General features: G+C 43.9%; 1 protein-coding gene across 1 annotated transcript; it reads right to left on the minus strand.

Moving 5' to 3' along the window:
- Nucleotides 1-26,075: 26,075 nt before the first annotated feature.
- Nucleotides 26,076-95,308, minus strand: TMC1 (transmembrane channel like 1). Its single transcript, XM_074994768.1, has 20 exons — nucleotides 95,230-95,308; nucleotides 92,893-93,259; nucleotides 90,909-90,914; nucleotides 88,561-88,704; nucleotides 79,120-79,210; nucleotides 78,549-78,630; nucleotides 66,589-66,695; nucleotides 64,157-64,255; nucleotides 54,704-54,846; nucleotides 50,731-50,875; nucleotides 47,946-48,140; nucleotides 40,344-40,523; nucleotides 39,521-39,673; nucleotides 37,937-38,065; nucleotides 35,237-35,304; nucleotides 33,497-33,736; nucleotides 30,498-30,623; nucleotides 27,711-27,789; nucleotides 27,480-27,603; nucleotides 26,076-26,390 (listed from the first exon to the last, which is right to left on the minus strand). Exons 1-20 carry the CDS (start codon nucleotides 95,306-95,308, stop codon nucleotides 26,107-26,109), a joined length of 2,841 nt encoding a protein of 946 aa, XP_074850869.1. The 3' UTR covers nucleotides 26,076-26,106.
- Between the last annotated feature and the right edge of the window lie 48,871 nt (nucleotides 95,309-144,179).

Here is a 144,179-nt window from a genome sequence, read left to right on the forward strand (position 1 = left end):
GAAGTAGGATTTATGGAGAGATTTGAAAGACAGAATCTTGGCAGATGAAAAAAGAGAATGGGAGGGAACAAGACTCATCTAGGTGCAAGGGGCTGCACAAAAGCCACATGGGAGAGAAAGAGGGGAGAGATATTCCAGGAATGTGAGAAGCAAGATCAGGAAATGGGAATAGAGCTAAGACTCAGGGTGAGAGAATTGAGCGTTTTCAAGGGGAGGATGAGAAGCTTAATTTTAATGCTGTAAAAGATGAAGTACCCTGAATTTGTTTCTCCCCAGACTCCAGGGGCTATTCCAAAATCAGTTCCTCCTGAAAATGCTACCTGTAAGACTTGCACGACTGTGCAGTGTCTCTTCTTTTCATTCAAGGCATGTTCCAGTCCCATTGGCTTGAAGGCAGCCTAATACCCATTTACTAAAATCCTGGTATTTAAATAATTCCTTTTAAGGACAAGCCCACTTTAGAATCACTGTCAGAGTGAAAGCAGGTGCTCTGAAAATTAGGGATGATAGTTTTGTGCGAATTTAGTGGGAGGCCCTAAAGAAAGTTCTCAGAGACTAAATTATAGCCTTTGCCAGGCAGAGAAAGAAACAGTGGTTTGACAAATCAACTGCTCTGCAAACAAAAAGTTAAAGAGCTGGAAGCCCAGTGTAAACTGATTCACTCAAAGTGTTACACTGTCTTGTAGGAAAGATATTAATCACTTGGTGGATGAAATACTGAGCAGGCATACAGGTCCAATAAACAGACCTGGGAATACAATGAATTGAATGTTGATATTCCAGCTAATGAAACAGTCGACAAAGGGCACTGAAAAGATGATTCACCCACAGTGTAACAAACTGACCTAGAAAGCAGAAGAGACCACAGCTGGTTTTGCACGTTACTACCAGTCACCTTCCAGTACACAGAGAGATTTAAGGGATATGTTAATCAAAATACAACAGAAGGTTTGGGGTAAAGGGTGAAATGCAGGTAAAGTAATAAAACTTGCAAAAGAAAAAGCTTTAGAAACAGGCAAGTTTGGGGAGGCAAACCCTTTGGACATAACTGTTATGAAGGTGAATTCAATGAGACTTACCTACCAGAAAGGAGTTTGAATATGTTGAGGGCACTTTTCCATGTTTCAACAGAAACAAACATTACTGTTAGATAGGCCAGGCAAACTGTCACCACCGAGATATTACTCAAGAAGAGTAAGTATTTGAATGTATGGGCCTCACACTGCTCCAGCCTTTGCTAATATAAACTATTGTTATTATAACCAAATAATAGCAAACTACTTGACTGTTATGACTGAATGCTTGAATGATGCACTTGGATCAAAGGAGGAGTCCAGCCACACAAAATGAGCTAGTGATTTTACATGTTTTTGAAACAAATCACTGAAAAAGGGCACCATCTCTTTTTCCTAGATGCAGAAAAAGCATTCAGCAGAACTATGGAAAGTGAAGGGGGCTCATACACACCACATAGTAAGGGCGTATCTACACAGGCACAAATCTTCAAAATAGCCATGCTAATGGCCATTTTGAAGATTACTAATGAGGCGCTGAATTGAATATTCAGCACCTCATTAGCATTAGGACACTTCCAGCCGTGGCGCTTCAAAAGCGCACAGGAGTCCTTTTTGAAAGAACCCTGAACCTTTTGAAATCCCCTTATCCCAATCAGTGATCAGAATGAGGGGATTTCGAAAGGTGTGGGTCCTTTCGAAAAGGACCCCTGTGTAGATGCGCTGAGCCGCACACTTTTGAAAGTGGTGCTTTCAAAGCGCCACGGCCGGAAGCGTCCTTATGTTAATGAGGTGCTGAATATTCAGTTCAGCACCTCATTAGTATGTACCCATGTAGACACAGCCTAACTGTTTTTTCCTCACTGACAGTCTAATTCATAAGAATTCACTTCAGCATGGCAGTGTCTTCTTATAGGATGTTGTTGGCCCCTGCCAAATGATGACAGGGCCTTGCAAGCTGGCTTCCCACAAGACAATATCAGGGCTATGGAGCCTTGGTGTTTTCTCAACTCAGGTGTCACTAATAGCATCCGGGCAGTCCTCTCTTTCACTAACCCTAACCCTAACCCTCTCTTTCACTGGCTTCAGCCCATATGCCAATTTCCTGTTACAAGAGACCAATTCAGACCCCAAAATTAGCTGAGAGAAAGGCAGGGAATCAGTTCCCTTGCTGCCTGCTACAGCTCCCATTAAAGAGTCCAACATTACAGCATGTTTTCAAAGATTGAAGAGTGCTCATGCATTAACCAAAAGAACTTGTAAGGCAAGGGGTAGTTCTCCCAGCAGTGCTTGCTTTAAACTAGCAGAGAGAGACAACTGCAGTTTAACTGGCTGCTCTTTGCAGTATCACTGCCTCTCCCAGCTTGCCACAGGGTGTGCTCCATTGGAGAGAGAGAAAGGTCACTGCTCAAGTGACTCATTAGCTGTCCGCTCAGCTGGCTTTATGCAAAGGAAGCAGGGTATCTGCAGGGCATTTGGACCCAGCTGAATGGAGGTCAGGCCATTGAATTTGTTAACATGCAGGTCTCTTTCAGAATCTGTGAGAGTGCATAACCAGTAATATCCCTTGCTCCAATAATTCTTCAATGTGGTCATGAAAGATTACATGAAATACAACAAAGGACCAAACGAGAGAATGAAGTTGCTAGAAAAGTGGAGGCAGAAAGGATCATGCTGCATCACTTCCTGCTTCTTTTTCTTTCTTTTTTCTCCATTTTTGCCCAGCCCTGAAAAAATATCTGCACCTTCAGACCCAGTTCCCATTCACAGTTTTATTGGTTTCTATTGTGTGGGAAGTAGGGGTCCACTCATGTGGATCTTCTTGGAGAATTAAACCCATAGAAGGGCTTGAAGGGAATATAGTATGCTGGTTAGGTTCAACAGGGATCAGTTTTGGGATGATTTCTGTCCAATATCTCCATTAATTATTTATATAATGGAAAACAGAGTGTGCTTATAAAGTTTGTGGATGATGCAAAGCTGGACAGAGTTGCAATTGCTTGGCAGATAGGATTATAATTCAAAATAATGTAGACAAACTGGAGAAATGGTCTGAGGTGAATCTGATAAAATTCAGTAAGGACAAATGCATAATACTCTGCTTGGATGGAAGCATCATCTGAACTAAAACATTTTGTTCTAGCTTGCTTCTCGTTTGGGGGTTTCCTGACTAGATTACATCTCCCATGATGTACAGTGGCCCAGTGACTTCAATTAACCACCATGGAATTTCTGAAGTGACTGGAGTGCATCATGGAAGACATAGTCCAGAAAAGGTTACTGCCCACAGAAGTGAATGGGCCCATGTATCCCTCAGACTACGACTCCCATGAGGGATTACAGAAGATCAAACAGACACATTTTTCCTGAAAAATATTTGGCTTTGCAGAAACTGCATTTTCAACTGAAAAAACTTTAAAAATTCCTAATCTGCTCTCACCTAAATCTTCTAGGAACAATTGAATGTGAGAAATAATTCAATTATTCCTTTATTTTGTAAAGTGGAGAGGTGAAAGCAAGTCTTTTTGACAGGGATTTTATTTGTTTTTCAAAATCTGTCTTTTGATCCACCAAGAAATCTTACCAACTGATAAACACATCTACAGATTCCTTTAGGTCACCTGAGGAAAAGGAGCATTAAATAAAGACTGTTTCTGAAGGAAAATGGGCTTGAGAGAGAATGTCTCTTAACTCTCTTGAGTACCACTAGACAACATAGCTTAAATACCTGTTTGACTGGATTTCTAGTTTAGATGAATGGGCATGAAAATTAATTGAGCTTGTGACCTTGCCTCACTTGTACTTAGACTCAAGTCTATTTATTGATTTTTTTTTCAAAGATACATGGTGAAGTTCAATTTAATATCTGAGTTAATAACACTACAGTCATTTGGCATCGAGGGAAAATTATTAATAACCCTCCATTATATAGCATAGTCATGATTTTTGGCATTCTTAGCATTGCTCTAGGGTTCTCATATGACCTCAGAGTCAGAATGGAAAGAAAATACGTAATTTTTCAAGATGCATATGTAAAATCTCACCAAGTAATTTAACAGTCTAATATAGAGTGCAGAGACTTTAATGAAAGCTTTCATCTACAATATTGTTTGTTCACATCAGACATGTTGAGAAAAGAAATGAACAAATCCTTGGAATCCACACAGGGAAATCAGAAATGAGTTGGCCCAATGGACAAGTTGCATAGATGGATGGAACTGATGGAACACTGATGGATGGAACTAAGTAAACAAAGCTTTGAACCAAATTCTTCTGGAGTATCTCCATTACGCATAGGAGATAAGAACAAATTAATATAAACAGGCCGTCAACTGGTTTAGGTCGAAATTAGACAGAGATTTTTAACCATCAGAGGAATGCACGTCTGGAATCACCTTCCAAGGGGAGTAGTGGAGGCAAAAAAAAGCAGACAGGCTTCAAGACTTTATCGATGGGTTAGCAGGAAAAAACTGTCTGCAATGGCCTGGAATTGGTCTGTGATGGCTAGCAGCCAATATCTCCAATAGCCAGTGATGGGACAGTAGATGGGGGGAAGACTCTGAGTTAGTGCAGAGAATTCTTCCCCAGGTGTCTGGCTGGTGGGTCTTGCCCACATGGCCAGGGTCTATTAGTTGCCATAGATAGGATTGGGAGGGAATTTTTCACTGGTAAGAATGGCAGAGATCAGGGGACTTTTGACATTCCTCTGCAGCATAAGGCATGGTTCACTGCTGGTTAAAATTCTTGTAACCGGCAGGTTCTCTATAACTTCTTCTGTAGCATGGGGCATGGTGTCCTTGTAGGTTTGTGCTAATGTAAATGGTGAATTCTCTGTAACTTAAAGTCTTATTATCGTGATTTGAGGGACTTCAGTTGCTCAGCCAGAAGTAAGGAAGGTTCTGTGGCCTGCAACGTGCAAGAGGTCAGATGACATGATCACAGCTGTAATTTCTGACCTTAAAGTCTACGAATTAACAGATTGGATGAGATCCATGGGTCCTTGTAGTTCAGTATTCTGTCTCTGAGTGGCAGGTACAGATGCTTCAGAGGAAGGTTTAAGAACTCCACAGAAGGGAGATGAGGGATAGCCTGCCATGAAAAGTATGCCTAACAGTGAGAGACTGCCTTAAATCCTTAAGTAGGAGATTTATTTTGTCCACATTAACACCAGAATTTGAGCTATTGTGTATGTGATACTTTACCCCATAGGGATGTTGTAGAACCTCCATCACTGGAGATTTTTTAAGAGCAAATTAGACAAACATCTGCCAGGAATGATCTAGATAATACTCAGTCCTACTGGACTGAGGGCTGGACCAGATGACTTCCAGAGGTCCCTTCCAGTCCCTTCATAGAAATATTGTTAAAATATGATTGCAGCATAACTGATATAGTTTGTACTAAATAAGGTATGTGGAATATAGTTGGAAAGGTTATGATTTACTGAATGTGTTTATCCTATTTCTATGCTTGGATCTTTTTTATCTGAAGTTAGAAATATGGACTATGTATCTATACCACACATGAGTGTACCTGGGAAATGTTCAGCAAACAAAATGCAGTTGTTCTGTCTGGCTAAATGGGGACAAATCAATGGACCATTGGGGGAACAACAGGTCTTTGAAGATGCTAATCTCCTACCATCTTATAGGTTTCCTGGGATGCTTTAAACCACCTTTTATTCCTTGCTGCTTTGACACTGTAGGGCCACATGATTGAATCACCTAGTACTGGACTCCCTGATGGAATACCAGGACTTTTCCACTGATGTGGCAGGAAAGTGAAATAATCACGTGGCATTCTTCATTGAATCCCCATTCACGATGACTGCTGAGAATATAAGAAACAAAGTGGGAACAGGTCTAAAGCTGGAAAAGGGGTCTGACCTGTGAAAGGAATATCTGGAGTTTTAAGCTGCAAGCAGGAGCAGTTTGTTTTCAATAAACTCTGCTATCTGCTTAAAGCAATGTTTAGGGTGAAAAATTACTGCTTGTAATCAGAGTTCCCTCTATTTTTTACATCCATGTGCGGAATAAATTTTGTGATGTGCACCAAGGCCTCTATGGATGTGCAGCACCAAAAGAAACACGTGCTGCCCGCTGTGGGTGGCTGTGGGCACTCAGCTAATCAACTGGGCGGCACTCGAATCTCTCCTGGGTGGCTGCCCAGGAGCTCATCTTACAGGGGACACTGCTTTTAACTAGTTTCTTTAGTATCTAATGCTGCTGCTACACTACCACTCTTCTGTTGGAGGAGCTATGGTAATGAGGCAATTCGAAACAGGCTAATGAGGTGCTAACATGCATATTCAAAACCTCATTAGCATAATAGCAGTCATGCGAACAGACTTCGAATTGCAGATTAACAGTGAAGATGGGGGCAGCTTTGAAATAAGTGCCCCACTTCAACATTCCCTTACTCCCACAGAATTCGATCAGAGTGAGAGAATATCAAAGTGGGACGCTTATTTCGAAGCTGCCCCTATCTACACTGTCAATCTGCAATTCGAAGTCCACACTTTGAAATTCACATGGCCACTACAGTGCTAATGAGGTGCTGAATATTCATGTTAGCACTTAATTAGCCTGCTTCTAATTGCTTCATTACCATGGCACCTCCGACAAGAGACTGGTAGTGTAGCAGCTGCCTAAGTTTATACTGCATTTTGATTTTATTTTCTGGGCAATCTGCTTTGGTCTGTTTACTATTCCTTATAATCACTTAAACTCAATCTTTTGTAGTTAATAAACTTGGTTTTGTTTCCTCTAAAACCAGTTTGTAGAATTCATAAAAGGGACAAAAAGCTGTGTGTATATTTCTCAACACTGAGGGAGGAGGAAAATTTCATGATCTTATGCTGTATGGTTTTCTGTAGAGCACAAGACAGTAGGACCGTTTTTACACATGCCACTTTTTCTGAAAGAGGCATGCTAATAAATGGCCTGAAAAATGCTAATGAGGCATGGATGTAAATTCCCAACACCTCATTAGCATACGGTCACATGATTCGGAGTCTGGAAGAAGCTCTTCTGGACTCCTAAACAGCATGTAAGGGTGTGGCCCCTGAGGGCTCTCCCAGAAGGAAATCCTCCTTCCAGAATCCCCTTCTTCCTTCTTTCCACTTTCAGAAATAGTGGCATGTGTAGAAATGGCCTATGATTTTGGCTTGACCCTCCACTGGAGTGTGTATTTAAGTGCTGAGCAATTCCTTAGCTGAAGCCTTCCCATGCACAGCTGATTGCAGTCTCTTTGTCTTTCTGCAGGTGGGTGTGTCCCTGTGTGTGTGCTGGAGTAGGTTAGAGAGGGCCTGGCTCAGCAGCACAGTGTAAGAGAGCCGAGGCTGGTGGAACAGGTGGCGCCACTGAAAAGGGAGACAACCCATTGCAGTATACTTAAAAACAAAATAACAAAAGGATTTCTGAGACACAACGAGAAGGAGGGACTGGATATATTGCAGAGTTTAGAGAATACTACAGGTTCAACCTCTCTAATCCAGAACTCTCTTGTCCAGCAACATCTGTAATCTGGCATGATTTTAGTTACCCAGACAACCACTTATTATGGCTGCAGCAAAGTTTCCCTTGGTCCCATAAAAGTGTGTTTACAGCCACCAGTCCTGGCTCAGTGTTCTATGCCATTATTTAGCTATAATTTACCCCTAAATGTCTTCTAAGAGCCCAGTAAACAGTGCAAGTGCTGTTAATGCTACTAGACAATATTGACCTGCCATGGTCCTGCAAGTTCTCTCATTTCAATTGGTCAGGTCCCAAAGGTGCCAGACAAGAGAAACTTAACCTGTCTAATAATTGCCAGTAAATAGTTCAGACTAATGAATATTATTGAGACATAGTCACGTTGCCTTTTTTGTTTTTCTGTGAATAATCAATTTTACTCACAGGGTCATGGAAGTGACTTTTAAGATCATGTACTTGATTACTTGAAGACAGGCAAGTTAAACCCAAGCATAAGAGTAGTCATACTTGGTATGGCCTAATTTATGGGATTGGTTGCAGCAAGAGAGAATTGGACAGGATACCCTGAAGAAGGCAGGCCAGGACCTGACTGTGTAGACGCATAGTATTACTTTGTGTGATTATGACTATAAAAACAAAACTAAATTTAAACATTGCACCCAGATGATAAACCTTATGCTGGTCTAATATTTTCTAAGAATGCTGCCTCAGGGAAGGCCTGGAAGGCACAGGAAAGAATGCTTGATCTTGTTTATATGCTACCTTTCCCTGGATTTCTGCCTCCCGTTGAAGGCCCCACTACCTTCTTCAAAACCCCTGGTCATCAAATCAAGCAACAGAAACCAAGAAACAGAAACAATGCTAGATGGCTTACAATCAGTCATTACTAACCAAGAGAGGCCAGTTTTACAACATTGGTTACCACACATGTAGAGCATGGTTAATCCACAGAATAAAAGTAATTTAAGGAATAAATTTGAATAATAAATATATTAAAGGAAATCATGGAATATATTAAAGGAAATCATGGTCTGTTTGCAGATATTCCTCACAGAGATAGAGGTTCTAAATTCATATAGCAAATTAACCACTGAAAATTACTTGTTCAGTTTTAATAGGCTAATTACTATATATTTTCTCCATTCTATCATTTCCCTGTTGGCGGTGTTTTAGTGAGAAACGGATGCACTACAGATTACCACAGTATCCATGATTTTAATAAAGGAGACTCCTAAAGTTAACATCCTAAAGCTATATTCTAAGATTTCAATAAAAGAGCTGATATTCAAAATTACTGACCACCCAACAGCACTTGCAAACTTCACCCTAGTCATACATTGGTTTAGACTAGTTTGTTCTGATCCCACATACAGGAGTGTTTGGGTAACAGCTTTGGTAACATTGGTGGAAGTAAGTATAAGCTGTGTCTGCCGGCCCCATGGGTCCCACGGGAGATATGCCCTGAAAGAGAGTAAGTGCAACCAGCTGCCTCCAGAGTTCTTACTGGTGAAGGGAAATTGGAGCAATGCTTAAGCTAGCCAGAGCTCCAAAGCTCTGTGATTGGTGGAAGTTACTGGGGTTGATGTTGAACAAGAGCACTCCCTGGCCACACTGGCTAAACAGTTCGTAGATAACACGGCCTACTTTTTAAACTGTGCTATCACCCTTCTGGTCCCCACTGCAGAGAGTTAAAATCAACTCACTTTCTGCCATCTCAGGCCCCCTCCTGATCAGCTTGATTCCCTATCACCCATGGGCTGTCCCAAGTAGTATGTATGCTGTAATATTCCATTTTAATGTGATTGAGAGAACTGCATTATTGGCATGGTTAAAAAGAAGCAACCAAGAGATGTTCAGAATGTTAAATAGAACTGCATAAAAATGCATCAGAATCCTCTGAACTAATTATGCCTGGGCAACTCTATGGCTGCTTCTGGTTAGAGAATCTGCACAATACCTAAGCACCACAATGTATCAACCTGAATAGTAGGATTTGTTTACTGAAAGACTGATCTCTCTTGGCAGTCACTCAATAACAAGTAGGATGTCTTCATGTCACCCTTCTACTTCTGAGTCTGAGGGTGGCTGATCAGCCCAAATTCTAGAGCTGCAGTTCTTATCACAGAAGTGGGAGGTGTTGGTAGCTGTTGGAAGGGCACCAGGTAGTTTTTGCCACTCTTTTCTTCTTCTCCGCCTCTCCTCATCTGTACTGTGTTAGGACCTCTCAAATTGCACCCTCCCTCCCACCATGGATTGTCATTCTCCACTAGGGACACTCCTGGGCTTGGTTTTCCCAAGTGTCAACACCAATGCTGCACTTTTCATGTGTGCCTTCAGCACATCCTTATATTGTTTCCTCTAGCCCCCAGTGCTCCTCCATCTTGCCTTCAAGTTCTTTATTTACACCTTATAGATACACGAAAACAATGGACTGAAATTATTTGGAACGATTAATGTTAGGCATTACTATTATTAAGCAGAGCCTAATGAACCTACCCTATCCGATCAATAAAATATTAAGTGTCTCTTGAGTTATGTGTTTCAGCAACAATGGGTGCTCTTTTTGCATTGCAACACTTAAACTATTACCAATGATTTAGAATGTTCTTAGGCAATATACTGTGTTGAATACTAGATGTTCCCATATTTGTTTAAAGCACCTCTTTTATCAAAAGCCACTTTCTGAACCCAGAGAAGTCCGTGGAGATACAGCCAGTGACATCAGTGAATACTGAATGGGCGTCATCCATTGAGTTAGGCTAAACACATGACTTGGGCTGATATAGGAACATGGGAATTGCCGTAGAGAACCAACTCACAGTCCATCTGTCTCCAAAAGCTTCCAGATCAAGATTCTCCAGAGAAAGCTGAAAGTAAGAAGGTGTGTGATAAGATCTTGTCTTAATCTTCAATAATAGATTTAAACCCTGACACATGCTGTTTTTTTCCCTTCCCAAAATTATATTAGAATTAAACTGAAATTATTCTGGATATCCCTATTGTTCATATAAATATCCAATCCCCTTTGAATCTTGCTCTGTTCTAGGCAGAAGAATGAATTGTTCACCAAGTTCTGTTACTTCACAGGGTTTGGAATGCTGCTGTTTTACATTAAGAAATCTATTTCATATGGAAGGCTTTGAAATAAGTTGAAATGTGAAACAATATGATTCAGATTAGTCAGGGGGTAGTTTGTTTTATGTTAAACCAAGTGGTCATCTTTAAAGCAACCCTTTCTTTTTGACTGTTGTACAGAATAAAATGTGTTGAGGGTGAGACTTTTAATAATGATATCCAACTATGGCAATGTGTAACAAATGTGTGGGCTGAAGAAAGAGCACAAGACTTGAGAGAATCCAGAAACAAGTTAAATATTTAAACCTAAAATTCTCATTGTATAAATAAGCCATTACATGATTAAACAGAAAATATCTGTTTACAATTGCCGTTGTGAAATCATTTGCTGCACTGAAATACCACTGCAAAAAGGTCATGAGAGAGAGAGAGTGCACAACATGCACATAATAAAATGCCAAGACCTAGGGCCAAATTCTGCACACAAGTAACTGGCTGAAGTCAATGGAATGATCACATGGGTAAGTGTTAACCATTTTAATGGCTTAAAAGACTTCACATTTATCAACCACCTTCATCCAAAAGTTCAAAACCTCAGAAGTTATAGATTCTCTCTCTATAACCCCCGAGAAAACCTACATTAAATGAAAGTTAAAGTTGTGCATACAGATGAGTAAACAGGGGGACAGGAGAGAGAATTAGAGGGATGTTGTAATAATTCCCAAAACACATGTTATAAACTTGGGAAATTCGAAATGAAGGTTAAATTTAGAAATCCAGACATGGATTTCTAGCTGTGGAAATGCACCCCAAGAAGACATCTAAACACTCTTAACTGCTTTGAAGTACTATCCGGAAATAGCTACACAGTTATGACGATGTAATGGGTGGTGCCAGATAAGACTAAACTGATTTTAAAAGCCAGATTTACATTTTGCCCACATCTTTCTCCCGGTGTCAGTACAGGAGAATGAACCTTCATTAACTGGAGATCAATTTTCCCCAGTTAAAATGAAGCTAAACTGAATGAACCTATGTTGCAAAAGACAAAATATTCACAGCACACAAAGTCATGTAAAGAAGGGACAGGAGGTCTCAGGCAGAAGGAGTGGGGCTAGGGGGCTAGTCTCCCCGCGCCAACCCTTCAGTGCTGCCCAGCCCATGCCACCTTTGGCTCTGACAACAATTTAAAGGGTCCGGGACACTAGTTGCTACTACTCCCATGGTACCAGAGACAGGAGCCACAGGGGGTGAGCAGGGAATTGATAACCCCAAGGCAGCTGGGGGCTCATGCAACAAGGCTGCCTGATTTTCAGCAGGACCAGGGTTGGTCAATTTCCCTTCACAAAGCCATTGCAAAGTGGCTGTGAGAGAGAAATTGATGACCCCGCACCACTGGGACTCAGGCAACCTTCCTGCTTGAGCCCCCAGGTTGCGTAGGGTCCTCTAAACGTGCTGTGAAATTTCATCGATCCCCACCACCACCCTTGGCTCTGCAAAGAGCTGTGAGGGGGGAAGGAAACTGATGGCATTTCCACCGCACACTTAGTTCTTGCAGCACCACTGCTTTAATTCCTTTGGTTGTCAGCACAGGTGGGAAATGCCATGCATTGGAAATGGAGATACACTTTTGGAGGCGGGGAAGAAAGTCCTTCCCTTTCTAAAATATAAATGTATTTAATTCAGTTACCTATTTGGAGCAAGATTTTGATGTTTTAGGTCACAGTGCAGATCATAGTGCACAGTGCAGGTCATAGTGCACTAGTTCACAGGAAATCTTCATATGCTGTTCTGTTCCCTACCACCACCACCACCACACACACACACAGAGTCATGTACAGTTCTGGATATGTCACCCATTCGCTTACACTCTCCTTACAACCCTCAATGAGTTGTAGCTGTGGAGTGGTACAGTTACTTGGGGCAGATGTAGGAAAGGAAGAAGGGTATGCACTGAATTTTGGGCCATGCAGCAGAGGATACCAATAGGATGGCTTTGCAGGGGCCTTGGAGTGAGGAATAAAAATACAAATGTAAAGTTGATGGATCCAGGGCATCAGCAGGTGGGATTGAACCTGAGGCTTTAAACCATGTGCCTCTTCCAAATGACCTAAAGGCCACCTGGCTCTTAGCTAAGGCTACAAAGCAGACTTCACTCTCCTTTCTCAGTGGTCTCAGATACCTTCAGTAACAATAACAGTAGAGTTCAGGTAGAAATGCTCACTGCTTGCACAGAGATATCAAAAACCAGGGTGAGGGGATTTTGCTACAGCTCTCTGGCACATCACACAATACTAAAATTACAGGCCCTTGTAAAGACTAAAATGGAGAGAATAACAATATAACAGTTCTCTTAATATCTTAGAGGTCACCACTGCATCTGTTAACAATCAAGCAACTTGTATTGCTCCAGCTGGGTGCGAGCTGCTACTTGTTCCTGCTTTCTTTGTCCCATCCACCTGACTCTGAGATTTGTTCTTGTGTTTTTCCTGTTTCTTACCACTAGCCTTCACACTATGCTCTGGATTTTAGCCAATGCCCTTTTAAGGGGCTAGGAAGGATCTTCTCCATATTGCAGAATAAGGAGTGGGAGGTATTAGTTTCCTTAGAGCACACAGGCAGTTTGGGTGAGGAGGTGTGCTGGGAGTTATGTTATATTTTGCAACTGTTAGGTAAGTGTCCAGTACAAGTTTCCTTAGATAGCAGGGAGTCAGAGTTGCCTTGGCAGTCCCTGTTTGGGTGGCATATGGATGGCTCCTTGCCATGTATTGCTTGACAAGGCAAGGGCTTCAATGTTCAGTGCAGAAAGAGGCACCTCACATTTCAGTACTTATCTGTTGCATGAGGGAAGGGTGAGATGGAATCTAGCAGGGAGTGGGGAGGTTGGTCCTGATCCCTAGGGATATTTCATAGGAAAGGGCTGTCACCAGCCTGCTCCTCAGGATTTCTCTGCCTTAATGTTAGGAACCACCTGGCTGTTCATCTCCTAGCTTTGTTACTTCATACTTAATAGAAGTTTCAGTCAATCTCTTTGGCTCGTGTCTTGCTCATTGGTGTTTGGATCACTGGGAACAGTTAACTGGAACTAGAACACGTCTCTGTTCCTTGTAGAATTTGGTGCATAAGTCGTAAGGATGAGCCTAGTCAATGGATTTCATCTTTTTCTGGTTATGAATTTTCTGAGAACAGCTTAGTTTATTTATTTGTTACTTGAAACTATTTCCGATTAGTTTCCGGGAATGTCTGTGGCTTGTTGGAGAGGAGTATTGATCAGGCAAAATGTACCAGGCTGAAATGACTGGTTAGTTTGTGTGTTGATCAAGTGGCATATTTTTTGTTCCTCTTTTCTGACTGCATGAGTGTAACTCTCAAAATTGAGTTTTGAGTGCAAAAATTCATGTTTGAGTTTGAAAGTTTGCTTACTGTGATTATTTGCTAAGATTTGCTTAAGGTATCTAGAAACATTACGCATTACTGGGCTCAATAAAGTAGTAACTAGATAAAAGTATATGGTCATTGTTATACAGGTCAGACTGAATTACCTAATTAATGGGCTTGCTTTACTCCTATGCATTTATAAAATTATTCCCCGATGAACGCATTTGAAATTATTCCATTCAAAATTTCAACAAATGTTAGAGGGAAATCTCTGCAGAATGCGTAATGTATTGATGTAGCAATCACACTTGTCACATGACCACTTTGGTTGCACGGATCTCTGGTGTTAGGTTGTTAGTATAATATTGAACACTATCAACAAAACCGCGATGTTTCTATCAATTACCTTTCTGTACTAGTTAATAAAAACATTAAAAACAAGGTATCGCAGAAAACAAATACCAGGCATTGAACATAAATTATTTTTAAATGATCAGGTAGGTTTCAAATAAACAAATCATACTAGTTTTACCTTTAATATTGTAGCCTCTGTGTTGTGATTGCTGTAATGTGCAGTGTTGCTGTGACCTCTGCTGGCAAAAACACCAATGCACATGTATTTTCATGCTGAGCCTGACTGGTTTTTAATCAGCAAATAAAAAGGGGGAAAAAAAGGCATTTTTTTTTCCTGTTCTGCTTCACAACGTGATTTTTTTCAAGTGTTTTCTCCTGTGGATTTAATTGTCAGATTGATGTATCATACCCATACTTGATAACATGCTATCGGAATACAGATGATTGTTTAGTATTCATTCACTAGTGTTAATTTTAAAATACCTTTTGTATTTATTATTTTATTCATTGCAGTAGCACTCAAAGGCCTTAACCAGAATTGGACTCCCATTGTACCTGGGGCTGTACAAACACAAAGAAAACAAAGTATTTGTGTTACAGATCCAGCTGGGTAACGTCTCTTGGCCATTCACCAAGCTTCTGGGAGAAGATCCAGTTGCTGGATCCATGTATTTTAAGTCTTCAGGGTCTAAATGGTCTCTGTCTTGTGGTCACTAGACACATTCTTAGGGTGAAGATCCTGCATCTAGTATTCCTTTCTCAGAATAGACCATGCAGCCTACTGCCCAGTACCCTGGAACCAGTGTTTACCCTTTAGGTACGCATCTCCCTGAATCCTACAGAAGATGTAAACCTCATGCATCTGATGAAGTGGGTCTTTGTCCATGAAAACTTATGCTCCAAAATATCTGTTAGTCTATAAGGTGCTACAGGACTTCTTGTTGTTCTCGAAGATACAGACTAACACGGCTACCTCTCTGATATTTCTGGGATAGTTTAGCATGCATGTTATAAGATGTGCCGCAGAACACAGACAGACAGACTTTATACAGGATTCTAAACCACCATTACTCTATAGTAAATACCAAGAAAATATACAGACCTATACAAAAATAATAAACCCAACCTCTATGCATTTTCCTTTCTCAGTTTTCTCAAGATTTCAGAGACTTTTCTGGTTTGGATTCAGGGTTGTCTGAGGCCATGCAGGGTCCTTCTGTTCACGGTACATGGCTCTGGTTTTGAAATGTGGAGCTTTCCTCCCTCCAGCTCACTTCCTGTACTTTGCCAATGCATATGGCTCAGTTTACAAAACCACAGATTCATCTAAATCCCCCACTGTGATCCACCAAACCATGAAAAATGTAAAGAGGAGAGACTGGACTTCAATCATCTCATTAGCCCAGAGGCCTCATCTAAAAGTTATGCAGAGAGCATCACCTCATCCTCCTTCTCCAGTCATTTTATGTGGAGCAAGGCGGGAGCCTAAATCATTCTTCAGAGAAACTATGTAGGCACCCAGCCAGAAGAGGAGTTCCTGTTCCTGGATTTCTAGCAGAGCTTGGTGCCTCCCTGCTGTCTGGACTTGGGTGCTTATCTTTGAGAAATGGGGATGGGACTTAGCATATGGACATCTCCCATTGATTAGCTTAGGTGGCTCCCCATCTAGCATGCGCTGGATTTTGTGACTCAGATTCTTATGTACCCATCTCTCCCAAGTGTTGCAGAGCCTAAGTCCCTTTGCAGAATCAACCCCATGTGTTTGACTTGAAGTGGAAGAGGTGGAATCCAGATGGTACCACTTTTATCCTGAACAAATCAGCACATTCTTAGTACAAGGAGAAGAGAGGAGAGGATACAAGAAGAAAGTTAAAGGTGGAGAAAGAAGTGAAAAGGGGAAGTCGGGACAAAATGTGAGGAGGAAAAGTAAGTGTAGCTAAAGGGCAATAAAAATGCAGTATATATTTATACTTCTTGAGTTTAAAATACATGAATTCCTGAAGAGAACTACAGACAACATATGAAAATGTGGGCTTTGGCAGGCTGTTTATAAGGAATGAGAGGATTAGGTCTAGGACAGGACGTTCCTTCCCAACTGTTTCTGTTTACTAGATGCCTTGGCTCAATTGTGAGATGTTAATAAAAACTATAACAGCATTCAAAAAGAGAACCAGATAAGTTCCTGGAAGGAAGGCCCATCGATGGCTACTAGCCAGAATGAACAGTGTTGGTGTCCCTGGCCTGTCTGCCAGGAGCTGGAAGTGGAAGACATGGGATGGAGCACTTGATTACCCATTCTGTTCATTCTTTCAGAAGCATCTAGCCACTGTTGAAAGTGAGCATCCTGAGCTAGATGGACCATTGTTCTGACCCATTCTTCCATTCTAAAGTTTCTTGGTTTGGTATTTCAGTTTGATCATCACAGCAAATTTGACTGATTGTAGACAGAACTGTTTGTCTCTTTCTGTACACTGGCTGCAACTAAAGCTGATTTCAAGGCATAAAATCAGGCTACTTAATAAAAATATATTTCAAAACTACTTGCACCCGAACTAGAAAAAGTAAAAGTATAAAAAGACTGAAAGATAATTCTTAAATACCACCAGTTTCTTTTTAGAGTGGTCACCAAAGATACTTCAAGGGGTTGTAGCTATTGTTGCTCTAGGCTGATAGAAGGGTATTGTTTCCTTGAGTCTATGAGAGACGACTACCTCAATTTTATAGTGCAATAGGAAAATTTGCAATTAGTTACATTAGTCTATCTTTTAAATATGACACTCTTATATCAAGGGCCTTCCGCACTCTAATCACACAACCAACTCTTTAGGGCTTTGTCTGACAGTTTATTTAAAAAAACAGAATGTTTCTACTTTTCTGAAAAAAGACCGATATTCCCTTCTTTGCATGGACCATTTAGAATATGTATGCTAAATCTTGCCTGAAAAAAAACAGAGGAGCAAATGAGAAAGTTTGTGTGAATGTTTGTAAGAAGGATTCAAATTAATCAAGCTCATGCAACCAAATCCTCAAATGGCAGATTCAAATTCATATTCACTATGTCTATCCAAAAATTGTATTTCATGCATAGAATACCACAGTGATTGATGCTTTATCTTATACAAGGTAGCAGTTAGTAGTAGTGGGCATCCTTCAGTCTACGTAGACTATGGATTGCGCCCTTTGTAGTTCCATCTGGGATCATCATTTGCAGCGTTGACTGTGACTGTGAAGGCCCACACGAGAGTGACAGTCCTTGCTGTATCTGTTGCATGTGTAATGGGTGTCTGGCAGGTCCTTACTGTGCTTTCTGTGGGCTCGCTTCTCCACTGCTAGCTGTCTGATCCTCCTCTCACCCTTCTGAAGGCCCTTGTGTAGTTCCTGCCTCCATCTGCTGTGATCATCTGCCAGCTCCTCCCAGCTGTCCGGCTCGATGTCTACCTCCCTGAGGTCCCTCTTGCAAACACCTTTGTAGCGCAGTTGGGGGCATCCGGGAGGTCTTTTGCCAGAGGCTAGCTCGCCATACAGGATGTCTTTTTTGGGATCCTTCCATCATTCATCCTGTGGATGTGGCCAAGACAGTGGAGCCGCTGCTGCCTGAGAAGGGTGTGCATGGTTCGAATTCCAGCTTGCTCAAGGACGGCAGTGTTGGACACTCTGTCCTTCCATGATATTCCAAGGATGCACCTGAGGCAGCGCAAGTGGAAGACGTTCAGCCTCTTTTCCTGGCGGGTGTACAGGGTCCAAGACTCGCTGCCGTAAAGGAGGGTGCTGAGGATGCAGGCTCTGTAGACTTGCATTTTGGTGTGGGTGTACAACTTGATGTTATTCCACACTCTCTTGCTGAGTCTGGACAGAGTTGTGGCTGCTTTTCTGATCCTCCTCTTTAGCTCAGTCTCCAATGACAGGGTGTCAGTCATGGTGGACCCGAGGTAAACGAACTCGTGGACGACCTCTAACGTATAGTTGGCAGTGCTGATTGTTGGAGGTTCAGCAACATTCTGACCAAGTCCCTTTGTCTTCTTTAAGCTGATGGAAAGCCCAAAGTCCTTGCATGCTTTGGAGAACTGATCCAGCAGTTTCTGAAGCTGGTCTTCTGTGTGTGACACTACAGCAGCGTCATCTGCGAACAGCATATCTCTAATGAGGACTTCCCGCACCTTAGATTTAGCTTTCAGCCTTGCAAGATTAAACAGTTTCCCATCAGATCTTGTGTGCGAAAAGATGCCCTCTGTTGAAGATCCAAAGGCGTGCTTCAGGAGGAGTGAGAAGAAGATCCCAAACAACGTCGGAGCAAGGATGCATCCTTGTTTGATGCCACTCCTGATGCTGAAAACATCCGATAATGTGCCGTCATATTGGATGGTTCCTCTCATGTCTTCGTGGAAAGACTGGATCATCTTGAGGAACCGTGGTGGACAGCCTATCTTGTGGAGCAGTTTGAACAGTCCATCCCTGCTGACCAAGTCGAAGGCCTTGGTCAGGTCAATGAAGGCAATCTTCCTCTGCATTTCTCCTGCAGCTGCCTCAGAGAGAAGACCACATCAATGGTAGATCTTTCTGCACAGAATCCGCACTGTGATTCGGGATATACCCTCTCAGCAATCTTCTGGAGTCTGCCGAGGATGACGCGAGCGAACAGTTTACCAGTGATGCTTAGGAGGGAGATTCCACAGTAATTGTTGCTGTCATTTCTGTCTCCTTCGTTCTTAGACAAGGTTACAATGTTAGCGTCATGCATATCCTGTGGAACCTCTCCCTGTTTCCAGCACAGGCACAGTAGCTCATGTAGGGGTTCCAGGAGGGTGTCCATGGCACACTTGATTACCTCTGGTGGTATACCATCCTGGCCTGGGGCCTTTCGTACTGCAATGCTGTCGATGGCTTTCTTCAGTTCGTTCACATTTGGTTCCTGATCCAGTTCATCCATTACTGGTAGGAGCTCGACGGCATTGAGAACTGTATCAACCACAATGTTCTCGCGCGAGTACAGCTCGGAGTAGTGCTTGACCCAGCACTCCATCTGTTTGGCTTTGTCAGTGATGACTTCACCAGATGTGGATTTCAGAGGTGCCATCTTGTTCTGGGTGGGTTCTAATGCCTTCTTGATGCCCTCCGACATTCCCCTGAGATTACCAGAGTCAGCACTGGTCTGGATGCTGCTGCATAGCTCAAGCCAGTAGTTGTTGGCACTGTGCCTGGCTGTCTGCTGTACTGTTTTTCTGGCTACTCTGAGTGCTTGCAGGATGCTCTGGCTCAGCGAGCGTTTGTACTCCAGGAGTGCAGCACACTTCTTTTTGATGGCTGGAATCATCTCATTGGAGTTAGTTTTGAACCAGTCATTTGTGTTTCTAGCTCTTCTTCCAAACACCAAAAAAGCCGTGTTGTAAATTGTATCCCTCAGATGCTGCCATCTGGATGTCACATCGGCACCCCCAGGGCTGCTGCGCAGATTCTCCTCGAGGGTCTCTCTGAACTTTTCAGCTCCCTCTGAGTTTGCTGTCTTTCTGGCATCAATGCAGGGCCTTCCAGTTGGTTTAGAGTGGTACAGCTTCTTGGGTCTAACCTTGAGTTTGGAGCAAACTAGCGAGCGATCTGTATCGCAGTCGGCACTATGATAACTGCGTGTCAGAAGGACGTTTTTGAGGTTATCACGTCTAGTGATGACCACGTCTAGTTGATGCCAGCGTTTTGAGCATGGGTGTCTCCATGACACTCTGTGCTGTGATGTGGCTTGGTTTGGAAAAATGTGTTTGTGATGCACAAATTGTGGTACGTGCAAAGTTTGAGAAGACACTGTCCGTTTTCATTCATTTTTCCCGCACCGAAGTGGCCTAAGCAAGGCGGCCGTGAGTCACGGTCAGCTCCAACTCTTGCATTGAAGTCACCCAAAATGTACAGTTGTTCACGAGCAGGTATTTGCGCTATGGCAGCACTAAGCATGTCATAGAACTTGTCTTTTACTTCTGGTGTGGTGTACAGGGTTGGAGCGTAAGCGCTGATCAGGTGGACAGGACCGGCGCAAGTTTGAAGTATGACCTGAAGGAGTCTTTCTGATCTGCCCATGACTAACTCCACCATTTGTAGAAGGGTGTTTCTGATGTCAAAGCCAACACCATGCTCCCTGGGTTCTTCTTGGGCTTTACCCTGCCAGAAAAAGGTGTAGTCCTTTTCCTTTAGAGATCCCAAATCTGCGAGTTGCATCTCTTGCAGAGCAGCAATGTCAACTTGGAGCCTCTTCAGTTCCTCATTGATGATAGCGGTCTTTCAGATGTCGCTGATGTCCTGTAGATCTTCAGTCAAAAAGGTCAGCATGGTCCGCACATTCCAGCAAGCAAGCTTAAAACTTTGATGGTTTCCTTTTCTTGTTGATTTCCTTATTGGTTTGCCTGGTGCTGAAATTTCAGTCACTTGTCAGGTTTGGGAACCTTAAGCCTCACGCACCCAGTGAGGCAGGTGAACTGTAGCAGGACAGTACCCTACTGGCTGGGGGCTGCCCAGCTTGAGGCGGGCGGTGACTGTCCAATGAGATGCGATCATCTCTCCCACCGTCGAAGGCAACCCCTGGCGCTCGTTCTCTACGCCAATCGAGCAAGAGCTTATAACCAGTATCTGTTACCTCCCGTGTTGGTTCAACACTGTTAAGCGGTGCTGGAGTACCTCTCCAGGCATGAGCCTGGGCAATTTTTTTGGGACCCTGGGCTGCCCAGATGCTAGTGTCCCCCTCTTGGCTTTACTGATAAAGTCCAAAGGAGAGGATAACCTCTATGTCTGGTACCAGCTCAGCTGCAGGAGTTGCCGGGTCAATGCCAGAAGTTGGCACAGAACTGCCTTAGGACTCCCCTCCAGATTTTCTGTCAGGGTTTACTCTCTTAGCCTTGTCCTTCCCAGGATAACCCACAAGGCAGTGGGGCAATTAAACAGACAGCAATTAAACAGACAATAACTATCAGATGAATGCTGAGCTGTGATTTAAACCTGCTGAGGATGTGGCTCTAGTATTTTTGACATCTCTATAAGACTGTGTCTACACTAGCATCCACACATAAAATGCACTGATCTGAAATCAAAAGAACGCAGCTTTTCTTTTGAAAGCACTCTTCCGCTCCCAGATCAGGAAGAGGGCCTTCTTTTGATAACTTACTTAAAAAAAAAAAAGGATGCAGGCCCTTTTTTCTAAAGAACAGTCCTCATGACACCACATTTTTCAATCCTTGCCTTATTCAATCCTCTTTCAAAAGAGCAGGGGCTGTGTGGACACACTCTTTCAAAGAAGGGGTTTTTTTTAAAGAGATCTTCTGGAACAATTTCTTTTGAAAGATCACTGTAGTGTAGATATACCCTAAGTGATTTAAAAGACAGATCATTATGTTTTAATATACAGCTTTACTATTCCAGAACCTTCCTGGGCTAGGAGAATTGTTGTATAAAAGACCTGGTTGAAACTCTTCCCTGTTTCAGCCAAAGAATAAATATACTGGTTTGAGTTCTGCTGGCTTTTGATATATTGTTGTTGTAAACCATTACTGAATATTGTGTTTCCTGCATTTCTCACTAGTATAATTGTGGGAAGAAATTCCATACATTGGAGACAGGAAGAAAGAAAGAAAGAAAGAAAGAAAGAAATGTTTTCTGGCTTTTTAAAAATAGTTTGTTTGAACCTGTTCAGACTTGTGAAATAGTATAAGTAATCCATGCAGAAATGAATTAATGGGCAGACCATAGATGAGCCAGTCAAAGGTGAAAAATAAATGTAATTTATCACAAGGCTCTGTAACTTAGTAAAATAAATATCACCCTCTGGGAGATACAAATTGATTTTTAGGCTAAAAATCAATCACTGAATCCTACATGAGCATTTAGGCCAATACTGATCACCTTTTTAAAATCCACCTGAAATATTAAAATAACAGAACTTCTTAAATCAGAAATGCTTATGATGTTAACTAACTTAGCTGCTCCCAGTGATGAATAAATTTAAAAAAAAAATCCCTAAAGCCCAGGGCAAAAGAGAACCTCTAATATGGGATATTTGTGTGTGCAACACTGAAAGCAGATATTAATCTTATGACTTTCTATCACTGTCCTGTTCTGAGATGCTGCAAATCTCTATTGACTTCCATTTTAACTGCACAGAAGGAAATTCTCCTGCCATACATGAGCTTTGTTTTTAAGAATTTAGGGGAAGATGGGTACAGACTGTCTCTGAATCATGGGTCACTGTATTCAGTTATTCTCCAGATTAATGGCTGCCTGACCTTTGTTACAACACTGCACTCTTGTGGTTAGATGCCAAATATTTCTCTCTTGTTGACATTCACCTAAATACTCTCTCCCATAATGTAAGTGCAAGCAAACACTTCTCCATAAAATATCATTCTGCTGGGATGATGAAGTCACAGCTCTAAGAAGAGCTTTCCACTCACCCTCTTCCAACAGGATTTGCAATTTATGCCCTCTTCTATTTACGCATTAAGGAAAATAACAGAGCTGTCCCTGGACATTGCCATCTATGAGTTTTTCACATGCACCTGTTAGTTATTTCAACCATTCTACCCCTAATTAGCTACCCCCAACTCCTTTGAAATAATTAGCAATTTATTTAAACTGGATCAAGTCTTCTCTCTGGCACAAAGCCCATGTAAACAAACTTGGCACAGGACAACAGAGTCCAGTAGCAACCCTTGAGCACAAAGTCCTTCTCCAGGGGCTGTGGAATGTGAGCAGAGCAGTTCTGCAACTTCTCCTGCAGCCTGGTTTGTAATCATTCCACTAGCCACAACAAGCTTCCCTCTCCTAGCCCTGCTCATGCTGAGTCATACCTATGGTCTTACAGTAGAGGATGACCTGCCAGCAACAGGGCATATAACAGCCCTTCATTTAAACTCGCTGGATAAGAACGGCCTTGGTTCTGCAAGCTGTGGTTAACATCGCAGTTAGATGGGTTCTTGGGACAACCTTTGCCTTTTAAGCAGAAACCTATAGAGGCCAGATATTTTTAAGGTCTCTTGCAAGCCTCAACCTTCTGCATCCAGAGTGTCAGAGTGGGGATCGATCAGCTTTGACAGATGCATTTGTATTTTAGATGAGGACTTAATGACTAGCCTTGTCTATATTTTTATAGCTATTACGAGTCAAATTCTGATTAGTGCAGAGAAGCTGCATGGCTACTCTCAAACGGAGAGTAAATACTGTGGCTGTAAATACTTGGGCAGAGAGCCCCTTTTTGTTCTCTTTGGATAGTGTGGGAGCACGAGCACCTGGTGGCCGGGCCTCACTCGCAAGGCAGAATGACCATACACTCCATCTTGGAATGCTATCATACAGCGGCGGGAAGGTCTGAAGTCAGGCCAGGAGAAAGAAATCAGAAAGTTGACAAGTAGTTGGAGAGTCCCCAAAGAGAACATCCTGACAAGCAGATAGTAAGCCCCCAAAGAGAACAGCTGGGGCTAGTAGCTGGAAGCCCCCCAAAGAGAACATCTTGGTTGTACAACATCAGAGGGTCTCAGGGGAGGTTCAGAAAAAGACCAAGGACAGAGGAAATCTTGTAACATGTTCTAACAGGCCGGGAGGATAGAAAGCCCAAATTAGGTAACAAACGCTTTAATTGGCCAGGTATCGAACCCCCAAGTAAGAAACAGTATAAAAGGTGATTTAGCAGGAATAAGGGGGTGGGCTCCTGGACACAAGGCGGAGGCTAGCAACTTCCAGTCCAGACAGCAGACCCCGGCCTGATCACCCGGACGTCACCACCACGAAAGGTCCCAACCAAGCCGTATCTCTGACTTGAAGGGCCGCTGTAACGTAGTTATTGGTGAGATGTGGGAGCATTGGATGTTATTGGTAAGTCACATGTAATTATATATAGTTATATATAACCTAGTATTTAGCTTATGCCAAATAAATAACTATCTATATATATAACAAGTGTTAAGTAATTGTAGTTACAAATAAATGAATAAATCACTATTGGTAAATACCACTAGCTGGTCTAGCTGGGTCTGTATAGAGAATTATTGGGACTTAGAACAGCCACAGGGCATTGTGGTGTTCACAATCGGAGTGTTATTGTTTCTGGTACTCATAATACTGTGGAAACCTAGGTTTTAAAGTGAATACACTGAATCACATATTGCTGCTACACTATATCAGGCTGCTGTAAAGGTGGGGTGGTTGGTCCTGGGCCACCCGACTCCCCCCGCTGTATCACACCCCACGCGCACCCACGGGACCCGGAGTAGGTCGGCACATCGTCAGATAGCAGTTGTCACAGTGGGGTCTTGATGTATGTCTCACAGATGCTCCCACAATACAAATAAATGATAATAAGCAAGCAGTAATAAGAAGTGTCCGGTATCTGTCCAGAACAGCCCCAGGCAGAACAGCACAGGCCTGGAAATCATTCTTGAGATGGATATGAAAACAGAGGGCCGAGTTGTTTTCTTCAAACGTGATTTCTCTTTGCATATGCAATACACTAAAACCCCCAAGTGTCCCTAATCCAGGAACACCCCCGGTATAGAGGAAGAAGCAGCTCTCTGCTCTGCCACTCCATTCCTGTCCCAGCTGGGGAAATGACAGTGCAGCGATGTGCTTTGCCTGAGGTCTTCTCCTGCCACTCTCATAGCAACAGGAGGAGGTTCCTAGGTGCAGTGACAGGCACAAAGCCACGTATGCCCCATGGAGCAAGGTGCCAAGCTGGCACCCTCCTCTCTTCCCCCTTATGCCCAAACTCCACTGCACCCTTCCTGGTCCAGCAAATCTTTAATCCAGCATTGCCAGGATAAAAAAAAAAAGAGCAAGCGTTTGCTCTGAGGGTTGGAGCTAGCACACGCCTGTAGGGCCCTGATTTAGCAGGGGCTGGGGGCAGGAAAGCCACACAAGCAGGAGTGAGAGAGAGGTCATCAGGGTAGAAGGCCTATTGGAACCCTGTGCAAGCAAAAAAGATACTGTGAAGGCCGGCTGGGATGCAGAGTCTGTGAGTTTGTGTTTTGTGTCCTTTTGGGTTAATCGGATGGAAGAGACTGAATTGCTTGGAGCCTAAAGGGCCAGGATATATCAAAGAGCTAAATAATTGGGACTCCCCCTCATTTGAACTGTGAATTTTTAAGGGGCCTTGAAGAGATGAAAACAGAGGCAGGGTGCTGCAGGTGCTTGGAGGGAAGCTGTATGGTATTACATGTGGGCAGAATAACTTGTAGACTGACAGGGATTTTAATCAAAGTAAAAGCTCAGCTGCACAACACCCCTGCACTAGGAAGCATGTGCTTCAACCACTAGACTGCTCAACATTTCTGGGCATTTAAAGGTAATGTTTTGGCTATTGAAAGACAGAGATATATTTCCAGTCTAAATTAATCAGGTGAGTCTCATTCCTCTGTGGACAGCTAGCACAAGCTCCGTGCTGCTCGAGTAAAACAGACTCAGCGATAATTTCCAAGCTATTCTGTTGACAATTAACTGTGGCTTTAAAAATAAATGCAGTAACAATGTGATGCTACAGCAACACACTGAGAAACTTAAGCAAACATAAACTGACATTTTCATTCTTATAGTAAGTATTTACATGCTTTGAAACACTTTTGACATGGATGACAACATGTGTCTTTACAAGACATTCATATTAACAAACAGACTAATGGAGTGATTTCTGTTCAACAGTGGTACTGAAGCCCCCGACCCTGAAAATACTTGGGCTTTCTCAGCAACTTCGTGAATAGGACAAGTTGCATTGAAATCAATGGGACACCACCGCAGGGCAGTATCATATAACCCTGTAGCTTACTTTAACTAGAGGCAAATGTAGAACAGTCTGCTTATCTATAGTTAGGAATGCCCCTTGGCATTCTTGGGTGTCCTCCAGGAATACTTTCCAAGCGTGGGTTTCTCGGGGGGTAGCCTGACATGCCATATCCTCTTGGCACAGGAGGTCGAGTCACAGCTATGTGTGGGGGCGGAACAAGGCTTCCTCCTCGGCCATGCAAGGAATACTGAGCACTGGTACCAGGGCCGTGCTGCTGGGACTGCAGAGAGGGGCTTGCGTCCTGTGAGTGGCTTGTAGCTTTCTTTGACTCTTTGTCACCGCGTCCTTTCTGGGTACCTAAAAGTTTTTTAGAAAACCAAACTGAGCCATAGAGCAAAAACTGCCTGTTAGAACACTGATAGGGCTGGGCCTTGTCTGCCACAGACTGGAAGAGAACAGCAGGACCAGTGCTCACCCTGCTAAGCCTATTTCTCAAACTGAGGTTATGGGAATGGGCCAGGAGCTCCCCCAGCAACCTTCCCCCCCTTCCCAAAGATATCAAGTAGAAAAGTAGAAACCTCCCAGTCCCCTTTTGGAAGGCAGCACCAAGTAAGTAGAGGCAGATTCTAGGGCTACTGGAGGAGTGAGGGTAGGGGAAAAAGAGATAGCAAAACTCAGCAATTTCTTTATAAAACTGGCCAGTTGCAGTAGAATACACTTGGAATTCCCACGTAACTCTGCTAATGCATCTGATCCCTGACCTACAGCCTCCCTGCTGTTCCAGCCCTGTCTTCTCCTGGTGTCAGGTATGCCAAACCACAGACCTGTTTTGTGCCCTGGACAATGAGAACAGTAGCCCCTGAGTGCAGAGGGGAGAGCACATCACACCCTCTAAAGCAGAAAGAGCTTCCTGTTTCATATGTAGCCCAGGACCACACAGGAGGGAAAGTTTGGCTGACTAAGCCAGAATTCTTACTGAGGATTTCTGTGATAACCAGGCCCCACTGTACCTCTTCCAGCAAAAACCTGGGCTGAAAATCTACAATGTGGCCCTTATATTCCAGTATAAAAATAACTGTAGCATTCTGCAGTTCAGTCTAGCAACACACTTCCTGCACATGCTTAGGTTTTAAGCATGTAAATAGTTCCACTAACATTAAGAACCTGCTTATAAGCTTTGCTGGGCTTGGGGCCTAACAGTTTATTATTACCGTAGGGTTCTGGATTGTTACTGAAGGAGGTAGTAACAGTTCTTAGAAGGAGAAGGAATAAGACCAGCACCATTAAGAGTAAGCTGGTAGCCACATGCTTCTGTATTGTGAGTAATTTAGTTAGTTTAGTTTTCATGACTTTCCCTCTCCATGTAGCACTGTACTGTAAGTACAAAAGTTAAGACAGTGTAGCAGGGGGGAAGCAAATATACACATATCTTCAGAGCAGTCAAACCTTGTTCTGATGTGGAGTCCTGTTTGCTTCCTCGCTGCTTGGGTTTAGTCTCAAGGGAGTTTTCTTCTATCTCTCGTGATGATTGTGCTTTTTGTTTGTTTCTCTTTTTGTTTTCTTCAGCTTGCTAGTTAAAGGAGAGAGAGGGAGAAATAACTTATTTACACAAAACATTTCTCTACTGTTTCACAACAACAAAAAATAATATTTCTACACTCTTTATGGCATCCTTACATTTTGCAGCTTCCTTTTGAGATCCAAGTTAGCTTCCTTATAGGATTTGGATGTTGCATTGAGATAATAGATACTCAATCTAAATTTTAAAGTAAAAAGAATATATTTTGTTAGGTAACAGTTATAAAATCTAACACACTTCTTAATAAATCCACGTGACATTAAATGGTGTTCCCCTATCCTCTGTAATGTATTAATATGAAAAGTGGCTTTTACTCTACAACCCTGTCTTATTAACACTGACATTTTGACAGTTTGGTTACTTGCTTTCTCACAGGAAAAAGAAAAAAAATCTGTACTTGAGATCTGAGAACACCACAACTGAAAAATTCACTTTCCCTATTTAAGAACCTTCCTTTTGGTGATGCTAGTTAACGAGGCAGTCCCATACAGGTATTCTTTCATTACATGGGTGTTCTCCAAAATTGACTTGTAAAAGGCATAGAATTTGTTTATAAAATCCTTTAAACTAAGACGGGAAAAAGGCATCCACAAGAGCCATTCTAATGGCAGGACCAGGATTTTATTTAATATTGTGCCTCTGGCAGAGGCCCGTTTCAGACACAGAAAAGTGAACCAGCCAGCATGAATCTGGCCCATGTGTGGGACAGGAGTAAGGGGAATTCCTACCTGGGAGCTATCAGTCTATGACCTGAAGCATAATATTCTATTAATCCTCATTACAAAGGAAATTGATATGATCCAGGCCTTTTGAAAAATGTAATCACAACCTTTAAGTTTTACTGAGAGCTCTCTCTAGGTCCCTAAACAATATATTGCTCCTTCACCGAAGTATTCACATGGCTACCATTCTGAAAGCCAGCCAGTTTTCCAAGAGTTAATTCCAGCACCTCCAGCTTTTCCCCCTCTGCCGCTCCCCCAGCACCTAGTAACTTACTTTCCAATCAACACACAACATTTTGAATAGTAACAGAGAGTAAGCCGTGCTAGTCTATACACTATCAAACAAAAAGCAGTCAAGTAGCACTTTAAAGGCTAGCAAAATTGTTTATTAGGTGAGCTTTCGTGGCACAGACCCACTTCTTCAGACCATATCCAGACCAGAACAGACTCAATATTTAAGACACAGAGAACCAAAAACAGTAAGCAAGGAGGACAAATCAGAAAAAGATAATCAAGGTGAGCAAATCAGTGAGTGGAGGGGTCGGGGGGAAGATCAAGAATTAGATTGAGTTAGGTATGCAGACGAGCCTCTATAGTGACTCAGAAAGTTCACATCATGATTTAAACCATGTGTTAATGTTCCGAATTTGAATATAAATGTCAGTTCGTCCACTTCCCTTTCTACAAAGGAGCGATAATTTCTTTTCAGTAACACACATACCTTGAGGTCATTGACAGAATGCCCCATTCCATTAAAATGTTGACTAACTGGTTTGTGGATCTGGAGTGTTTTGATGTCTGTTTTGTGCCCGTTGACCCTTTGTCTAAGGGAGTTAGGAGTCTGTCCAATATACAACGTATCTGGGCATTGTTGGCACATGATGGCATATATGATGTTAGTAGAGGAGCATGAGAAAGTGCCCGTGATTCTGTGAGTAACCTGGTTAGGTCCAGTGATGGTATCTCCAGAGAAGATATGTGGACAAAGCTAATAAAATTCTAACTGGAGATCCAGCTATGCTTTATCATATGCTGATATTATCAGTATGTCATGCTCCCGGTTGAAATAAGTGATTCATCTTCTCCCTATTTTATTGTCTCCCTATTTTATTGTCTCTGGTTTGCTTGGATCATCTTTATTTTGGGCCACAGTCCCATAATGCTCCGTGTGAGTAGCTATGCTTAAAGTCAATGGGAGCAACCATTCTTCATTGCAGTACAATTGTCAGCAAGTCTTTGCCAAATTTCATCTCAAAATTGCATTCTAGCTGTGTAAGTTCCTTCTGCAGTTTCTATTACACTTGCTGTTTTTCACTTCCTGTTCTAAAATATGTGGTGGTGTAACTGTAGGATGTTGAATCATGACAGAGTTTCACCCAAGAAGGGACTGTGCTTCTGTGTGTGCTAAGTGATCTTATATGTTTGTGTGTCAGTTTGAGAAGAAAAGTTCCATGGTTATTCTTATTCTGGACTAATTTTTGGACAAATGTCCATTCCTAGTCCAAAGCCTCAGAAACTTGACTTTGGACAGGAAACTTAAAAAGGTGGGTAGTAGTCCTGGCTTACAGCACATCTCTTACAATAGTGTTTTAGCCAAAGAATATAAACTGGAAGCCTTCTATGTGGCTTCTCTGCTATGTGCCCCCATCTCTGACCTCACACCTAGTTTAGCGCAATGATGGTAGTTCTCCTGCTTTTGAGGCCTCTTTATTATTATGGAAAATCCAAGATGCCCAGGAACAGGCTTAAAGAAAGCTCTGTATCAGGGAAGAGCGCTTTGGATAGTTCACTGCTAAACGTGCTAGGTTTTATGATGTGGGTTTCTGCTCAATAGACTGATTAAAGTCCCCACAATTTGGATCCCATATAGTGTGTGTGTGTTTGCTTCTTAATGATTTTGTCACTATGATAAGAAAACAACAAAACAATTTAGCCATTGAACACAAAAGAGAGATTGGGAAGCCTGCCTTTGTGCAAGCAGCTACATATAAATTATAATCAAGGAAAATTTGTGAATTCTTCAGGTCCCTCAGTACAAGGCAATCAGTGTTGTACTCAATTATCTTCCCAGTGGAAGATAGGATTAGAGAGGCTTGAAATGAAAAGAACTGAGCAGAGAGTCACATAGGAAAGCTTTGAGCTGCAGTAAAATATTGTACATACACCATAAGCAATATGAAGGGCAGGATCAGTCCAGGGTTAGAAGCATAACTAAATACTTTCCCAAACCAGGCAGGGAAGTCATTCTCCAAGGTTTCTGAAATGACCTCAAACATTCTGGTTTTCCCACTGTAAACACAAATTAACAATCTATTACATACCCTATCAATGTCAGTTGTATTACATCAGAGCAGGGCTGGACCCAACAATAAATTATTGTTGTTCACATTATTTAAATGCTCTTTTCTGGGTCAATTTTAAGAAACCCATAACTTTTTATGCATCTTAAAAGATTAAAGCAGCACAGAAAAAGCTAAAATGGTCACTTGTTCACTCAACTTTATCCCTGGGGAAGGTGGAGGGTAGGGAGGAAACTTTATGGAAGCTGTGCTAGTTTATCTAATCCTAAATTACACATGGTCCAGGATGTCAATTACACTAACTTGTCCCCAGATAACAGCAACAAAGGGTCCTGTGGCACCTTATAGACTAACAGAAAAGTTTTGAGCATGAGCTTTCGTGAGCACAGACTCACTTCATCAGATGCTGCATAAGTCTATAAGGTGCCACAGGAACCTTCGTTGCTGTTACAGATCCAGACTAACATGGCTACCCCTCCGATACTTGTCCCCAGATAGCACCCTCTGTGTCTTCTATGATATGCCTTACTAAATTAAAATTGGTAATCAGTATCACCTGCTTTGTATCAGTTCTGTGAAATCCAACCTGTTCCGTAGCTCAGCCGATTTGCTGGCAGTTTATGCATTTCTCCCACATAATGATGTTGAGTGTGATACTCTACTGGAAAACACCTTGTGAATGATTGCCAACACACAAAGGGACTTCTAAAGGTAAGACATCAAAACTTCCATGCCTTTAAAAGATGTACTGGAATCACTTGACTCATTGCATTGATGTATGTTTCCGGCCCTTCACTGGAGACCCGATATCCATTTTACTGCTCTTCTCCTTTTACTCCATTAACACATTTTTGCAAATAGATATCAAAAACGTTTAAAATCTAAATGGCACGTGTCCAATGCTTGTTTGCTAGTGTCATATGTCACCCTAAATGGCAAACAGAGATGCTGGCAATTTGTCCCCAGATATTTCACTTCTGCAATGCACAGGGTGAAGGCTAGCGTGTAGGATCAGCTGGTTCTTAGATGTCTTCATAGTAGGAATGTAACATCCCTTTCAATTGGTTAACCGGTTGGTGGTAAGTTTAACCAATTAACTTATTTAATTGAGGGTGTGGCCATTGGCCACTCCAGACCAGCTGGGCTGGCTCAGCCCCCTTGCTGTGGACAGGGTCTGTTCCAATTGGGCTGGAGTGCCCCCTGGCTATTGTGGGTCACACAGGACTGGAGCAATCTCTCCTGCCTGCGGTGGGCACAGGGCTGTTCCAGCCCCCAGCAATTAATTGTACCCAGGCTAATTGATTAAGTAGTTAAATGTTATCTTCCCTACCTCATAGCTATATTCCCCCTGTGCTGTTACCTATTTGCAAGGGAATGCATGCCCACATTTTTCAGAAGCAACTAGTAGTTCAGGATGCCTCACTTGAGACACCAGATTGTCAAAGGGTTGGTGTCCAGCACATTTCCTATGTTTCAAGCTGTGTACCCAAAACCTGAAGTGTTCACAATCACTACTCCTTTTTGAAACCAGGGGACATTATCTGGGATATTGGTTATTCTTATCCCAAAATGCACGGATTTACACACATAACTGCTGTCAACACACATGCCCTGTCTGTCCAGCATTCCTGAGAACTTCAGGGGTGACTCGCAGCACCAGGAATACTAATGCTACTGAATATAACCCCTGAAGAACTGCAGAAAATCTCAGAAATTTGAGATGGAGGAGCCCTATTAGGTTATCAGGCCTCTCCTTCCACTACTGCTAGATCCCTTTCCACAGTATGTTTTCTGATGCTTGCTGCATCCTACTTCTAGATATTCCATCTTCCAAACAATGAGTCTGCTCTACACATGAACAGGTCATCTCAAGCAGGTAGAGCATGTATGTCTCACAGAGTGGTTCTCTACTCCTGACATATAGGCTACGTCTACACGTGCACCCAACTTCGAAATAGCTTATTTCGATGAATAACGTCTACACGTCCTCCAGGGCTGGCAACGTCGATGTTCAACTTCGACGTTGCTCAGCCCAACATCGAAATAGGCACAGCGAGGGAACGTCTACACGCCAAAGTAGCACACATCGAAATAAGGGAGCCAGGCACAGCTGCAGACAGGGTCACGGGGCAGACTCAACAGCAAGTCGCTCCCTTAAAGGGCCCCTCCCAGACACACTTGCATTAAACAGTGCAAGATACACAGAGCCAACAACTAGTTGCAGACCCTGTATATGCAGCACGGACCCCCAGCTGCAGCAGCAGCAGCCAGAAGCCCTGGGCTAAGGGCTGCTGCCCACGGTGACCACAGAGCCCCGCAAGGGCTGGAGAGAGAGTATCTCTCAACCCCCCAGCTGATGGCCGCCATGGAGGACCCCGCTATTTCGATGTTGCGGGACGCGGATCGTCTACACGTCCCTACTTCGATGTTGAACGTCGAAGTAGGGCGCTATTCCCATCCCCTCATGGGGTTAGCGACTTCGACGTCTCGCCGCCTAACGTCGATTTCAACTTCGAAATAGCGCCCGACGCGTGTAGACGTGACGGGCGCTATTTCGAAGTTAGTGCCGCTACTTCGAAGTAGCGTGCATGTGTAGACGCAGCTATAATAACAGACTTGATCTCACTAGTGAGAAACTTCATTTTAAAAAGATTTTGTTTTACCAGTTAGTGAATACTTTTAAAATAGTTGATCATTTCTCTTGCATTTAATTCATATTCAGAGATTATGGTCCTATGCATGGGTAAACTTAGCATTGATTATACGTGGCAAGACTTAGTAAGGAAGATGGTTTTAGTTATGTCATTTAGTTATGAGATAACCTATTTGTCAAGGTAGCGATGTATATAAAATGCAAAAGACCTGAATGGGCCGCAGTCAAAAGACGGTGGGATAGAGACAATAGTGTACACAGCAGGCAGGGTGGAAAGGAAGAGAATAAAAAGCAGCATGGCCATGTAGAAGTTATTGGATCGAGAGGCTTTAAAGACTCTCTCATGGGGGACATTGCAGCACATCACAGCCCAGCACTGCAGATACATCGAGGTGTGGAGGCGGAACACATTGATCGCTGGCAGGCATGGAGCGTAAAAAGAACCCATCCTAGGAACAAACAAAAAGTGCTCTGTAAAACTCCACAGCCTTAGGTACACCATAATCTTTCACCCACCCAGGGCTTTCAGAGCCCCTGGCTTTGCAGCAATACAGAGTACACTCCTTTTTGTAGTTTATAAAAACATGTCACCTCCTTCCATTGACTTCAAGGCACAGGGATAAAATACTCTCTGAATCATCTCTTTCCAAGTCTCAAGACTTTCCTGTCCCCCCACTTTTCCCCTCCAAATGAATTTGAACCGTCCATTCAGAAATACATTGATTTCCCCCCTCTTCACTTTCTGCTTTAAACCGTACTTTCATTTTCAAATCCACCCAAGTAGATTGTCATTCATTTGTAGAACACATTGCCCCAAACATTTTGCCCTGTAATCTCTTAGGCTATGGTTACACTACAGCAATCTATTGACAGAAGTCACAGTTGGAAGAGATTTCCCAACAAAACTTCTATTGACAGAGTGTGGCCACACACACAAAAAGCCAATGGGAAGAACGCTCCTCTCTGTTGACAGAGCAGCCATACTGCCTAGCTGCTTCTCAACAAAACAGTCACACAGAAGCACAGCAGATAAGACTGCCCATTTTCCTGGACACCCTCTCTGTCAAGAGAAGCCCTGCCCCCCGCCCCGCCGCCAGCATCCACACGGCTTTTTTGTCAACAGAACCTGTCAATAAACAGTGCTCTTCCTCCTTTGGAAGAGGCAGAAGGCTGTCGGCAAAACAGCATATGTCAGCGCTGTCCAAGTATTGGCGATAGCAATCATTCCTGAGTCATAAATCACTCCACAAAAGGACTTCTGCAGGCTACTTCCCCGGGGTCCCAGTATCTATCCACTTAGCTCATGAAGACCAGAAATGGGTCTCAAACCCAGGTCTGTCATACAACACAGCTGAGTACTGCCATTAGGTGATCCGTTAACACACAGATTTAGTTATGTATTTATTTAGGTAGTTATTTCTCTCTGCCATTTTTCCATGGATAACAGGAGTAAAGAAATAGCTTCTGTGACTGAGAAACTTTTTGGATTTATGCTACATTAATTTTCAGTATAAAATCACAAATCAGAATCTCCAGAAAGCTCCAGCACCTATGTGCTGCTCCTACAATGCCCAACAGCTACAAACCTAGCTTTACAGCTGTCACGTGTCACCAGAGCCATGCAAAAAAGAGCAGAGTATACAGGTGAATCTGGCCTGTTTCCTTAACCTGAAGGTGACTCACCAACGTTACCCTAATTCTGTGCTGATTTAAAGCCGCTGATTTCCAAGTATCCAGTATGATGCCTGTTGAGCTATATTGGCATAAAACTGACATAATGTAGTGGTGCATCAAGCTCAGCATTTCAGAAGTGGCAGATACAGGAGTTTCATGCTTGATTCTCAGTCAACGTGAAAAAAAAAAAAAAGAAATACACACATCCCTCCTGGCTCAACCGACCTAGTATACAACTATCAGTTAAAGCCATAAATGTTCTTTGCCACACCTACCAGATCATGCCTTGGTTAAAGATTAATCCCAGCACATTTCCACTTATGTCAAACTCTGAATAGGAAGGCTGAAAGAAAAGGCACAAATGTTTCCATTAGGTTTGCAGAAAATGTTTTAAATTGACACAAAGTAGATTTAAAGTAGGAATAAATTAAAACCGTCATTTACAACAGCAACAACATACTGGTAATGTCTCTTTTCTGTTGCCTATTAAGAATGATTCATGAAATAAATGTACATGACTCAAGACCAATGTGCTGCCTTCAGTACAGCCTGCAGAATTTCATTGTAAATCTTATTAAGCTCTTTGAAGAGGTGAAAGTATTACAGTACTGGAAAGTACAGAGTTCCATTCTTACAGCATACACTCTGAACTTTTAACACACTGATTCATTGAGCCTCAGAAAGAACCATTTAGATCATGTAGCCTCACCTTGTGCATAATACAGGTCACAGGATTTCCCTGAAATAATACAAGTTTTTAGGGAAAAAAAATCTGTTTTGATTTAAAATTGTTCAGTGAAGGAGAACCTACCACAACCCTCAGTAAATTGTTCCAATTAACATTAACTAACAAGCCTCACTGTTAAAAATGTGTACCTAATTTCTAACCTGAATTTGTCCAGCCTTAGCTTCCAGCCATTCTTGTGTTTGACTGTTAGACTGGAGAATCTTCTGCTATCAACTTTTCTCCTCATGTAAGCAATTAGACTGTGATCATCACTGTTAACCTTCTCTTTGGTAAGCTAAATTGCTTGCTCTGCACTCTCCTTAAGACTATTGATAGAAGCCATGTTTCCCAAACTTTTTTTTTTCATTCTCCTGGCTCTTCTTTGAACTCTTCCAAATTTATCACTCTCCTTTTTGAACTGGGTAATCTAGAACTAGACACAGTATTTGGGCTGTTTCTTGAGACCCACCACAACAGCTCCATTTGTCAGGGGTGCTGCTGGTGTTAACCCTGTTAAGGCTGAAACTTGCCACAAAAGAGGGCTTTCTCAGTAGCTGGCTCATAGCCATGGAACTCGTACACCAGAAACTAGAATGGCAATGAATGCCAGGGACTGGACTCGACGACTTTTTGAGGTTCCTTCCAGTTCTAACATTCTATGTTCCTATGGCGAGCATCCTAACCATCCTGCACTAGTTTTTTGCTCCACTGAATGGCTCGGTGTCATTTTTTTTCCTGAAGATAACTCCTCATAGGCTAAGAAAGTATGTGTGGATTTATTAATGATTATAATATTAAGACGGATGAATAAAGATTGAAGGAAGAGTACAGCTCTACCACTACATTCTATTTATTGTGTTGGTGTTTAATATTACAGGTTGAACCTCTCTATTCCAGCACCCTTGGGACCTCATCTGTGCCAAAGGAGAGGATTTGCCAGACCATGGGAGGCCCATATTGTCTAGCAGCATTCCCAATACTTCCACTGCTTTCTGGGCTCTTAGAAGCCATCTAGGGGTAAATAACAGCTAAAGAACAACACAGAACACTGACAGCCAGGACTGGTGGCTGTAAACAAACCTTATGGGACCACAGAAAACTTGGCCAGACCCATGATAAGTGGTCGCCCGGCTAACTAAAATCATGCTGGATTATGGGTGTTGCTGGATGTGAGACTACTGGACTAGAGAGGTTCAGCCCGTACCAAGATGGATACATGAAAAATACCAAGAAAATAACTGTAAGGGAACTTTGTTTATATTTGACACATCTACACAAGGAACCTTTTACTAGTATACCTGTATACTGGACCAGCAACAGCACTTCAAGTGTTGGCATTACTTATATCAGCAAAAATATGCCCTTACCAGAACACCACCTCATTGAGCAGAATAAGCTATAATGCTAAAATCACAGTTTGGATGCTACAGTTGTATCTACATTAGAGGACTATGCAGGTATATTTCATCAGACAGGGATCACAGCCCTGACAAACAGCTGTGCTGGCAGCATTTGTTTGTGCAGATATAGATGTAAGCTTTCATTAATTCCACTCCTTGCTTCATGGAAGTCTGTGTCTTTTTTGCCAAAGACAAATGAAGCCACATGCTTTCAAATCTTTCTAATGCACCTGTCACTAAATTAATTGAGTCGCTGATCTAATCAGGTGAATGTAACGTGGTTAATCTTTGTTACAACAATGTTCCAACTAAAACAATTTTTAACTGATTTAAAACCAGGATACATCCCCCGCATCTCACTCGTTGGCTTAATTGTATTAGAACCTGCTTGATGTACTGTTCACACAAGTCATTAACAGTTTGAGGCATAAGGGACTGGCAACAGAGGGATAGTTTGGCTGGTACAGGCATGTCCACACAGCCTCTCCAGTGCCTGCACCCCCTCCTGCCAGCACCGAACTCTCATGTGGCTATGGTAATGAGCTGCAGGAGTATGCAAATGGCTTAGGGTTAGGGTTTTGTATTTGGAATCCCAAGAAGCTCTCTTTGCATAGCTCTGCAGGCAGCAGCGCTGGGCAGAGCCCAGTGTAAAACCAGCCAAAATGTCTGTAAACAAAGCAAAGTAACACGAGTGACAAAAGAAAAAGTTTTTAAAGTTGTACAGGGATTTTGAAGCTAATGTGTCCTGTCTTCTCTAAACTTGGGATGCTCAAGAGGAAAACAGAAATGACTACTAATATGTCAAGTGAATATCTGGCAATGCGATTGAAACAGAGAGAGATACTTACAAATCCATACTCCAAGTCCCAGCACCAGCAGTAGTTGAAAAACCTGACAAAGACAGCTCTCAGGAAATCTCCAATTAGAATTGTGATGTATGTTGTCATAGTGTCAGAGATTGTCAGTCGCACAAATTCCTGTTGACACAATGTTTTTTTTTAAAAGACTGTTTAGGCCAGTAATAAATTAATACTGTGGGGGGACATCCCCAGATGTGCTTAGCACAGGTTAGAAGATGGGAACATTCTGCCCCTTTACTACCCCTACGGACCTCTGGGGCTTGCCAGGGGCCAAACTTCATGCCCCCCACCCCCAGCATGTTACTAAGACTGTTGTACCATGGTGGGTAACAGCCTGCTAAGTGCTAGAATGTAATGCAGTCCTCACTGTGAAGTGGAGAACCCCCACTAGCCTGGGATGCGGAAGGGCTGCACCAGTGGAATTCTTATGCAGATGATAGCCAACGTCCCTTTCACCCTGCTACTGTAAGCATTCAAACATGTCAGGTGCACCATCATCTCTTTCCCAACTCCAGTTCTGACAGGTGCTGGTGATGGAGGGAAATGTGGGAAAATCCTTCCATAAACATTGTTTCCTGCCCACATACCTCTGGAAGGCCCCACTATAGCCTTCACCACTTATCAGGCCTCACCCCAGATCTAGTCCTCCCTCAACCTTTGGTCCCATTATTGTGGTTTCCAGAAAGTCTTATCACTGTCACTGACTGATCTGAAATGCTGCTGAATGAACACCTTTGTTCCTTTGAGGCAGACCCGAGGCTGAGTTTCACATCTTGTAATTCAGCACCAGTGTGTCCAGCGGAGAGCCCCCCCAAACTTAGTTTCTTCCAGGCAATCTGCCCCCTAGTGATGAAATCTCCAGCAGGTTTTTTGAGAGTATTGTAAGATTTCCCAGGAAAGACCCTGATTTGCCACTGAGAAAACTGATAGTGTGACTGAAGTATCAAAAACTAAGACTCGATGGAGAATTTGGTCTCAGAGTGGAAAATAGTGAAAGGTTGGAGTGAGAGCGTAAGAATTCGTCATAGGAAGAAAAATAAGCGGGGGAAAATCAAAGACACATAGAACATGAATAGCTCAGATGAATATATATATTAAACAGAATAAAACCGAACTGCTAGGTACATCCATCATGAAACTGTGCCATTTGAAAATCCCCCAAGTCTTAAATTTCAGCAAGTCACCTGCTGTATAAATGATGGAGAAATAACTTGAAAGGACAGCAATGGCTATTCATGATTATGTGAGACTTGCCTCGTTGAACAACACATTTTGTACCTTTTGGTACACTCATTTTGCTGATACAAATGTGTCTTGGTGATCAAAATTCCAATCAAAATGATGCCACTCCTCTTCCAAGTGGTCATCCATCACCTTTCATGAGTGCTAAATAAAAGAGAGAGAGAGAACTACAAGAGCATAGAAAAACAGAAGAAAAAAAGATTTCTAGACATTGCAAGCAATAGCCAATGTGTGAGGGCAAGGAAAATGGTGAGGGCCTCAGAGGATTCAATAAAGTTATAAGTATTTCTCTGCCCATTAGCTAAGGAGTGACATGGGTCCCTGTCTTACCTGCCCTACCATTGTTTCCCAACATGGCCCTCTAGGGACATCTGCAGGATCCACCTGTATTGGAGGAGCAGTAGCATTTTCTGATATCGTACCATTGTAGAGACTGGCTTCCCATATTGTCATGTTATACTTCACTATCTTCTCTTCTTCCAGCTAGAAAAAGAAATCCTAATTGTGTTTGTAATAAACAGATTAATGGTATGAACTTTAACTCAGTAGTTCTCAATCTTTCCAGTTCCTAGACCTTGGCTCCCTTATAGCTGGGAGGCAACCGTATGGACATGGTGGAGAGGTCACTGCTAGCATTGGGAGTGGAGAGGCTGGGAAAAGTTACCTATCTTGTGAATTTTTATTCGAGATTTTGTAAGAAAAAAAAACCATCCTGAATCAGAATGAAAAGTAAAGAGCCTGCAGAAACAACTGCAAAACAAAATTGAAAAATAATGTTGTGTTTTGATTTTGACCATTACTTTATTTTTTATTATAATTAACTTAAATATCTGAGCAGGAAATCAGTTCAAATGAGAAGAGTGTGTTCTGAAAATGTCATTTTGCCAATTTCAGAAAAGAAATAAGAAACAGCAGAGCAATTTGTTTTAAATGATCTCTTTTTTCCAATCAGTTTTAGGTTCAACAAATTAGAATTTGTCTGATGAACTTTTTAAATTGAAAAATTCCTGCCCTGTTGTAACCACCCCTTAACGCCTGTTTGATTTCCCTGAAGGTTACAGTCCCATCTTGGGAACCCTTGATATAAGTCTTTAGAAATGTTTTAAAAAACCCATATATTTAATGGTGATGGAAGACTTTCTGGTTAGCTTGCCTTGAGATTGATCTCATCCATCAGGGCAATGATGAATGTGTAAAGATTGCCCAGGAAGAGAGCAAAGATGCGCCCCAGCTGCCATCTCAGAGCTATTCGGGGGTGGTAGTTTTCCAGAGAACTGATAACATCAAATAAAGTGGGACAGAACATTCCCAAGAGAGACATGACCATGTTCACCTGCAAAGAATCACACAAGAAGAAGTTAGAGACAAGTCCTGTGCTTTCATCTTCCCCTGCCATTTTAGCTGGTATTTCACCCAGTGCACAAACAAAACTTTTTGTGAGAGTTCACATAAAATGTTTTCCTCGGGGATAGCAAGCTATAATCCACTCTAAATGGATAATTGGGAAACTACTCTTAATTTTTGTTTTTAAAGTTCTTTTTAACCGCAGGCTCCGAAAGGGATCGTAAAACATTAGCTACTTTATTCCAAATGGCACCTATTCTGAGGACAAATTCTGTATTGAGGGATTTGCCAATTTCCAGTAATTTTTCCTGTCAGATCCAATCCTTGTGCATGTTCAGACTAATAGCTAAAGGTGTCTGTTATGATTAGCATTCTGCTAACTGCATTAACTTGTCTATGTAACTGTATGGAAGTGTACTGAATTGAATGGTCCAAGATAATGGTCCGAGAAAATTATTATTATCTGCTAATAATTTTAAAACTCAGTATGGATTATGCATTCCACCAATGGGATCAAATTCCATTTAGACCAATAAGGTGTTTGCTGAAATACACGTGAAATAGATTTATGTTCTTTTGTTTGATTTTCCCCCCCAGATATCTTGAGACTGTGCTGAAATTAATCTCTTCTGTGCCCGCTCTTGCCAAAAACTTAAACAAAATGTAATACATTTAAATTATTTAGTACATCTTAATTACAAAGAGTAGAAAATTGAGATTATACTTCTGTTTGCATATGTACCATTATACCACAAAGGGACTACACAGGCAAGAAAAATTACCCATTTGCATCTGAAAATTCAAAGCACTGGAGTTTCATAGTATTTCATCTGTGGAATCAGTGTTCTGAATTGTAAGAAATAAATTACATCTCTACTCGTTGCTTTTCTATTCTTGGATTTTAATGGGTGCTGGATTATCATATTTATAGACAAATGGTAGCAAATTCTTTGCAGGCCTAATAGCAAAGTGAATAGCTGGAAGTTTTATTATTATACAAGTTCAGTTCTGTTACCTATAAATATAGAAAGATGTTTAATAATCACTGGTTAAACAACTAACCATAGCAAAAATAAATTGTACTTATTATAACTGAACAAATAAAAAGTATGCCACTGTCATCCCTAGCAGTTTTTGTTGTTATAATGGAAGATTGCAAAATCTATTTGCCACTGTTTGTTCAAACACACACCCCCCAAAAATCCCACCTCTCTAGCTGTCTGGAAAATACCAACCTTTTTGTTTACATTTCTTTGAAAGTTTTTCATATGTATTCACTGAAATCCACAATTTCATTAAAAACTTTTCTCAGAAACTCAGTCTCAGATATATCTGACCTATGTATATGGTGGGAGCAAAGATTCACCCTGGACATTTGCTCTGCTTCAAGTTTGGATACTAGCACAGATCTCCCCTATTGTCCATGCCAACATTACATTACACAGCATTTGAATCTCTCCTGGGTGGCCACCCAAGCACACCCATATTCAGCTTCTCCATATCTGCTGGATTTTTGCTAGCCACTAAATACCTGCAAGAAGTGGGAACTGAATTTCAAAAGAAATGCCTACCCTGTGGAGCTGGGATTGTAGATAATCATGGGACAATAATCACCAGATTACTAACCAGAGTAATCACTAACTAACACAGCTTTTCACTCACTGAGAAGCCAACTATTCTGGAGAATAGCACACTCTTTTGAATGGCACTTGGAGGGGTAGAAAATAGCAGCTGCACAAGCAACTGTGATTTTCCTGCTGGTAAGTAAAGTTGTGAATCTTGTAAATAGTGCTGTGACTGCAGTGAAGTCTATACTCCCCAGCATCTTAAATCACACCAATGATGAATATTGAATGTCCATAGCTCACTGTTTAAGTTAGAAGTTTAAGAATAAACAGTTTAGTACATATAAATCACTCTTTCCCTTCTTGCTGAATGCAATAATAATAGCCTTGTCTAATATTCCCTGCTACTGAAGGCAGTGATAAAGGTCTATTTTTCATTAAAATTAATTAGGAGGAGGATTTATATTTTATAGTAGCAAAACCTTGAGCTGTCTAGAATTAAAACTGAAAGTTGACTTAGAGGCTTGTGAAATACAAATGCAGTGATCTACCCTGTCTGTGTTGCTGGTAGTTCTTAAATTTGGGAGATATGGTTTTGCACAAATCTGTTGTGTTTGAGCTTGCCTCATCTTACATGTAAAATCAGTTAGGTTGTGGATTTTATTTTTTAACTTATCTTTCCAGTGCTGTTAATGACTCTATTTTGGTTGAATCAGTCTGTCTTCCCACAAGTTCTTTATGCTTTTATTATTGTATATGCCCTTTATTAGGTAGTTTTATTAGTTAGGTAGTACGGACACACTGAAAATACATACAGTAAAGACAAATAGAACTTGTTATTTGACTTTTACCCCCCACTATTTAGTTTCTTCAAAATAATAGCTCACTTTTATATAGGGCTTTGCATCAATAGATAGCCAAATGCAAGTATCCTTCTACTATGGGCTGGGTAGCTCAGTGGTTTGTACATTAACTTGTTAAACCCAGGGTGGTAAGCTCAGTCCTTGAGAAGGCTGTTTAGAGATCTGGCACAAGTATTTTAAAAAATAAAATCCATCAGCAATGGTTCTTAATCCTACCAAGGGGGCAGGAGACCGGATTTGATGGCCTCCCAAGGTACCTTCCAGTTTAGGGGTGATTTAATAGCAGCCATCAACTTCTTGAGGGGGAGCTCTAAAGAGGATGGTGAGAAACTGTTCTCAGTGGTGTCAGATAGCAGAACAAGGTTGGATATTAGAAAAAACTACTTCACCAGGAAGGTGGTGAAGCACTGGAATGTGTTGCCTAGGGAGGTGGTAGATTCTCCATCCCTTGAGGTTTTTAAGTCCCAGCTTGACAAAGTCCTGGCAAAGATGATTTAGTAGGGGTTGATCCTGCTTGAAGCAGGGGGCTAGACTAGATGACCTCCTGAGGTCCCTTCCAGTTCTCTGATTAGCCCCATTATACAGATGGGAAAATTGAGTCACCAAGTGGTAAAGTAGCTCACCCACATCACCCACCAGGCCACTGACAGAGCCAAGAGCTAGGTACCAAGTCTACAGAAGGCCAGTCAATGTTTATTTTATTTCTTTTCCAAGAAATAGATTACACTCCCAGTTGTACATGGTGTGATTGGTACAGCTGTGGGGGGTGCATAAGTGGAGCCAATTGTGGCTGATTGTTTCTGGGGCCAGTTCTGCCCTGGCCCTGGATTATGCCAGTGGAGAACAGCTGGGCCACCTAGTATTCTGGCCATGCCCTATCACCTTATGCTGGTGGCTACTGGGATGGATGACATAATAGCCAGTTATACTAGCTCTGTCGAGATAATGACCCAGCTTACCAAGGTATCTTTGTGCCCTTTGGCCCTCCTGCACTCCCAGAGGGTCATCAAAAGGTTGGACTTCAAGAGAGGGTCTGGCCCAACGTTATTTTTTTAGAAGAAAAGTGACAAATATTATGCCATTATTCCAAATACAGGGTGCAATTCATCACTTCTTAGTCACTCCTTGCTCTAAAAGTTCTCCCAATAGAGCCATCATGAAGTTTGCTGGAGTAAGGTACTGAATACTCTTAATAAATCATAGTTTACAGTTCCTTGCTATGTCAAGCACTGTTGTGTGAATGTGACCTGGGAATTAAGCCAGACAACATTAAATAGAGGACGTTGTAAAGCACCAACCAAAGCTCTTCTTTTGTCACAGAACAAGAATTTTGCCTCAGCTACCTGTAGCAAAAGCCTGTTACTTTCATCTCATTTATATCAGTGTAAATCAGGAATAATATTGAAGATGATGAATTACACCAATATAAAATCAGTGGAAATGGAAAGGCAGTCAGGCCTATTTTTTTGGGGGAGGGGTGTTCTGTATGGTGGGGAAATGTGCCACAGTTGTTAGACATAAAGGGTGGTTTCACAGAAGTGGTATAAACCTGTACAGGGATGTCCATAAACCAGACAAGTGGGAACTCTTATTTTTTAGGGGTATCATCATTGTAAAGAAAGATTTCCTTAGAGAGTCATGTGCAGAAGCTCCAGTGGCTATTGCAAACCACCCGCCCTCCTGTACACAGCTCGTTTACTCATACACAGCACCAGTAAAAGGTTTTGGCTGTGGGTAAAATCTGAAATCTAGCTTTGGCTACAACAGGAGTTAGGTCAGCAAACCTGTACTACTCAGTGGGGTGAGTTATGCTGACCTATGTTTCTGACCAGCCCTGAAAATCTTTAACCTGAAGAGGGAGTCCAGACACACTGTCATTTCTACTGAAGTTTGATTTCCAGCCTTATCTCCACTACACAGGTGTATTGCTTTGATTATATTCATATAGTAAAGTGGTACAAGTCCTGTTGTCAGCTGCCTTCTATTGGTATAGCTATTCCCATAAGGGAAGAGGTATGACTATAACTCTGTAGGGCTCCTTTATTTTGGTGTAACTGTCTTCCCTAGTGCTTGTACCAATATAACCATATAAGGGCTGGTCTCAGATTGGAACTTACACTATAGCATAGCTACATGACATGGATGTAGAAAATACACACCCCTGTACAACACAGTTAAGCCTTCCTGAGCCACCATCCCCCACCCGGAGACAGTGGTTAGTTGGCAGAAGAGTTCTTCCATCGACATAGCTTCCACCTCTCACAAAGGCAAAGTAACCAATAGGAAAACTCCTCCCAACAGCATCAGTTGTGTCTACACAGAAGCACTAAAGCAGCACAGCTGCAGGTTGTGCCACTGTAGCATTTGAAATGTAGACAAGCCCTCAATAAACACAAATCCGAGCCCTTACCAACATTCCAGGTGTAAATCAGCCTCCTAATGTGCTGAGAATTCCTGTGGGGTTAATACCCACTGACTTCAGTGGACTGGAAGGGGTAAACTGCCACTTACTTCAGTGGCAATTGAGGGTGTTTAGGACCACACAGGGGTGCTCAGTACTCGACAGGTTTGAGCCTTTGCAAACAAAGCACTGGCCAGGACCCCGGTCCATCCCAATACACCCCACCTCTAACCCTCTTTAGAGAGGGTTTCAGCAGAGCTCAACTCTTCTGTCCAGTTGCTTCTTACAGGAAATTCAGCCTTTTTCAAAATATGTAAACACCAGTGCAGTTAGCTGTTTTCCAGACTTTAACTTAGTGTGATGTAACAACTGTGGTGGCAATAATAGTTAACAAAAATCTGTTACCACACCTGTCACAATGGAAAGAAGCTACATTCCTATTGAACTGCCCTCACAATGGCCTATGAGACAGCTATATGATTAAATCTTTGGAACTCTTTTTAGTCAAGCGGTGCTATATTTGACTTTTATTTCTCTGGAAGTGGAATCAAATAATTTTTATCACACAATGTATCTCACAATTTCTCCACCCATATCCTGGACTCTCTTGTTGGTTTGGTGTTTTTCATTTTGCTTTTGATTAGAGCTTGTTTATTCTGGCTTGGCTGCTGCCTTCTGGGAGGAACAGAATCCATGTGACTAGCTTTATATTCTAGCCTGGCCTACACTAGAAGATTAGGTCATCATAACTGTGCTGCTCAGTAGTGTGAAAAATGCACAATCCTCCCCTTCTCCACACAACAAGCATTGTTAAGCCAACATAAATCCTCTTGTAGAACACCAAGTAAATGTAAGAGTTCTTCCCTCAATCTAGCTATGGCTCAGGCAGCTCCGGAAGATGAATTACGTATGTCAACAGGGGAATCCCTCCTGTAGTCTGCACTGAAGCATGATAAGCACTACAGTGGCATAGCTGTGTTGCTGCGGAATTTTAAAGTGTAGACAAGCACACTGTTTATTATAAACCTCACTAAATGAGCTTCACATAATTAATTGTTATTTTTCCAACAAAGAACGGCTTCTTACAGAGAATGGCTGTTTTGTTAAAAGTACAATCCACACAACTGTATCTGGTGGCGGGGGCAGGAAATCTATTACAATGATTCCTAGATAAAGACATTGTAATGAACAGGATCACAGTTACCACTGCCCATAATTAGATACTACAAGAACTGCTCAAAGCAGTCATAAGCCCTTTAGTGATCAGAAGGATATGAGAATCTTCTTCAAGCATTAGCTGAAAAGACCTGTGGTTTTTTTGGAGCAAGAGATTAGGGTGAGTCCCAGACTCACTGGCCATGGCAACACTTGCCCCTCCTTTCAGAGGGGCTATGGTAATGTGGCACTTCAGGATATGTTAATGAGGTGCTTCTATGAATATGCAGTGCCTCATTAGCATAAGGGGGAGTCGTGCATGCTTCGAAACTGCCGGTTTTGAGAAGCACGCTGCCCGTGTAGCCAGGGGTCTTTTGAAACAGCCCCCTGATTTCGTAAGCCCCTTCTTCCTATCTGGTTTTGGGAAGAAGGGGCTTTCAAAATTGGAGGGGTCACTTCAAAAGGCCCCCGGCTACATAAGCAGTGTGCATTTTGAAAGCATCAGTTTCAAAACGCGCATGGCCCCCATTGTGCTAATGAGGTGCTGCATATACATGACATTGCCTCATTAGCATATTCTGAAGTGCCACATTACCATAGACCTTACAAAAGAAGGGGCTAGTGTGCCCACGGCCACTGGTGCCATCTATTCCTGAATAGGTACTCAGTTTTGTAAATTTGTAACAGTGTACTGGTCCCATTGCCTTTATCGCAAGTTGCCACAGGCAATGGACCAGCATATGTCTGTTAAAATCAATGGTGTTACACCAACTTACTCCAGCTGAGCATCTGGCCCAGTGTTTTCCCTTTTGAGCCCTATGCAGCAGTTAGTTTCCTCACGCTGAATTGCTTGACATTCACATCATAATGAAAGTACCTCTTCTATCCCCGGTGTACTGGAGCTCCTACCACACTGCTCACCTGCAGACAGGGAACAGTCTCGTTCAGCATTTGAGCCTTTCTTCAGTGTCACCCACCACTCTGGCACGCCTGCCTAAAAGCTCCTCAGTGCCCAGTGATTCCCCTGCTGTCTCTCTCTCTCTCTCTCTCTCTCTGTCACACACACACACACCACCATGAAAGAGTTTTCCATGGAGTGAGTTTTCTTATACATCTTAAACACAACAGGAGACCCTTTGCAGGAATTTTGGGAGTCCCCTTAGGAGCTGAAAAAATCCTAGCCCAAAGGGTATGGAGGAAGAGTTTATAGTCAGATCTGGAAGTGAAGCGGGGGAGCTCAAAGTGAAAAGCTATTTTAAAAAGCAAAACAAAACACGACTGCCTTAATGAACATGAGAAACAGAGAAGAAAAAAGGGAAATCCCTTGTTACACATTTACCATCCAAGTCCTAATTAGAAGACAACCAGAAAAAAGCACCCTGCAGAGCACAAACAATATCTATTTCATAAAGTCTTCTAGAACTAACTTCATTTCTCTCCCACCAGCCATAGTTATCCAAACCTTCCAAGGCAAACTTCTGGGATCTCCTCACAACAAAATAGATGAGATAACCACTCCCAGCCAGTGTGCACAGGGCCAGGAAATTAGCGAGAACTCTCAGGAACCGGGTTAGGTGAATGTTTTCTTCTTTTCGGTTCTCCTGCTCCTCCACAATAGCTTCCTGCACTTATTGGAAACAAAAGTGTAGCTGTAAATGAACAGTGTTAAAAGTATCAGGCTCTATATTTTCTGTGCAGCTAATAGATAGCAGAGACTTTTTAAATGAGTTGCAATGAATGGCGTTTACTCCGTCCTGGGTACCAGGTTTCTTAAGAATGTGACTTGGTTGTATCAAAATCTCTGTTGAAACTGCAGAGACTTGCTGCATTTGGCATAGGAATCATTGGGCTTATTTTCTATGGCTTTGTCCCGATGAAGTTTCATTTTGAGTTTCTTTTCACCTGAATTCACATGCCAAAGCTGTGATTCAAAACAAAGCCAGCACTGAGTATGAATTCACTAGGTGCTGAGAGTTTGGAGGCGCAGAAGAATAAGTGTATGATCACTTGTCAGAAACCTTTACGTTAAGGAACCCATAAACTTAAAATATGCGTGTCTTTGGAGGCAGCAAGGTTTCAGTTTGAGGGACTGCACTTTAGGGAGACTGAAAAGCGTTTCTGTGTAGGAACTCCAGACTAAACCAAGCCTGAGCAATTCCAGATTTTTGAAATGAAACATTTGCATGTTACTCTTCACAATGCAGGTGAATTTCAGGGCTCTTGAAATAACTCTAAGCCCCCCGCCCCACCCCCCCGCCCAACTTCATCAGTAGAAAGAGTTCATACTGTTGCCAAGATATTCTTGTGAAGAGAGAGTTTAATTACAGCTTCTTACATTACTTTACATAAATGTATCAATCGCCCAGTAGGACTGCTGGGTTCCTGCTTTCTGGTAACATTGCCTGGCTCTGCTTTCTTTGCTTCACTTTTGTCTATTACCCAAGAGAAATAAGAGAGCAGAAATTCTTGGGTGGAGCCCTGATCCTACTGAAGTCAATGGCAAAACTCCTACTGGGTTCAGTGAGGCCAGGAATAATTCACCCCTAGCAGGCCCAGGTGCAGGATTTCCTGGGGAAAAGGGGGGGTGCTCTTTTTGTAAATCTGGACTGCAATTTTTTAAATATAAATAAGTTCAAAATAGTCATGCAATGAGTGTGCATAAGACTAGGTAGTGAAAAATTTAAGTGGAAACAGTGACTGGTAAAATTATTTTGTTAGAACATACTAAACAGTAATAAAGGTTTTATAGGAATTACCCTCGAGGTTATTGCTGTAATATCATAAATGAAAAACAATATTCCCTCATTCTCCTCCCTTTCCTGTTGCTAGTGGCCAATAACATGCTGGAAAATGTAGTCCCCTCCTTGCTCTTGGGCCGGCTCTCAAAGTAGGGAGCTCAACAACGAATTACAGCTCCCAGGGTGCCTTGGGTTCCCCATCATGTCCAGCAGGCTCCCCCTGTACAGCACAGCAGGGTGGAAAGGAGAGAAACGAAATGTAAGGGGGTGTGTTCACACCTCTCACACCTCCCATGCCTTGACTGTTCAGTACCCTACATGTTCACAGAAATGAAAGGTGGATGGTTGCATCTGGGGATATCCATCAAGAACTTTACATGCTCTCTCTCAACTGATTTTTTTCATGCCAGATCCTCTTTGTCCCCCACATAGGTAGATGAGAATGTGAGGCAAGGACCAGCAGACCACAGCTCTTGAGCCCCATGGGAAACTGCACAAAGCCACTGGTGTCTGAGCTCCTTGGACCTTGTTTTCCACCCACGGGTCCTGAGTAACTCCTAGTGAAATTACTGGCATGCTTCAGTTGGGGAGAAATGCCTTTTATGCATAAAGTGCGGTGAGGGGCAGAACTTCAGCCAGCCACACCTCCTGTACTTTCTGTGTAACATGGAACAAATGGAGCTCGTGTTCCTCCACTTCCTTAGCACAGCCCTGGCCTCTCACGCCAGAGTGCATACCAGATGAGGTACCTGGTAGAAATGGCTCCTGAATGCACTCCCCTCTAGTGTGCCTTAGGTGCCTGCCTCAGCACTCTGCAAATAGAATGCCACCAGCCACGGCTGTTTCACTACCTCTCACACATCCCATGAGCACGCCAGGGATTGCTGACAGCCCCTGAGAGCCCTAAGTCTGGATTACAGGCGGTGAATTTGTGGTGGTTCTCCGGGAATGGTGCTGTGTTCCCCTTGAAAAATAGAATATTTGTTGTGAGGAAAAACAAAGTGACCTTTTTTTTTATCTCACTGAGATGCAGGTGTGGTGTCAAACTTCTGAATCAATTTTTTTTTGACATGCTGAACGGGCCCTTGTGGCAACAATAGTGTTGTCTAATCATATCTCTTCAGTGCAGCAAGAGAATATGATAATGTCAGTGCTGGAAAATGTCACCAGCTTTTTTTCAAACTATACATTGTACATGAAAGCACCATAGAAACTGCAAGCTCAGAAAGGTGAGGAGGAGGAGAAGAAAAACATGTTTGCATGGGACTCATTTTGCAAGGATGTGTACAGCAATCCCGCAGAACACAGCTATGCTACGAGTGCTGCTTATGTGCTTTACTAGCAGAGAAGAGAGTGAAATACCACAGGGCCTCATTCCTTTCTCATACTAGATTTTATAGTGATCTACGTCCGTGGACTGACTTTGATGTGACGGGAAAATTAGGTTTCCTTTCTTTAGTGAGCTAAATCTTACCTTAAAACTTGTTGTGATTGAAGCAAACTTATTATCTGCTGTTTCAGGATTGCCGATCAGGTAATCCCAGCTTGTGAACATTTTCCAGCTGAAATTAAAACTTGTATCATCCCCACCACCTTCCTCGTTTGCATTCCTTGCCATTCTGTAAAGGCCAGAAAGATATACAAAGAACCCACTGTTAGAGAGGAGCTGTGGGCTCTATGAAGTGATTTAGATTTTCCAAGAGAATGGTCTCAGAGTTCCTAATGTCATAGGATATCATGTCATGCCATCACCCATCCAAGAGATGCACACCAGTCTCCCATGGTTATGAAGAAATGATGGACAGATCGTATCCAGTGGAGTGACTTCATTTTCTTACTACAGAATTTATTATTTTTTTCCTCAGTAGCATGTGAAGGCAATTCAGCTGAGTGAGGAAACAGCAGGAAAGAAGATATAAAGAGAGAAGAGTAATCTTAAACAAAAACCTATAAAACACACTACAATGCTGCTGAGCAAATCCTAGGTTTGGCCAAGAGAAAAATAAATGCTAATAACTGGCTGGGGAAAAAACTGGTTGCACTGAATAAACAAATTACAAATGCTGTTTTCTTTTATTCTGCTAGTCTGTTATGTGCTTATAACTGGATATATGGTAGCGTCCACCAATATCAAATTCTTTCTTAAGTGGTTTGACTTCACTTTGTATTGCTAACTTCCCTATTTCAAGGTATTATCAGCCTTGTAATGTTGATGCTCAGGTTGCTGCATATTATACTACTTAATTCAGTCTATTAAACACAAGGGGGAGCACATAATAGGGAATGATAAATTTGGCCTTTGTTTCCTCATTAATTTCATGCTCAGTGAAAAATGGTTTCTATTTTAAGCTTATACTGTGGAGCAGACTTTGTTTTACTAGAAATAAACAACATGACCCATGTTTCCTAAAAGAAAACTCCTAAATGCACAAGAAAACATATGCATTAACCCAGGTAATTGTTTGCTATATGGCATTCCTCCTTCCTCATCCCTAGGGATGGAATTGTGTTGTTTGAAGCAATATGAAAATAACCTGTTGTTAAGATTTCTTCTGATATTTCTTGTTCTTATAATCCCCTTCTCCTGTGAAAATTATCTCGGAAAATACTCTCCAATACAATTTTGATATTCCTGGTTCAGCACCCTTGGGACCTGAGCAGTCCCAGACCAGGGGATTCTGCCAAGCCAGGGGAAGCGAATGCTCACCTTCTGGCTTCCAGTCCCTGCTCTGGGGCTCCCCCCCTAGCCACCATCATTTCCAGGCTCCCCCAGCCACCAGTTTCCCATTCCTGGTCCCCCACAGCTTCCTGGCCCTGTGTGCCTACTCCACAGCCCCAGCCATGGCTTCCTGGCTGCGGGCCACCCACTTCCTAGCCTCAGCTTCCTGGCCCAGCCACTGTTCCTTGACTGCTGCTGGCCCACCTGCCATGAGCCTGGTTGTGGTTGACCTGGCCAGGGCTCCCAAGTACTGGTCTCCCTGCTGGTCCCACTCCTAGCCACTGGGGCTGTCTGGTCCAGCAACATTCATGGTTTGGCCAGACTAGGGATGTTGCTGGACCAGAGAGTGTCAGATATCAGAGGTTCAACCTGTATCGTGTTCCACAAGCATTTAAAGATTATATGAAGACTGTGTGATCATCGTTTAAGCGAGAATCAACTAAATAGTGTAGATATCCATATAGATATCCATTATTTGCCATGACAGAGAAGAAAAGGGAGAAAGGGAAAAGGCACATAGTCTCTCCAAATCTAACAGCTTCTTTGCATCGATATCTTAAATCTACCAGACCTATTTCTGTATTTTGTTTCCTGACCATCCAATTACTTCTATGGAGACAGGGGGTCCAGAGTGTAACATGGAGCTTGTGGGCCTGGCTGAGTGGCAGACACTTGAAGATGCCCCTAAGAACTGCACAGAGAGTCTATGAATTTCAAAGCAGCTGTGGGTATGGACAGCCACATGCCCTACCCACTGCTTTGCCAGGCAAATCTAGCCCCAACTGTATGAAGTACTAGAAACTCTTTGAGAGTCTGAAACTAAAATGATCATAAACATGTGAATTCTGCACCCTTAAGGCTGCAGATTTTTCCATTAGCATTTAGTGGCTGAGGAAGGAACTTGCTGGTTTGTGCTCTAGCTCAAAATGATTTCTATAAATGGAGTAATTAATTCCTTGCTCACTCACATCTCTCCTCTGCCCCCCAGCCACCATCAAAACAACAACCCTAATGACATGAGGTTTTAGCTTGTATACGTATTGTGTTGCTTTCTGGAAAAAATAGCCTTAAGCAGAAGATTATTTTTAAAGAATTGCTCTAAGGGTTACCTAAATGTGGATTAGCACTAGTATCTTGTCACCACATACAGTGTGTGCTTCCCTAAGGATATTCCCTTTGTTTTGGCCTCAGAGAGTCTGGGTTATATGGATTCTTTTTTTGGGATGACAGTCACTCAAATATAATTCCCCAAGAGGATTCAGTGAGAAAAACCTTCTAATCTTCAGGGATACACCAGTAAAGAATCATTTTTAAAAACTGCTCTAAATCAAAAACCATGCCTACTGCCTCAAATGTTTTGTTCTTCCTCTAAAAACACTTTTTTTTCTGTGAATGCTTCTTACCTTATCTAACAAACCATGTTTTATTTGAGTTATCTTGTGTTTGTGAAAGTGAAAAACAAACAATCTCAGAGAGCAGGGATGGCCAACCAGTTAGAGACAAAGAGCCAAAATAGCAGTGGATAGAGTGCAAAGAGCCATATATTTATTTATATTTATATTCCTCCGCAGAAATATATATAGATGAATGGATAAAAATAAATATAGATGGATGTATAGATATATAAAAATATGTATAAGACATTGCTTAATGCCCTCCCCATCCCCCAGGAACCTCCCAGACCCTCCCTCCACGTCCACTCTAATTCAATGCCTGTGACTCACTGGAGCCACCGCTGCCGCCACGCACTTCTCCCACCAAGCTCTGGAGCATGTGCAGGGAACGCGGATGGCATTGCCAGTATTCAGCTCTGAGGACGAGCCATGTTTAATGGCTCAAATAGTTGTGGGTTGACCACACCTGTGATAGGGTATATTAAGGATATATGATTTTTGCCATCTGCACTGGAGCACCAGGTAATCCTGACCTGCCAGGGTCTGACTTTTCCAATCCTAATATTATTCTAAGGAAATACTTCAGTATGTTTGTTTATTTACTGATGTTGCTTATGTTAGGCGGTTTTCTGATATGAGCAAATAGGTACAATGAACCAAATCACCACTGGCATACCACCAGTTGCCAGTTTATACCAGAGGTGAATTTGCCCCTAAAATAAGACAACCAAACTCACTTTCTTTCTGGGTCGAAACCATTCCTTCCTCCCACTTGCCCATATTCTTCCTACTATTTTTAGTACTGTACTCCCACCATTAAATTATATTTAGAGCACAACTGGAGACTAGTTTTTCTGCCATGACCAATGGCATTAGTTTTTCTACACTACCATGTAAATATGAACTAACCAATACTGGGGTTGGCCAGTGGGTGGGACTCAAGGCAGCAGGCTGACAGCAGAGCCCAGCCAGTGAGTGGTAGATGCTGAAATCAATTGGCGCACGGGGCCCTGAAGTCGCAGGGCCCAAGGCAATCAATTGCTTTGCTCCTTTTGCCCTAAGACCAGGTCTGGGGAAAAATGTTATTTCCGTTTTTTACTCCACCTCTGCCAGACTGAGACGCACTCTCTGGTACAAATAAACAAACACTGGCCTAAGAAATTAATACATGTTTTTGACTTAGTCCAGCATTTCCTTACAGCTTTGCAGCACCAGAGCTGCACCAATCCTGCATTTAAAACTGCTACATGATCATCTCTGGCCCCATGCTTCATAAAGAGAATTGCAGTTATTTTGACTGATTCTTTACTTCCCTAAAAACAGAAGGAACTTACGTTCGGATGACAACCATGTAGCTATAGGCAATGGTCCCAACGCCCACAAGGAAATAGGAAAGAGGCATCCGGAACTTCAGCCATCCGATTGTTCTCTGGTTGTTGTAATAGCCATAGAAGAGCACAGAATACTGTGCAAGGCCCTGAAAAGTGAATGTAAAAGTAAGTAGCCTGTTATCTATATACGTAGGCATACCAAGCCTCATGAAGCAGTGCATACCAAGGAGACATTCATTTCTATGCCTTCATAACATCTCCAGACATCCTAATGGTAAGCCTGACAGCCGGGGCCTGATTATTTTGAGAGAAGTCAAAACAGCCCTATTCTGAGACCTTTAGGCTGTGTCTACACTAGAGAGTTTTATCAGCAAAAGGGACCTTCTGCTGACATAACTCAGGGAGCAGCTACACATATAAAGCATTTTGTTGACAGTCTCAACAGAACTCTGCTTTTGCCTCAACAGTGTTATCCCTCAACAATTTGAGGCATAAGACTCTGTTCAGAGAGTTCTGTCGACAAAAGTGCAGCGTAGACTTTTCTGTTGACAGAGATGGCTTCCGCTTCACTGGGCAGCCCTGTTTGCAGAACTTCCCAATCAGCCATTCTGTCGACAGAGCGGATTGCTCTATCGATCTGCTTTTGTATGTAGATGCAATCTGTCAACAGAGTTTCTGTCCACAAAATTCTGTCGACAGACATTACTGTCGACAGATGTTTCTAGTGTAAACGTAGCCTTAAAAAGGATTGGAAAAAGATTTCATGTTGATTGTCAGATCCATAACCTGTAGATTATGCATGTCATCTACAACATAGCAGCTGAAAGGTTTTTCATCCAAGTGGCTTTGTTGAGGGGGTGGGCAGTGGGTGGCCGGGGTAGAGAATGACAGAAAGTGATTTTTCAGCTAAAGACAAAATTTGTTTATGTATATGTCATGTTCTTAAAATTTCTCTACAGTTTCAGTTTGATACAAAATTCTTCACTTCCTGTCCTGAAATACAGGGTAGTGTTGCTGTGTGCTGGCTAACAGTTGATTAATTTCCTTCAGCAGATGGTTGAGTTTCATTGGACTCTGAAATGGTTTTTGTACCTCCAGTCTATGAAAAAATATATATATATTAGATTGGTTCTAAAAAATTGCATTTATATTTTTAAAAATCATATGACTGAAGTTTCTGTTAGCTTGGATTATTATTTTTGAAACTAATTTAATAGGCAGTTGCAGGAGTGTGAAAGTAATCAGGATAGTCTTTTGCCACACTAAAACAACTATTTGGCTTGGAATAAAAATTTACTCCTGTATTTAAAGCTCTTTGATGAACAGCATACCACATGCAGAGCATCAATGAATCCCCAAATGGGCACAATTAAATCAAACACCAGAATGCAGCATGCCAAAGTGTAATCTATCAATATGGTGATGATGAATATAAGATGTTCTGATTAGGAACGGACAGTGCTAATGCAGAGTGCGTTAGTCCTCCTACTTTTAAAATGTCCATTTACTTTCCTTCTGTTTAGCTGCTGTATTTCTTAAAAATTAATTCATTCATAGGTTACACAGTCAGAACGATGTTAATTTATAGATATTATAATTACAAGCTTTGATTTATTGGAGCTTTTAAAATGTCTGAAATGAATCACAACAAACTCTGCAAAACTTCTATTGCTGTTGTGGTGGAAGTGAAAATGAAATATTAGTATATGGTAACTAAAGGTAATATTCATGGATTTCTTGGTTTGGTAATCAGTGTAACTCCTTATTGTATTGGTATCAGAATAGCTGTAAAGATATGCATAGAGGAAAGACAATATTAGGCATCTGAGTCTAGTGTAAAGAGACTATTAATATTTGCATAGCACCAGAAGTGTGCAAGGCAGGTCCATATTAAATAGTTTGTCTTAATATCTATACTCCTGTTAAGAAATGGTGTTGTTTCATGAAATAATTTATTCTGGGTGTGTCTTAACTAATCTGTAGTTATACACAGCTTCATGCATTCTTGGGTGGCTGTTTAGATCACACTGTGCATTAAAATAGATTAAAAATCACCGTGCTCTTCTAAGTCCGTGTTGTTGTAGGTGTTTAAAAGCCTTTGGATAAGTCCTGCACTGTGACTAATTCAGGATGTTGTTTCCTGGGCTTTGACTACTGTATTTAACTGTGGAATGTGATCTATTTTTAGCTGTGAAGTAGTAGCCGTAAGTATAGGGTCTCCCACTACCCTGGTACCGCAGCCTAGCATAAGATAGATGAGCATATTCTCTCCCGCTGAAGGTGTAATTATAATGAGCAATGAGATTTTGATTGGGGTTATGGAGTAGGGTAATTGTCTGAACAGCAGAACATATAAATATAAAAATTTCAATTCAGGATTAAAATACAAAAAGCAACAGCAATTGAGCAATTTCTACATGACCAAAATAGCCACATTCCCAAGGATGACTAGGCCAGGCTCAATTTTGCTACAAATTTTACAGCCTGTTATTATTTTGCAAATAAATTATGTTGGAAAATTGCTTAGGATACACAATTAATTAATTAAATAAATATGTTAGTCTATCATTTTATTTTGGACCTGAAAAAAATTCGAACATTATCTCAGCTGAAAGGTCCCTTCTCCCATCCCTGTATGGATATAGGTTAACTGTCCTTTGGGAATGTTCTTTGGCCTGGTACTTCATATATAGAAGTTCTTTCTTGCCCACTAGTTCTTGAGGTCCATGACTTTCACTATCTTTTTCTTTGCTTTTATAGCCAAGTATTTTTTCGTTGTCTCCCCATTTCCTTCTTATACTATCTATAACTCTTCAGTTATGCCAGTTTGCTGGTCTGTCTCCTGCAGAGCTGCTAGATCCTGTTTCTTTCTGTTACCAGAAGCTTTCCATCTCTGGCCTTCTCTTTTCTTTCAAGTCTCCTCTCTTTCACCTTCTCCATACAATCATATAGACCTCTCCTCCCTTCTTCTAGGCTGTGTCTACACTAGCCCCAAACTTCGAAATTGCCATGCAAATGGCCATTTCGAAGTTTACTAATGAAGCCCTGAAATGCATATTCAGCGCTTCATTTGCATGTGGGCGGCCCCGGCACTTCGAAATTGATGCTTCTCGCCGCCGCATGGCTCTTCCCGACGGGGCTCCTTTTCGAAAGGACCCTGCCTACTTCGAAGTCTCCTTATTCCTATGAGCAGATGGGAATAAGGGGGCTTTGAAGTAGGCAGGGTCCTTTCGAAAAGGAGCCACATCGGGACGAGCTGCGCGGCGGCGAGGCGCATCAATTTCGAAGTGCCACGCCCGCCTGCATGCTAATGAAGCGCTGAATATGTATTTCAGCCCTTCATTAGTAAACTTTGAAATGGCCATTTGCATGGCCATTTCGAAGTTTGGGGCTAGTGTAGACACGGCCCTAGAGTCCACTCTTCTTGCTAGAGCCTCCATGTTACTAAAAGGCTTCTCTGTGTCACTACTTCCTATTTTTAAATAGGCATCACCTGCTGAATTCACTGCTGTGTCTCCTGTTACCTGCAGGCAAAATCGCCCTTATCTAAATGCTATCTCTACTAATCTGGAGAACACCCATAACTGAATGATTCCACCTTTTTCATTTGTGCAAAGTCTGTTACAATAACTTCTGCTGCTGCTGCTGCTGTTGCTGCTGCTTGACAGACAGGAGCTGCATCTACACGTGCACTCTACTTCGAAGTAGCGGCACTAACTTCGAAATAGCGCCCGTCGTGGCTACACACGTCGGGCGCTATTTCGAAGTTAACTTCGACGTTAGGCGGCGAGACGTCGAAGTCGCTAACCTCATGAGGAGATAGGAATAGCGCCCTACTTCGACGTTCAACGTCGAAGTAGGGACAGTGTAGACGATCCGCGTCCCGCAACGTCGAAATTGCCGGGTCCTCCATGGCGGCCATCAGCTGGGGGGTTGAGAGACGCTCTCTCCAGCCCCTCAGCTCACTGGTGGCCGCGTGGAGCGGCCCCTTAAAGGTCCCCTCCCCCGCCCTGACTGCAGGAAGCTGAGGCAACGTGCAGGCTCCTGCCTGCACACGCGGCGAGCCTGCACAGCCCTCAGCCCCTGACACCGGCTATGGCTGCCCAGCAGCCCCCCCAGCGCCCCCGGGGGACCCCCCCCCAAGGGGAGCCAGAGCAGCCAGGGCAGCCAGAGGACTAGCCAGTCTGGGAAGCGGCAGCGGGGCCCCTCCTGGACGGAGGCCGAGCTGCGGGACCTGCTGGGGCTCTGGAGCGAGGAGGAGGTGCTCCAGGTAATGGGGAGCAAGAGGCGGAACGCGGATGCGTTCGTTCGGCTGGCCGACGGCCTGGCTGCCCGGGGTCACCCTGCCCGCACTCCTGACCATGTCCGCAGTAAGGTCAAGGAGCTGCGGCAGGGTTATGCCCGGGCCCGGGATGCGGCCAGCCGATCTGGGGCCGCCCCCGTCACTTGCCCCTTTTACAGGGAGCTCAGGGACATCCTGGGCTCCCGGCACACCTCCTCCCCTCCGGCCACCCTTGACACCTCGGCTGACGAGCCCCAGCAGGCCCTGCAGCCAGAGTCCGACCCAGAGGCAAGCCCCGCACCCCGGGGGCCCCCCCCCGGAGGCCATCCCCGGGACATCGCGGCAGGAGGAGGAGGAGGAGGAGGAGGGGGGCTCCTCCTCCGCAGAATCCGGGCTGCAGATCCTCCTCCTGCCATCCCGGAGCAGCAGCAGGGCCTCCGACCCCCGGGGATCTCCGGACCGTGGGAGCGGACCCACAGGTAGGTACCCCTCTCTGGTGGACACCCTGGGGCTTGAGGGGCGGGGGGAACAGAGATGTGTCCAGGGCCCCCCACACGCTCACATGGCCATGGCCCCAAGGACACCAGGGCCATGGCCCTCACAGCACTGCAGCCATCAGCCTCTGCCCCCCCCCACCGTGCATGACAGTGCCATGCCCCATCCCCGGGCCAGGGGGGAGCGGAACCTCGAGGGGCCCCCGGGCGGAGGGGGTGGGACACCCCGCATCAGCAGCATGTGATGGAGTGGGGGGAGTGCCAAAGGGAGACTCGGGCTACATATGAGCCACCAGAGCCGAGGAGCTCCCAGGGCCAAAGGAGGATCCTGGCGCTACAGCTGGCAGGTGACACCTCTGCCCTGAGCAAACAGGAGGGAGGAGCCGAGCTGGCTTGGAATTGGGGGGCGAGGGCGGGGGCCACAGGTAGAGGCTAGGGGTAAGGAGAGCTGGTAGGCAGCCAGCCAGAGGAGGGGGAAAGCTGCATCCCAGAGGGGCCCCCCTTGGGGTCTTCTCCCCACGACGGGTTGGAAGGACTGTCTCTTCCGACAGCTGGTGCTGTCACTCCTGCCAGAAACTGGCCATCTGTGGCCTAAGAAAGCTCTCCTGCTCTCAGACCCTGCGGGGTGAAGTGAGAGTCGCTCCCACCAGGGGACGGGGTGCAGGGCAGGGGGACCCCTGACCCCCATCCATCACAGCAGCATCTCCCGGGGACGGGGATGGGGAACCTGCAGCACAGGGCGGGGGGGACAAAGGCCACGGCTCGGGGCCCACACTAACGCCTGTCTCCATTCTTCTTTCCCCCCTCCTCTCCTGTGTCCTGCACCTGCACCTGCACCATCCGAAGGACCGGAAGAGAGCGCCGGCGAGGCCTCTGTTGTCCCGGAGAGCCCTCCGGGACCCTCGTTCCAGGGCAGCCCCTCGGCAGAGGAACGACCGGCCCCGCGGAGGGCAAGACGGCGGACCCCGCGCCTGCTACCGGCGGCGGCAACGGACCCCCAGCTGCTGGCCATCCTCCGCCGGCAGCTGGAGGTGTTGGAGCAGCACCTCCGGCTGCAGGAGCAGGCGCTGGCCTGGCGCAAGGAGGCACGGGGGGCCTATATGCAGACATTCAACCGGCTGGTTGACTACCTAGCCCCCCATGCCGCGCCGGCTGAGCCACCGCCCGCCCTGCCCGCTCCTGCAGCCCCACCACCAGCTGCTCCAGCCGTCGCCGGGCTGTCCGCCATCGCCCCACCACCTCCCCGCAAGGGCCACCGCGCCGAGGGACCCCTGGAGCCACCCGAGACTCGCCAGCACCAGTACCTTCCGGTTCAGCCCGCTCCCACCCAGCCGCGGACCAGACTACAGGCCCGGCGGAGCTCCCGGCCGGGCACGCCCAGTGCTGGGCTGTAGGGGCGAGGGGCCCGGGACGTGCCCCCCCGCCCCCTTGTTGGACATACTTTTGTTGGACTGCTTTATTTTGGTGCCCCTGTTTGCCCCGTCCCCCCTCTGTAAATAGTTCGCCCCGTTCTCCTCCCTGCTTTGCTTTTTTGTTGATGGTGCACACTTTTTTATTTGCTTTGTGGTTGTATTGTTTTATTTGTGCCCATCTTGATTTGCTTGAACGTTTGTCCCTCCTTCTTTTTGGTTTCTGTGTCAGATATTTATTTATTTAAAAAAAAAAAATTCGTTAAGACAAAAAAAACGTTTACGTTCACCCACAAGTTCGTGCTGTCATTTCTCCTGGACAAGGGGGGGGGTGGGGCGGTGGGGTGCTCCATGGTGTGGGAGTTGGGGCAGGAGTGTGGGGGAGGAAGGGGCGGGCAGTAGGGGGCCTGGGCAGAGTTCACCCCGCGGCCTGTTGGTCGAAGTGGGCACGCAGGGCCTCCCGGACCCGGGTCCCCTCTGGGTCCACCTGCCGACTGGGGGCAGCAGGTGGCTGCACGTGTGCCCTGGCGGCCTCCGCGGCCCAGCCCTGAAGAAAGCTCTCCCCCTTGCTCTCCACGAGGTTGTGCAGGGCACAGCAGGCACCCACAATCTGGGGGATGTTGTTGGGGCTGGCATCCAGGCGGGTCAGGAGACATCGCCAGCGTCCCTTGAGGCGGCCAAATGAGCCCTCCACCACCTGGTGCGCACGGTTCAGGCGCTCGTTGAAGCGCTCCTGGCTGGCGGAGAGGTGGCCCGTGTAGGGGCGCATGAGCCACGGCCGGAGGGGGTAGGCCGCATCTGCGATGAGGCAGAAGGGCATGGTGGTGTCCCCCAGAGGGATCTCCCGCTGGGGGATGTAGGTCCCCGCCTCCAGCCGGCGGCACAGGCCCGAGTTCCGGAAAACCCGGGCGTCATGGGTGCTGCCAGGCCAGCCCACGTAAATGTCCTGGAACCGTCCCCGGCTGTCCACCAAGGCCTGCAGGACGACTGAATGGTAGCCCTTCCGATTGAGATATCGGCCTCCGCTGTGGTGCGGGGCGCGGATGGGGATGTGAGTCCCATCCAGAGCCCCGAAGCAGTTGGGGAAGCCCAGGGTGGCAAAGGTGGCGACAGTGGCATGTGGGTCCCCCAGCCTCACGAGCCTGTGCAGGAGCATGGCGTTGATGGCACGCACGACCTGCAGAGAAAGCACATGGGACAGCCCCAATGAGGGGTGAGCAGGGTGTGCGTGGCCCGGCCCTGCCCTGGCCGCCCTGGCCTGCCCTGGCCTGCCCTGCCCTGGCCTGCCCTGCCCCCCCTGCCCTGCCCTGGCCCCCGTGCCCTGCCCTGCCCTGGCCCCCGTGCCCTGCCCTGCCCTACCCTACCCTGCCCTGCCCTGGCCCCCCTGCTTTGCCCTGCCCTGGCCTGCCCTGCCCCCCCTGCCCTGCCCTGCCCTGGCCTGCCCTGCCCTGGCCCCCGTGCCCTGCCCTGGCCTCCCCCTGTGGGTTCTCTTACCTCCATGAAGACAGCCCCGACGGTGGCCTTTCCGACACAAACTGCTGGCCCACGGATCGGTAGCTGTCCGGAGTGGCCAGCTTCGAGACAGTGATGCCGACCCGTTTCTTCACAGGGAGGGCACGCCGCATGGCAGTGTCCCGGTGCCTGAGTGCAGGGGTGAGCCACTGGCACAGCTCCAGGAATGTCTGGCGGGTCATCCTGAAGTTCCTGAGCCACTGGTCGTCGTCCCACTCCCCAAGCACCAGCCGCTCCCACCAGTCGGTGCTGGTGGGGTAGCTCCACAGCCGCCGGCGTGTGAGGCGGGGGGTGGAGCGGGGTGCTGCAGGGGTAGGGGCTGAGCCCTGCTGCCCTGGGGGCATCTCCTCCCCTGGGGCAAGAAGATGCTCAACTGCCTCCCACATGGCATGAGCCAGGGCAAGCCCTGCTCCTGCCGGGAGGGCTGGGTGGACCTCTAGCTGCTGCTGCTGCTGCTGCTGCTGCTGCTGCTGCTGCTGCTGCTGGGGGTCCATGACTGCGGCGCCCGGGGTCTGTGTGCCTATATGGCTCCTCAGACCGCGTGCTGTGCAGGCTGAGTGTATGTGGGAGGGGCCCTTTAAGGGAGCGGCTAGCTGTTGCCCCGGAAGCGCTAGTCTGCCCGTTGACCCTGTCTGCAGCTGTGCCTGGCATCCCTATTTCGATGTGTGCTACTTGGGCGTGTAGACGTTCCCTCGCTGCGCCTATTTCGATGTTGGGCTGAGCAACATCGAAGTTGAACATCGACGTTGCCGGCCCTGGAGGACGTGTAGACGTTATTCATCGAAATAGGCTATTTCGATGTCGCAACATCGAAATAAGCAATTTCGATGTTGGCTGCACGTGTAGATGTAGCCAGGGGGGAACAGCTCAGTGGTTTGAGCATTGGCCTGTTAAAACCAGCATTGTGAGTTCAACCCTTAAGGAGCCCACTGAGGGATTGAGGCAAATGGATGTCAGGGATGGTTCTTGATCCTGCCAAGAAGGTAGGGGATTAGACTAGATAACCTCCCAAGGTCCCCTCCAGCTCCAGGAGATGTGTATGTATCTCCAACTACCCATCATCCTTTAACTAAGGCACTGGCACCTGGGCTCAGCCCAATCATTAAATTTATTTCATGTTTAAAAATGTAATCACTGTAGGGAAGCCAGTCCTATAGGAAAAGTGGTGAAAATATTGTTTCAATACATAAAAGTATTTAGAAGTCAACCTTCAGACTCATAATAGAAATTCATTTCTTATGGATACAATGAGCAGCAAAAAGCAAGGGACTCAGCCATCCTTACTACAGCTAAATATTTTCAAATTTACAAAACCAGAATTTTGCTTCGAGTCTATCTTTAAAAGAAACCCTAGAGGGTAAGTTCTTGTCTTACTTGAAACTTATACAGCAACACTCAACAAAATCTAAATGCAAAGCGTCAAATTTCATCTATAGTTCAACTCCACTAAAGCACATAGAATTACGCAGAGACTAAATAAGTCTAGACTCTTTCATCCCAAATTCTTCCTTTTTTATTTCTAATGATTCATTAATGGACAAGGAATTTTCATCTATTCCATTTTAGGCCAAAAAACCATCTATGCTCAGAAGTAATCGAAAAGTTATTTGAATTGATCTCTATGCTTTTGAATTATCTCCTGACATACTTCATTTTAAACTACTGAAATTGAACAGTGAAGCACTGAACATTAAAATCAAAGCCTTGTAGAGGTAAAAGAGTCATAATACTAGGCAGCCTTTCAACAATGCACACTTACGCTAAAATCCCACAAAGTTGCAAAATTCATAGCACTTGCTTCTTCAGCTCTTGGAACAGTTTTTCTAGGCAATGTGCCATAAGGTTTCCCCATCAGTACCTGTAGGCAAAATGTGATGTATGTAGATAACAGATCAAAACATAATACCAGTGACCAAAAGCATATCGTTCTCCTTAATTCTCTAATATCAGTTCACCTCTCCAAATTCTTTGCCTTCACATCTTTGATTAGTGATTGCAGCTATTGCTGAAATATGCTGCACCAATTTTTTATTAAATGGCTTTCTACTAAAAATCAATGGACTGTTAAGCTACACCTATTATTTTCAGCAGCAACAAAGAGGGTAACAAATCTCATCAGATCAGTGAGTTCTTTCAGTGATGCAAATTCATTTTTCTTGGGCTATTGATTTTGCTGCTTTTGCTCACAGAAAAAATTTTGCACATAGTGAGCCAGTTTTCAGAAGACAATCAAGACTCTTTATATATATATATATATGAACCTCTGTTGAAAGGTTTGCACAATCACAGGAGGTACTAGGCCAGATTCTACTCTCAGCTGGTCTTCATCCTGTTTCACTGCAGTCACTGGGCGTTTCTCTTTTGACTTCAATGGAAGCCGGACAAGGCTGTTAAGATGGTGTAAATCCAAAGTAACTCAACTAGCTTCAATTTCTCTACAGTAGGGTAACTGAAAACATTGGAAAATATTTGGAAAACATCACAACCTAAATGAATCTCATGGGCTTGATATTATAAGGGGCACTCCCTTACATGCACACACTGGAAGTGTAATCAAGAGGCTAATAGGCTGAAATTTAGGCACTAGATCAAGACTGATGTACCACTTAAATTCCATTTAAATCCTATTTTGAGCCATGCTTAAGTCTTATACTGGTCCTTTGCATGAGATAACTTCAACTGGATCTGAATTCCACCTTACAGGTGAGATTCTGTGCTATGTGTCTAAGGATATGCCTATATTTTGAACTGGAGGTATCATTAACAGCTTGAGGACACATAACCCAGACTAGCCCTAAGCAAGCTAGCCCTCTAAAAGTGAGGGGTAGCCAGGGCAGCATGACCAAAAGCTTTCCTGATAGCATCTTGAACGGGATTGTAGTCAGGGAAGCTAGTTGGCTGGCTGTACCTGCCATTTGTGCCATTGTGGCTGCACTTTATTTTTAGCTCTTGCTCACAGCTGGTATGCAGGATAGCTCCTCAAGCTGGAAATAATATCTCCAACTTATAGTGCAGAACTCACAGGCCAGAGGATGGGGGCTAAAAAAGCTTTAAACCACCTTTCTGTGTTTTTCCTATCCCTCCCCCTGTGCCAATCCTGCACTGCTCCAGGTATGGAGATGCCCCTCCCATAACTTAGACAGACTTTCTGTGCTGCCCTAAGAGCTCCAGCTCTGCCCAGAGTATCCCCAGCATTATGGGATGCAGCCCTGATTTCCACACCTGTCTCACACTCAGCCATGCGGTGGCACCCCCAATTGCCCACAAGTTCACCCCTGGGTTGCGCAGTGCATCTTCTGCAGTACCTGTAACAGAACCAGGGCTTTTAGGTCTGTTTTACACCAATCCGTCCCTTTGTTGTGGCTTAAAAGGGCTGGAGCCTTAAGCTATGTCTACACAGAAGAGCTATTTCGGAATACCTTGGTATGCCAAAATAGTTACTCCACCTCTTTGAAATGTGCCTGCTATTTCAAAATATTTTTTTAAACAACAGGTCAACTATTTTGGAATCCCTGTATTCCTTGTTTCAGGAGGAGTAAGAAATGCTTTGAAATATCCTATTTCTAAACAAACTCAAAATAAGATATGCAATTTGCTTAGCACAAATTGCGTACCTTATTTAGAGTTCAGGATGCCTTGTAGAAGTAGCCATAGGGATCTCACCCTAAGGCTGTGCGTACACTTGCATTCCTCTTTCAAAAGAGACACGCAAATGAGTGAAATTGAAAATGCAAATGAGGTGCAGATTTAAATATCTGGTTCCTCATTTGCATATTCTTCTTTCAAAAAAGCTTCTTTCAAAAGCAGAAAACCAGTGTAGACACAGCTGTATCGAAAGTAAACCCCATCTTTAAAAGAACCATTCTTCCTATTTTGTTTCAGGAAGAAGAGTTCTTTCCAAGATGGGGTTTACTTTCGAAAGAGCTGCATCTATACTGTTTTACTGATTTCAGAAGAAGCTCTGTCAAAATAATAAGCAAATGAGGCACAGATATATAAATCTACAGGTCATTTGTATTTTCAATTTCACTCATTTGCATGCCTCTTTTGAAAAAGAAATGAAAATGTAGACTTAGCCTAAATGTTTTAGTCAAAAAGGTAAAAGAGTGAGTAACTTTTCTCAATGACATTTCATGCCTCTCTAAAAATAAGAAATGCAATATAAAAAAATCCCAAATCTCCCTTTCTCACCTCAGGCACCATTACAAGGCCAAATGTCAGTCCAAAGAGAATCATATTTATTCCATACATCCAGCGCAAGAATATGAAATAGGAAGCTACTGAAGAGCCAAAATGACCTATGAAAACATTTGAAATGACAAAAAGATCAAACTTCTTGCCTTCTTACTTTGAGACAAGATTACTTGAGCATTTTCATGAGTGCTTCAGATACCAAAATAATCAGCTTTTTCATCATTCTGTGTTAATGTGTTTAATTTTATCATTTACCAGTTTTTTCAGGATTTCAGACTGGCATTCATTTCATTGGCATGATATAGAAAAAGAAGCCAAAACCAGGATTATATGTTTCTAATGAAGGAATATAAGTAAAGTGACACTAACATGATGGAATTGCATTAGAGATGATCTCTCTTGGTCAGATCTTCAAAGGTATTTGGTTGCCTAAGAATGCTGATCTGGCTAGGCACTTTTGGAAATCCCATGAGGCACCTAACTCTCATTGAAATCAGCAAAACACCTTTGAAATCCTGGTCTCTCGAGCTTATCAGTGCCTTTTGACATATGCTTTGTTTCTGGCCTACTCTCCAGAGAAAAAGCAATTGCTGCTGAAAAGACAACTTGTAGAGTTACTACAAAAAAAAAACCCACTGTGTCAGACCACAGCTCACAGCAGGTTATAGAAGTCTACACCTATTAAGGATCAATGCCCACCCACAGCTACAAGATCCCCTTAGAAAATGGAAGGTCCACTAAAAACATGAGCCCCAGATAAATTCGGGAGACAACTAACAAGAAACAGGGATGGGTGTGGAGGTCATATGGCTAAAATGAGGGAGCCGGAAAGGGATATTGAGCAGAGAGCCCTGGCAGTGCCCACTGCTCCTCAAAGGTGTCAAGGGAGCCAGCAGACACTGCCCAGAGGAACTCTGCTTGGATTCATGAATAGATTGTGGAATGAAAGTAGGCCCCACAGTAGCAGTCTCCCCTCCCCTCAGCCAGCCACCTCTCTCTGGTCTTGTAAATGACCACCTTGTCCATGGCCAGAATGAGGCTGACGAGTAGGTCTGGTGACTTCGTGGAACCACAGATGGGGTAGGAGAGGATCAGGAGGTGTGAGGAAAAGGGCAGCCACAACCTCAAGATGAGGTTCTGGAGGAGCCAGAAGAGGGCCTGTAACCTGGCGCATTCTAGATAGATGTGTGGTAGGGTCTCCCTCGCACCACAAAAGGAGCAAGTGTCAGGGATAGGGGTGAAGCGTGCCAAGTACACACCCAGGCTCACTGCCCTGTGGAGGGTCTGCCAGCTGATGTCCCCAGCCAGCCATGGGACTACAGTGGAGTACAAACTGGCCCCTGGGGCTCCTCTTCCCCTGCTGGTGGCAATAGGTCCCACCGCTTGGTGTCCAGGTGGGACACAAGAGTATGGATCATGTAGAGCACGAGTGTGTACAGGTGATGTCTTGTCACGGTTCAAAAGGGAACTGGATGCAAAGCATGCAGCCATCTTGGGTGATGAAGGAGGGGGCAGTTGAGAAGGCACATGGGGCCAAGTGCCTATATAGAAATCCAGATGGCCAGGGGTCAGAGGGGGCCAGTGTGCCCCCTCTCACACGACATGGCTGAGGTAGACCCGAGCAGCCAATGGTAAGGCAGCCCTTACCTCCCAAAACACGTGCCAGGGAGTACAGAGGGTGGAGAGCCCCATGCGCTGTGTAAGCACTGGGTACTCTACCCAGTCTCCCCAGTCGTAGTCCAGGAGTTCTCTGATTCTGGTGATTCTTCTCAGGACCAATCTCTGGCACACTGAGGGAGACTCCGCCACCTGCGCATGAAAATGAGGGTTGTATAGGGGCTCCGTGAAGAGGTCTTTCCCCATGGTGGCCTCCAAGGACCTGGTCACTGCAAGCAGCCACCAGGTCTGTAAGAGGTCCTGGTAGAAGATCAGCAACTCACAGATCTCACAGATGACCTCTCAAAGGAAGGTAAAGGAGCTGTCAGTCATATCGGAGCCCTCTGAAACGACAGAGGAAAGTGTGCACCAACGTTCTCCATGCCGGACTAGCTGCACTGTTAAGAAGTCCCTGCATGGCCTGGAGTTGGAATATGTGAACCTGCATGCACAATCACATCAGGCCCTGCCCTCCCTCCTCCAGGGGAAGGTGGAGAACCCCTGCAGGGACCCAGTTCAGTCCTGGCCAAAAGAACTCCAGAATCAGCTTCTGGAGATGGGTCAGGAACTCTGGGGGTGGAACCAGGGTGTTGAGACGACAACAGAGCATGGACATGATCAGCTGGTTGATCACCAGTGCCCTCCCTGGCAATCCACCTCTGCAACCACTCTGCCCCCCTGCCCTCTAAACCCTGCCAGTTCTCCCGCAGGGAGTGAATACGTGGTGGAAAGAAAGATGCCAAGATAGAGTAGTGGACCCGTGCTCTACCAGATGGCCTGAAGCATGGGTGGGAGGTGGCTTGCCTGCCCCCAGCCCCAACCACCAGGCCAGAGCCCTTGACCCAGTTGACCTGGGCAGAGGAGGCTGCTGAGTAGATGACATGGCAGGCCTCCACCCACGCCAGGTCACCTGGGTCCTGGACCACGAGGAGCACGTCATCTGCATACAGTGACAGAACCAGTCGTAACTCTGGCTCACAGAGCACCAACCCCATCAACCTTCTGCAAAGGAGACAGAGGAAGGGATCAATGGCCAGAGCATACACCTGGCCTGACAGTGGGCAGCCATGACACACTCCTCACCCAAAGCTGACCAGAGTCAGGGTCCAGTTGAACTTGACCAAACACTGAGGCAGCGTACGCCACCCAGACAAAACCCACAAACTGAAGTCCGAAGCCAAAGGCCTGCACAGTGACCAGGAGGTACCTGTGGTCCACCCTGTCAAATGCCTTCTCCTGATCCAAGGACAGGGGGGTGAATGACAGACCATCCCTACACTCTAGGTGTAAGAGATCCTGGACCAAATAAAGTTTGTTGAAGATGGTGCAGCCCAGGACATTCTAGGTCTGGTCTGGGTGGACCACGTCTGCCAGCACAGACCAGAAGTGAAAGGAGATGGTTTTGGCAATGATCTTGATGTCTGTGCTCAGGAGCAAGATGGGACACCAGTTCCTGAGATTGCAGGGTCCCCCTTTTTTAGGTAGCAAGGCGAGCATAACTTGCCTGCATGATAAAAGGAGGACCCCACTTAGTAAGGACTCAGCCCAGACACTGAAGAGCTCTGGGCCAAAGACATCCCAAAACACGCAGTAAAACTCCGTGGTCAGCCCATCCATGCCTAGGAATTTATTGGTGGGCATGAGACAGAGGGCTTCCGAGAGTTCAGCCAGAGTAAGAGGTAGTTCCAGCAGTCCCAGTTGGTCCCAGAGCACTCTCTGGGTGTTGGCATCAGTTGAATCAAGGGAGAAAAGAGTGGCAAAGAAGACGCAAGCCCTCTTGCGTATCTCCACCAGATCTACGAGGAAGGTGCCATCCTCTGTGAGCAGGCAGAGGATGTGCTTCTTTGCCCCACCTCTTTTTCTTCAGGACATAGAAGAAATGGGAGCCACGATCCATCTCCCAAAGGAGGTGGATGTGAGATCTCAAAAAGGCACCCAGGGCCCGAAGGTTTTTGAGGGCCTGGAGCTCCTCCTGCTTCTCCTGGTGTGTGCCACAGAGGGATGGATCCCCAGGGGTGGTGGCCAGATGCCCCTCCAGCTCTAAGACCTCCCATTCCAGCAGCCTTATCACCACATCCCGCTGCTGGCTGGCCCCAGATATAGTCGCAGCAGAAGAGCCACATGTGCACCTTTCCCAGATCCTACCACCACCGCACCGAGGGAAAGGCATGCTGCTGCTCATGCCAGGCCAGCCAGAACTCCTGGAAGGACATCATGAAGCCCACATCCTCCAGCAGGCTGTTATTAAAGTGCCAATAGGCCAGCCCTGGCTTCCCAGAGGAGAAGGAAGCCTTCATAGCCACCAAATAGTGGTCTGAGAAAGGGGCTGGCCACATGCTGGAGGAGGGGACACATGAGAGATGGTGGCGAGAAATGTAAATACAGTCAAACAGGGAATGTGACACTCATTGGCCCACCACCCGAACAAAGGTGAACATGGTGTCCTCGTCTGGGTGGTGGCTGCGCCAGATGTCCACCACAGAGCGATGGTCAATTAGCTCATGGAGGATGCCTGTGGTGGCCCAGTTATGATCAATCCCCATGCAGACCCGGTCTTCAGGGTGCAGCTGAAGTTCCCGCTCAGGACCAGGCATTCGTGAGCATCTACGGTGTCACGGAAGGCTGACGCTCGCTGAAAGAAATGGGTCCTCTTGGTGCCAGAGGTCAGGGTATAGACGTTAACTAGATGTAGCGGGAGCCCCTCCACCTGGACCTGGAGGTACAGCAGGTGACCCAGCTTGATCTTGACACTCCCCAGCACCTTGGGCTGCAGGTTCAGGGAAAATAGGGTTGCCACTCTGGCCTGACAGGCCGAGAGGTGGCTAAAATCATCTCCCCGATCCAGACACGAGCTGGCTTCAGCAGCTGCAGCAGTGTGGGTCCCCTGAGAAAGGTGACCAAGTACCTCTGCTCCTGAAGGAAGGAGAGTACCAAAACCTATGGAGACCTGACCTGCAGCCCCTGGTGTTCAAAGTGGCAAAGACGATTGGCAGCATTTGGAGGGCTGGGAAGGCTCCTCACCAGAGGGAATGCCCATGGTCCCCATAGGGCCTCACAGCAGTCCATGACCAACCCCCAAATTAAGCAGGGCATCACGGAAGCCACGGGCCCACTGGTAGGCCATGGCATCCCTCCTCCCAGTATCTTTAGCCTCTTAGTCTCTCCAGCACTGAAGAGTGAGATTTACCTTATTCTTGGAGCCATGAATGTCCTCCAAGAAATGGTGCATCTCACCCTTCAGCGCATGGGGTGTCAGGGCCTCGGGGCCATGACCACCCTCAGGCCAGACACCTTTACAGGCCCCGCAGCTGATAGACACAGGTGGGCAGCGGCTCAGTCCCTGCCACAGGACAGGTGTGGGTGGCAGAGGGAGAACAGTCCCTGATCAAGCGGGAGGGGACTGGGTTTTCCCCCAGACTCCTCACGACAGCTCGGAAGGAGCAGGGGAGCCTCAACTTCCATGTGGGGACTCCCCCCATTCATGGCAGTGTCTATGATGAGTACGGCTCAGTAGGCTGTGCCCTGCCCTAGAGGCAGAGCAGAAAGGGGCACAACGAGCCTCTGAGGCATTACCTTAACCGCCCCAAAGCACAGGGCCCACGAGGTATTGCTTGGGACTTTATCACACCACATATACTCTTCTCCAACATTCATCCAGAACACTAGAATGTGCAGTAGTGGTGCTGCTAGTGTCATTATTGTGCAGAATACAGTGGTGTTTTTAGACTAAATCACTGATGGATTCTCACAACACCAGATGCAGAATACCTTGAAAACAAGGAGCACACACTTACTCACTACAAAAGGTTCTTCACAACAGGCTGATTAATCTATGCATCGGTAATATAAAAGTTATGGCAATGACAACAAGAGATTTTTTCATATTCCAGATTAGAAAACCAGTATATATTGTGCAAAAGATTACTAGTGTAAACAGGAGAGATTTAGGTAGGAAAGAACAGGTGACCAACAGGAGGTACATTGATCAAAGGGGCAGAGTATTCAGTTGAGTTCTGCCACTGACCGGCTGTGTAACTTTGACAAAGTTACTTCATTCCTTTCGTCTCTTTCTCCTCCCACCCTTTGTCTGCCTTGTCTGTAAGCATTATGGGGCAGGAATTGTGTCTCTGTGTGTTTGCACAGTGTCCAGCTGCTATTACTAATACTACTACTACAATTATCATCATCATCCTAAAATAATAGCAGTTTAGGGTCTGGTTCTGCATGCCCATGTGACAAAATATCCATTAAAATAAATAATTAAATGTATGATTAAATGAAGGTCCAAAGAGAATTGTATCCCCATGGGGGTCTGGTGTTACAGCTGCAGTAACTGAAAATGCTGGTCATGTGAACTTTTTATTTATTGCTAAAGTGGCTCTTGGGGGGTTGGGACATGTGAGCATTTATTGTACCTGATGATTTCATAAGCTGTTTAGTTACTATGTTACCTATTTTCTCTGCTAATGGCTCTCTTGGCACAACATCAGTTAAGATTAGCCTTGTTACTCCAGTTAATTAAAGAGTTGACCAGTAGTTATTCATTAAAGCTGTCAATAGCTAGGACTGAATTAGGGAGGGGACAATCGTCCAAGGCCCTTGTTTCAGGGGAATTGAAATGTTTATTCCAGTTTATGTAGATGCGGAGCCATTAAGGTAACATTTGCAACAGGCACTGCCTGTACATCACATTGACCATTGCACTTCCGATGAGGGGAAGCCTTATTCTTTCTAATGTTAGCTTTCCAGGTACTTCCAATAGTAGCGCCATTTAAGTAGAAAACTGTAACTTGACAAAGGGATAGGTTTTGCCTCTGACCTGTTCTCAACCCTTTGTGCCACAAAATAGCCAAAAATCTACTTTAACTGGCTCCACTCACTACAGGAAAATTCTCAGCTCCTTTGCATGTTCTCTATACCTCAGCACGTGGGTGCATAGCAGCAAACATGTGGATCAGCCCTAGGAGGAACTAAGTGTGGTTGATTCCCAGCTTGCATAAAGGACCATAAAATGCACACCAGCTGATTCCCAGATGTTGTAATGAACATCAGGATTGGACAAGCATGTGGTGACTCCAGGATTGGTAGACAGGCATAAAGGTATAACTAACTTCATGTCCCCTGTGCTAGATGGGAGACAGTAAGTTCTGAAAATCTGACTGAATCATTTCATCATTGCATTATATGGTTCACTTTGGTGATATTCTAGGTTTCAAATTTCAGCTTTGTTGTTTGGTATTGGTTAGTCATACACACTGTCCATGTGAACCTGCAGTTTAAAAGCAGTGCAGTGAGTACCGTAATGCTGCAGAACATCTTTCTCTTGGTTGACACGTTATGCTTGGTCTCTGTCCAAACTTCATTCTTTTGTAGAAATTTTGAGGGTCATTTTAAAGGTAACATTTATACTGTGCTAATCTGAATGTCAAGGCATCTTTAAGATCAGGAAAAGAGAAAAAAGCTCATTTCATGACAGGAGAGGAAACTGTACACAGACTTATTCAGTTAATTATCCTAGTCTATTTTTACATACTTGTCCTACTAATGAAACCTGAGGCAAACATGGGTTTTAATGGCAAAACAATTTGATCTGGTCCCATTTATTTACCAAATAGAGCTGAAGGATCCCTCACATGGGTTCTCAGAATGAATTCTATTCTGTTACCAGCCCTCTAAAAGAAACATTTGTCTCCAGGTGCTCAATTTGAATTAACTGCATTTATTCAATAGCTTCTTCTGTGTGCTAAATTATATGCCAGTGATTGCATCAACTGCTTTGTTCCCTGTTGCTCACAATGCTATGAGTTTCAAGTTATTATGTCCTTCCTTTTTGGTCTACTGCTGCCTCATCTAGAATTTCTTTGCAACCCAAAATACAGATCAGCTAAAACTCGCAGTTGACCATTTTCCAGGTCATTCCCACCTTGACATTGTCTATTGCATGTACCAAAGCCACCATCAGTAAAGCTATCTTGCACTGTAATTAGGGTTGAGCACTGCCTAGGCTCCCATTCAAATCCCTGTGATGTTAAGCCAAGTTTGTTTCAGGGGGGAATTGCTAGAGACTTAGCTCATTACTGGAAGGGCTCTCACCCTGGAAAATATAACACATACTTTATGATAAGAACATTCTCAAATTTTGCCACAAGAGGAATCACAAGTTCTTTACACTTTTATACACAATATCATCCCCATGCTCATATTCTCTTTTTTTTTTTTTTTGGTTTTTATTTTGTATGGTGTGATTTGAGAACACTTAAAGAATTAGCAGATTATATGCAAAGTACCAAAGCCAGCCTTTAAGCTGCATGCCAAAAGCACTTTTTCAGAGCTAATGTCAATATTGGGTAATAAAAACAGTTAAAGCTTATCACTGCATTATTAAGGTAAGGCACAGGGCCGCCAACAGAGGGAAGGTGCAAAGGGGATAGTTGCCCCCAAGCATCTATGAAATGCCATAGCAGCACTGCTCCAGCTTCCCAGAGCTTGGAAGGGGCCAGTGTGATAGTACAGGTGATGCTGACGGCTGACTGCCCTTAGCCCGCACCCCTTCTGCTCTTTGGTCCCACTCCTTCCATGCATGGAGCCGGCTCCCCACTCACCTTTTCCCAGGGCCCACAGCACCTGTTGGTGCCACTGGTGAGGCAACTAAGACTTAATCATAGAATCATAAAATCATAGAACACTAGTACTGGAAGGGACCTCGAGAGGCCATCGAGTCCAGCCCCCTGCCCCAATGGCAGGACCAAGTACTGTCTAAACCATCCCTGATAGACATCTATCTAACCTGTTCTTAAATATCTCCAGCGATGGAGATTCCACAACCTCCCTTGGCAATTTATTCCACTGTTTGACCACCCTGACAGTTAGGAAGTTTTTCCTAATGTCCAACTTAAACCTCCTTGGTGCAGTTTAAGCCCATTTCCTCTTGTTCTATCCTCAGAGGCCAAGAAGAACAAGTTTTCTCCCTCCTCCTTATGACACCCTTTTAGATACCTGAAAACTGCTATCATGTCTCCCCTCAATCTTCTCTTTTCCAAACTAAACAAGCCCAGTTCTTTCAGCCTTTCTTCATAGGTCACATTCTCTTGACCTTTAATCATTCTTGTCTCTCTTTTCTGGACCCTCTCTAATTTCTCCACATCTTTCTTGAACTGTGGTGCCCAGAACTGGACACAATACTCCAGCTGAGGCCTAACCAGCTCAGAGTAGAGCAGAAGAATGACTTCTCATGTCTTATTCACAACACACCTGTTAATGCATCCCAGAATCATGTCTGCTTTTTTTGCAACAGCATCACACTGTTGACTCATATTTAGCTTGTGGTCCACTATAACTCCAACATCCCTTTCTGCTGTTGTCATTTCTAGACAGTCTCTCCCCATTCTGTATGTGTGAAATTGATTGTTCCTTCCCAAGTGGAGCACTTTGCATTTGTCCTTATTAAACTTCATCCTGTTTACCTCAGACCATTTCTCCAATTTATCCAGATCATTTTGAATTATGACCCTATCCTCCAAAGCAGTTGCAACCCCTCCCAGCTTGGTATCATCTGCAAACTTAAAAAGCGTACTTTCTATGCCAATATCTAAATCGTGGATGATGATATTGAACAGAACTGGTCCGAACACAGACCCCTGCGGAACCCCACTTGTTATACTTTTCCAGCAGGATTGAGAACCATTAAGAACTACTCTCTGGGTATGGTTATCCAGCCAGTTATGTACCCACCTTATAGTAGCCTCATCTAAATTGTATTTGCCTAGGTTTTTTATAAGAATATTATGCGAGCCCATAACAAATGCTTTCCTAAAGTCTAGGTATACCACATCTACCACTTCTCCCCTATCCACAAGGCTCGTTATCCTATCAAAAAAAGCTATCAGATTAGTTTGACATGATTTGTTCTTTACAAATCCATGTTGGCTGTTTCCGCTCACCTTACCACCTTCCAAGTGCTTACAGATGATTTCTTTAATTACCTGCTCCATTATCTTTCCTGGCACTGAAGTTAAGATGACTGGCCTGAGTTTCCTTGGTTATTCTTATTCCCCTTTTTATAGATGGGCACTATATTTGCCCATTTTCAGTCTTCTGGAATCTCTCCGTTCTCCCATGATTTTCCGAAGAAGATAGATAAAGGCTCAGATACCTCCTCTATCAGTTCCTTGAGTATTCTAGGATGCATTTCATCAGCCCCTGGTGACTTGCAGGCATCTAATTTTCCTAAGTGATTTTTAACTTGTTCTTTTTTTATTTCAATTTCTAAACCTACCCCTTTCCCACTAGCATTCACTATGTTGGGCATTCCTTCATCAGACTTCTCAGTGAAGACTGAAACAAAGAAGTCATTAAGCATCTCTGCCATTTCCATTGTTACTGTTTCTCCCTCCTCACTGAGCAATGGCCCTACCCTGTCCCTGGTCTTCCTCTTGTTTATAATATATTTATTAAAAAGCCTTCTTGTTTCTCTTTATGCCTGTAGCTAGTTTGAGCTCATTTTGTGCCTTTGCCCTTCTAATCTTGCTCCTGCATTCTTGTGTTGTTTGCCTATATTCATCCTTTGTCATTTGTCCTTGTTTCCATTTTTTATACAATTCCTTTTTTATTTTGAGATCATGCAAGATCTCCTGGTTAAACCAAGGTGGTCTTTTGTCATATTTTCTATCTTTCCTATGCAGCGGGATAGCTTGCTTTTGGGCCCTTAATAATGTCCCTTTGAAAAACTGCCAACTCTCCTCAGCTGTTTTTCCCCTCAGTTTTGCTTCCCATGGGACCTTACCTACCAGCTGTCTGAGTTTATGAAAATCTGCCCTCCTGAAATCCATTATCTCTATTTTGCTGTTGTCCGTTCTAACCTTCCTTAGAATTGTGAACTCTGTGAATTCATGATCACTTTCACCCAAGCTGCCTTCCACTTTCAAGTTCTCTACCAATTCCTCCCTATTTGTTAAAATCAAATCTAGAACAGCTTCCCCCTGGTAGCTTTTTCAACCTTTTGGAATAAAAAATGGTGTCCAGTACAATCCAAGACTTTACTGGATAGTCTATGCCCTGCTGTATTAGTTTCCCTATATATATCTGGATAGTTGAAGTCCCCCATCACCAACAAATCCGGGGCCCTGCATGACTTTGTTAGTTGTTTAAAAAAAGCCTCATCCACCTCTTCCACCTGGGTAGGCAGCCTGTAGTAGACTCCTAGCAGGACATCACCCTTGTTTTTTACCCCTCTTAGTCTAACCCAGAGACTCATAACACGTCCATCTCCTACATCCATCTCCACAGATATATTTGATTATTAGCTATTAATATCTTTTCAAGCTAAGTAATTTTTAAAAACTCATTACAAAATGACCTTTAGAAGTATTTTAGATACACCTGTCTATTTCAGAATCTCCATTTGATGTATGGGGCTAGTGACCCAAGCAGAAAGAATCTCAGACCCAGAGTAGGTCTGAATGAAAATGCAATTCCCCTTTGACAGTAATGCACATTTTACAGTTGATGTAAAACTAAAATATAAATAAAACTTTGTTATTTTTGAAAAGTCGTGAAAGACAGAAGAGATTCCAGAAGACTGGAAAAGGGTAAATGTTGTGCCAATCAATAAAAGGGGAAATAAGAACAACCTCAGAAATTGCAGGCCAGTCAATTTAACTTCACTACCAGGAAAGATGATGGAGCAAATAATCAAGCAATCAGTTTGCAAACACCTAGAAGAGAATAATGTGATGGGTAACAGCGTGAATTTGTCAAGAATAAATCATGTCAAGCCAAAAATAGCTTTCTTTGACAGAGTAATAAGCCTTATCAATAGAAGAGATAGATATATCTTGACTTTCAGAAGGCTTTTGATACTGTCTCACATGACCTTCTCATAAGCAAAGTAGAGAAGTACAACCTAGATAAAGCTCCTATAATGTGGGTGAATAATAGCTTACAAAACTATTCCCAGAGGGTGGGTCACAGTTGAGCCGTAGCACATATCAAATGGGATCCCAGAGGGATCAGTTGTGCGTCCAATATCTTCATAAATTATTTTGACAGTGGCAGAGAGGGTACACTTGTGAAGTTTGCAGTGATACCAAGCTGTGAGGGATTGCAAGTGGGGTTGGAAGACAGGATTAAAGTTCAAAATGATCTGAACAAACTGGAGAAATTGTCTGAAGCAAACAGGGTGAAATTCAATAAGTACAAATGTATTCCACTTTTAAAAGCAGTGAGAATTTTCTTGGAATCGGGGATGTCTCTGGGGTACACCTGCTGCTAAGTGTTTTTTGTCATTTTCCACAAGTACTTACTTTCTATCTCTTTGATTTTCATTTCCCATGGTATGCAGGCTGTTTTAAAATTCTCAAAGTCACGCTGAAATTTCATCCATTTCTGTAAAGGATCACAAAGAAAAAGCAGCAGCATTCTCAGGATTCTCATATGCATTCTCACTCACTCCTCTGAGATCCAGCTTAGCACTGAGTTAATCATTTGTAACAAACACTTAATTTGCTAGTTTGCCTTTTTTTTTCTGTTTGTGGGATGTCTGAGCAGATTGTGAGGTTTCTTCACTATGATTTGAGCTGAAACTGTTTCAGATCATTTAATGTATTTTATTCCAAATCTGAAATTCGAACTGTACTATTTTGTTGTGGTTAGTCTGAATGGAAAACTGTAACTTTTATAATCAGGCTAGAGACGAATCAACAGGTTTCGGTTGAATCAACATGTATGGTTTCATCTACTTTGGGATAAAGGGGGACTAAAAGTGTCAAAAATGCAAGTGAAGAATGGGATGGTAATTATGCCGATATGGTGAGTGATAATCTATAATAATCTATTCCTTTGCCTTGTGTGAAATTGCTGAAATAAAGTCTTTACCTTTGTCATCATCACTTTGTATGCATAAAACTTTTTCCCTTTTCCTTTTCCAAGGGCGCCTTCAAATTTTTCTACAAAAAGTTGGGCTTCCCTGAGAAATAAGAACAAAGAGACATGCATGTCCTATTATAGAAAGACAGGAATTCCTTCTACTTAAGTCTTGAAAAACATGTCCTGTTCGTCCACATTGCATGATTAGCTATCCCGGTTCTCCTTATGTAAATTCTTTCATAACCAGCATTCTATCATCTGGGATTCTCAATTAGTCTCAAATAACCAGCACTTTAGCCATAAGTAAATTTTAGTTATGTTTTCCATAAGTACAGTACAGTGAAAGTGAATACAAATAAATACAACAAATACAGTATAAGTTTACAGTGTATGATGCTGCTGTGGTTGGCAAATAAAGTACTCTGCATACATTTGTTTTTTAATATCTAATCTTGTTTTTCTTTAGTGTTATGCATTGCTAGGTATACCTTTCTATTATCCAGGCTATTTGAATATTCAGCAACCTCCCTGTCCTGGGGCTGCCAGATATGAAAGAGTTTACTGTAATGCCCTTATAGTTTGTATTTCCCAGAAATTTTGTCATAGTGCAACCAGAAGAAAACACCTTGAGTCATCTAGTCTGAGCCAACTGCATTTTCACAATTGATCTTTACTTAATTTCTGCTAACGATTTCTTAAACATTCAAGAATAGGTAATTCTTGAATATCTGTAGTCTGGTGCCTCGTTCTGTAACCTAGTCTCTTCCCCAGCAGTATGTCCTTCTCTTCAGGCCATTGATCCTAATTTGTTCATCCACTGGAACTATTCTTCTTCATTTTAATTGTTACCATCAAGATTTTTATAGACTGTAATCATGGTTCCCTTGTGTCTGTTTTCTTCTAGACTACATATATTTCTCTCTCCTCAGTGCCTCCACATATGTCTTGTCTAACTATACAGTTTCTGAATCATTTTTTTCATAATTGTGGCTTCAATTGGCTCCAGAAGATTAGAGTTTTGACTGACAATATTATTAAAGTATTCCCTTGTGAGACAGAAAGGACATAAGAGTGAAAGGGGAGGAAAAGGGAGAGAGTTCCTTTAATACGTTTTCAAGATATTGTGTCATGTCAGCACTTTAAAATTATAATCAGGTGACAGCAGTCATTTTGCTCATCTTCTTCACCCCACATTTTATTCTCATTTTGTAAGTACAAACTCTGAGAAACCAGTGTATGAACTTTTATTGAGGAGAAGTGGCTGCTTTAACTGTTGAATGAGCAGGACTAAAATACTGTATAGAAGAAACCTGACTTCTTAAAATCCAATGTTTTCACAGTCATATCAAAAACAGTATATTGGGGGAGTTTTAGGAGATAGCATAAATACAGTGTGCCTGGCATAGTCTGATTAACTGCCTGTATGGGTATGTGGAAACTAGTGGGCAGTTGGAGAGCTGCTAGTTATTAGTCAGATGGTTCTTTTCCAAAAGCTATACAAACAGGTTAATTGCCTGAATCTCTCTGACTGGAGTTATGTCTTAGGCATAAATCTGCTGCCCACTGGCTTTATACACACCAACAAAAATGCTGCAATGTGTCAGAACATTGCAAAATCTGCAGGTGAGCTTTATGTAAGAAAAAGACTATAAACCAACCAGCATAAACCAGAGTTAATCTCTCTTATTCTCACGTAAAATACTGTAGGAATTTAATGACAAGCATTCAGCAACTAGCCCTGATCCTGCTAACGTTATTTGTTCAATTCAGAAGGAAGCATGTCACCTCATGACCTTCACTGTGGCACTACTTGATTTGTGGAGACTTTGTATCCAAGCACAAGCCCTACAGTGTGAAAGCTGAAGAAATCACTTACTTTATTGTACTGTTCCAGTCTTCAAAATTAAAAAACACATTTTTCAAAGTGCAACAAAAGGGTAGAAAGTCAGAAGAATAACAGTCAAACAGAAGTCTGACACCATGTCATTAATATGAAACAAATTCCTCCCTTGTATACATTAATTAATCATATATCCAAAACTGAGCCCGGAAAATCTCCAGAAATTCTCTTTTCTGTTACCAAATTATTATGACTTTAGCTAAGCCCAAACAATGAAACTGTTTTTCAGTGTCAAATTTTATAAAACCATGTATTTTTAGACTATTAATTCAACACTTCAGTTAAATCAAACAATGTAAACTGGTAATGTCTGATTGTAATGCAATGAATGTCACCCTGAATGGCTTTTACATGTTTTCCTCTGTATTAGAATACAGTATTATTCCCCTCTCTGGAGTCCTGGATTCTTTGGCAAGGATGGAGTTTTTTGTTTCTATCTGCAAGCTGGATGTAGATTTCTATAGCAAGCTACATTCTTTGTAGTGATGTAGTGATCCAGGTTTCCTGGACTACTGTTGGTGCATTCCCATGACTTTCCCCAGTGACATTGCCCTTCTCTTCCTTCTTTCACTTGGTACCCTCCACTCTTTACAGACTGTTAGGCTTGTCTTCCTCTCTGTATCTTTTTCAGCTGGCTGACTGGGCCCCTGGTGGTTCTTTGGGTGTGTTATGAAAAACCCTTAGCTGCATGATTATTTAATCTGTCAATACTTTTATGGGCTTAGCTTTATTAATCACATTGGGTCAAATTCATCATTTAGTCTAGTTATTATCCACTTACGTAGCTGATCTGTTTTAAGCAGAAAGGAGCCCTTCACTTTACCAACAACTGCATATTTCATATTGAACTATCTAAGCACCTTTGCACTCACCATTCCTATTAAGGAACCACTCTGACACCTCTCTTACACCAAATGAGGAAATGAGGAAATACAAATGTAGTACCCAGAGGTACTGAGACCTCATCTGGGGTGAGTGAAGTCTCTGCTCTACAGCCTTGGCTGAGAGCCAGCTGACCTTTACGTCATGTGGTAGAGTGCAGGGCTTTAGATCCTCTGCTTCCAGGTTCTATCCCTGGTGCAGGCAACCTGAGGGTCTAAAGCCCTGCACTCTACTGCATAAGCTAAAGGCCAGCTGGTTTTCAGCCGAGGCCATAGAGCAGAGACTTCACTCTCCCTAGATGAAGTCTCAGTACTTCTGAGTACTACACACACCACATGGTATTAGCTGGTAAATGGAAAAAACTCACCACTACTCAGCATCATGTGTCAAAACAAAAGCATTTTCTGTGTCAAAGTTACATGATGTTCTATGTACATGCCCTCATCTTGAGTGGGTGGTGCAGGTTCCAGTTATAGCTGGGCTTTAGAGAGCATTTTTGTACACTCGTTATAGCTTTAGGAAGATCCAGTAAATAGCATCCTCATGGGGGGAACCCTGCTGCATGAAAATATAGAGAGAAAGCATTCTGTGCTCTGCACCAGCCCAGCTATATCCAGGAATATTTGCATTCCTAACTTCAAGTTCCTATTTAATTGGTAGTTGAGTGCATTTCTCAATAACAATTTAATTCCATGAAAAAATTCCCACTGGAGTATTTAACAAAAGATATGACACAAATCTGTTGGTGGAGCAGAGCTTGAAAAGGGGCCTGTGGGTGATGAGGCAGAGAATGTGTGTAGTTGAATATAAGGAAGTTAATAAGAAAGACATAGGCCCCATGTGATGCTTCAGCTACTAAACAGCTATTGCAGAGTGCTTTCTCCCTGCGCCTGCTCATCCTTCCTCCCGCAGAGACTCTCAATGGCTTTGTACGGGGATACCCCAGTAAATTAAAATGAGTTACTTCTGATTTACTTGCCATGAGATCCTAGTGAGGACCTCAGTGGTTTGAATCTTAGAAGAAGAACAAAGGAAATTCCCTGCCACCACACACACACTCCCTCTTAAACTTCCTGTGTCCTGCATGGCTCTAAACATGCAACTATCAGGTTACGTTTGCCCAATTAATCTATTTCCCTGTCCTCTACCCATTTCTATGTGAAGCACATTGTTTCCTAGGCATATTTTGAACTGCTCTGAAAATAGGAACTTTATTTATTTGTACATCCCTGGAGAATCATAACAAGCCTCTTCACTTGATGAGAAGCACAGGAAAAGCAGTCCTCCCGTCGCAACAATTTATTAAATCCCAGCTGCATAGTTCTGAGATGCATCTTCAAAAAATCATTTGCTATATGCAAAGTGGGACAACCTCACACATAGGAGAAAGTCTCAAAAACAATACCAAAAGGTGAAAGTGAGCTTTGTAATCACTTCTATCCTGTTATAGGTAAATTAGCAATCGCACAAAAGAGGCCCTAAGTGTAGCCCTTTCTCTAACTGTAAGAGCATTTTTAGGTTCGGATAAAACTTATTAATCTAATTACCAACACAAGGAGCTAATAAATATTTCATAGGGCCAGGTAGTATTGCCCTTAAGTAGTCCAAGTAAATTATTAATCCTAGGTATGAGGTTGCAGCTTCCAAAGTGCTAGGTATACTGCATGTAGGGCAGTTCAGCGTTTACAAAGTAGAGGATGTATTACAGCACTTAGAGGTTGCTGCCGGTGAACAGGATTCAAATGGGTAGCTCACGTTTTTCAGTAACAGTTCAGGAAGGTTTCAGTCACCAACATGTAAAAAGGCATTAAAAAGAAATGTCCTATTAATATTGATCACTTTGGACTTCTCCAAGTCAGCCTTAAAAAGACGGACTAAAAGTTGACAGCGACACAATGGTTGCCAGGTGGCAGCTCACTGGGAAGTGGCTCAACAGTAAAACAGACAAATGAAAATGCCATTTAATTTGAGTTTGGTGGCTGCCAATAAGATCAGACCAATAGAATCAAAGTACTGATACAGGGAGGGTACGAAGCTAATAGAAGCGAATCTTTTCCTTCATCATCCCACTGAGAAGCTTGTGATAGTTGGTTTGTTTTTTTTTTGTTTTTATTTTTGTTTGTCATGTTGCATTTGCAGAATATTCTGGCACAATAACTCTATTGTATGACTATTGTATTGATTGGAAGGTAAAACAACTGGAGAAGAAAGATGCCGTTTAAATGCCCCCTGCCTACGACTTCCTCTCTTATTTAGAAATCATCCACTGAAAAAATGCTCATGGGGCAGTACTGCACTGGAGTTGGTCAGAATGCTACCACTGATTTCAGTGCAACAGGGTGTGACTGTTGATTCCAGTATCAGCCACTGGGATCTCCTTCCCCTGTTGTGGGATACTGGTAATAGCTTCTGGATTCTTTCCCTTCTCCTTTTAATTTGAGGTCCTCCCAAGTATCCCTTGTTCACTGTCACCATTCCTATAGCTGCTCCCAAGTTATCTGAAGATTCTCCTTGCAGTCCATATTTCTTTGAAGATACTTTGTGAATGGTACAGGTTTGATCTATATCTGCTATTTCCTTCATATTCCATTGTTATTCATTTATTTGTAGTTCTAAGGCGACCATATCTCCCTGTCCCAAATGCTGGGAAGCTGGTGTCTGCCCCTCAGCCCCGGGGAAGCAGCAGCAGCCGCGGGTGCTCCCAGCCCCACCTCCAGCCTCTGAGGATCTAAGAGGACAATTCATCCCTTTTGAAAAATAAGTCGGGACGCCTTTTTGGTGCACCAAATACAGGACCATCCCACCTAACGTGGGACAGATGGTCATCCTAGTAGTTCACTTCTTTGGGTAGCTTTCACATGGAATGAAAACTTTCAACATGGGAGAAGTATAGTTGTAAGGCACATTGTTGTATAATTGCAGGATAATTTATGTAGGTATAAATATATAGTTCACATACATTTTCAGAACAAAACTAAAGACCAAAAAAAAATACAACAAAATTCTTTCAATGTGATCTCTTTTTCTAGTCAGTGTGATGCTTGTCTATTACTATGTCTTTGTCATGGAAGTTTAACCAAAACTTCTGAGTTAATAAGTTTTTCCCTAGGAAAAACTGAAGCAAAGGAAACAGGTAGAATAGTGAGACAGCCTCCAATGAAATCTTATTTGGTTGAGATTCGAGAAAGCATAATGGAATAACTTGCCTCCTTCTAACTATAGAGTACTGGAGTACCCAGCCTCTTCCTCCAGGTACTAACTATTTCATAAGAATTGCACCAATCTGCTCCAGTTGTCAGAGAGTACAGCTGGTCATAGAATAACCAGGAGAAGGATGGAGCAAATACATTAATAAAAATTAAAATTGAAGACCAGCATTCTCAAGCTTGAGTTGTTAAAATCAGTGTAAGCTCCCAATGTGACTAAATAGCCTAAGTTCCATTTTTCGAAAATTACTTTTGGCACTTGGGGCCAGATTCCATAAAGAGAGGAAGGAAAGATCTTTAAAATCACCAAGCTTGTTTGCAGTAGGTATTGTGCCAGTACATGTGTCCCTGTCATGGGTAAACAAGGAAATCTACTTACAATGGGGAGGGAACAAGAGGTTGGTTGGGCAGAATACTTTCAGGAACTTCTAAACAAGCCACCACCAGAAGAAGAAGCCAATATTCTAGAAGGAGAAACAGACCTTAACATAAATACCGCTCCATCAAACATGGAAGAAACTGTCATGGCAATAAGCAAAGAATGGAAAAGCTACAGGACGCAACAACCTCAGTGCTGAATTGCTCAAGGCAGCCCTAGAACATGCAGCCACTACTCTCCAACAACTCTTTACGGCAATATGAGAAGGGAAGTAGGTGCTAGAGGAAAGGGCGAATGGAATTATTGTTAAAATATCCAAGCAAGGAACACTCGATGACTGTACCAACTGACATGGCATTGCTTTCCTCTCTGCCAAGCAAGATCCTTGCTAAGATCATTATTCTGTGGATCTCAGATGCTGTTGACAAATCACTGAGGAAAGAACAAGCTGGCTTTCACAAAGGAAGTGGGTGTGTGGTTCGAATTTTTGCATAACATCATGAGCAATTCACTGAATGGAAGAGGCCATCATTCGTTAACTTTATTGATTTTTGAAAAAGCCTTCAACAGCATTCATAGGGATAGTTGGTGTATTTTGAGAGTGTATGGAATATCACAACAAGTAGTACAGCTCGAGAGATTTTATAACAATTTAACTTGGGAAACAGTGATCTGTGCTTCAAAATTAAGACTGGAGTAAGGGCACGGATGCATCATGTCTCCAATGCTCTTAACTTAGTCTTAGACTGGGTTATGCACCCTCCAACAGAATGAGCCAAGAGGCATCAGATGGTCCATCTTCTCCACACTAGAGGACCTTGATTTTTCTGATGACCTCCTGTTGCTCTCCTATACTCTTCGTCATATGCAACAGAAGACAAATCAACTCTGCACCTTTGGAAAACAGGTCAGATTAAGAGTGATCCAGAAGACAGAAGTCATTACCCTAAACACTGGGGCATCGGCATCATTCAAGATTGATGGCCATGACCTACCTGCTACACAGAGCTTTACATACTTGAGTAGTATCATCAGACAAGATGGACCATCAGAAGCGATATTCAGAGCAAACTCGGTAAAGCCAGAAATGTCTTCATGAGTCTGAATGCTGTGTGGTACAGCATCCATACCACAATACAGCATCCACACCAAACTGAAGTTTTTCAGAGCTATGTTTTATCAACGTTATTATATGGATCTGAATGCTGGTGGATTACAGAGTATGACCTTGATAAATTGTTAAACTTTCAAACCTGAAGCCTTCAGAGGATCCTCCATATTTTTTGGCCCAGAATAATTTCAAATCAGGACCTACTTTCAGGGGCAAGCAAGATGACATGGCCACCATAATTATGAAAAGATGCTGGAGATGGATTGGGCACATGCTCAGGAAAGATGGAAGCTCCATCACAAAGACCGCTGTGCACTGGACTCCTGAAGGGAAGCAGAAACAAGGATGACTCAAGACAACATGGTGCCAAAGTGTTGAAGCAGAAATGAAGAGCATAAATCACACTCGGGGCACTATTGAGAGGCTGGCCATTGACAGAAGTGGAAGACCTTTTTATCTGCCCTACCTGCCAGTAGGCATAAAGAACAAAAATGATGATGTGCATTCACTATTGAATTGACTTCTGTGAAATCAACCCACTTTTGTAAACTAAATATGAATTTAGAAGCTGAACTTAAAGCAGCAGTGTTTGAAACTGTGGCCTAGTTATTAACTTTTAGGTTCTAGTTTCATTTTGTTTGGTTTTCTGCTGAGCTGAGATATGAATCTCTATACATGATGGTGACTATATAAATTTAGATTTAACTACTTTTTGGAATGTATTTGATGCTCCTATATGGTAACAAATATGATTCATTGGCTTACAAAAATAGATTTTTGTATAAAGAACTGATCTCAAGAACTGTCATTTCTACCTAGATTGCTGATATTTTTAGGGTCAGCTATTAAAATGCTCCTAAGCCTACTTCAAAGACAGCTGTGTGTTTAACACAGCACAAAAAAAACTATTATTTTGAAAAGACACCAAAGCGCACATTGATATGTACTTGTGCAGTCACGAGACCCTGATGTGAGAAAATAAAGTTTAATATGTTTCTACACTCCGAATCAGGATAGCAAAAGTATAGTTTAACTAATCTAAATTTACAAGTTATTTTAACTAAGTTATTTTAATTAATTTGCATATAATTAAAAATTTTAAATTAACGTAAATATATTGTTTTAAAATTTGGCATCTTAATATCAAAAGACGTGAGAAAATTACCTGGAGTGGGCTTTTAAAAACTGCTCAGTGATTATCTAAATTGAAAATCCCTGAACCAGAATACCAAAACACAACCATAAAACACAAAGAAACTGAAAATGAGACAACTTCAACAGACACCAGATAGCATATCCACCTACACTAAAATTTTGAAGAGTAAAGGGACTTTGAAGTTACCCCGGCACTTTGAAGTACCAGCAGGTGCACCACAGCTAGATGCATGACGGTACTTCGAAGTTTAAAACTTCGAAGTTGCCACTGGTGGGGGGAGGGGGAGGGGGGGAATTTGCTTGATGAAATGCTGCGTATGCACAGCAGCACTTCATTAGTAAACTCCCCAAACCCTTATTGCCATCCTTCCTTTCAAGGAAAGTGGTAGTGTAGACAAGCCCATAATGAGAGCCTTTTAGTGTTAATGCTGGAAGGGTAAACTGAACTTTAAAGTGAAAAAAAAATTAAAAGACTGTAACTATGTGAGAATTCTATAGTCTAGAGTATTCTCTATAACCTTGATTTTTCTTATATGTATCTGTTTTCTGAATTCATAAATGATTAGAGTTAACTTCATCATAGTTTGACCCCCTATCTAAGGAGGTTAAGGAGCAGTGACATTAAATACCACCTGAGTCCCAAGGATGGACTTTTAGAGGGGAAAAAAGTTAAAATTAAGAAGTGCCTGATCTGTGGGGCTGCTTAGAGTTCAACAGATATGGAAATAAAGGTAAAACATGAGGAAAAACTATAAAAAGAGAGTGTACACAACAGACACCACAGTGACAGTGTTATTCATTTTGAATCTGACCATACTTCAGGATGTCTAGTTTCTTTTTCATCTTCCAGGGCTTGTTTCGTAATGTGGCAATTAGTTTCTTTTTCTCTTCTACCTCTTCCTTCAGCTTGGCCAATTCCTCCTCTGTAATTGGCTCCTCTTCTGAGTCATTGGAGTCAGAGCTTCAAACAAAAATGGAGGGATAGATACAGTCAGTTGAAAAACATGAGGGTTATAGAAGGTTTCACTCAGGCAGATAATTGGTACTAACTCCTTAACTTGAAATACTAGATGATACTCTAGGTCTGTGTCTTGCAACTGTAACTCTGAACTTGAATTTCCGTAACCCTGAACCTGAAATGAAGTATTTGGAGCTTGAAGTACTGAAACTGAGCTGGACTAAGACAGAGACAGAGATGTAGGACCTGATCCAAATCCATTGAAGCCAATGGGAATTTTTCCTTTGACTTCAATAGGCAGTGGATCAGGCCTTTAGAGAGCAAGGGAGCTGCCCCTCATGGGTAATCCAATCTGCTAGGTTTAAAGGTTCATGTAAGGAAACCTAATCTGGCACATCTCATAGTCCTTTATAAAGGGGTGCTTAAACCAGGGGAGGGGAGGGGAGCTTGCAAACCACCCTTTTGAGACAGCCATTTCTTCCCCCAGTTATTTTTTAGTTTATGATTAACACAGAATTCCCTCTGAAGCCCTGGGGAGTGAACTGTGGCCAGGAGCTGCAAACCCTGCTGAACAGTACAATGTTCACTCTCGCCCATGAAGGCTTGCCTCTGTGGGCTTGTTTGGACTAGTAAAAGCAATAACATCACTCTCTCATCCCCTGACACCTAAGCAGAGCTAGTCGTAATCTGGCTTTTAAATTGCAATAATGACCACCATCTGTCCTATTAATGCAGAAAAGCAGAGCAAATAACTCTGTAAATTATGCATGTTTTATACAAGCTGAGGGGCTAGAACCAGAATCTCAGATCTCTACTCCTTTGAATTTGGGAGGAAGGAGTGTTGTGTTCTAATTTCTGCCTCACTGCATGGCTTTGGTTCCAAAGGGGCTTATTTTGGGAGTCCAGTTTATATGTGGCCAAAATCTTATTACCCCATAATGGTATGGAAAGTTTTCATGAGAAATTGATTTTGCAACTCTCACAAAATCAGCTATTTTTACATGACTTCTGCTTTAGAGGAAAAACATTGTGAGATTTCAGCAATGTCCAACCCCAAATCTACTCCAGCATAAAACTTAATTTAAACTCCAGCATAAATCTAATAAATATGTAAACATCTTTTCAGCAGCCCATCTCCAATTATACATGAAGGCAGATACATATTACAGTCAAGATAAGCTAAGCTGACTCCATGCTGTTAGTGGGTAGCTCAGAATGTACTGGATATGGGACTGTGTTCGGTAATATTCCCTCAATATTGAACTGAATAACATGGCTAAAGATAGTTGTGACAGATATGGCAATTTTCTGAGCTATCGTTGAAAGACCCTTTGGTATTAAGCTTACATATTACTTTGGATCACAATTTTTTTAAGCAGGAGATGAGACAAATATTGCAATCCCTATGTAGCATCTTTAGTGTTCATTGCTTTATCTGAACGGCTGACAGCATGATCACGTTCTACTCTGTGAGGAAGCACTACCACAACTCTACCAGGAACAAATAATAGTGGATGATGATTAAGAAAAATCAGCTAGGTTGTAACTCCCCTTGCAGAGTAATGCCACCTCCTGGGTTGACTTGCATATGCTAGTTCAAACTACTTCTTCAGAGACCAATGGACAAAGAATGGTGCTTGTTGTGATAAGGGGTGATCTCTGGGGTAAGTGTTGGCATGAGTGCAGTTGTTAAATTGTTCTTAATGCTTTCCCTGTGTAAGGTAGCAAGGATTTGAGGAATGTGTTCTTTATGGCTCACTTACGTGGAAGGTGAAGAGTTTCAAGGCGTGTCTATGTGAATAAATAGTTGCTTTGTTTGCAAGACCTGCTGGGTAGCAGATGAAGCAGTGGGGTTTCACCTATCGTAAACAACTTATTGTTGTAAAGTCACAATTTATGTTATCACCCCATGTAAGAATTGTGGAATATAACCTATGCTTGAAATTATTGTGGGGGGATACAGGGCAGTCATCATCACTGTATAAGATGTGGCTCACACAGGGCTCCCCTCAGCAGACCACTCTAGTGCAGAAGTGGGGTGAGGTGATCTGGTTGAGTTGGACTGTATGCAGCTAGAAGTCTGAGATAGCCTGACTAGTTCCTCCCCCCACCGTTCAAAGATAAACCTAAAACCAGACCAATGCTGGGGTCTGTATTTATTCTGTGAGCATCCACCCTGGTGAACACTGAGATTCTTATGGTTAGACCCAGAGCTGAAGCTGTGGGGAACTGAAATCGGTGGCAACTGAAGCCACATAACCCACTTCTCTTGCATATATGACCACCAACAAATAACTGTTGGTCTCAGAAACTATTTTGCAGCAGCAACAGCAGGCAGGAAAATGCTTTAAAATAGTTGAGCTCAGTTCAAATCAGTGCTTAAGGATGACGGCTAAACCTCAGCAAACAATTTACTGCAGTGATTTTAGCTCTTTTTCCTGTTTCTTAAATGTTCTGTGAATGGACTGAAGCCTGTAGGAAGCTACTATTTGAATTAGTTTTAGGAATGGATTGTTCCTGCAAAGGTTAGCCTATAGACCAGGGGTGTGCAATAAGTGGCCCAAGGGCCAGAGGTGGTTCACTGGGGTTAGCCCCTGATGGGCCGCCAGTCACTTTATTTTCCTATGTGTCTGCAGGTATGACTGTTCACAGCGCCGGTTGACTGTGGATCGCCATTCACAGGAAATTGCTGCTATTACATTTCTGAATGCTTGATGTGCATGATCTGATATTTGAGTTACATGATTAAGTCACATAATGTAGGATTTATAAACTACATTGAATGCCCATCAAAACACATTCCATTTGCTAGAACCATGAGTTGAGTGACTAACTGGACCTCACTTATGGACCAAAAATGTGTTTTTTGTTAATACGTGCACCAAAACGTTTATCAGCATGAATGACCATGGAAAGCTAATAAAAGTTCTACCAGCACAGGCAAAGTTAAATTCTTATTAGAAAGCAGTAATTTTTTTTTTCATTCTTCACTCAGTTCTAGCTTTGGTAACAACTGTTATGTGGGAAGAACATAAAAAGAGATGATTGTATGAAACACATTAGACTGAGTCGGAAAAAAAACTAGGATCCTACAATTACTAAATTGTCTGTTAATAAAGAATCAAATGCTACATACCAAAGAGAGCTGAATGTTAAAGGAGTTGAACTCATTGTCCATAAAAATTCAGCAAGAACATGCCATAAAAAATCACGCTGCTGGGTGTGGAGAAACCCTCCAGAAAGAAAGATTCTTGCTGATAACCAATCATACATATTTATTATTTGGTGTTGAGATGAGCAAGTGGGAGAATGACATGAAGATCTAGGTCAATGTACTGATAATCAAAGAGAAAATGTCTCAGATATCATCACAAAGCACTTGAATCCTAAAGCAAAGGAGAACTCTTTCTAACAACAGAAGGAATGATAAGGAATAGACTATTATACTATTTATGAGAAAAGGTCTAAATCCTTTCTCCCTGGACCAGCTGAGGCAGCACAAAGCAGGTGAAGACTTTTCTTACCAAGGCAACTGAGGAGGGTTCCTTTTCACCTAAGGGACTCTCTACGTTATTAAAAGTGTTGTAACTGGTTCTGAGAGGCATGTGTGTGGGCATATGAGAAATAAAACATGATAATGTGGAGTCAGTAAGGAAAGGATGCTGTATGGAATGAAAGAGACATTGCAAACAAGGTAGAATAAAACATATACATTAGAACTTTTATCTGCCCCACTGCTCTTTATTGGGTGTCATGTCCAACCCACAGCTGGTCAAAAAAATTATTTCCTCAAAAACAAAACTTGATTTTTTAAACAAAGTTCAAAATTAAGCCAATACAGTTTTTTCAACTTTTCTATTTTTGGAATTAGAAAAAAATAACTGAAATCAATCTGTATTGTGAAACACTTTAATTTCAATTATATTGCATTTTTACAAAAAAATAACTTGGGTCAAAAACTTCTGACAGTTTTCGTTTAGTTTATGTATAAGTGCTAAGCTTTTGAAGGGAAGAGATCTGAATGCTCTCTATTTACAACCAGTTCAAATGCTGCTTCTATGAAATCTTGGAGGGATTTTTTGTTTTTGTTTTTTTAAATGGCCTTTATACCTAAGGGAGTCATTCTGTCTGTGGGACCCTCATAACTATAACCATAAGTTCATATAGATTTCAGGTGACATAAATGATTACCTTGAATCATTCTTTCTAGCTTTTTTCTTGTCATCCTTCTCCTTTTCTCCTTTGTCACTGGGTTGTTTTTCCTGTTTGGTCTCATTTTTGCCTTTTCCTTTTCTGCCCCCTTTATTGTCTTCTTCATCCTCACCCGGATCCTGCTGCTTGGAGATCTGATTTGCCCTGTTCTTTTTGTTTTTGCAGGATTCCCCATCAGAATCACTGTCCTCCTTCCCAGCCTGTTTCCTCTGTGCTATTCTGTTTCTCCGTCTGCGTTGCCCAGCTGTCCTGGTCTCCTCTTCCTCCTCCGAATCCTTTCTGACTCTTCCTCTGGCATTTCCTCTTCTGGTTTTGGGATTTACTTTCTTTTCTTTTTCAGATTCTTCTTCATCTTTGCAATCAAGATAGGTGTGGGTGGAAGAGACAAAACCAGAAAGTTAACACTGTGTAGCAATACCAGCAATTCTGACTCCCACACCACACACACCGAATTTGTTATTTATATGATACACTGTAGCTGAACATAACTTAACCAAATGATTAAAAGGTTAGACAATCTGACCTGTAACAAAATTTTTTTTTTAAAAAAAGAGTATATTTAGTCTTGAGAAAATAAAACTATAGATGTGATGGGATGAGCAGCCCTGCACTGGGGAGGCAAAGGTTAAGACATAGCTCTGGGTCTGGAAAGCCTGGATCAGCTGCTCCTGCTGGGCATGTACACAGAGGAGGCTAAGGTCAAACCGGAGCATTTAGGCGGATAGTTGCAGGCTCCTGCCAAGAAGCTTCTGAAGCCCCAAGCAGCCAGACCCACTCCTCAATGCCAACCCACCACAATTGAGAGAGGAAGACCCTGCAGAGCATGGACAGAATACAGAAGGGATCCACAAGCAAACCAGTGACGCTAACAGAGGAAGAGAAGGTGGGACAGGAAGTGGCCCACAAGTATATATGTGGGTGACTGCTCCTTAGGCTGCACATTTTTAACTACTGCTTCATTAGGCCCTGGGTTGGAACCCAGTGGAGCAGGGAGGTTCTGAGTTTCCCTAACCCCAGCCATTGACTTTCACCAGCGAGTGAAGTGGCTAGGATACTTGCTGCAGGGCAAAGCAACCACTAATTCTCACCACTGGTAGACATAACCCAAAGGACCACCAACAGGCAGAGCTTCTGGAAGCAGACACAAAACCTCCAGCCTTCTGACGTGGGATCTTCAGCTATACTAAGAGCTTCTATAAAGAGGATATTAATCAATTTTCTCCACGTCCACAGAAGGTAGGATAAGAAATAAACTGCTTATTTTGCAACAAATGTGATAGGTCAGATAATAAGAACATCTTTCAAATTTTAATGAAAGCTGTAACAGCGAGTCCACAAATTCCCGGGGAAAATTTGGACTCACTGTCATTGAGATGTTCAAGGACAGGTTAGAGGAACACTTGTCAAGAAAGCCCTAATTCTACTTTGTCCTGTCTTGGTGTAGGGGGTGGTCTAAATAACTTCTCAATGTCCCTTCAGCCACACTTTCTACGATTCCATCATTACAGCTCACCACACTCCTAGATCCCTAAGAGGTTACCTAGCTGACAGCCTGCCCTGCTGCCTTCCAACCAGTGCATTGGAGTTGTTTTCCAAAGGTGTTAGTTTAAATATGAAATTCAGAGTGCGCTATGGTCAAAGCATGGATTACAGTAATTCATTCACTAGGGAATTAAGGTTTATTAAAAGAATGGTGTAAGGGAGTAAAATGACAGCCAATCAGGGGAGGGGCTAAACAGAACCTGTTCTCCCAATAAGCCCCAGCCTGGTTCGCCTGCAGCCAATGTCAGACCTAGAGGCAGCATAAAAGTAGAGAAGCCAACCCAGTTCAGGGCTGACCAGCCAAGAGGCAGGAGCTGGCTCTGACACATGCAGGGCCTCAGCCAGAGCTGCCACCTGGGTGGCTACTGGAGGATGGAGCCTCTGAACCCTCCCCCAGGCAAATGGGGAGAATCCCAGAGAAACCCCCACCTTTGGAGGGGAAATTAAACTCTTGGGGCCACACCCCCAAACTAATACAACAGCCTCTTGGGAGTGAGTTAAAGACCTACACCTCAGGCTTCTAGGCGCCGCAGGGGCCTAGCCACTAGGCCACCCTGCCATTAGCGGGAACCACATACAAATGGTAATAGAGGTCTTCGCTTCAGGTGATTATTTTAAATCCTGCCTGAGTCTCTTCACTAAAGCCAATCAATTTGTTAAGAGGAGACCTGCCAAATAAACTGAATTAAGCCTCCCTGTCTCAGGTCAGGCACTGCAGCAAGAAACTGCAGAAATGTAGAATTGAAATTGTCCGTCATTTATTACCTGTTTTGCTGTCATCATCTTCACTCTCAGCTGCACTGCCTTCTTCATTGTCAACTTCAATGCCCACTAGAAAAGAAAACCATGTCATGCTGTACACTGAAAGATTAATAGTCGTTAAAGATATGCATAGAAATGACTTGAATGTGTCATTTTTGACATATTTGAGTTACATAAACTCAACAGACTGGAACACTGAAGTTTTACAGTATTTATTTAGTGAGTACAAGCAGGGAGATATGGACCAACACAATTTCGTATGGAATCCTTTGCCCTCCTTTCTTTGGCCAGAACACCAGAGCTGAGAATGATGGTAATAAAAAGTGAGTTTTTTTCTTTTTCACAAGGGAAGAAGACATGGTCTGAGGAAGGTAGGAATCTCCTGGTTAGAAGAAAGCAGAAAGATGATGAAAAGAGCACTGCCTCCCTAGGCAAGTCTCAAACTTGTTTAAAAATGAACAAGACTAGCAGTGACTAGAGCACGGGAATTTCTGAGAGTACCTGTGAATTTTAACACAGAGGCATTTTCTGGTAAAGCTGAGTGGAGGGGGAATGAGATTTAGGAGCAGCAACACAGCTAATGGGTAGAGGGGAGAGGAGTTTCTCTTGGAGGTTCAGATGTAGAATTCCAATGTCTAAGCAAAATGACAAGAAATGGTTTTGTTCTTTCTTGGATGGGTAAGTGCCCTACCTCACAGCTCCCAAGAGATGAGAGAGGGAGTGGAGACTCCAGAGAGAGAACCTGGTCCCCTTCCACTCCCACTGCAACAATACTTAGATCGGAGTGGGGGTCTCTGGCCCCATGTAGTGGGGCATGGCTGGAGTGTTATTGTCTGAGGAAGACCATGAATGCGGTGAGGGAGGAAGCTGATTGTTGCCGTACAGAGGGAGGGGTACTTATGGGCAGTGGTTGTAATGAATAGAGGAGGTTGGTTGAGTTGCTGTTGACTGAGATGTGATTGGAGAGTATGGATCTGAGTTCTGCAAATGTTATCAAGCCCACTACCTCAATGTTTATGAAAGTGGGTCTATTATTCCTGGAGAAATCTAGAAACAAATCTATCTTCATTTCTTCAGCTGCCACTCTAGCCGAATGATTCACGCTGCTGTAATAGTGATTGCCAATGTGTAGAGCAGGAGATCTCTTGTACCAGCTTCCCACATCTCTAATATAATTTACCAGCATATTTTGAACTAATGGTGGTGATGGTGCTGGGAACCCTATGTATTTAATTCCAAAGAAATTCAGCTGTAGAAAATTTCTATTTGGTGACCTGATGGCCAGCTGGTATTGATCATTGATGTTCCCTCAGAAAAATTTCTACTGGTGTAAGAGAAGCAGCTTGCAGCTGGCTCCCTGAGAAGTTCTCAAGGTGTCTTTGTTTGATCCTGGACATCCAGAAGCATGCGAGAGAGGGTTTGAGGTATGTAGGTGGAATACATAGGTTGACATATGGTGGGAGATTAAGAAATAATTGTCCCATAATGTAGCTATGTAGCTGTTATAGCATTTCTATATGTGCTGACATATGCTATCTAATTTTCTCCTGGTAAAGTCAGGACAGTGAACCTGTACAACTGAGCTGTACAACTCAATTTTTCTGGAGCAATTTTTCCATCGACAGGAAGCTAGAACTATTTTTATTATTCACTTCCTCGTGTGCCTTTTCGCTTTTCCTCACTCTTCTACTATCTTCCCCCAACCCCTCTGTCATAGGCTCCTGCTAGGCAGCTCATCGCTTCTTGAACTATGATGTAGTAGTTAATTTATCCAGTCAAAAATGCAACCAAACAATCAGGCATTCCTTGTTAGCTTTACTAAAATAGGACATTGTAAATTAAAAATGGTAAAAGTATGTATAGCTGTAAACAAGAAACAACCAAGAGTCTTGTTTCTGTACATGCATTTACATGGACAGGGTTATTATTCACCATTTGCCAAGCATATTAAAACAGGGATGTACGCATAGAATTTAAATTCCCTCTACAAAACATCTCTTTGTCATGACACTTTTTTATTATTTGCACAACAGCTGCATAATAATTTTTTAAGATTATGCAGAAATGTGATCATGCAATATCATCAGTTAGACGTAAAAATAAGTGCTCTTTTGTTCAGCCAGGACATATGCCTTCTGTTACTGGCAGTAACTGGATCTACATTTGACAAAGCTCATTACGTTGCTTTTGAGAGCTTGCAATGACGAAGACAGACACCTCTAAAAAGATATGTTGCATGCAACAGTAGCTCATGGCCTTTTCTTTACAACTAATTTGCTGAGCTCCTGCAGCCAAAGAGAAATTCCCAGGGAAGAATTATAATGATATAGGATTAGCTTTACTGCAGATTCTGATGAGTGCAGACAATAAGCAAACAGCTGGGGGTTTAGAATATATTCTGAATCATGCATCAGAGCTAAAAGTATATCATGCAGAAATTAACCTTATATCTAGGACAAATAAAAACAATACAGTACTCAGTGTAGGGACTTACATGCAATAGAAAGAAATTGATTGAATTTAATTAAATATAGTGGCATGAGGTAATAAATGTGCTGAACTGAATCCAACATATCAGGCAAGATAATTTGTTGCACTAAATAATAGGTTTGCTCATTATCCTGACTGGTTGAGGAGGAGGAGGTAAGCCATTGTCTTCCAAAATATAGAAAGTCAACTTGTTTACGTGGCTGATTATCTATGTGACCAACATTAAAAGTGCTAAATAGCAGAGATTTAAAACACCAAACAAATTTTAGAAACTTAAAGCCAAATATAAGTGGTTATTACTATGGAACAGAGGTGAGAATAAGCATTGGATTAGCCTAGAAGTGCAAAGAGAGGATGATAAGGGATCTCGCACCTGCCAGAGCAGTGCGTTCATAGTGCAAACTCTGCACAATCTTGAGGTTTTTTCTTTTCCTTTGTTTTTTTTTGTTTGGGTTTTCTGTTTGTTTCTTTGCTTGTTTTTGCAAAAGCAATTTTCAGCATTAGATAGACAGTTAGTTACTGCCTCCATGAACTCACTCTTCTGCAAAAATGGACCTTGCAAACCCATTAAATGCAGACACAGTACTCTGTAAAAAACCCCTCAAATTTCCTATGCAAGAGAAAGCATTGGAGTAACATTTAAGTGACAAATTTTCACAGGTTCCATTTAAATTTGCTGGAATTAGTGTGTTTATTCCACAAACACTCTAGCCTTCTGCATTACTTAAGAAAATACAAGTGACCACACTGAGTCAGACAAATGGTTCATCTAACACGGTATCCTCCCCTCAGAGAATGGCCAGTGCCAGATGCTGCTAAGGAATTAACAGAACAGTACTATTACTGAGCTGTCCAGTCCCAGTTTATGGAACACAGAGGATTAGGGACATCAAGAGCATGGGGTTGCATCCCTAACCATCATCCCTTGGCCACAAGCTCAATAGGTGTACTTGTACCTTTCATGAGGTACCTCACCAAAATAAGTAGTCTTGGGATAAAAGGGAAGAATTTCCACATAGTGAAACATTGTGGGAGCTGAAGGACATCAGAGTTTTTTGTTAATACCCTCAAATTCCTCACTGCATTCAGAATCACCATCAACATGAGCCCCAATATAAATCATACCCTGGAGCAGAAATGAAAGTACTTGGCACAGTTTCCACTGCATTGCCACTGAAGGTTGGAAAGGGTCACGGGCAGAGTCAGGAGCAGATAAGAGCTCCTGAGCTTTCAGCTAATGGGTACAGTGTTTGTGAGTCCCTTAGAACAATGCCCCAGGATCAGCTGTAGGATAACTTGCTGGCAGTCATTGAAGACCACCCTTGCTTTCTTTCAATCCAGAAATGTTGCCTGAGTGGAGCACCATTCTGGATGAGGCCTATGTTTTATGTTAGGATGATAAGTAGACTGCTAGGGTTGCCAACTCGGTCACACCAGATAAACCAGCTATCACTGCCTGCAAATGATGTCTAGTCTGTACGGTCTAAGAAAATTGGCATCTCTATAGATGGGTGAGAGTGAGTGGCTGATAAATTTCATAATGAAGGTGGATGCCTGTTACTATCCCTCTGGGGAAAAAAAAAAAAGAAAACCCACCTCAGGACTACATTGACGGTGTGGGCATTGTTAGTTCCTGCATTCTCCCTCAAGCACAAACAAAAATTTAAAAGGGCAATAAACCATAATTGTTTCAAATAGAACAGAGCATGTCTATTATTATTCATCATGATTATTAGAGTAGCATGCAGAGGCCTCAGACAGGTCAGGTACATTGCTACCAGTGACAATTTTTAAAATATATATGAGACTTCTGCCTTGCTGGACAATATATACTGAAGCAAAGTCACATAATCCGCGGTCTCACTACCTGTAGCTGAAAGCAAAGCTGAGAAAAAACAGTTGTGCTGTATGAGTACTTCTAAGGCCAGGATGTAGACCTGGCAAATGGCATTTGTTAGGTGAGTACCAAAACTTTCTCTGCTTCACAGAAACATGAACATGTTACAAGATCTGTTCAGGTTCTTGAAAGGCCGGTGGGTTTTTTGACAAACCTAAGTTTGGACTTTATAAGAAAGCCAGAAACCACAAGTGTTTCCAGTAGCTTCCTTGCAAACTTTCCACATAGCTCTGCATGTTATTAACATTAGAAAAGCTGGGTAATGAAAGTGATTATATATATACACACACTAGATTTGTGTGTCTGTCTTTCTGCCAATCTGCAAATCCATTTCTTCATTAATTCCTCCTAAATCATAAGAGCTAGGGCCAGCAAATTTGGTATACAGCTTCCTCTTACCTTATCTTAAAGCAAGGTCAGTGTTTGGTTGTGCCAGGAAAACGAGAAGTGCTGAAAATGGGACTGTTTTCCAGAACATGGAAGGAATAGGCTGCTGTTTGGAGGAATGCAATACTGCAGACTGACCATTGAGGGCAGCACTACTGAGACAGTTGCCAGCTAGGGCTGGATCTCACCATCTTGCCTGCCACCGTACCGGGCAAGCAGCTCTGCTGTCCCAAAGCTCTCTCCTCCCAGCCCAGCCCTAGGCTGCAGCATCAGGGAGTGGGGTGAGGGCAACAGGGAGAAATCCCTACCAGATGGGGTGTGAGAGGGAAAGATGGCCCCTGCCAACTGAGGGGAAGAAAGACAGCCCCTACCAGTGGGAAAGTGGGAGGTGGAGAGAAGGCTCCTCCAAGCTAAGGAGCTGGAGAAAGACAGAAGGCCCATTGTCTGGGACCCTCTCCCCAACTCCTCCTTACCACAACCCTCACTCTTGCATGCCCCAAGCCTCCTCCCTTGCACCCATATATCCCAAATTCTCTCTCCTGAGTCCTGCACCCCTCACATCATCACCCCCCCTCCACCCTGAAGGACCAGGCAATGCAAAGTAAGTCTTCTGTTACAGAAACAGATCCCTTCTCAGCTGCAGGAGTGACAAAGACCACATAGGTAGAATTACATATAATTTAAAGACCTTTACTGTGGTTATAAGTGAGGTTTTTAGTTTATTTGTTGGTTTTGACACATACGTAAAAGACCAAAATTATTGGCGGTTTGGACATTTGAGAGATAGGAGCAATAAATTATTAGAACTGTATTGGCAATTATTACTAGACAGCTACTTCAGCTCATTAACTCTGTAATATTTTTCTAAGCGGAAAAGAAGGAGCTAAGCAGCCTGCAGTTTGATGCTGCCATTATTCATGGGAAGCCCTGTCTTATTGAATTATTAGAGGAGCATTTCATCGATGTACAAATGACATTTCATGGTGACACTAAATAAAATTCTGTTTAGCACAAAACTTAAATGCACTTCTACATGACATAGCCTACAAAAATGGCAGACACTTGACTACACCTTGCATCACAACTGAAGGCTTCTTGTTACACGGATTTGCTGAAGTGGTTGTTTATAATCCTTGATGCAAGACCCTAAACATCAGTATGTGGGATATTTTCATCTGTACACCTGACACTTGTTTCCATGATCAAACCTGTAAACAGCACAAGAAAGCAGACCAGAGTGATGCAGCAGTACGTAGGGTTCTGCAGTGTTAATAAGAAGTTTCCAAACCACTCTTGAACATCTTGGGGGATGTGCTCGTTGCAAAGTTATCCAGCCCCAGGATCTGAGCACCTAGCTTTGTCTAGCCCAGTGTGCACAGCAAAGCTGCTGCTTCTGCTTCTTTACATTTCAGATGTGCTAAGAGGAGCTGGTTAAAGAACCTGTTTATACATAGGTAACAAGCGAAGCTGCTGCTTAGAGAGGCAAGCTCCCAAGCGTGTGACTCTGCCCATGCTCCACCCCTGCCCTTCCAAGGCCCTGCCTCCTCCCCACTGCCCCATACCTTCCCGACTGTTTCCCTTTTCTCTTTGCTGACCCATTCCAGCCAAATGACTTTCTTGACTTAAACCCTTGTACTCCATTTGGAGCACTGGTCATCCACAAGTTTCCTCCATTTCACTCTGTCTCCAAACGAAACTTCTAGATAACTCCAGGAGCACCCCAGTTGTCTTTCAGTCTCAGTAGATCTTCTGGACGGTGTCCAAGCTCTTCCTGTTTTGTGTTTTCCTTGTGATTCCATGTGAGAGCTTGACAGACTATGCTGAATGATGGTTTTCTGAGTGTGTGGCATAGTCATCCTTACTTTCTTCTCTTGATTTGAACATCAGGTGGTTCTTGTCCTGTTCTGTTCCAGAGCTCCTCATTTGTGACAAAGTCTTGCCATTTGACATGGAGGATGTACCTTAGGCATATGTTTATGAATGTCTGAAGACTTTTAGTACACCAGGGCTGTGTCTACATTTGGCCAAAATTTCCAAAGGGTCATGCTAATTGCCAAACCGGAGAATACTAAAGAGGCACTGAAATGAATATTCAGCACCTCATTAGCATGCTGCCAGCCACAGCACTTCAAAAGTGCAGTGTTTCGATCACGTGCGGCTCGTCTACATGGGGCACTTTTCGAAAGGACTCCACAAACGTCAAAATCCCCTGCTAGTAATAGAATCTTGATGTTTGCAGGGTCCTTTCGAAAAGGGCCCCATGTAGACAAGCCATGTGCAATCGAAACACGGCACTTTTGAAGTGCCACAGCCGGCAGCATGCTAATGAGGTGCTGAATATTCATTTCAGCACCTCATTAGTATTCTCCAACTTGGCCATTAACATGGCCCTTTCAAAATTTTGGCCAAGTGTAGACTTCAGCCCAGATCTAGCATCCATACAAGAGCATATTCTTCACATTTATGTTGAAGATCTGTGATTTCATCTTCACCGATATTAGTTGTGAACTCCATATGGGATGAAGAGTCTTGAATGCAGCTGTTGCTTTCCCTGGGATTGACATCCTTGTCTGTTCCTCTATCTCTGCTCATAATACTTTCTAACCTAAATGTAGCAATTGGTATTTGGAAAAAAACCTACTCTTCTAAAATTTCTTTCTGAAGAAAATGGAAGATGTTTTCCACTAAATGTCAGATTGTGAAAACTGGACATTCAGAAGGTACTTACTTTAAAGTACTAAATTTGGGAATAAAAATGTGAGTCACAGTGGGATTGTTGTTGTTGTTATTTGGGTTTTTTTGAAATACTTCCTGAAGTTTGTCAGAGATTTATGTGCAAAAACTTTGTAATAAGGACAAGTCAGTTGTCCTACTAAATGCAACTTTAGATATTATAGAATGCGTGGTGCAACACTTTTGTTTTACGTTTTCTTCATCATTATTTATGAGCTGATTTTAAGTTTTAAATATACTGTTAGGCCTTTATAAATTTATCATTCCAGATGTCAGGGCTCTGTCCCCGCTCTAGCACTCTGAGCGCAGAAAATGAGGGGCCCGCAAAAACTTGAATCGCCTTGCCTGTACACAGGCTTTACTTTAAAACTTCCCAAGGTCACAGATCCCTGGACCCTGAATGGACTAGCAAATGAATAGTAAAACCAGTGTGTTGATTTATGGATATTTACTTATTTTAAAATGTGATGTTGACAATTTGTAGTTTAAAGTTTTAATATTTTGAATCCCAACATCTGCTCTCTCTAAATAGTTGTCTGGCACCCTGACATAATTCCATGCAGATTTCACTTTTTAAATAGATTAAAAATAAAAAACTTAAATACTATGTCTGTCAAAATTATAAAAATAATGTTGAATTTTATTGAATTTTATGCCAAGCCAATTTTACGACCTACTTATGCCAAATTGTTTCCGACATGAATTAAAGTACCATGACAGATACTACCAAACAAATTATCACCAAATTAATTTAATCTAGTGCTAATATCATAGAAGTTACCCTTTTTATAGCAATTAGAGATGAGCCTGAACCAAAAACCCCAGAATCAAACACCCAAAGCCCTTGAGAGGGTATGAAATCCAAACGAGGATCATGTCTTAGATGATTGTTACGTGTGTATAATAAGGTGAACTGTGAAGCCCCAGAAATAAACACAATTTACCTTTAGGTATTTGAAATCCAGATCCAAACCTGAGATTAATGGCATAAGCCCATCTCTAAATGGAATCAAGATAATTTCACTAAGACAAATGGGTTTTCACATAAATTGTGAAATGACCATGTATGTTACTAATATAATCAGATGTAAAATATATCTGAAGTTTAATTATGATGCTATTATCCACTGGTCTTGTTTGTCTGGGGAATGATAATTCTGGTAAGAATCACTATTTTGGATATATAGTAACATAACTGAATTATTAGTCCAATATCCAGACCTAGAGGGCAAAGGCTTGCAACTGATTAGCCAGAAAGAGAGATTAAAATTTAGCCCAGTACCCACTTCCAACAACTATGGGTAAATCATGTAGACAATTTACGTTCAAGTGAGAAATTATCAAAGATGAACTAACTCCCAGAGACATCAGTCAGAATTCTGGTTGAGTAAGGAATTCAGGATTTGTCCCATATTAAAACTAGATTCCACTGACACACAACAGCTCATAGTCACCGTAAGCATTCATTATTTGAAAAATGTATCAATCAATAAAAGAGAACAAAGACTGAAAATAAATATATGAAGGGATATCAGAATAGAGCAATTCTTGCTAGTTATAAAAATAGAACTTCCTGAGTTATTTCTGAACAAAATGAGTTTGTTAAAAAATATTTTGGATTATCAGCCATGAGATTCAATGAAACTTGATGAATATCATTTAAAAGCAATTTGCCGTGAGATCCCTGAACGCCTCCTTCTGTGAGCAAAATCAGATATTTTATGCCTACAGCATTTTAAAAAGTGCCACATTATCCATGAAAGCAGAGAACATGTCACACCTTTGGAAGAGGCTCAACACTTTGCAGGATCTAGTCCTTAGATAATACAGTCCTAGAAAAACCATTTCTAATATTCAGCATATAATAATACAGCATCAACATGGAAATATGACCACAGGCTTTTCTTATTAATAATGTGTATTACAGTTAATATTTAAATACTGAAGCAATTGGGACTGTTGCTTGTGAGTATGGACTGCAAGAGCCACCAAAATTCTGTGTATTCTCCAGCTGCCCCATCTGTTGACAGAATTGTGGGTCAAGCAGTGGTGGTCATTGCTTTGTTTTGGTTTATGAACTAGTAAAAAGACTAATCTGTCCTCTTAGAAGAAGCACGTTAAAAGCAAAGGTGCTTTCAAGTAAAATACATCTCTAAACAGATAATGAATTACACTTTGAAGGTAAGAGCCTATGAGGAAGAATAAGGGGAGAATCGTTTCAAGCAATCCTGCAGAACGTTCAGCTGTGTAAAGTAAGTGAATAGATGTATAATTATATTTGTAATTACCAGCACACTCAGTGGTGGATGGCTTTTCGCGTCTAGGCATGGTGACTGTGTTTCACAGGGCTGCTCTAGCTGCTGCCTGTACAGGAGATTGCTTGAAGGATAAGTGGTTCAAGATAAAGGACAGAGTTTTGCCTGTCAGTGAAAAGGAGGCGCTGCTGGTTTCATGGACTGAAACATAAGAAGGTACTAATTTCCCAAGTGATTAACTTTTCATGAATGTTTAACTTACCATTTAGGGTTGGAGTACTGGGGTCAAAAGGAGGGGAGGGCTTCTTTGGGGTTGGGTTCTCTTGTTTGTTTTTTATTTGAGAAGGAACAATTCTTTTGGAAATATACACTCCTGCAGAAGCTAGCTGGCACAAGTTTTTAAATGTTTAAGTGCTTTGTTAAATCAGGACCTCATGCCTTGGCTACACAGGGAAGTTTTGCCCGTTTTACAAGTATAGTGGTAATTGGTCTAAACTGTGCTTGTTCTTATTCTGGTATAGAGTTCCTTTTTTTTGTCTAAGTTTGGTCTTCCTAAGTAACATGACCTAAACCAAATATATATATGCCATAATAAGAGTGTTGGGGTGGGGGAGGACTTCATACCAGTTTAAAAAATCTATAGCTTATTTTATATTGAAAAAAAAGCTTTCCCATGCATACATTTCATATAGATAAAAAGTAGCTTGATCTTCCATGTGCTGGAACTAAGAGTACTGGAGTGCTGGAAGTAGTAATAGCAAACACCAAATATACACTCCCCATGGTTTCAGTCAGCAGCAGCCCCACTCTAAGGCCACATCTACACAGCCTGAATCATATTTAAAAAGTTTAATGAAATTCGGGCATAAGGGACTGGCGACAAAGGGGGATTTAGCCGACAGAGGCACACCTAGACGGCTTCTTTCCTTCCCGCAGACTCCCATGCCAAGAGAAAAATCTCATGCAGCTATGCTAATTAGCCATGTGAGTATGCAAATTGAAAGCCATTTGCAATTCCTAGAAACCTGCTTAACATAGCTCTGCCAGCAGTGGAGCTGACAACCCAAGCCGTGTGGACATGACCTAAAAGTTGTTCCAGAACTTCTGCTGATTTTTCATAGATGTCTCCAATCATCTGAAGAAGTGGGTCTCAGTCATAAAAGCTCGTGACCTAATAAATGTGATAGTCTCTAAGGTGTTACAGGACTGCTTGTTATTTGTGAAGCTACAAATTAATACAGCTGCCTCCTGAAACTATTTTCTTAAGATTGAGATTTGGATTTTGAATCTTTGTTTGATTTGGTTTCTTGAAGTTGTAGAATTTTGAAACTAACTTTTTATGTGTATTATTTGGACTCCACTGAAAGAATTTATTAACGATATGTGTAAAGGTGTTAGATTGTAATTCACACCAGCTGATTTATCCCCAGCATTAGAAATGCTCTCAGTCAAAAAGATTAATTCTGCATTTATAACTATAAGAATGGTCTCTGTTTATGACAGTATTATACCACTACTGAAAGTTTAATTATGAAATCAGTTTCCTGAACTTTTTTCACTTAATGCAATTTAAAATTACGAGTCATTTTTATGCAGTATTCTTTTTGAGTTTAAAAAACAAAAACAAAAAAACAAGGAGCTGGTACTCATTCAGCTCCCTGCCCTCCTGCCCACCAGCATGCCTGCAGCTGGGAGTGATGGCAGGGCTCTGCACCCCAGATAGCTCCCAGATGCGGGGCTGGCAGGGTCTCCCCGTCATCTGGCCAGGAATGCCGCAGCTGGGGTTGCCAAGGTGCTGGTACTGAGTACTCTTAAGTACCAGCACAAAAAAAACACTGTTTTTATGTAATTTCATTGTAAATGTTTCCTAATCTATCTACACTGCATATAATGGAAAATTGAATTACATATGAGATGAGATGAGCCTGGGGAATATTGGTAGTTCTGGAAGAAATACAGGGATGGATTCCGATCCCAGCTACTCTGTGTAAATTCAGAATAATTCACTGTCCAACAATCCACACTTTTAAAAACTTGTGGAGAGGATAACAGTGCCAAAAACCTTGTAAATTACCCTGTGGGTTTAATTTAATATTCTTTTCTTCTTTAAAGGAATCACGAGCATGGCATTCAAATTCATGACACTGCAGACATTTAAGAGAAGCTGTAGGCATTTAAGAAAAGAATTATAATCGTTCATGTTTTAATTACAATGTGAGTGAATAACATCAATCTGTTTTTCAGGAAAAAATCCTTGGCAGGGTTTTATATTTCACCCTGAAGAACTTCAGGTCACTAATGCCTCATTTCTATTTGTCAATCACACTGAAAATATTTAATGAAATAACTCATCCCTGTGGGAAAGGAGAAGAAAGGGACTGCAAATGCAGATCTGGCTGTCTGACTTCTCATTTTTTGTATGGAATTAAAATAAGCAGACCCTCCAGTGGGGAGGGGGACAAGGAGGGACCTTGCATGGTGCCCTTTTGTAATAGCACAGCAGCGATGCTCTGCTGTTCCATATAACTCTGAGGCGGGGTGGGGGGAGGAGGCTCAGTGCCATGGTCTGAGCAATGCTAAGGGCTGACTGCCTTAAGCCCACCCCTTCTGTTAGTTAAAGCCTATTACACCTGCTGGCATGAAGAGCAGCAACAAAGGTCCTCCACTTCTGTCTGTCTTTGGCCATTTTCTCCTGTGTGTCCCAGCTGTAGTTCATTCTCTTCCTGTCTGCCTCAATAGTACGCCGCCATGTTGTCTTGGGCCTCCCACGTTTCCATCGTCCTTCAGGCATCCAATGAAGTGCTATTTTTACAATGGCACGTTCTCATCATGTGCCCTATACATGTCCAGCATCTTCTCATAATGAGTATGGTCATATCCTCCTTGTGGCATCGCAGGAGCAGGTCGTGATTGGAGATTGTCCTCAGCCAAAAGATGTAAAGTATCTTGTGAAGGCTAGTGGTGTGAAAGGACAAGAGCTTGGCAAGGTCACACTCTGTCATCCTCCAGCACTCTGAACTGTATAGTAGTGTTGATATGACACAGCTCTCATACAGCTTAAGCTTGGTGTGGACACTGTACTGGGTAGATCTCCATACATTGTTCATACTTCTGAGGACATTTCTGGCCTTGCTTAGTCTGCTCTGGATGTCGTTAATGGTGCTTCCATCATGGCAGATAATGCTGCCTAAGTACCTAAAGCTGTCTGTATCGGGTAAGTCTGTATCATCTATCTTGATTGGTGTTGCTGAATCTATGTTGAGAGTCATAATCCCTGGGTTTTTTTGGTTAACCCTTAGTCCAACCTGGCATCCAATGGTGCATAGGCATTGTGTCTTTTCTTGAATATGTTGATAGGTATGGGAAAGGAGCACAAGGTCATCCGCAAAGTCAAGGTCTTCCAATGTGGAAAAGGGTGTCCATATGATACCCTTTGATGCGTATACTGTTGTTCTCCACATCACCCAGTTGATCACCATGTTGAATAGTAGTACCGACATGACGCACCCCTGTCTGACCCCAGTCTTGACTTCAAAAGACAGATTCCAGTATACCACACTTCATGTGAAGTTGGTGTAAAAACTCTTCTTGAGCTGGATCATTTGTAGAGGGATTAGATTGGCTCTCAGAATGCACCAAAGCCTTTCTTTGTGTATGCTGTCAAAAGCCATCTCAAAGTTGATTTAGCATCTATGAGTCTCTTCTTTATGTCCCATCTCTCTTCGATGGCCTTCCATGAATCAGGCTTGATCCACTCCTTCTTCTTCTTCCTGTCCTTGAAACCCAAACAAGCCTCACTACTCTTTGTGCAGACTGATGCAATCTGTTCCCATACCATGTTGATTTTGTCTGTGATACTGGTAGGTATGTCATCCTTTAAATCTCGCAAAGCTTGGAATCAGTTCCTGAGTTGAATGGAGAAGGCAGTCTTCAAGGTGACATCTCATAGTTTTTCAGCATTGTATGGAACCATCTGGTTCTTATCGCTGCCGCTTGGTGAACACCAAGTCAGCTTGTGAATGTCATGATGTGGGAAGAGAGTCACTCCAATGACCAGACTGCTGACAGAACAGAACCCTACAAGTCTCTCACTATCATTCATGGTGCCACACCCATCTCTGCCCATAGCCCAGTCATTGTGTATGTTGTCATTTCCCACTTTGGCATTCAGATCACCCATAATGATAGTAAGGTCATGGTGTGATGTAGACTCCATTTCTGCCTGAAGCTGCTCATAGAAGGTATCTTTAATTTCTTCACCACTGTCATTGGTTAGGGCATAAACCTGTACCAGGGTGGTGTTCACTTGTCTTCTATTCAGTCTGATTTTATCAGCCTGCTGTTGACAGGTTTCCACTTTAGCAAACATTTCTCAATGCCTTTCTTAAGGATGATGCCATTCCCTCATAACGCTGGTAATCGTCTCTTCTGGAATAGAGCACTGTTTCTCCTGCAGAAGTCTTCAGTCCCCCCAATACTGTCCATCTACTCTTGCTAACACCAATGACTTGTAGGTTGTGTCATCTCATTTCAGTGACTATTTGTGCTAGCTGTCTAGTGTCATACATGGTTTGTACATTCCAAAATCCAGTTCCGGTCTTTGTCTTGGTGTCCATCATTGTGACAGTGGCTTTCACTAGTGTCAATCATACAGGTCCCCATAGAAGACTTAAGGAGGCCACCACACAGAGTTGTAGGAGAATTCTTTGTTGCTGTTCCTGTAACATACTCTTTTTCTAGGCCTCGGTTGTTAGCCCTGAGCTGAACCCCCAACCTGGAGGACGAAGTGGATCACACTTAGTCTGGTCTCTACCCTTCCACCTGTCCAGCATGGGTAGCCCTACCAGGAGCACTAGGCTCCCACTGACATAGCTCTCAGGGTCACTGAGACACACAAGCCCCCCAACCGTAACAAGTTAGCGATCTGTGGGGGTGAGGACAAGAAGCATTGGTCTTATAGTGCAGCAAGGGAGGTTTAGGTTGAACGTTAGGAAAAGTTCTTAACCTTAAGGATAGTTAAGCACTGGAATAAATTGCCTAGGGATGTTGTGATATATCCATCACTGGAGATTTTTACTTGCAGGTTAAACAAACACTAGGTTAGATAGTAATGACATCTAGTGTTCAGTGAAGAGTGGCAAATTTAGGCTACAGATTAAGACTCACCAGGTTACCTAAGGGTTTCCTATACTATTACTGATGATCTCATGAGACATTACTCCCAAAATTCAATTTATTAGAGATATAAATAAGAAATTTTTAATGGGGAGAGGCCATCTGCATTTCAGTAGCACAGACAGAAGAGGTTCCATGAAAGATAAAGTATTTTGGAAACCAAGCAACAAAGCCAGCAATATCTGCAGAATACTACACAGTTGTGGAGGCCCAGAACTATTACAAAAATATGGCTATTTTTCTCCCGCCCCAAATGTAATAACAGAGATCGAGAAGATATGCTGTAAAGTTTACTATGCAATAAAGAGTGATGTACACCATTAAAGATCTTTTCATAAATGTAGCATTGACTCAATTAAATCCATGTCTTGGAATTACAGTTTGAGCAAAACTCTGCCTGTCTTGGAAATGTCTATAATTCATCTAAATTATCTGCAAATGAATCTCAGGCAGAAAGACAGAAACTGGTTTACAAGCACCGTTTTCAGAGTATCAGTCTGGTTTTTTCTTGAGGTACCTGTTGTAGCTCTGGCGGTAAGCAGCAGCAAGCAGGCATAGTCCAAAGGTGTGAAGTGCTGTATAAGACACAACCTTGTGGTCACAAGGCAGAAAGGGGACAATAAAACCTTCCCTGTACTAAAACTATAAATACATCATCAGATGCATCCAAAGCTTTAATTCAGCTAATGTCCCATGTATACTACAAACTGGATCACCACTGTGGTGATTTACAGCTTGTGGGCAGGAGGGATTGGATGGGCAGCCAGAAGTACTTTCTTGTCAGGTTTCTTGTGCTTGCTCCTTCTTGGCTCTCAGGCCTGCAAGCCTGCCAATGGGGAGTGGAGGGGGAAGGAAATGGGGGCAGTGGCCTCAGGGCCCAGAGGTTTAAAAGGGCCCAGGGCTCCTGGTTGCTGCTGCTGCAACAGCAGTCAGAGTCCCAAGACCTTTAAATCATCACTGGAGCAGTGTTCTCCACCAGCTGGGAAGGAGGCATTCCACCATGTTCTGGGTGGCACTGAGGGCTGGCTGCCTCAACCCTGCCCCTTCCCGTTCCCCCGAGAGTCCCTATCCCCCAGTCCACTGTTCAGGGGCTCAGCAATTCTGTCACCGTCCCTGCATGATGCAAACTGCCTCTTAACCCTTGATTACAGTCACCCTCGAAGCTAGGGAGTGGAGTTAAGGTTTTCAAAGTAACTAACTCACCTAGGCTACGTCTACAAGTGAAGCCAACATTGAAATAGCTTATTTCGATGTAGCAACATCGAAATAGGCTATTTCAATGAATAACGTCTACACGTCCTCCAGGGCTGGCAACGTCGATGTTCAACTTCGATGTTGCGCGGCACCACATCGAAATAGGCGCTGCGAGGGTACGTCTACACGCCAAAGTAGCACACATCGAAATAAGGGTGCCAGGCACAGCTGCAGACAGGGTCACAGGGCGGACTCAACAGCAAGTCGCTCCCTTAAAGGGCCCCTCCCAGACACAGTTGCACTAAACAACACAAGATACACAGAGCCGACAACTGGTTGCAGACCCTGTGCCTGCAGCATGGCTCCCCAGCTGCCGCAGCAGCAGCCAGAAGCCCTGGGCTAAGGGCTGCTGCCCACGGTGACCATAGAGCCCCGCAGGGACTGGAGAGAGAGCATCTCTCAACCCCCCAGCTGATGGCCGCCATGGAGGACCCGGCAATTTCGACGTTGCGGGACGCGGATCGTCTACACGGTCCCTACTTCGACGTTGAACGTCGAAGTAGGGCGCTATTCCAATCCCCTCATGAGGTTAGCGACTTCGACGTCTCACCGCCTAACGTCGAAGTTAACTTCGAAATGGCGCCCGACGCGTGTAGCCGCGACGGGCGCTATTTCGAAGTTAGTGCCGCTACTTCGAAGTAGCGTGCACGTGTAGACACAGCTCTACATGGCACATCTATCCAAGTTCTGATTACTCATTAGGCTGCTAGTCATGCAAGAGGCAGCCAGGGAAACAGTCACAGCAAAAGAGTCATATGTGATTCTGACTTTTTCCTGTCCTGGAAAGGAAGAGGGAACAACTGGAGCCCATTACTAATGTTTGGTCTGCAAATACCCTTATCTCACTCAGTGCAAAACACAGCTGTCCCATGGTGGTTCTCCATCCACAGAAACACAACCCCCAGCACAATGCACCTGTCAAACCCACCAGCTGGGAGACTGTGATAGACAAGGAATACTAGCACATAACAACAAGAAGTCCTGTGCCACCTTATAGACTAACAGATATTTTGGAGCATAAGCTTTCATGGGCCACGAAGCCCATGGAAGCTTATGCTCCAAAATATCTGTTAGGCTATAAGGTGCCACAGGATTTCTTGTTTTTGAAGATACAGGCCAACTCAGCTACCTCTCTGATAAAACATAACAGTGATAGATGGCTAACAGGAATCTAGCTCAATCAATACATAGGAAATACACACCTGTAAGCAGAGGTGGGAAAAGTACCCAAAAAGTTATTTAACTAAAATGCAACTGTTGGGGGTGTGTACTTCAGTACAAGTCACCACCAGTGGAAAACCACCAGAGTAAAAGTACACACAAACATGCACAAACACACAAATGCACAAACAAACACACATCACATATTTATTGTACTCGAGTACCCAGAAGTGAAAACAGCTGCACTTTTACTCAAGTAATTTTGAGGTACTCTTTCCACCTCTGCCTATAAGCACACCTGGCATATTTGCTGTGGATAAGAAATATGTAACATTTGAATTTTTTAAATTTGTTATTGTTTTAGATAAAAGGGATTATTTAAATTATCTTTTTATTTCGACAAACCCTCATTTGAAAGGCTTTGTTGAAGAATTGTAGTTTTAGCTGCTACCAGAAGATGGAGATGTACATAGTTCTGTCTCACATGAATGTAACACTTCAGAACAAATATGCAGACAGTGAAATATAAATGTATCATTGATTAATCAAGAAAGGAGATGGGGAAGAAACCCAACAAAGGCAGATGATTTTTTTCTTTTGAGTATCCAATGACAGCATGAAGTGTCATCAAGTTAATCTCTCACTGGCCCTTCTGTGGATAGGCACATCTAAGTTGATCCCCCATCTCTGCAGATGATAGAGATGAAATGTGATGGTTTTGGTCAGTTTGGCAATGGTATGGAAAATGTCACCTGAATCTCACCTCTGCAGTTAACTCCCACAAGGCCTAGGAATTCTTGTAGGCCAGGTCACTTTCACAACTAACAGCAGTGCTCATTTCTCTGCTTGTGTTTCTCATCAGCAAGTTCTATATACACACACACAAGAACCTAGCCAGGCAGACAAAGCAGCTGTAAATTAATAAAGCTATTTTGCCTGCCATGTGAGGAGAGGAGGATTTTTATTTCTCCCAGTTCTTGGTAGATATGTGGATACTATGGTGATGTGCATCATTTAAGTAGTGTGTAAACTGACGCACACAGAAATAAATCATTTCAAATAAAACTGATCTGATCAGTCACACTTTCTGACTTTTTAAGCCACCCCGAGTTTTTACCCCTTCATGGACCCACATAATTGAAGAACCCTAACCCATCCTTCCCCAATCTCCTGCTACCAGTGTGCACTCATTACGCCTTTGAAGCCTGTTCTTTGAGTACGGCCTAAAAGATTATGTCCCCAGTAAGTTCAGAGCACCGCCCCCCCCGTCTGCTAGATTTGGTGCTTGTACAGAGGAAGGCATAGCTCCTAGAGCTGAGTGAAATTTTTGGGCAAAACATTTCTCAGCTAAAAATGCAAATTTGGCAGCACTAAAATGTCTTGCAAATTCATGCCAGTTGAGCCAAATTATTTCAATTAGAAACAAAGGTCTGACAAACTTTTGTTCCAATGTTTCCAGTGTGTGGGCTGGCTGGGGTTCAAATGTGTGTTCTGAAATTCTCTTCAGTTTTATTACAAAACAATTCAAACTGTTTTTAAAATGCTCAAAATTAAGCAAAACAATTTATTTTGAAGGAAACTTAGATCAATGCAAAATGACTTTTCAATTCACTGAATTGCAAACTTGTTCCTTTTTGTTCAACCAATATAACTTTTATTATTTTATTATTATTTATTATTATTTTATTATTATCTAGCTAATGAACTGAAACATCCGCTATGCGCAGCACTCTTGATGGAGATCCTGCCCCAGCATGGTTATACTCTAAGTAGTCTCCACAAAGGGTGAGAGACGAGACGGGCTGGGACTTCATATGGCCGAGGAGACCTTCATCTCCTGGCGGGAGCTCCCCATCAGGGACACGACGATGCTGCCCTGCATCATGGCGGACGTGGCCTACCCCCTGCAGGCCTGGCCGATGCAGCCATACTCCAGGCACACCCAGCCAAGCCAGGACCTTTTTAACGAGAGGCTGAAACTGTGGCCTGAACACTGTGGAGCGGGCATTCAGCCGTCTCAAGGGTCATTTTAGATGCCTCTACACCAGGCTGGAGGTGGGCCTCCCCGACATCCCAGAAGTGGTGGGGGCCTGCTGCACCCTCCATAACCTGGAGGAGGAGAAACACGAGCCCTATATGCAGGAGTGGGCCGCCAAGGCGGGGCGCGGGAATGAACAGCCCCCTGCCACCCTGTGCCACCAGGCCCAGCAGGACGGGGAGTGTATAAGGGAGGCCCTGCACCAGGCAATTCAACGGGGGCCACAGTATCCACCCCCCACCTGCACCATGCACACACACCCACTAGCACACATGCACGGGGGACACAGGTTAAACCACAAAAATAAACCATTTACTAGAAAAAACTGTGCCCCTCATTTTCTAGGGGGAACTATTTACATGTGGGGGGGAGGGTGAACAGGAAGCTGGGGTGGGCAGCCTCACCCCTCCACAGGGTTCAGTGGCTGGGACCCCCATTGCCCAAGCCCGCCCCTTCCTCCCCAGGTCTGGGGGCCCCATCAGGGCTGGGCTGGGGCTGGCAGCACAGAGAGGTAGGGACACAGTTCAAGCACGGTCCCCACAACTGTGCCAGGCTTGGCATGGGGGTTGGGGGGAGCAGGGGCTCGACCTCCAGCTGGCCAGTCCTGGACAACAGGGTGTGAGCCAGGTGGACGAGGCTGGCCGGGGAGATATGGGGATGGAGCAGGGCTTCAAGGTTGGCCTCCTCGGGGGTGGGAGGGGGCTGTTGGTGGGGACAGAGGGATGGGGGATGAGGGGAGTGGAAATGCTGGGAGGGGACGCACAGGCAATGGAGGCATGGGGGATGGTGAAGGGGCAACAGGAGGCAGGGGTGGAGGAGTGGCCTGTGATGGAGCAGCAGCAGGGGCCAGGTGGCTGACCACAGCCTGGGTGAGGGCATCCAGATTGGACACCACCCAGTCCCATGCCTGCTGCTCCACCGCAAGCCACTCCCACATGACACCCGTCAGCTCCCTGAGGGTGGCTGTGTGGGCCTTGTCCCCTGCCTCCTCCTCCCCAGCTGGGTGGCACTGGTGGAGGGACCGGCAGTGGCCCCACGCTGTTCCCATCAGGGGCCTGGGTCGATCCCCCCTTGCCCTTGGTGGTAGGGCTCCCCGGGCTCGTCATGGGGCTGGTCCGGCTGACGGCCACTGGAGCTGTGGAGACATAAGGGGAGAGGAACGGGCCATTAGTCCCCGTGAGAGACCCCCTGGACCCCCCCACCCCAGCCACCCCATCCCGGCAGTCCTGCAGGGACCGCATCCGGGGATCCCCCTCTGCCCCCCTCGGTCCCTCCGTGGCCTGGCGGCCTGTGGTACTGTCCAGGCCACATGGTGCCAAGTGCCACATATCAGCCCTGTGAGGCCGAGGCGGTGGGGCCCTCTGGCCCGCCCATGCCCTGGGGCTGATGTCTCTGTGGGTGGGCTGTGGCCATCCCAGATGAGAATGTGTGACCCCTCCCCTGGCCCCACAGCCGCCTGTGTCCACAGTACCTACCTGTGGGTCCCTCCAGGAGCTCAGGTGAGGCGCAATCTGAGGGGGCCAGAATGGATGGGCCCGAGGGGACTTCGATGACAAGGGCCCCCTCGCTCGAGCCCTCATCATCACTGGTGTCTGGGATCCATGGCGGGCGCCTGCAGGTGGCTGGAGGTCTGGGACAGTCCTTCCCCTCAGTCTCCATCCCCTCCAGCTCTGGCTCCATTGGGGGTGGGTTCTGCTATGTTGAGGAACACGGCTGGGTGGGTCCCACCTCCTTGGGCCCAAGGAGGCAGTCAAGTTCTTTAAAGTAGGGGCAGCTGGTGGGCGCTGCCCCTGACCTCCCAGCTGTGTCCCGAGCCTGACAGTAGGCCTGCCGAGCTCCTTCACTTTGGACCTCACCTGATCCAGGGTCTGGGTGGGGTGACCCTGGCTGGTGAGGCCCTTGGCAAGGCACTGAAACGTGGCCGCCTTTCAGTGCCAGACCCCCATCTGCTGCAGGACCTCCTCATCTCCCCAGCAGGCGAGGAGGTCCTGCAGCTCGGTGTCAGTCCAGGAGGGGGCCTGGCACTTGGGGGACTGGCTCCCCTCCTGGAAGGGCTTCCCCGTGTCCTTGGGGGCCCCCTGGGGTGAGCAGGGGTAGAGGCGCTGGCCATGGTGCCAGGGAGACTGGTAGGCGGCTAGAGTGTTGCCCTTTCTGGATGTCTGGGCAGCAGCATGGGCTCCCTGCTGCCTGCACGCGCTCAGCTTCCTGCCTGAGGGCTTCTTGGAGCCCGCGTCCTGAAACATGGCCAGACGCTGGAGCATAGAGCTCCGCTTGTGCTGTGAGTGGCACCACTGCTGCCTGCTGGCTGATCGCGGCCATGGAGGACCCGCTCGTTCGAAAGAGCGGAGCGCGGAACATCTCCACTTGCTCTCTTTCGAAATTATCTTTCAAAAGAGGGCGCTTTTCCCGTCCCGGGAACAGAGGACCAACCTCAAAAGAACAGGGGAGTTCTTTCATAATTAATTTTGAAAGAGTGCCGTGTCAGTGTAGCTGCCCCCCGGCTTCTTTCAAAAGAACTTGGTCTTCTGATCCTAGTTTCGAATGTACTTGCTAGTGTAGATGCACCCCAGGTCATGCCGTAATTTTTGTTATGGGAAGGAGGTTGCGGTACAGTGAAGTATGAGACCTGCTGCTGGTCTAGTCCAGTTTTCGCCTGCCGTTATGCCCTGTGATTTTTGTGGCATTCTGTTTGCAGCGGGTGGGGATGTCCCAAGAGACTTGTGCCCCTTTCATAGGGAAGCTCCAAAAGATTTCAGTAACACTTGTTCTCTCTGTGACTTTCCCATCACAAACCTGAGAGTGCTGAGATGCATTAGGGAAGCAATGGGGGACCGAAGAGTGAAATTGTCCAGATCCAGCATGTTCATCTGTGACTTCTAAAGATAAGGGGATGTGCAGGAGAGGGCAAGAGTGCTGGCATCTTGAAGACAATGAAATATCTGAAAAGTTCAGCTAGAGCCTAGAAAGAAGAACGATGTCACCTCATGGGACTAAAGAGGTATGCTGGGGGAATAGGGAGACAGACTTGGAAACTGTTGAGAGTACTGAGCTGTGAAGAAAATTTTAGGAAAGCGTCCTGTGAAGGAGACATGCTGTATATATGTGCATAACTAACAAATAAGGTGCCAGCAGATGGCACTCAAGAACATTGTGCATTGTTCCTGGGTTTTGTCAGACCAATAAACATGACTTTGTTGTAGACTAAGCTTCCTGCATGAAGCTTTTTAATCACAGTTCTTAACAGGAGGGAGGACTCCTGACTCTTCAAATGAGGAAATGAGCAGCAGGTGTAGGAACAGGTACAGGCTGAACCTCTCTCCACCAGCACCTTTGGAACCTGACCAGAGCTGGACAAGAGAATTTGTTGACCAACAGGTCAATATTTTCTAGCAGCATTACTAACATGTCCACGGCTTTCTGGGCTTTTAGTAGACATTTAGGGGTAAATTACAGCTAAATAATAGCACAGAACACTGAAAACCAGCACCGGTAGCTATAAACAAACTTTCTGGATCCAGCATCTGATGAAGTGAGTCTGTGCTCACAAAAGCTCATGCTCAAAACTTTTCTGTTAGTCTATAAGGTGCCACAGGACCCTTCGTTGCTGTTTCTGGGACTATGTGAAACTTTGTCACACCCATGGTAAGTGGTCATCCAGCTAACTAAAATCATGCTGGATTACCGATGTTGCTGGGTGACAGAGTTCCAGATTAGAGAGATTCAATCTGTACATGTGTTTAGACATCCTGAAGGCATAAAGTCAGGCAGCCTAACAAAACCTCTAGATCATTGAGTTCATCCAACCCTTACATAATCCCTTGTAGTTTCAGTGAATTTGCCTATCTCAGCTGATTCATCCTAGGAGTCATTCAGCTGTCTCCTTGCTAGTGCTGCAGACACATGTTCAGTTGGAAAATACAAATTAGAACAGTGGTGTAGGGACTGACCTAGCAGTGGAGAGAGGCTAAAAATACAGCATAGGGCTCAAATGTGCTTAAAAGGCACAGTCTTATGTTCCAGTTGGAATAAAACTATTTTAACAGAATAGCCTACGGCGAGATGTGCATCTTGATGTGCTTATTTTCCTACTCCTGCAGTACTATGCATGCCCTGCTGCTGGAAACAGCTAAATAAGCATGCTGGCCAGTGAATGATTTATTGGCAAGGAAGCAGTGAAACATGAGAAATGCAGGTTCTCAGAACTTGGCAGCTCCCGGGTTTGCATACACAGAACTCTGCAGACAGTCAGCCGGGTAACTTCTCTGGAACAGCCTTAGGTCTCATTTAAAACCTGCCACTAAATTCTTTCGCCCTCGCCAAAGAAACTGACCCTGAAAGGCTGCTGGAATTGAGAGACTTCCTTGGTGTAGCACCACGTATAACAACAAAATGAAAGTGGTGGACAAGTTTTATTTTTCTATCAAGCACTTGCATCTGCCTTTGGTTAAGTATGTTTGTCTCTGCCCCAGTTTTTTTTAATCACATTGCAAATCTGCTGAGCTATGTAACATTTCAAACCGGTGGCTTTTTTATATCTCAGATTTTTCATCTTGTTCTAACAGTAAAGAACATTGTTGTTCCCTTGTATACAATAAATTAATTCAGTGTAGATTCTAATCAGTGGTCTCAAAAAATCCTTTGTCTCTATGGGCTTGTCTACACTACCACCCTCCTTTGAGGGAAAGATGGTAAGGAGGGTGTTGGGAGCTTACTAATGAAGTGCTGCACTGCATATGCAGCACTTCATTATCAAATTCTCCCTCCCACCGCCCCCCATGGCAACTTCGAAGTTTTAAACTTCAAAGTACCAGCTCGCGTCTAACCTGCTGGTACTCCTGAGGAGTAAAGGGGCTTCGAAGCACAGCGCAGCACTTCATTAGGAAGCTCTCAATGCCCTACTTACCATCCTCCCTTCGAAGGAGGGTGGTACCGTAAACACAGCCTAAATGCTTCAAGTTGTTCTTTCCTGTGACACAACATGTGTGTCTACAGAAAGCACAGATACGTTGGAAGAGTCACAAAATTTAATGCAGGATCTGAACTCTCGTATATCTGGAGTATTTGTAATCCAGTATTGGGATGAAGGACAGACATGAAGTTCACAGGTGGATCTGAATATCCCCAATTTGATGTTCAAATTTTAGAACAGCCTAGAGATTTCAAAACTAGATAAATGAGACTTCTCAACTTTGGTGCTGTGTAGAAAAAATATTCACAGCTGACAAAAATGGTGGATGTTGAATTGTCACCAACATACCTTCTACTGCAACCTGACAAAACAGAGCTTTTTTGGTGGGGGCAGGGCTGTTTGGGAGGGGGGATCCTAATTCATTTGCTCGCTCACCATTCACCTGTTTGAATAATTGCAAAGGGTGTGGCTACATTAGCATTCCCTTTTTGAAAAAAGCATGCAAATAAGGGAAATTGAAAATGCAAATGAGGTGCCAGGTTTACATATCTGACACTTTACTTGCATAGTCTTCTTTTGAAAGAAGAAAAGCAGTGCAGACATGGCTCTTTTGAAAGTAAACCGCATCTTTGAATGAACCCTTCTTCCTATTTTCCTAACACCAGATAGGAAGATGGGGCTTTCGAAGACTAGGTGGGTCCTTTCGAAAGGCCCCCATCTCCACAGGCAGTGCATGATTTGAGCATGGCACTTTCAAACTGCCTCAGCCACCATTATGCTAATGAGGCACTGCATATTCATGGAACCACCTCATTAGCGTCGTCTGAGTTCACTCATTACTATGACCCTTCTGAAAGGAAGGGGCTAGTGCAGGCACAGCTAAAGTGAAAACTGATCACATGCAACAGATCTGTTTGGCATACCTATAGAATTGCAACTTTCAACTCACCACAAGTACCATACAGTAAACAAACAATTGAAGTACTAGCTGTGTTGTATATTGTCTAGGTGCAAAAATGCCAAAAATAAGTAACGCCTGTGCTGGTCAAATCCTTCAGAAGTTGGGTTTGTTTGGTTGGTTGTTTGTTTACAAAATAGAGCAGCCAGTACACAGCTGGCCTCCCCCCCCACACCCATCCCCCAGCCAATACTCGGGGCTGCCAAGGTACAGGTACTCAGTACTCACTAGTATTGGCACCAAAAAAAGCACTGATCTGAGGTAGCCTTGAGTATGGGTGCATTTCAGTCAAAAGTCTCAGTAGAATTATAGGTTCTGTAGCCCACATAGAAAACAACCACAAACACTGTTTCTTCCCAGTAGCCAGCTAGACCTACCATTTCCACAACGAAGGAGGAGATCCCTTCCCAGCTACGTAACCCATTTACCACATCTTTCGGAGAAGGTTTGAATACCCAACCTGCCAAATACAAGTAGGCTCGGCATATTTGACAAAATGTTGGGGTTCCCCCCCGCTTTAAATATACTGTTTCACTAACGTACACTGTTTTGCAAAGACACATCCATGTTTGATGGTTGTTCTGACAGGAAGGTCCAGGGTGACCTCTCAAGTCTGGTCACTTAAAATGAGTGTGAGCCAAATGGAAAACCAGATCTTTTTGATTCCAGGGGTGCAGGAAGGGGGAGGCATCCTGAGAGTGCAACACCAACCTGCCCCCTAGTTTGACATACAGGATTCACAGTTTTGTTCAATGGTTTTCAGCATTCCACCTGTAAAAAATATGTTCCAGTGCCACTGATTCTGTTTTGTGCCAATGTGAGCAAGGTTTTGGTTTTTGTTCCAATGGAGAACAAAAGCAAACGTTGAAAGTTTTTACAGAATTAAAGTTGTTTTCTGATGGTTCTAATGACAGACTTCCATATCAACTTTTCCTCAGCCAATGAACTTATCTTTCACTGCCCTGAGTACAATTCTGCTACGATTTGGAGCTATGCTTCAAATGAGAACTAAAGATGCAGATTTTCAGGAACGCTTAGCATGGGCCTAACTCTGGTCCCATTGAATCCAAGGGTGAACTTTCACAGGATCAGCAACAGGTCAATGATGAGTGCTTTTGAAAGACTGCTTCCAAAGTACAAAGTATATATACAATTTCATTTGACACAGTCCAATGGTGAGAGTATATTTACCTGTGGGTAGGGTTGTTTTTGTTTTTTTTTGTTTTTTTAAGCTAGCAAATGTTGAGCAGAGGAAGGTGTAGCCAGACATTAGAGTGAAACTGAGCAGTACCTCCCACTGATCAGCTTTTCTGAGACATTCATCAGGTGCTGGAGATGGAGGAGGGAAGACCAAAGGCAGGGCAAGCTGATGGAGAGGGTGAAATGGAGCAGGAAGAGGAAGATGGGGTGGAGCAGGAGTCAGAAAAGGCTGGAAATGAGTAGGGTTTTGGAGAAAAGGGGGCAGTAGGAGCAGAAAGGAGACCAAGGGGACCACTGCCATCCCTCCTTCATACATTATAAAGTTGGCACTTTAGCATCTCCCATGGAAAGAAGCTACGCACAAAGCCAGCCCACAATAATATATAACTTATACCATAAAGTCCTTCAAACTTATTGCAGGAAATTGATGTATGTGTCATAGTAATAATAGGCATCTGTCTCATTCCTCACCTTAAGCCACTAAATAAAATGTCATGAATACATAATTGTTTTCAGAAACGTAAATGGAGATCAGAGTACAAAGAGTAGGCTTAATTGTTTCCAGTGGTAGTGTCTGTATTAACTAGCATAACTTGCCCACACATTTTTATATCTGCTATTCATTGTGGAGACACAGACATATGAATAGTTAGGGCTAATATTTTCAGATGTGGCTACTGAACAATCTGTCTGGATCCCGCTTGGCTGAACAGGGAGGAAGATAGTTACCTAATCTGCTTAGACATCTTTGTGAATTCCATTAGGCACCTGCATGCCTCTTTGCTCACCTTAATATCTTTCTAACTTTGGCCCCTGGCACACAGCTGGCCCAGCCTTGAACCCAGCTTCATACACAAACCCCTTCTCCCCCAAGAAGTAGGGTGTGCGCTTCCACTGTAGCCAGCTAATAGAAAGCCTGCAGCCTCTGCTCATCAAAAATTGCTTCAGTTCAGATCCTATGTCAGGCATTGACAGTCCAGTGCACTGTCTACTTAACCCAAGAAACAGTCAGTATCCCAGATATACTTGGCATGGTTTGGAGCAATGGCACATCTCTCATATGGTAACTGTGCTTGTTTAAAACCAAAGAAAGGGGATTTCCATTTAAATCACTGGGGAGCAGCTGTTACAGTAAGGGCAATTGCACAGTGTATACAATGATAAATAATTGTTTAAAACATCAGCAAATTAATATAACTGAGCTAGACTCACAGGCTGCCTATTGGTCTGAAGCATGGTTTTAAAGTGCTTGTGCTATTTATATGGACTTGCAAAACACTGCCAAAAATGAGTCACTGTCTTGCATTCGAATTCCTTGCTCCCTTGAACTGTCATCCACATGTGAGATTGCCTCATATTCGCTGTGATTCCAGACAAAAATGCAGACAGGCAATCATTGCAGAAAAGCAACTATACAAATGATGGATTTCATTTCTATTTCGGACTTTCTCTTTCCAGAGTAGGAGGGTTATCATTCTTTCAGCCAATCTGTAAAAGGCAAAGAGGTGCTGAATGTGGGGAACTGGCTGGCTTGAGGGATCAATGACTAGGTACAGACCTTTGCACCTGTAAGGTGACTGGTGCCTCCACCATGTGTCTCCGCTGCCCCGTGACTCCCCCACCCTGCATCCAGCATGGTTCCATAGTGCTCTCAATGCCCCACACATTACCTGCCCAGGGAGGGGAGAGGGATTCTCTGACCTTTACTCTCTACACATTTCCCCTGGCACATTCAGCCACTCTCCCTGGCATCAGGAACGGGGTGGTGAGCTGGATGGAGTTGCTTCTGCCTGAGAGAGAGACAGGTTAAGCCTCCTATTAGTATAGGAACTGTGTGAACTTTTCTTTACAAAGTTCAGTTTAATTAATCCCGTTTTACTGAGGGGCAGCATAAATCACAGAGAGGGAAAGTAATTCATCTGAGATCATAAGGCAGGCCAGTGGTTGGCAGAGCCACATACAGACCAATTGGTGTCTCATGCTGTTCTAGCCATTGGGTAACTCTGCCACGCTAAAGGCCGTGAACATTTAGAGTTTTGTGTAAAGAAGTAACACCAACAGACCCAGGTTGTTAGCAGAAGGGAGTGAACCTAGAGCCACAGGGGTTAAACCTGATCAGCTACAGACTAGCTGGCTCTCAGCCAAGGCCCTAGAGCAGAGACTTCACTCTTCTTAGTACATGAGCTCAGTGCCTCTGGGGTTACAAACAAATAGCACACATTTGCTCAGGCAGCATAAAACATAACTCTCTTCGACAGAGTCTGCATCTTTGCCGATGTCTACTTCCAGAATGAACCTTTTGTGAAGTTCTGAATTATTTTGTCAGTTTTTTTTCAACTTAGCTTCTCTCTGTACTTCCGGGTTTTGTCTGTCACAGGAAACAAAGGTATTATTTATCTGGTGCCCACAAGCATGCTGGGTATCTCACAATGAGTACAATGACATGTCCAAAATTAGACAATAAATGACATGTATGGTTGATAGACAAAGGAATGAAAATGATAATTTCTGTGGTTTTATATTGAGATTTTTACATAGCCCTTTTCATCACAGTACCCAGGGAAATTCCAAAAATATTTTATGTGATGTGACTGGCATCTTTAACATGAAAACCATTTTTTTCCTTCTTCCTCCCCACAGGGGTAGAATTTTGTTCATTTTTAAAAAAAATTACAGAGACAAGTGTCATGCTTAATTGTAAGATCCTAAGGTTATTCAATTTTTATGGAAGGCTCTATTAAGATTCTTTTTTAGTGTTATGGAAATCTTGTGAGTTTTATACCAGTTTTGGAAATACAGTTTGACAATGCAGCTGAGGGTCTTGATAAACACCTAAGCTTGGAGGTGTTTAGTCAAACTAAACTTCAGTATTAAATCCACTAAAGAGTTGGTTGCAGTCTCTGATTCATCATTGTCTTTTCAGAGACTGTTCAGTATCATCTATCCCTGTGAAGTATCAGGCATAATTAGCAGGATTAAGGAACATTTCGTTAACATTTGCAATAGTGCCAAACCCAGACATTCAAAACCATTAGTCAGGTTCCTAAAAACATGAGATAGGTTTAATAATCATAAGTTCTTAAAATAACTTAACATTAATCAATTTTATTTTACTTCTCATGTTTGAGGATATATTTGTAAGGCTATCTCTGAGGGCTGAAAATGTTTTTTAATAGACTGTGAAATTATGGTATGTTGATACGCCAGGGCCTAGAGTAGTAAAACTCAGATTGAGGCTTGTGAGTCTTCAATGGCTCTTTAATGTCTCCCTTGTGTTTCTTTGCAGTACGTGAAATTAAATCACTCTGTCAAAACAAAAAATCAGTCATGTAGCACTTTAAAGACTAACAAAATAATGTATTAGGTGATGAACTTTTGGCGGACAGACCCACTTCTTCAGATCTATAGCCTTACCGGAACAGACTCAATATATAAAGCACAGAGGTCCAAAAATTGCTATCAAGGTTGACAAATCAAAAAACGTATTTATCAAGACAAAAAAGCAGTCAAGCAGCTTGACTGTTTTTTGTTTTGATAGTACATAGACTAGCATGACTTTCTCTGTTATTATTTATCAAGGTTGGCAAATCAGAGGAGCAGAGGGATGGTATGGAGGTGGGGAGAGGGAGTTAAGAGTTAGATAAAACATCAAAGTATGTAATATAGTAACAGAGAGGGAGCCGTGCTAGTCTATATACTATCAAAACAAAATTTTCACACCACTGTTCAAAGGGAGACAGCTGAGCTATCTTTTATATTCAAATTCAGCACATTAACACATGGTTTGAACCAGGAAGGGAATTTTCTGAGTCACTATGGCCGTGTCTACACATGCCCCAAACTTCGAAATGGCCATGCAAATGGCCATTTCAAAGTTTACTAATGAAGCACTGAAATGCATATTCAGTGCTTCATGAGCATGCAGGCGGCAGTGGCGCTTCAAAATTGATGTGGCTTGCCGCCACGCGTCTCGTCCAGACGGGGCTCCTTTTCGAAAGGGCCCCACCTACTTCGAAGTCCCCTTATTCCCACGAGCTCATGGGAATAAAGGGACTTCGAAGTAGTCAGCGTCCTTTCGAAAAGGAGCCCCGTCTGGACGAGACGCATGGCGGCGAGACGCACGGCGGCAAGCCACATCAATTTCGAAGCGCCGCTGCCACCCGCATGCTAATGAAGTGCTGAATATGCATTTTAGCGCTTCATTAGTAAACTTCGAAATGGCCATTTGCATGGCCATTTCGAAGTTTGGGGCACGTGTAGACGTAGCCCATAGGGGCTCATTTGCATACTTGGTTTAATCTAATTCTTGATATTCCCCCCCACACCCCACCCCTCTACTCTCTGATTTGCTCACCTTGATCATTTTCTTCTGATTTGTCCTCCTTGATTATGGTTTTTGATTCTCTGTGCCTTAAATATTGAGTCTGTTCTGGTATGGCTATGGTCAGAAGAAGTGAGCCTGTCCCACGAAAGCTCACCTAATAAATTATTTTGTTAGTCTTTAAAGTGCTACTTGAGTGCTTTTGTGTTTTCAAAGTACGTAAAAGAGTCTTATAATGTCAGTTAATTGCTGTCCCTGTTCAAACCATGTGTTAATGTGTCGAATTTGAGTATGAATGTTAGTTCTGAGCATTCCCTCTGTAGATGGTTGTTAAAGTTTCTTTTCAGTAGAACACAAACTCTTGGGTCTTTAACAGAATGGCCCATTCCATTAAAGTGCTGGCTGACAGGTTTGTGTCCGCAAAAGCTCATCACCTAATAAATTATTATGTTAGTCTTTAAAGTACATGACTGCTTTTTTGTTTAGATAGAATACATACTAAGACGGCCACCTCTCTGTCAGTGTGTGACTTGAATCGTTAACCAGTTTACATTCTTAACCAGTGAGGGTGATTTTAATAGTTATTAAGCAACTGCAGTGGATAACATTATAATACAGTACATGAATAATTATTTTGCTGTGAAGATAATATATACATATACTAAATATGTTCCCATGAGACTGTTTCAATATATGTATGTAATACTAATGTAAATAAAACAATGAATTATTCACATTATTGTGGCTCTTGTGGGTAATGTTCATCACTAAGCATGAGGTCTCAGTATTACTGGTCAAGGACTTTAAAAAAAGAACCAAATATTGTGAAACTTGCAATAATGTTGCAAGAGTTAATGCCACTGTTGTTGGCTACTCTTTAGAAAGCAGGATGAAAACTGGAATGAATGAAATAAGAAAGAGGCAGACAGGTATCTTCTTGCCTTTAAATGGAATTTTCCATTCCTGGTTCTGGCCATCACAGGAAGGAGAAGTGCTGAAATTCTGCATGAAAGACTGAATTATGTCTGTCCTATCTGAAAGAACTGGAGATATTATGAGACAAACTGTTCTGAAGATATTTCTAGATCATTTTTGTCCTCACAGAAGTTTAGATAGTTCAAAGACACAAGTGAAGCGTTCCAGTGGCTTTCCAAAACCTTATACACTATGTTAATCATTAAAGTAGAATTTTACTCATTAAATACAAATTTGAATACCATGTATGAATTCTTTATACATAGCTTCTGAATGGACAGTTCAGATGTGTGATACCTCAGAGATATAAGAAAGTGTCCTCTTTCAGATAGTAAGGTTATGTCTACACTAGAAGCATCTGTCTACAGAAGTTACTGTTGGAAGAGATGTTCTGACAAAACTTCTGCCAACGGATCCTGTCTACACATAAAAGCAGATCGATCTTTTGATCTGCTTTGTCAAAAAAGGGCTCCCCTGAGCATCTACACAGCTTTTTTGTCACTCCTCGAGTTTTGTCCACAATACCCCAGTTTTATCTACAAAACTCTTTAGTGTAGACACAGCCTAAGAGTCCATGCATACGTGTAGTATACTGAAAATATGGATGGCCTTGTATCACTGAATGAGAAATTCTCGTGTCACTTCCATTTGAAAATCTTGGCTCAAATCTTAGAATATGACATGCCCTCAGGTTAATGAACAATGGGGACACTTACGCCTGATCTCATCGACAATTACAATGCATCAACAGGACCACTTTAGAACATAGTTTAAATATCTTTGAGCTGTGGACTGGGCATAACTGCTCATTTAAAACCTGTTCTGAAGTAGTTCCTCTTTGACTAGGTCAATCATGTTTACCCTGTAGTAGCAAGAATCCTGTCCAGGGTACAGTGCTTCAGAGGTTCTGTTTAACATGGTCTACTTCTCAGAGTGACTGGGACTGTAATTTAAATCAGTTTAGTCTGGACTTATCTCCTACACAAACAAGCTCAACCAGGATGATTTGCTAATTGTTTCAAAACCTTTAAAATGTTCTTGATTATGATCTGGTAGAATTTGGGAGATCCAACCCTGACAAATGCAGAAAACCCACGATTCAAAGCCTATTTGTAAATTATGAGAATATTCCTAAACTTTAATGAATAAATGTTTTTATAGCTAAGTGGTTTGAGCATTGGTCTGCTAAACCCAGGGTTGTGAGTTCAATCCTTGAGGAGGCCATTTAGGGATTAGGGCAAATAGATGTCAGGGATGGTGCTTGGTCCTGCCAAGAGAGCAGGTGACTGAACTAGATGACCTTCCAAGGTCCCTTCCAGTTCTAGGAGATGTGTATTAAAGCATACTTAGCAAGCACATATCTAATGTTTGAGACTAATGACAGACCTTTTGAGGTGGAGAGGTTGACTTCTGTATTGTAGCTACAAGCTGATCCTCACATCCATGTAGAAGGGTTTGTGTGCATGAATGTATATAGAATGGGCTAAATTCTACTTTAAATTGTTAAAGTTCAGAGTCACTTTGATTTAAATTTTGTGACTTTTTAGATTTAAGGGGTAAAACTGAGACCAGAATTCAGCGGGGAGATATATAGTCTTGGTCTAGAGCAGGAGTCTGTAACCTGCAGCTCCAGAGCCACATGAGGCTCTTTAAGGACTTCTTTGTGGCTCCCATCTCTATAATTGGTAAGTTAAAAAAATCCTCTTGGTTATTTTTGATGAACAGTGAACTTCTGTCAGCCAATGGCCAGGTAATGAGGGGTCTGTGAGCCTATTTTACATCCGAGTCTTTAGCTGCTAGCATGGCCCATCCGACTGCTAGGACAGACTGTCCCTTCACAGTGGGCAGTCAGGGAGGCTGATGGGTGCCCCAAGAGTCTGCTCTGTGGAGGCAGCACGACTCAGCGCCCAGCTTTTACTGCACCTTACCACTGACCAGGCTGAATATAGCCAAACTGGTTCTTTGTTTGTGTTTGGCCGAGTTACAGCAACTAGAAGGAGTCAGGCTGAAGCTTAAACATGGTTACTATTTATTACAAAGCAGAAATGAAAAAAATCTTAATGGTTACAAAATTATATAAAGTCTTAATGGTTACAGTTGCAGGAAAAGTTAGATAAAATCTTAATGGTTACACTGTTATTGCTCTATTTGCTTAGCTACTATAGTAGGATGATACAAATGACATGTCAATTAGAGAAAAGTTACCCATCCAAGGACCAGACACCTCAGACTAAAGAGCTCTTACTATTAAATGTGCACAAAAGTACATTGCAGGTATAATTCTCACCCCTGCGTCCTCCGACTCCTGGCGTAGCCAACGTCATTCACTGAATCCCTTGGGAAGAACTGTACAAGGAAGGGCGTCCCCTGGGTCCTCAGGAGGCAATAACCTTACCCGACCGGCAGGTACAGGAAATTGGAGCTCAGTTAGAGTGTTCTGCCGGGCCCTTCTTTATACTCCTTGGGTCACGCACATTCTTCCTTATCTAAAGGTACCAGTTGTGCTGGTCCGTCTTTGTGACACCAGTTCTCACAAGGCAGTCGCAATTTAATTTACACTTGTAAGATAGAGATAACTAAATCATTAAAACAGGACATTCTTTTCATATGGGCGGGAGATTCCCCTTCTGGGATGAAAATGTGGGCTTATCAATTATCAGTACCAGCCAAGGGCAGTTAGAGGCCCTGTGGTCAACAGCTAGCCTGTTAGCCCCCTTGTCTGTATTTTTCAGTCCAGGGTCATGCTGACACATGAAGCATCACAACTGTGCCTGAGATAAGCTCATCTGTGCTTTCAAACATTCTAAGACTGTGCTGTTTCTTTGCTCTTTGTGCTGGTCTGAGGCACCTAAGAGGGGCAGGCAAGATGGAGTAGAGCAGGGGGACTCCGTCTGGCTACAACTTCTAAAATTCCAGCAATCAAGAACTCATATCTGAATAGCAAATGATATGTGATCTCAAAATATTGGATAGCTCCCCTTTTAGTATATGCAGGGCATTGTGATATATGATGCTTTATCTGTGTTTTGATCATGTTGATAATAAAGTCCTGATTTTGAAAATGAAGCTTGCTGCATTGCTGCTGTGAAGTCAACCCGTATTTTAAGAAAGAAAACTGAAATTAAACGTGAAGTAAAATTGGCATAATTAAAGTGGGTTCAGGAGTGAACGTCGGGAAGATAGTACAAACACACACATGTAAAGTGAGAGGAAGTCAAATATGTAAAAAGTTTGAGAATATCCTGCACTAAACCTGTATCACATTACAAATCATTATGGCTACGTCTACACGTGAAGCCAACATCGAAATAGCTTATTTCGATGAGTAACATCTACACATCCTCCAGGGCTGGCAACATCGATGTTCAACTTTGACGTTGCGCAGCACCACATCGAAATAGGCGCTGCGAGGGAACGTCTACACGCCAAAGTAGCACACATCGAAATAAGGGTGCCAGGCACAGCTGCAGACAGGGTCACAGGGCGGACTCAACAGCAAGCCGCTCCCTTAAAGGGCCCCTCCCAGACACAGTTGCACTAAACAACACAAGATACACAGAGCCTACAACTGGTTGCAGACCCTGTGCCTGCAGCATGGATCCCCAGCTGCCGCAGCAGCAGCCAGAAGCCAGAAGCCCTGGGCTAAGGGCTGCTACCCACGGTGACCATAGAGCCCTGCAGGGGCTGGAGAGAGAGCATCTCTCAACCCCTCAGCTGATGGCCGCCATGGTCGAAGTAGGGCGCTATTCCTATCCCCTGATGGGGTTAGCGACTTCAACGTCTCGCCGCCTAACGTCGAAGTTAACTTCGAAATAGCGCCCGGCACGTGTAGCCGTGACGGGTGCTATTTCGAAGTAGCGTGCACGTGTAGACACGGCTTATGTGTGCTGTTCTCAAAATAGGGGTTACAAAAAGTATGGTTTGATGTTATTTATTAAGGACCGTCTTGTATTCACATGTACTGCAGCTCTTGAATAGTTGAGTTTTTACCAAATTTGAAAAAAAACATCTTTTTTTGTTATTTTGGTTGTTGACCCCTGGCCTAGTGGATTTGTTGTACAAGATTCATGGCGGAAATCATTAGAGTTCCACTCATAATTGTGTGCAATATCACTCCCTATAACTGCCAAAGCTCAAGAGCCCTGAAACTGCGGAACAGGAAGTAGGTTTTTGAGATGACTCACAATTCACATTAACTCAAAAACAACATGGAGCTGGGAACAGAAGATCTGGGCTCTGGTTCCTGGATGGACTACTGATTTGCTATTATCTTACATAAGTCTCTTCCCACCTCTATTCTTTCTTCCACAGGCTAAGAGAAAATGGACGGGAAGGGGGCGGGGACTGCCTCTCACCAGTGTTGCCTGTAAGCCAGTGGTGAGCAACCTGCAGCTTGTGGGGTGCATACAGCCCAGTAGGGTTCCCCCTGCAGCTCACGCATCTCCTGTCTGCCCCTCTTCCCCACATGCCCCGCTCACACAGGGGCACTGGATCCCTGTGCTTCCTGTTCTTCCCCCTCCTCCTCAGCACTTTCAGAGCACCATAAATCTGATGGTTCACACTCCTGGCCTGCTCCTCTCCCGCCCCACCCCCAGAGCTTGAATGCCACATATCAGCTGTTTGTGGCTGTTCCAGCTCTGTGAGGGAGGGAGAGGGGTCGGGAAGGAGCATGAATCAGCAGATTCACAGGACTCTGAAAGTGCTGGGAGGGAGGACTAGGAAGTCCATGGCTTCCGTGTCTCATTGTGGAACCCCAGCAGGGTGCAGATTGCCCTAGCGGCACACTGGGATGAAGAGCCACTCGTGCGGCTCACTCATTTATCTTGGTTGCCCATTGCTGCTGTAAGCGGTGAGCTTGGGCGACCACCCTGGAGAGATTCAAATGCCAGCCAGCTAATTAGCAGAGCACCCACCACTGGCAGCATGTGTTTCAACTGGTGGGTGCACATCTGCACATGCCTCGGTGCCCATAACAAAAGGTATTCTGCACACAGGCGGAAAAAATTAGAGGGAACACTGCCTCCACTATGTTTATACCGTGACTTCCATGATGGGGCACTGATCTCAGCTGAAGGAGTATGGCCGTACAATTACTAAAGAATATTAAACAGGGAGAAACAGAACTCAATTAAAGACAAATTATATAGTGGGGAACCCCTGAACTCAATGAATTATGTTTATAAGCTCTATCACTCTGCAGCTAAAGTATTAATCATAGTACATTGATGGAAGTACAGGTTGAGCCTCTCTCAATCTGACCCTTGGGATCTGACCAGTGCTGGACAAGAGAATTTGCCAGACAACAGGAGGCCAATATTTTCTAGCACGTTACCAACACTTCCACTGCTTACTAGTCTCTTAGAAGACATTTAGGGGTAAACTACAGCTAAATAATAGCACAGAACACTGCGAGACAGGGCTGGTGGCTGTAAAAACTTTCTGGAACCACAAGAAACTTAGCCACACCCATGATAAGTGGTCGTCCAGCTAACTAAAATCATGCTGGGTTACAGAGTTTGCCAGACAAGAGAGTTCCAGATTAGAGAGGTTCAACCTGCATAGGGTAAATCTGTACACTCATTCCCCAACCAGTTCGGATTGCTTGCTCACTGGCATCGACAGAAGTGCCTTGTACCCTGGGCAGTAAAATATCGACTCAAGGCCTTCCTCGAGACAGGAGTAAAATTTGCCAGGCAGTTTCCTCTCCCCTTTTCTGTGTTACAGCTTTGAAATATTTGTTCTCTTATTATATTTGGTTACTTAATCTACATGTGCAGCAGGAAACAATTAGAATAACAGCAGTAAACGTGAGAGATTTTTAAAGACAGTAATTCCTTTGTGAGGGCATAAAATTTCAATGGCTCCAGGGGAACAGAGTTGGAAGGGTCAGCGAAATTATTTGAAATCACTAGACGCATTTCACATGCAGGGCTGCAGGGAAGTAGATGCCATGGATACAGCCATTGTTTTAGAAAAAGGAAATTCTTCCACATAATACAGGCAACTTTTCTATCCATTGAGGTCCTGCTCCTACAGACTCTGAAGTAAGTCACCTCAGTGAAAGCAACCATGTTTGCTGAATGGTAGCTCTTAGAAGCACTAGGCCCTTTCTAGCTCAGCTGTGTGAAAACCTAAGCACCATTTCAACTAGCAAAGGGCATTAGTCCATGTTAGATATTAAACGCCTGTCTTTTTTTTAAGATTACAGACAGTCTTTCCCACTCCCACCCCCTGCTGGTTCCGTAAAAGGGGGGAAAAATGCGTTAACTGAAGCTACTAACAATGATCTTTTCATCTATAAAGAGAGTGGGTATTTGGCCCTGTATATGCCAAAAAAATGACTAACCCAATCCAGTTCAAACAGAAGCACTCAAATGCTGGCCACATGATTTAAAAAAAACTAATTTCTAAATCTTGACAATGGGGATCTGTAATCAAAAAGCTGTCTGTTCTTGGGCCCTTTGTTTTTAGGCCTACATGCTCTGACCCCATCCTTCCATCTAGATCCCAGGTGCTCTTTCTGGCTATGATTCAGGAACGTACTTAAGCACATAACTAAATTAAACAGGCTTCACTCCCTTTGCTCTTAATGACACTTTGGCACACGCCTGAAATCAAGCTGCACTAAGGATGGGCTTAAGTGCATGTTCAAGTGTATCCTCCTTTATTTTCTCTTTGCATTACTCTGGTGCACTCTCCCCTTTCCAGATATCCTGCCTTAATCAACCAAATCTTGTTTCCACATATGACTTTCTCTCTTGTCCCCCCTCTTTTTTTTGACCACACAACAGATGCGTCTCTCAGTGAGGCATGCTAACTTGGCCTCCCATTTCCCTTATGCCATGGACAATACCCTCTCTTGCTTATCATATACTCAGCTGAGCAACATTTCTGTATGACACTAACATGATAGGGAACGAGGTGATGGAAGAGTCACTTCTCTGAACATTCAACACAATGTCTGTGAGCTGTGATTTTTGGCAGCATCTGTAAGAGCAGACTCATGAGTTCACAGCTGGATCACAGAAAAATTAGAGAAGCTCCATCTACAGAACATGAAACCTTTCAAGAAACCATCCTGTGAGCAGAATTCAAAGTCGTGACGTTTAAATGGGCTGACTCACCATTTCCTTTCAACACTGTCTCCCATGATAAATATATCTGAAAGCAGCAGAGACCATGATTCATGACACTGAAGTACACACCAGACGAGTCCTCCTTTCTAAGAGAAACCTGAATCAGCGAAGCTTGCCTAATAATGGGAAATTTAGGCAGCATAAATTCACTGCACAAAGGTGAAGCAATGCTAGTGATTAACACCACATTCTCCTGCAGAATCAGCCAGCGTGTATGACCACACAATTCCCCACTCTTTGGCTGTGTCTACACTAGCCCCAAACTTCGAAATGGCCATGCAAATGGCCATTTGGAAGTTTACTAATGAAGCGCTGAAATGCATATTCAGCGCTTCATTAGCATGCGGGCAGCCGCAGCGCTTCGAAATTGATGCGGCTCGCTGCCGCACAGCTCGTCCCAAAGGGGCTCCTTTTCGAAAGGACCCCGCCTACATCGAAGTCCCCTTATTCCTATGAGCAGATGGGAATAAGGAGACTTCAAAGTAGGCAGGGTCCTTTCGAAAAGGAGCCCCATCAGGACGAGCCACACAGCAGCCAGCCGCGTCAATTTGGAAGTGCTGCGGCCGCCCGCATGCTAATGAAGCACTGAATATGCATTTCAGCGCTTCATTAGTAAACTTCGAAATAGCCATTTGCATGGCCATTTCAAAGTTTGGGGCTAGTGTAGACGTAGCCTTTCAGGTGTGCTCTTGGCCGTTGGAAACCATAGATCTGGAATGAATACATCTTGTAAGGCAGAGAGAAGTAGGAAACCAGTAAATTCATAGCAGGACAGACCATTTTATTTTTCACACCTTCAAATATTTTCCTTTCTTTTCATCTCTCCAGTCTGTTGAGGGTGTGCATGGCAAAGCATTTAAACAAGGAAGTTGTCAGCTGAGCACAGAAGTCTCTCTGCTTATCCAGTCATCAAAGGCTGAGTGAGAGGGTCATGGAATGAGAGCAAAAAAACAGAATCACTACTGGGAGGAGTTGAGCAGGAACAAATCACCTTCCAGCTTTCCATGTTTTGCAGATCTATTTTTACAACTCCACTTGATTAGAGTTCACTTGTGGGAGCTTCCAGTGTGACTCATACACATGAAGAAAAAAAAAAGAAGAAAAAAAAACCTGCCAGGTGTCACCTTAGACACACCTTGCCTATTACAACAGTTGGTAACGTACAGGGTGTTTTACACAACTGCTTCCTCTTTCTGCTTGAGATTCCCCTCAACAACAAGAAAGCAAACAGATATTTACAACATTGAGGTTAAAAACTCCAACATGAACTTCCTCTTGAAAATAATGTTAGCAGAATCACTAGTTTTCCTTAGTTTCCACTCTTTCTCTGAGACTGAACTGAGTAAGGCTATTGGGAGGCAAGCACTGCAGTCAGGTAGACCAGATTGCCTCCTGAGTCATTTTTAAATAATAGAAATGGCCCATCTCCAGCCATTGGCCAAACTACTGGATGATGAACCCAATTAATTTGCATGTCGGGTCAATATGAGCATAGTGCAGAAGATCAACAGGACAATGTGGCATGTGTGGATGCTGAATTGGTTTCACCAGCTACCAACTGCATATGTTTCCAACAGTCTTTCTTTGCAATAAATATTGGCCATATATTTAAATATTGACCTTCCATGTGAAGGCCAAAAGGCTGGAATCAAGGACGCCACACAACTATTACCCCACAGACCAGGAGCAGTGAGGGAAGGTCTCCTCCTTTCCACTCTGAGAAAAAACTGAGGGGAGGGGGACCTGCTTCCAAACTTAGTAGGAGTGTAAGTAAATCTCCTGGGAACCATGGAAAGCCAGGATCACATGTGCAGAGGGCCTGGTCTTCCATGTCCTCCCTCTACACATATCAGTTAGGACCTGGTGATCAACACACATCTGCAAAGCAGAGTCCTCTTTTCTGGCTAATTTGCATGGGATTGAAGTGCAGCATCTCCTCTCAGCCACTCAGTTGTCATCTCTTCAGCTAGCACAGATCCCAGAGAAGGGGGGCCAGCCAAGGCCAGCAGTCAGCAAGCTCAAAGGTACCCCAGTCAAAAAATGTGCCTATACATATTAGCCGTGTCTACACTAGCCTGTTCTTTTGAAAGAGCTGGCCCCACTTCGAAGTTGCGTGCGTTGTGTCTACAAATGCCGCGCGCTCTTTGAAAGATGAAATCAATGTTAGGCACTGCAGGAATCGAAACCATTCTTCCAAACAGAAAAGAGGAAGGGGCCGCTCTTTCAACCTCTTTTTTCGAAAAAGGATGTGTATAGACACTCTGCATCCTGCTTTTTGAAAGAGTGAGGTCTGCCATAGCAGCAATCAACTGCTAGGTGGAGACCTGCTGCCCACCCCCTGCGGGGCTTTATGGTCTGTCTCCTAGAGCCTCAAAGACCAGGAAACCCTGTTGCAGGGAGCTGAGAGTGTGCAGGCAGCAGCGATCACGTATGGTGCCCTGCAGGCCTCAGTGCAACCCTCGGCAGCCCCCAGAGAGCAATGGCCACCATCCAGGCATGTGAGAAGCCCCAAGGCCCCTACTCTGAGCCCACCCAGGGCTCCCAAGTGTCCAGCCAGGGGGGAGAAAGCTCTCCCCCTCCTGGAGCGAGCATGAACTACAGGACCTGCTGGGGCTCTGGCAAGAGGAGGAGATGCTCTGGGTGATGGGAAGCAAGCAGTGGAATGAGGCTGCCTTTGCCTGGCTGGCCAAGGGCCTGATTACCTGGGGTCACCCTGCCCACACTCCTGATCAGGTCAGGAGTAAGGTAAAGTTGCTATGGCAGGGTTTTTCCCCGGGCTCAGGACTCGGCCAGCCAGTTGGGGGCCACCCCCACTTTCTGCCCCTATTACAGGGAGCTCAGGAGCATCCTGGGCCCCCAGGACACCTCCTCCCCACCAGCTCTCCTGGACACCACCACCCCCCGAGAAGCCCCAGCCAGGAGAGGAGCAGGAGCCAGGACCAGCAGCCAGCCCCACTCCACCAGTGCCAGAGATGGAGCCAGCCTCAGCTGGGGACTGCTCCAGCAAGGAGAAAGAGCTGGTCATAGACCTCCCCTACCACACCTCCAGCCAGGCATTGGCCAGATGGCCATCCCCTGACCTTGGCAGTGCGAACCTCAGATACATACCCAACAGGGCACACATCCTGGATTTGGGGTGAGGGTATCATACGTGACCGGGGGCCTCCCACATCCCTGGCAGACCCCGGCCCACCAGGGCCCACGTGGACCATGGCCCTGGGACAGCAGCACAGCTCCCAGTGCCCGTCAGCACTGGCTCCCGCAGACAGTGCCATGTCCTGCCCCAGGGGGGGAGGGGGGCAGACCATACAAAGGGGATGCCCACAGGGCCATTGCACCCACAGATAGGGGACAGGGGACGGGTACCCAGTGCCCATGGGGGGATGGGATATGGGGCAGCGGTTGGTACTCATGGCCTATTCCTCTCTTCCCCTGTTTCCTCAGCTGCACTGTTCAAGGGCCAGGAGAGCCTTACCCCATCCATGGTACCAGACAGGCCTCCGGAGGCAAGGGATGGTGACCAACAGGAGCCGCCATCAGTGCCAGGATGGGCCTGGTCGCATTGGAGCCAGAAGTGGCCAGCAATAGATCCCCACCTCACATACTCCATCCAGTGCCAAGTGGAACTGGCCGAGCGCCAGCTCCATTTTGAGGAGGGGGAAGCTGCCTGGCACCGGGCAGCCTGGGGGAAGTTCCTGGCCACGTTCCAGGACGTTGCAGCTTCCTACCAGGAGCTCCTGGCTGGGCTGCCCCCTCCCACTGTGCCCCCTGTTGCCCTGCCTGCTGCTCCCCTGTTGCCCCCCCCGCTGCTCCTCCCACCATGGCCCCACCCACCAGACCCCTGGAAGAAGACCCTTCTGGCCCAGAGCACCGGCCCAAGGCCAATCCCTGGCCCTACATCCCTGTGCTCCCTGTCCTCTCCCAGCCCCACCGGGGACCCCAGATGAGGGGGGACGTGGGACCTGGAGCAGAAGCGGGTTGTGCCCCTCCACCCATGTCCCAAGTGATGGCCCACCAGGTGAGCCACCTAGGCTCCCTCCCCCTGTAAATAGTTAGCCCTCCCCCTTATATAGTTAGCCATACCATTATGTTTAGCCATAAGTACTACACACACAGTTTTTGCAATTATCAATACACTGGTTTATTTTTCAAAATCCCCTGTGTGCTCTGGACTTGGTGTTGGGGAGTGGGGTGCGGGAGGTAGGGGATAGTGTGTGCGAGACCAGCCAGGAGTGGCCTGGGCAGTGCTCAGTGGGGCCCTGGTCAAAGTACCAGTGCAGGGCCTCCCAGATGCAGATCCTGTCCCCGTGGGCCTGGCAGCTAAGGGCAGCAGCTGGCTGGGGGTAGCCCATGGCAGTCTCAGATGCCCAGCCCTGTACCAGTCCTCCCACTTACTCTCCACAATATTGTACAGCATGCAGCAGATGCCCATGGCCTGGGGGACATTGATGATACCCGAGTCCAGCCAGGCAAGGGAACAGCACCACGACCCCTTAAAGTGGCCGATGGTGTGCTCAACCACCTGGCGGGAGTGACTGAGCTGGCTGTTGAAGCGCTCCTGGCTGGAGGTGGAGTGGCCCGTATAGGTCCATATGACCCAGACTTGTACTGGGTATGCCACTTTGGCCACCAAGCGGAGGGGCACAGTGGTGGCCCCCAGTGGCATCTCCCGCTGGGGGATGTAGGTCCCTGCCTCCAGCCAACAGCACAGGCCCGAGTTCTGGAAGATCCTCACCTCATGGGTTCAGCTTGGCCAGCCCACATATATGACTTGGAACCAGCTCCAGCTGTCCACCATGGCCTGCAGGACCACAGAATGGCCGCCCTTCCTGTTTATGAATTGTCCTCTGCTGTGCTCTGGGGTGCAGATAGGTATGTGAGTCCCATTGAGGGCCCCAAAGCAATTCAGAAACCCCAGTACATCAAAGCCTGCGATGGCTGCATCCAGGTCCCCCGTGTGGATGACTCTCTGGAGGAACATGGCATTTAGCGTGAAGACCATCTGCTGTGGGGGTATCGGTTAGGGTGTGCGGTGTGTGCCTGGCCCCCCCCAGCCCCCACCTTGGGTCTCACCCTGGCCCCACCCCAGGTCTCCCCGGACCTTCCACCCCCTCGTGGGTGCATGCCTGGACCCCCTACATTTAAAGCATAACACTAACCTCCATCATGATGGCCCCAACTGTGGCCTAGCCCACACCAAATTGGTTTCCCACAGAGCGGTAGCGGTCTGGAGTGGCCACCTTCCAGACAGCTATCGCAACCCTCTTCTCCATAGGGTGGGTGCGCCACAGCCAGGGTGTCCTGGTGTTTCAGGGCTGGGGCAGCCACTGGCACAGCTCCAGGAAGGCCTGCTGCTGCATCCAGAAATACTGGAGCCACTGGTCGTCATCCCATTCCCTCAGGACCTGTCGCTCCCACCACTCGGAGCTTGTGGGGTAGCTCCAGAGCCTGCGGAGCTCCCAGGAAGTGGGGCAGGAGGACCCCACGGCCTGGGACATCCCCTTCTGGCCCTGGAGAGGGGAGCCCTTCCAGGAGCTGCAGGGTGGCCACCAGTGCTGCAGCCAACAGGGCACCCACGCCACTGGTGACAGCCAGCAGGGTGTCACCGTGATGCTGCTCCATGTCCGCTCCTGCAGGTACTGTGTCTGCTGGGCTTATGGCCGCTCCGCAGGCCTCGTGCTGTGCAGGACAAGGATGTTGGGAAGGGGCCCTTTAAATGAGCAGCTTGCTGTGGCCCCAGGAGGGCTTAGCCACCCTGTGACCCCATTCACAGTGTTTCCTGGCCCTTTCTTTAGAAAGATGCCATTGGTGAGTGTAGATGCTCTCTTTCAACATTCTCAACAGCCCCTTTCGACGTGGCGCATGGCCTTTTTGACGGCACTCATCAACGGCGGTAGTCCCAGCCCATGTATAGACGCTCCCCGTCAAAAGGGCATCTTTCAACCACCCTCTTTTAAAATACGCCCTTTCGAAAGAGCGCTTTCATGTAGACATAGCTATTGTGACTTACTGAACTGTGGTTAGACAAAGGAAGATCCAGAAGAGAGAGAGAAAAAAATGCAATTTCTCATTCAAGGTCGCAGACTGCTATAATATTTTATTCAAAATATTTCCATTGGTGCATGATGTGCTGAAGCAGTTATTTACAAGCTAACAACATCTAAGGAATTCCAACATATTTTTTATAAATAGGGCCTGATGTATTTTCCTCCACCGCACCCGTTTTGTGGTCACAGCTCTGACCTTCAGTTGAACTTATTCTGATTCCAGACTTACACTGGTGTAAATGAGGGGTGAAGCAGCTCCACAGTTTTGGAGGAATAGGGTTCTTTTAGAAGAAGAAGACGACCTTCTCTGCTGGTGTTGTTGGGATGTCTGGCATCATACACAACATCCTGCTAAAGAACATTAACTGCACTCTGGCATGGGATTCATCTGAGCATGGATAAGTGTTTGAAGACAGTGGTGATTGTACTGTTGTCAAGAACAGTACGTATCAGCTCCTCCTCTCGCTACACAATACCACAGATGCTGTAGGCAGAGCAGAGACCACCATCCACAATGCTATAGGATACGAACAGGCAGTAACAACAGAGCTGATTTAGTATGGCTCCCACAGTGGGATTATCAGGGCCGGAGCAGACAGGAAATCCCACTGATGAGAGTTAAATTCCCTTAAGAATACAAAATCTTTCTGATGAGCAGCTTGAGCAGGGAAGAGGCCAACATAGATACTGTACGGTACAATTAATAGATTCTGGAAATGACTTCCCCTTCTCCATCAGAGCCACCTCCCCAGGCAAGTTGGATCCTGTCCTCAGCTGATAGAAATCAGTTATCTTGACTGAGTTACACTGAGGTACACCAGTTGAAATACGCCCCTTATCTGACCAGTGAAGTCATGTTGATTGACATCAGCTGAGGATTTGGCTCAGAAAACATAATATAGCATCTTATTAAGCTGGGCCTTGATTCAGTGGGCGATTTGTGTGGGAAATGATTGCAGGGCTGGACCCTAATCAGCTGAGTTACAGGTATTTTTTTTAATTTAAATATTCCTATGGAATGTGTTTTCTATATGATTCAGATCTTTAATAGTATATTTGTGTGGCAATTTTAAGCAACAGGACAGTGTGGTATGTGTGAATCTGGAGGATGGGGGGGCTGCTGTCATCTTCTATATTGTACAAAGGACTTGCCTTTCCCTGGTTTTAATACATTTTCCAAAACATACCTTGAGTATTTTGAATGCTAATATCATCAGGAGCAATTAAGAGAACTTTATCTTTTTAAAGTTTTGGGCCAAGGGGTCCTAGTGTTAGGGGGAAACAGCCAAATTATTTTGGCACAAATATTCCAGTTGAACGCCTGTTCTAGTGAGCTTCTCTTTGTGAGCTCTCTACACTGCATTCTGTTCTCGATATGATTCCAAGTGCAGTCATCCCAGGGCTGAGAGTGGATATTCAGGCTGCATGTGGATGTGGCCTCCAACACCATTAGTGTCAAATTTTTTTTCCAGTGTAGGCAAAGCCTCCAAGTTATTTATGAGACCAAAATAATGAGAGATTCTCTTCCTAATATTTCACTTTTTAGAGGGGGAACACAACTTGAGAAGACCAGACCTTTGGTTATAATGGGCCCATAATGGCTCTCTGTAGGAAAAAATGCCTCAGGCATTGAGTTCCTATGCAGTTCCAGCAGGACCCAGATGAATAGCACCAGTACAAATGCAAAATATACAAGAGCAGGACTTTAGCATCTGAACTACGTACTGCTGATTTTATATGGGAGTTTCCTATCTAATAGGATCCTACAACTACAAAAAGGCAGTAAAACCAAATGGCCCCCAAAGCCACGTGCTTCCCTTAACGGCTCGTAAAAGATGAGATTAAAATATCAGGATTCTCACAGTCACTAATACAAAATGAAGAGGGCACAGACTACAATAATTATTTATCAAAGAACAGTGCTGTACATGATTTTATACACTGTACTATTATTACTGATCATCAGCAGAGCGACGCTAAAATCAAAATGACCTTGCTTATGGGTTAGAAGTCACAGCAAAATTTCCCAGCCCTCTATTTCATGAGCAATCTGAAATACCACCTTGCAATGATAATTTCCAAAAGTAATACCAGTGGGAAGCATTGCTTTCAAGAATGGGGTTAAAGGTTAATTCAGTCAATTTTCAACTCCAATATCAAAGCTTCAGAAGTTGCTATAGAATTCCTAATCTAAACAATCTGTTCAGTTTGCTGAATTCAAAACTAGGCTGTGAATGGTCTCTCTTCTTAACCCTTCTGAGAGGTTTGCAAACATTTCATATAGCAATTAAGAAAAGTTTGGAAACATCAACATGTGCTTAAGACTAGGGATGCTGGAACAATTTTTCTAGTGGGGGTGTTGAGATCCACTGAAACAAACTGTAAACCCTGTGTATGTGTAAACCACTTCAAACCCAGGGTAGTGAACCTCCCCTCCCACCCTGCACCTCTAGTTCCAGCACCTTTGCTTAAGTCCAAAATGTTGCTTAATCAAAAAAGCAGTGCGTTTAGGAATCAAACCAAATTCATTTGGAGGCACAGAGGAGCATAGTTCATGAAAAGCTAAGCCACCCACTCAGGGTACAGAAACAATACCCTGAGACAAAGGTGACCTGTTACAAAGCTCACATAGCAAAGCCTGAATATCACATAAATGACTAGATATTCACTCCAAAGCCTATGACTCATCTCAGATGCAAATTAGTACCTCTTTTTCCCTACACAAGCTCAGTTTTGCTAGCCTTCATAGTGGCAGTCCTGAGGGAATTCTGCACATCGAACTGTATCTCCAAATGCAACAATTGCCAAATTCCCCAACCAAGGCTCCATCCATTCACCCACGGGGGGTACCCAGTTCCTATATGCTCATAGAGTCATGAACCTAAGGTCCAGATGGTCAGGGCTGGGGCACAAAGATGTGTTCTTGCTCACCTTACGCTTCTATATGGATATACAATCCAGATTGCAATCTATCCCTTATATCGCACCATGCTGCATGCAGTTCTGCACTACAGGAGGATTGCACCAAACTCATAGCAACTCCCTGCTGTCACGTTTGCCTTCTAAGGGAAGAAATGGATATAAAGCACTACCATGCCTGCTCAGAACGTACTCAGTGCCATGAGCAGCAAGGGCAGAGCAGCCAAGTAGCCAGTGCCTTACATTCTCCTCCCTGGACTTCCCCAGAGAAATCCAGGAAAGAACTCGTATTGCACAGAGATGCATTAATTCCCTTTGTGTCTGCTGCTGAGCTGCTTCAAGGATCAAGCTGATGACAGTATTGCTTCTTCAGGAGCCATGATGCTAGCAGGAGAACAGGAGCAACTGAGGACCATTATATGGGCATGCCTCCTTTCTCTGCAGATCTAAGGGTTTCTTCCCGTGGATCCTCAGATGTTCATTGTCAGGAGAGTTTACCATCTGCAATACTGTCTGGCCCGTGCTCCAAATGCCTACTCCTGGTAGGAGATGTTTTAATGGCAACTTGGGGAAGTTGCCACCAAGTTGTCCTGTCCCCTCTAAGAAATTTCTCTGGGCCTGCAAATGACTATTGGCCATAATGGCTGCAGTATCACTTGACACAATAATACTGCCAGTCATTATAAACATTGAGAGGAACTGTTGTCTCTCTTCGATGAAGCAAATGATTGAAGAACTAGCTCCAATGAGTGATAAACTAGTTGCAAAACCAGCAGAGTGTGTCTGTGGTGTGTAATCATACAACCATATCTGAATAAATCCACTGTAGGTGAAATGCTAAATGATATCATAGGTCAGCCAGAATAGAATTATTAATCACGTAATGAAAACATTCTTGGCAGAGTTTCAATGCTGCTTCAAAGGTTAGTAAGGAGTAATGAAAAAAATCAGACAACAAAGGAGCTATTCAGATATTTTTATCATTTATTTTGTAACTTACATTGCTGAGCAAATTGACAGAAAGGAGCCAGTCAAATGAATGTGTTAAAAGGACCTTTGGCAGACTGACTTCTATTTATAGTTTGCAGAGCATATGTGTGTCATACA

Source organism: Carettochelys insculpta, chromosome 5, assembly GCF_033958435.1.
Source record: "Carettochelys insculpta isolate YL-2023 chromosome 5, ASM3395843v1, whole genome shotgun sequence".
NCBI classification, from domain to species: Eukaryota; Metazoa; Chordata; order Testudines; family Carettochelyidae; genus Carettochelys; species Carettochelys insculpta.

What these genes read in the sequence shown, in the direction of transcription:
- TMC1 (XM_074994768.1), bottom strand. Translation starts at nt 95,308, where the DNA reads ATGACATGGTTTTCTTTTCTAGTGGGCATTGAAGTTGACAATGAAGAA. An exon ending in GCTGGTGGGAGAGAAATGAA is followed by an intron (nt 40,524 to 47,945) that starts GTTAGTTCTAGA and finishes GATTCTTTGCAG; the next exon opens with GTGAACATGGTCATGTCTCT. An exon ending in GGGACTTGGAGTATGGATTT is followed by an intron (nt 35,305 to 37,936) that starts GTAAGTATCTCT and finishes CTTTTCTTTCAG; the next exon opens with CCTTCCTATTCAGAGTTTGA.